At 43.0% G+C, this 137,595-nt stretch overlaps 4 protein-coding genes across 7 annotated transcripts; 3 read left to right on the top strand and 1 right to left on the bottom strand.

Annotated features, from left to right (window-relative positions):
* Positions 1 to 395: 395 nt before the first annotated feature.
* ush1c (Usher syndrome 1C) lies at positions 396 to 18,260 on the top strand. Its single transcript, XM_070907056.1, has 25 exons — positions 396 to 431; positions 2,319 to 2,386; positions 3,760 to 3,903; positions 4,169 to 4,307; positions 5,804 to 5,912; positions 6,036 to 6,060; positions 6,154 to 6,211; positions 6,329 to 6,517; positions 6,610 to 6,669; positions 7,161 to 7,217; positions 8,416 to 8,558; positions 9,518 to 9,583; positions 9,677 to 9,834; positions 10,454 to 10,503; positions 10,808 to 10,972; positions 11,152 to 11,268; positions 11,956 to 12,645; positions 13,253 to 13,306; positions 13,480 to 13,608; positions 15,164 to 15,229; positions 16,349 to 16,390; positions 17,027 to 17,080; positions 17,193 to 17,292; positions 17,870 to 17,979; positions 18,201 to 18,260. Exons 1-25 carry the CDS (start codon positions 396 to 398, stop codon positions 18,258 to 18,260), a joined length of 2,889 nt encoding a protein of 962 aa, XP_070763157.1.
* A 6,090-nt stretch (positions 18,261 to 24,350) lies between these two features.
* Positions 24,351 to 71,786, top strand: abcc8 (ATP-binding cassette, sub-family C (CFTR/MRP), member 8). Its single transcript, XM_070906709.1, has 38 exons — positions 24,351 to 24,498; positions 26,863 to 27,004; positions 28,410 to 28,531; positions 30,042 to 30,208; positions 32,536 to 32,778; positions 35,306 to 35,494; positions 37,583 to 37,747; positions 37,860 to 38,015; positions 41,129 to 41,263; positions 42,171 to 42,333; positions 42,964 to 43,004; positions 43,463 to 43,608; positions 45,294 to 45,408; positions 45,682 to 45,801; positions 47,120 to 47,192; positions 47,314 to 47,419; positions 52,459 to 52,491; positions 54,024 to 54,062; positions 54,459 to 54,557; positions 56,256 to 56,340; positions 56,677 to 56,757; positions 57,473 to 57,610; positions 57,850 to 57,975; positions 58,069 to 58,165; positions 59,620 to 59,867; positions 62,803 to 62,969; positions 63,540 to 63,767; positions 64,464 to 64,556; positions 65,330 to 65,432; positions 65,876 to 65,989; positions 66,866 to 66,986; positions 67,489 to 67,619; positions 67,734 to 67,812; positions 67,933 to 68,041; positions 68,656 to 68,759; positions 70,350 to 70,483; positions 71,047 to 71,109; positions 71,572 to 71,786. The coding sequence occupies exons 1-38, from the start codon at positions 24,351 to 24,353 to the stop codon at positions 71,707 to 71,709; spliced, it is 4,761 nt and encodes a 1,586-aa protein (XP_070762810.1). The 3' UTR covers positions 71,710 to 71,786.
* Positions 71,787 to 72,875: 1,089 nt separating this feature from the next.
* On the top strand, positions 72,876 to 74,448 carry kcnj11 (potassium inwardly rectifying channel subfamily J member 11). Its single transcript, XM_070906926.1, has one exon. It carries the CDS (start codon positions 72,958 to 72,960, stop codon positions 74,113 to 74,115), a length of 1,158 nt encoding a protein of 385 aa, XP_070763027.1. The 5' UTR covers positions 72,876 to 72,957; the 3' UTR covers positions 74,116 to 74,448.
* A 2,203-nt stretch (positions 74,449 to 76,651) lies between these two features.
* mob2a (MOB kinase activator 2a) lies at positions 76,652 to 136,631 on the bottom strand. 4 transcript variants are annotated; one of them, XM_070907793.1, is made up of 5 exons: positions 136,551 to 136,631; positions 83,896 to 84,056; positions 81,728 to 81,821; positions 77,569 to 77,693; positions 76,652 to 77,139 (listed from the first exon to the last, which is right to left on the bottom strand). In XM_070907793.1, the coding sequence occupies exons 1-5, from the start codon at positions 136,565 to 136,567 to the stop codon at positions 76,820 to 76,822; spliced, it is 717 nt and encodes a 238-aa protein (XP_070763894.1). In that variant the 5' UTR covers positions 136,568 to 136,631; the 3' UTR covers positions 76,652 to 76,819. The 4 variants fall into 4 exon arrangements, with proteins under 4 accessions (XP_070763894.1, XP_070763893.1, XP_070763892.1 ...); XM_070907792.1 differs by lacking the exon at positions 136,551 to 136,631 and adding an exon at positions 112,773 to 112,908; XM_070907791.1 differs by lacking the exon at positions 136,551 to 136,631 and adding an exon at positions 109,502 to 109,776.
* Positions 136,632 to 137,595: the final 964 nt, after the last annotated feature.

Genomic DNA, 137,595 nt, shown 5'->3' with positions numbered 1-137,595 from the left:
TCTGTAATGAAGATACTCTCTAGTTTAACTGAGCGTCTACATAACGAGCGTTAATTGTCTAAATGATGGGCGAAGCACCGACTTTGTCAAGTTTGCTAAAACACGTTAAACGTTTAACCCTTCAAAACAAATGCCCAAATTTGAAATCGGCGGAGAACATGAAATACACAAACAGTAAGTAATACGTAAGTAAGATAAGCTGTTTTTGTAAATTTTCACCATGGTCATATTCATTACCAAAACCATTTTTATCCTAGTTAATTATTGTCTTACTAGGAAAACCGGATGCTCTCAGTTCACCACGAGTAGCTTGACGTACTGACCCTGGACCAGTGCTGTCAAACTTCACCGACACCGAGATCTCACGTTAGTCCGTTTTCTACTGTCTCTCAGCGATGGAGCGGAAAGTTGCTCGGGAATTTAGGCACAAGGTAAGATACAAACATTGTCCTCTTCGGATGTTGATGAAACCTCTTTCCTTACCTGCTGCTTGTCACTTCACTGGCTCAGGTGTCTCTTTCAGTGTGGCGTTAACGTTACGCAGACAAAGGCCTGACCCACAGCCTCACGAAAAAGAAACGACAGTTAAAATCATTCAAGAGCTATTTTCTTAAGGATACTTTTAGAGCTACTAACAGATGAACGGCGTTTCATTCAGCTGAAATAGCTGCTCTTCTCGGATTGTCTAGGTTTTGGTGGTACAGTTTCCACAACTGTTCTGTTAGAGGGTGCTCACAGGCAGACCTCTTGTGAGTTATGAGAATAGTTTGGGCTGCAGTGGATCTTCTTTTTTTTTTCTTTAACGCTTAAAAGTAAGAAGCCACAGTAAATTCTGTATTTGTCCCATGGCAGGTGCCTGTTCTGGCTCAGTTCTGGCTCAGGTAAACACCATGCAGCTGAGGTCCAGGATAAAATAAATGTTATTTGAATCCATGGTGTGAGAACAAATTATACCATGTTTTATGGTTGGTGTTGGAACATCACAGCCTGAAATGGCAACTATGAGTAAAAGATAACAGAGGAAGGGAACATGATATGTTCAGGGCGTTTTTCAGCCACAGAGCATGTAGGGATCATCACACAGCCATCTGTGCTGCATGCAGACGGGCAGGGTCCCATAATGCAGGCTCTTCACAAAGGGCATCTTAGCGTTAGATAATGTAGACTGTGTCAGAGATGAGCAGCTGAGCGGAAGAGATGGGACAATTTACGGGTTTAATTAGAGGCTGAGGGGCCGACACGGCACAATCAGGCTTTGTCTCTCTTTGAGACGTTATGATAGTCAGTGTATCTCTGTTTGGTTGAGAGTGTGTGTGTGGTTTTACTGTGCATTCGCAGAAGAATTGCGTTATTATCTGCTTTGTCAATTTAAAAGTAACAATTAAAGGTATTTTGCTCTCTGGGTGTTTCTTTGTATGTATTGCAATCGATGTACGTTGTAATAGGACAAAGTTATATAGGCATATATTCTGTGATAATAATCTTCCAAATTAGACTTTAAAATGGGTATCTCACTGACCATTGACATTATTGGTTTTATGGTGTCAAAGTCTGCATGTAGTTCAGGCTGCAGGAGTGGCCGACTGTGTCTCACTGCCCTGAGCAAGAGACATTTATGACAGTCATAAACACCATGTCACACACAACCTCACAATGAGCTCACGGCAGCGTCCATCTAGTGTAGTCCTACATTTATGATTACTATAAATGATCTACCTATGAGTGTCTGACGTGTGTTCATGTGTTTTTGCTCTCTCAAAGACTTATCTTAGAGTACACACTGCTTAAGATGAAGCGTGTGTGTGAATGTTCACCTCTGTTTGTGTCTTGAGATGTAAGATGACACTGCTGACCTTCCTCCTGCAGCCTCTCCTCAGCTGTACTGCCATTATTCCCTCCCAGTGGTTTGATGGTTAGGGTAGGGCTGTCCATTACACCTGCTTTAGTCCAAGGAGTCTCATCATCCCGTTGGGGAAAAAAACAAAAAAAAACGGTTGGGTTTGAAGCTTGCAGCCTAGTTTGGGACAGATTTAGAAGAGTGAAATGTGTTATATCAGTGATTGGCCGAAGCGTTTCCTCAAAACCATTCTGCTGCAGCTGAGCCGCCATCAGGTTTGTATGACTCCTACACTCCTACACGCACACACACACACACACGCACACACACACACACACACACACACACACACACAGGTGGCTCACCCCCCTGCGGTGTTGACAGGACCACAGGAGAGAGGTACAGTGTGTTGCTGTGGGCTGACATTTCCTCTGATTCAGCAGAGAGACGGATGGCACCAGATTTTTGTCCTTTCTTGCAGGTGGAGTTGCTGATTGAAAATGAGGCAGAGAAGGATTACCTGTATGATGTCCTCCGCATGTATCACCAGTGAGTAGCAGCCGTCACTGCTCAGTGTGGTTTTAGTGTGTGTGTGTGTGTCTGTGAGTTGCCTTTTCTTTTTTGTTTTGTCTCTGTCAAGCACACATCTGTATATTCACATAACTATACTCCTATATGAATAAAATGTTGGTTATTGAATAGGTAGCGTCTTTAAACACTTATTTAGTTATTAGTGAAGCCCATGTGTTTCAACATGTGGCATTTTGTTTCTGCATATACAAATATAAAAAAGACAGTATAATCTAAGATAAAAGGCTACATCTCTTTATTTGCCTCACATGTGTCTCGGTTTTTTTCCATGTTAGCTGCAAATGAAATGAAATGAAATGCCTTTTTTAACTCCTCACCAACTTATTTTCAAAAGCTATTTAATCCTGTCACACTCATTTCTGATGCCAACAGACCTCCGGTTTAAACTGTGTGCTCCATCAGGGTTTCTGGTAACAGCCTGGTCTCAGAGGGCTGGGGAGGAGGGTGGACTGAGGGGTTACAGGTCTAGGTTTCAATTAATCTTTGTACAGAGGCAGAGCTCTGTGGCCTCATTGGTTAAGCCTCTGATCAGTTTCCACCGTGCTCCGACAAGCCTGGCCAGTTATCCACAAAAGCTCTTTTTATGTTCATCCTCCAAACGGGGCTGAAATGGCACCTATTAATAATTTAAAGAGGAGGCCAGGTGGACAGATTTTATACAGTAGCTTTTACTTTGCTGTTCTTCTAGCTGCCTTTTGTCTTCCTTTGAAGAAAGATGATTGAATTGTTTTTGATCTTATAGTTATATGCTTTTTCTGTTGTTTAAAACAGTTGCATGAAGCCTTTTGTGGCTCCAGAGGGAGCTGCGTGAAGTCCGATAAATTGCCTCAAGTGATGTGATGTACTCTTTAAAGGGATGATGCCTATGATGTGGCTAAGGGCCATTATTATTACTTGTACTTTAGACGAATATATCACAGTATTGAAGAATTGAATGTTTCCTCCAGTATTATGTTCTCGTCAGAGTAGAAAATCCTCTGAAACAGCACCTTCAGGACCCTAAAACTCTGCAGTGCTGTGCTCTTGGCTGGAGGAACCCTTGGGCTATAGTAGTCCTTTAAATGTAGAATTAATTTATGGTATGATGGTAATAAACTAAATTTGTTTTTCTTTTTTTTGTTCTTTTAGTTCTTCAGTACATACTGTATTTCTACTACAAATCCTGGTTCTTGTACTAAAAAGTAACATAAATAGTTACTCATAGTTACTCATGTTGTAGCCAGTTACTTGGTCTCGACCAGGAGACTTTGTATTGTATTGTATCTTACCAGAAGGTCGAAGTCATTGTATATAAACAACGTACAATCCCCCCCCCCACCCCCACCCCTTAGGTCGATGGATTTGCCGGTGCTGGTGGGGGACCTGAAGCTGGTCATCAATGAACCGAAGCGCTTGCCCCTGTTTGACGCTATCCGACCTCTCATCCCACTCAAACACCAGGTGCAGTACGACCTGCTCACCCCCAAGAGGTCACGGTGAGTACAGCATAGACTCACGTCCTGGCTCTGGTGTATATCTGATCTGTATCACATATGTGGCTCCGTAATAAAAACCACCTACAAAGAAGGTTGAATTATACCATGATAACCCTGAGCACCCTCATGCTTGTCTGGATTGTTTTCTTATTGAAACCATCCCTCTTTTCCCTTTCTAAATAATAATATGAATAATAATCTTACGTGGCTCGTACATCCTGTTGTCATCCTGTTTTATGTCTTCCTGTCTCTCCTGACTGTGCAGGAAGCTGAAAGAGGTGCGTCTGGATCGGACACATCGTGATGGACTGGGTCTGAGTGTCCGAGGAGGGCTGGAGTTTGGCTCCGGCCTCTACATATCACAGATAGTCAAAGACGGTCAGGCCGGGAATGTCGGCCTTCAGGTACGTACGTATGAGTTAACTGTGATGTTTAATTTCCTTTTATCTTACTACATATTTTACACTAAATGCTAAGTAAGTTTAGCAGTTTAAGTTTCACATAAAGAGCCATTCGTATGCAGAATTACAAATTTCATCATTAAAGTAGCAGTAGCACTAGTTTTGATAAACTATACCAATACTATTTTTATTCAGTTACATAGTATACGTGTGTGGACATACAGTATGTTAGTTCATTATCATTATGTTTCATTAGTGTATTTTTGTATATAACATGCCATTTAATGTGAACATTATGCAGATTACCCATTGTTATGTCTGTACACTCGGTGGCCTGTCTCAGTGTCATAATACCAGAATCCACTAGGTGGGGTAAGGCACCGTGGTTTCTCTCACAGAGCGCATGTCTGTCACTGATGGTCCAGTTTCACCAAGAAGGACATCAGATAAAAGAAATAACTCCTGCCATGAAAGAAAAAATTAAAACATTTTTAGATTGATGCTTTAATGTAGAATGGCCGCTTTGCCTCTGTGTGTCATTGTGTGTTATGTCAGACTTGCAATAAGTTCTGTAACTACATCCAAGGTGAGGGAAGTCTCCTGTCTAATATCTGGACAAACAAAATATATAACATGGCAGCTTTATTACAGGTACAGAAAAAATAATTACTTACTTACTTACAAAATGATTCTACATTCAAGGGTATATTGTAGAATGCAGTAGAATGAATTATTACCTGCTAATGTATTTCATTAGTCACCAGTTATATTGCGACAACTATTTAAAAAGAAACGGTGAAATCCTGCAGTGTTGGAGGTTTCATACCAACAGAAATGTCTTGTTGCAGTATGCGCCTGTACTCGATGCAGATAGCATAGTTTGCTTTCACTAAAAAAAGTAAACGCTAATCCAGTTTTTCACAAGAATCTTTAATGAGAATACATACGTGATATAATGTTATACAGTTATTGTATCAGTTTCAAATATGTACTGTATTAGATATTCCTTAAGCAGCAGATGTGATGTACATAGGACGTCTAGCTGAAGCTTTTAAATCTTGGTTAAAACAGCCAAATCAAGATAAAAACAACAGGACAGATAAAACTGAGTGTGTCCATGTGTATATGCATGTGTATATGTATTGTACATGACAGTGTAAACATTGACATATAGGCGTGATAGTGTGTGTGTGTATATGACTTTAAGTATGAATACAGTATGTAAGCAGAGATTTGAGTGAGTCCAACAATCCAGTCAAAAGTTGTTCAGTGTTCGCATCTTTGTTGTTAAGCTTACTCTGCAAGTCTCTTTAGCTGAGAGCTTCAGCTACATTAAAGGCTAAAACATCCAAATGTCAATTTATATATATGTAAAATATTGGTGGCTGGTATATTCAACAGACAGGGATGTAAATTGTTGGAGTAGCAGTAACCGTCACATCCTACAGCTTGATGTATTGAAAGTCGTCCCTAATATCCCATCCTGTGTTGATTTATAGGTTGGTGATGAGATTGTGCGCATCAATGGATACTCCATCTCCTCCTGCATCCACGAGGAGGTCATCAGTCTCATCAAGACGAAGAAGATTGTGTCACTCAAAGTCAGGCGTACGTCAAAACACAAACTTGTGTTCCAACAACAGCAGCATGATTGATGAGCATGAATATTGTTTAATATCAGTGGCATCATTCATTTTATTTATAGAGCTGTTTTTTCTTCTATCTGTGCAGATGTGGGGATGATCCCAGTGAAAAGGTAAGATAATTGATATGGTTATATATATTTGTGTAACTCTATGGGATATCTGCTGTTTGTGTGCTGAGATGACGTTGCATTTCATTTCTCCAGCTCATCAGATGAACCCCTCAAGTGGCAGTTTGTTGACCAGTTTGTGTCTGAGTCAGGGGTAGGAGGTTTTTTTCTTCATGCGTTTTTTTTTTTTTTTTTTTCAATTTCGAAAGTTGTTATCACGTCGGCAGAAAGCTTGTGGACCTTTCTTTATTTTTCTTTCTGACTGCCCCAGGAGAAAAAAAACAGCGTTGCAGGCTTGGCGTCCATCGGAGGCAAAGAAATCAAGGAGAAGAAGGTTTTCCTCAGCCTCGTGGGTACCAAGGGTATGGGCATCAGCATCTCCAGTGGTCCAACCCAGAAACCTGGTATCTACATCAGCAATGTCAAGCCAGGCTCCCTTTCTGCAGAAGTTGGACTTGAGGTGATCGCTCAAAATGACCAGAACGCCTCTGTGAAACTCTGAGACTCGTACACCTGCAGGCTGTGATACATCTGTCTTATCCCAAAATGCAGGTTGGAGACCAGATCGTGGAGGTGAACGGGGTGGAATTCACCAATGCAGACCACAAAGAGGTGATTGTTGCTTAATCAAATTATTTGTCCACTTGCATCAATGACAGCTGGTGTTTATCAGCCATTTTTATTATTACATAGATGTACAATTTTGTACATTTTGTCCTTTTATGCAAAACACCCACAGCACCGTGAAGGCATCTGTTCTTGTGACACCATTAGAAGTAAAACCCCTCATCACTGGCACTGTTTATTCTTCGCTTAACTCACTGAGCTGCAGAGCCACAGCCAAAAGAGTGTTTAACAGCCAAAATGGTTTTGCTTCATGGATTGTTGGTTATTTGCCAAAGTGGCTGAAGGAGAAAACAAAGCCTGCAGTATTTCCCAGGAGTCTGTGATAATTTCACCCCCTGATAAATACACATAACACATACTTCACATAGACCAGTTCTTTCTAAGAGACTGTTAATGTATTACTCTTAATTGTATTCATTAAATAGGTCTTGATAATTAAGTGTATTATTTGAAGTTTTCTGTTGTTATATTCCCAGGCTGTGAGAGTCCTGAAGAGCAGCCGGAGTCTGACTATTACTGTTCTGACAGGAGCTGTAAGTACGCTAACTGTATTATGTTTAATAAAAATGAATAATCATTTATAGCTATATGTTCTCTTTTGCAGCTCAACTCATATAACTTGTTTTTTCTCATAACTCTTATGAGTGCTGTTGAATTCACTCGAAGACATAGCTTTAAGATAGAGTTTAAGATGCATATGATTTCATTTGCATATGAGACACTCAGATAATCCTAGATAAAATGACACGTGTTTTTCTTACATGGAGAGTATTTGCATTTGAAGGGATTCGCAGAGATCCACGAGTTTCTGGGATATTAAATATTTGTCTAACCAGTCAAATATGATAAATAACAAAGAAATACATGGTAAAGTAAAGTTAGAATCTTGACATTGTGGTGATGGCAAAACAAAATGGTGGATATAAAATTACTGGAATTGTTGTGTATATTGTGATTGGGATCATAGAATAATATGTAAAAAGGAAAATTACCTCTGAAACCACTTATGAGAAAATGTGTTTCTGTCAGAAAGTAAAACAGTTATAATTTGTAATGGATGTGGGAACACAAACTTCTGCCTCGTCCCCTTTGCATTCCTGCTCCGCACAGATTAATGTGCCATTTTGTTTTGGAGACATCACATTACCTAGCCCGTGCCTCAGCCCGGCTGCCTGCAGGAGCAACATTAATCACATCATAAGTCACTCTGCAGGTTGTTTGCCTCTGGACTCAGTGACGACGACTGTGTAACTGAGACAAGCAGTCCGTCTTATTTACTGTTTTCCGTGGTGCCTGTCTAATGCATTTGTTTGTGTTAGTGTGTGTGTGTGTGTGTGTGTGTGTGTGTGTGTGTGTGTGTGTGTGTGTGTGTGTGTGTGTGTGTGTGTGTGTGTGTGTGTGTGTGTGTGTGTGTGTGTGTGTGTGTGTGTGTGTCTTCATTTTGACTCGTGCAGTACATCCACCATTATAGATTATTTCAAAATGGGATAGCCGCTGTTTATATGTGACAAACCGATCAGTCACATCAAAGCAAACCTGGCAAACCTTAATAAATATTTATCAGACACCTTGTGCTTCTGATAGCTATTTGTCCACATAAACAGTAAATATTTGGGATTGTATACAGGTTTGAGCTTCACTGCTGGTCTTCAGAGCCAAAAGGTTTGAGGACCCCCGCTGTACGCCATGTCTTTTCCTGATTGTCGTCTCTTGCTGTCGACACTCTCTCAGGGCAGCGAGCTGTTTATGACAGACGAGGAGCGCCTGGCAGTGGAGGCCCGCAGGGAGCTGGACAGGCAGGAGCTGATGCACCAGAAGAGGGTGGCACTGGAGACCAACAAAATCATTAAAGAGCAGCAGGAGAAGGAGAGGCAGTGAGTCGACAGCACAAAACTTACACTCGCCTCCTTAAAAATAAGCCCGTCTTTGCACACGAAACAGATGTTTTAGTGTCGTGATGTATGGAAGGTATGCAGTCTATGATCTTGTAGTGGAAGAAGTTGGCTCCATGTGCAAGATTTTGATCCAATTCAGTTCAAAAAGATATTGTGGCATAATCCTCAAATCATATCTTATTACACAATACAAAGATGAACCCTATTTATGTCAATGACCATTAACAGTTTTCTTTCATTTAGTTAGGAAATCACTTCATGTAAACACACAGGGTTTAAGCCAATTTGAAATTATGTCGGAAATAGAATTTCTATTTAAAACTAATGAGCGACTGCAGTGGATATCCCTGGATCTCACACACATGCAGTGAGTGCAGCTCTCCAAGTTAATTAGCTTCACCTCTGGCTGCTCAACAAATTACTGCATCCTCACCCTGAAAATGAAAATCCGCTACTGGGAAAACAAAAACCCTATAAAAAAGCTTTACTGACTAGAAGCAAGTGTTTGTTCTTGGAAATTGGTAGACATTTTGACACAGCTCAACAGAAAAGGTGCCCAGTAGCTTTTTTATCCACTCAGTCTGTGATTACTCAGAGCGTCGCTGGCAGATCTGTCACACAGCTGAACTTGATATGCCCTCAAAATTTGTCATCACCCAATACTAAAGGTGTTGACCGACATTACTTTCCCTCAGTGCCAGATTCTCTATTTACAATAGCCTGGTTCTTTCTCTTTCTTTTGTGGATCAAACCTCTCCTGTCACTGTCCTGTAAAAATACCTCAAATGCAGTCAGGGCATTGCATGAACTGCTAACACCACAAGACAACAGAGTAACGGAGTACTCTACAAGTTTGAACAACAAACATTTACAGATATCAGGTACAAAGAAAGTAAACAGGAGAGTTTTATTTTGTATTTTTCTCATGTGTTTAATAGGAGGCAGATGGAGATCTCTCAGAAAACTACAGAGGAAGAGGAGCGCTATAAGAAGGAGATGGAGAAGTATACAACTCATTTTGTCCATAAAGTGCTAATTCAATATTGTTTAGGCATGTATACAATATCTTACATCTCTTGTTTCGTCATCCTCTGTAGGATCGAGGCTGTGGAGAAGAAGCACAACAGAGAGTGGGAGGAGGACTGGGGAACCAAAGGCAGGCCCAAGAGCCCCAAGAGCCCCCGCACTCCAAAGAGCCCCTCACCCGCCCCACCCGAGATAAAAACCACCCCTACGACAAAGGCCAAGAGTTCTCGTATGTACACCACCTTTGTCCTGAAGTGCATGAATCTTCTATTTACTTCTGAATTTACTTTTCCTCTGAAACCATAGAGTTGTTAGAGGTAACTCTTGCCTGTTTCCTCTCTGCATGCTCTCTCTGTCACTTCTGTGTGCTGTGCTGCTTTTTACGGCCTCTCCTCTAAGCTGATGAAGCCGGCTCCTTCACAGAGGAAGACAAGGAGGAAGAGCAGGACGGACAAGTGAGTCTGGAGCCTCAGCTGTCGTTGTCGTCAGCTGTTGTAGGAGGATGTTCGTGCACACCACCGTACACACAGACAAGTGCTAGATTTCCTTTGACAACCACAATGTAACCACTGGAGAGTGCGTTTATGGTAGCATTATTTTTCTAGATGCTGACTCACAAACAAATCCAACCGTTAAAAGTTGCCTTTTTGGCATCAGTAAGATGCAGTTTGCGTTTTAAGAATTATTCAGAGTGCCTGAATGGAGCAGTCATTTTCCTCTTTGAGTGCTGTGTTGTGGATGATTTTTTTAAATAGATAAACTGCTTGGAGTTTGCTGAGACTATGTTTTAACCTTTTATCTAATTTAACAAACCTGAGAGAGTGACCTGTGTTCATCTCCATCCTCAGCATTTGGCTGGTTTTATCGATATGAGGGGAAACTGCCGTCACTCCGCAAGGTACTGTCAGCTGCCTGAGTTCAGTGTGGTGTGAGAGTGGCTACAAAGGAAATATTGGGATAACTCCTTTCTTGTTTTTAACCGGTTCTTAAGTCATCACGACAAAGTGGCGGTTGCATATTCAAGATCAGATCTTTTGCTCTTAGAAATATTTACAAAAGTAAAAAAGTTGTTTGCTGGGGTGTTAGCAGTCATACACGGTGTGGTGTCGCTAGCTGTGTATGCATGTCATGCTGTGTGGTTTGGAGTGGCAGATTTGTCTGTCCCTTGCTTTTTGTTTTGGCTAACTGATGAGACACCTCAGAAAGGAGAAAAGAAGAAGAAAAAGAAGAAAGTGTCCAACACAGACACGCTGCAGGAGCAGAGAAAAAACAAGAAGGAGATGGAGTTTGAGCTGAAACTGGCCAAGGAGAAAGAGGAGATGTATGAACGAGAGAAGCAACTGAAGATCAATCGGCTGGTTCAGGAGGTACGAAAAGAGCTGTTTGCCAAAGGGAAACTGTGGACTAAACCATTTGACATTGATGATGGCTTTCAGGGTGTCAAGTTGTGGTTGTTATATGTTAAAGCTGAGCATGTAAATGTGTGTGTGTATACAGCTAATTCCTATTGTGTGATGCTGCATGCATGGCCTTGGCTCTGTACCAGGTGTCAGAGACGGAGAGAGAAGACCTAGAGGAGTCGGAGAAAGTGCAGCACTGGGTGGAGCGTCTTTGTCAGACTCGGTTGGAGCAGATCTCCTGTGTGGAGAACGAATCTCCAGAGGTACAGAGTGAGACCTCCTCTGTTGAAACCTCTCTGCCCTCAGAGCTCTTCAACAATGTTTTGTAGTTCCATATAACGTTATATTGTACTGTATACTTAGACTTTATACTTTTTACGCGCATAGCATAGCAATGATGATAGCATTGAGGCAACTTCTTCCCGCAGCCATTAGACTTCAGCAAAAGAGGAAGGGTGGGGGCGACACCACTATGCATGCCATTTTGTTGTTTATTCATCTTCGAATGTTAAGTAACATGATTTATATGGTGCAAAAGGTGAGGCGATAGTTGGAAATTTAATTTTCACCTGCTTATAAAAATGCACTATAAATAACATATTTTAGTTAAAAGTTAAAGTTAAATCAGGAAAATACAAGAGAGAAACCAGAGCAGTAAAACTGCGAATTTGTGAGTATGATTTGTTAAATACCACAAAAAGACAAAAAATACCCCCACACTATTATCTCGTTCCTAATGTTTTATTCTACATGGACATGACAACATTTTGGCCACAGTTTATCATTTGTCCATGTAGAATTAAGGAACAATAGTCTGCGGGTCATTTTCACCTGCACCTGCAAAGACTGTATTGATATGTGATGCCCTGAATTGTTAAATAGCTCAACAGGAGGTCAACATTGACACATGAGGTGAAACAAGTCCTTTTTCATGTCATTGTAACTTTAAGCTCTCCCCGCCGCGCTCTCCTGCCTCTGAGCCCAAGGTGAAGCGCTTCCGCGGCGGCCTCCATCTGGCCACCACTGACCTGGATGACATTAACCTGGATGATGTGGATCAGAGCCTGAGGGGCCCTCTGAAGAGACTGGCCCCTACCCAGCCCAGCACTAGCCAGCCTCCCCCTCCCTTGCCTCTCCCTCCACCCTTGCCCAAGCTGAACCCTACAATACCCAACTACTCCCCTCCTTCCTCTCGAGCATCCCCGCAGCGGCGGCCTCCTTCTCCACCCAGCGCTAGAAAACCTCCCTCTGGCCCGTCTACCTTGGCCAACAAGGGGCGCAGGCCTCACCCACAGCCTCACCCACAACCTCCCCAACCCCCTCGCCCACCTTCCTCCCATCATCCTCCTCTGTCTCAGTCGTCGCGGCCTCCATCCTCCCCTCAGCCTGCGCCGCGGCCTCCTCCGCCGCCACCCCCCCCTCCACCACCTCCTCCGCCGCCCCCTCCGCCTCCACCGCCACAACACTCGCAAGAACGAGTAGGAACCCTCAGCGGGTACCGTCAGCACCATCACCATCACCTCCAACACCCTCCCAGTCCTCCAGAGCGCAGGAGCGAGTGGGAGTCAGGCGGCTATCTCCCGAGAGGAGGGCTTTACTCGTCTAACACCAGTGAAATGTCCTACCCCTCTAGTCCAAAGGTTAGAGACTCTCATGTGAGAGAGACTAGCTTTTAGTATTATTGCCTTGTTTAACTGATAGATGGCAACAATCTTTTTTTCCATCTTTGAAGAAAAGTTGCATCAGCAGTTAAAATAAATGCTAAGTGCTCACAGAGTTACTGCATTTTCAAGGCTGCAGATGCGATTCTCTTTCATGCATTATTTTATGAGCTTGTTCTGTTTCATGTCCTGGGATGTTTTATGCATGAAGGGAGAACGATGCATTGAGTTAGCACGATTGAATTGGGCGGTCATTGATTTACAGTTTTCTTCTGGCTGACGAGATGTGTTCAGAGATGCAGTTGCTTGTTATTGATGTTTGCTTGTAGCTGTGTGGATTGTTATACTGAGTGTTGCATGGAGTGGTGATGAAAGACGCATGTTATAGCTTGATATAGCTGTTTTTTTTTTTTTATGTTTGTTTGGACATTTGCACTTTGTCGAGTGGGCTAATGTTTGAATGCCTTTGAAACCTCAGCCATGCTGTGATATCTGGGACAATGGGAATGAGTCTGCACTGATATTCCTGCAGTACTCTGTATGTGCCAGAGGACTGAAAGATTCATTTTATTTTACTGTGGCTCAGGTACTGAGAAATACCTCCCATGCCAGTCGTATTTCCAGCTCAAGCTCTCCCTTGGTGAGTCTGTTTCTGTAAAAATCTGATGTCAAGTTTTGCAATCACCCCCTCCTTCTTTAGTGAAAATGTTATTTATTTATACGTGTGTACAATCTTTCCAAATTAAATGGATGAAAATACTGTTTAAATACAAACCTATACTCAGCTGTTGCATGGAAACATTTCCCCAATAGCAACTAGCTCCTAGTCCCCCCAACCAGAGGCGTCAGATGACCCCTGTCATGTCTAAACCCGTCATGCTGCCCCAGTCCCAGACCCACCGCCCAGATCCACACAGACCTGCTCTCCGTTCTGATGGCCTGGTATGAAACACACCACACTGCGATCATCTCCTCCCTGCACGAAACTTTGATTCAGCTTAATAGGGTCATAATGCATTCAGACACCTGACACAGTGAGTGATTAATCTCTGCCTCTTTTTTTGAGTCCTGGTGAGTCTTCTAGACTCTCCAGCTGTTTCGCAGAAAGCCAATCTGTGGTTATCAGATCACACGGGAGCCATTTCTCTCTAATGAAACTGGTCGGTTTATTTTTAAATTGCATTTACTTTGGAGCAACCCTTTCCATTAACCCTCTACCTCACATAAACTCACACATTCATACCTGAGAGCACAACAGTGCAACACACACTCCTACCACCAGCTACTGAGCACCTCCGCAGCTGGAGGTGAAATGTCTTGCTGAGGGACACCTTGACTGCAGCAGCTGATGGAGGCGAGGCCATAAATCATTCACTTTCCCATGACATTTTTACCCCAATCGTCAGAGTAGTCTACATTGCTGCAGCACACAACTATATGGTTGATGTTTTGAAATACGGTTTTATATGTTTTTCACAGGTTTTATTGGAAATATTGACATCAAAGAAAATTGCGGCTGAATGGTGTTAGGTCATGTTAGGTACATCCCCAAGGACTGTAGTATACCATATACTGTCACTGGCCCATCTCTCCAGGCTGATGAAGCACAAAGAACTTTAAGGCTAAGGATAAGGCTGTTGATATCTTTATTTTTCTTATTGTCAACAAATCCCATGAAAAGACCAAAACCAACACTGAATTTAATTTACTAAGAAGCATTGTCTGTGTATCCAAAGCCTGACATAGCTTATTCCTCTATTGGACCTCCATTGTTGTCCAAAGACTATTAAACACACATCAATCAGCACACCACTGCACCTGCGGACATGTTTCTTCATGACAATGAATATGGGCATCAAACATATATTGTCCTGTTTCTGTATATATAATATATATAATACTCACTAGCGCACCAAGTGTATTAAGCCAACGACAGAAAATATTCCCCAACAAATTTCCTCTTGTTTGTGTAACACTTGCTAAAAACTACAGTAACCAGCTGTTTCTGGATTATTTTTGCCATTTAAAAGAATATTCAGATTTAGTGTGAGTGCCACAGACAGAGTATTTTATGATGTGGTTGATATTCACGTTACCCAGCTCAACACTGAGCACACACACCCTCCAGTGGCTCAACTCACCTTGCTGCAGTGATGTAGAAATGTACTCCAGGGTGTGTCAGCACACCGTGACATCACTGTGGGGTGTGGTTACAGGTGCAACAGAGCACACTCAACCACAGCCATCGCTGATGCTGGGCGTGTTCAGAGACGAAACAAACTTAAAACTTTTCAGAGAGGGCAGTGAAATACTGCTTTTCAACTTTCTGTAAAATTACTCTTCAAAATGTATGATTATTTATATGTGTCTGTGTGTGTGTGTGTGTGTATATATATATATATATATATATATATATATATATATATACAATTCAAGCACAGAAGTGAGGTGTGTCGTTTCTATATGCTAAAAGCTGTTACCTGGTCTTGTGTTTCAGCCTCAGGAAATGCTGAAACGGATGGTGCCTTTCAACTCGTCTTTTAAATCAAACAGCAAACGACAAGTAATCCATACCTATCACCGCCTCTCTTAATTTATTATTACTCTTGAGTGCTCTTTCTCCTGTTCTTTCTGCACTTTTTGTCTCCATACTCACACATCAAGTGTCCTCATGCTTGACTGGAGCCTCAGTGATGCCTCTTCTTCCTTTATTTCTTCATTATGTCCTCTCTCTGCCGACTGCGTCACTGCCTTTAGGTGTAGTTGTGTGGCTTATGCATGTCTGCACTTTGATTTGGAGCACAGTATAGTTCTGTGGACATACAGTGTGTGAATGCATGCCAAAGTGTTGTGGTCTTACTGCTGTTATTGGTTTTGATGTTTACTGGCAACTGATGGTTTGTATGTCAAGGACTGACTTATAAAGCCTCATCGAAGACTCCAAGTGCTTGTAATCTGTCTCTCTATATGGGGTGGTGCAGTGTGCATTACTAAAAGAAAGCAAGGTGGTTGTTTTTCATGTACCGTCACTTTTCTTGGAGACAGAGAACATCAGTCTTATTTGATTGAATGTATCTGTTATTCTAAATACCACATCAGTTGGATTGTTTGGGCTGATATTCAACTGATGTCTCCAGCCACAACAAATAAAAGCATATATTACAAATTAGTTCATTTTTTAATCTCCAGTGTCTGCACAACAACAGGAAGAGAACATTTAGATGAATGTGTGTTTATTTTGCAGGGAGAAGTTGCTCTCTGAGTCATCCTATCTGGATGAATGTGTTATCCTTCCTCTGAGAGTGTTGTTGTGTTTCCTTCCTCTGGAATTAAATAGCTGTCGTCCTTTGTAGGAATGATTAGGAATGATTTTCTTTGTGTGTGCGTGTTTCTGTTAATAGTTCTTGTCATTATTGAATTAGAGTGCAACGCTTTAAAAGCCACTGTGCTTTTTGAATTAATGACTCTGAGTGTCTCCATGGTTTCCATTTATTCAGGGTGGTATTAAAAAAGGAACTGGTTGTCAAAGGAAATCTGGCCAGCACTTCGTGCAGTGACTTGTTTCACAGCTGACATATACAGAGATCTCGTAGAGATTCCTTTGTTTCTTTGTGTCCTGTTTGGTAACTCCCTGTCGACATATTGATCAGTTTTAATGAACTGCATGTTGATTCTCTTCCAGGGATTTCAGAAATACGAGGAAGAGTTTGATCCCTACTCCATGGTATCGTATGCCTGTTCTTGTTAGCACGACAATAATGAAGAAAATGCAGTATATATTTGGCAATTTAAAATCAAAGTGGTATACAGCTAATGGGTTTTAGCTCTCTTGCTAACTAGAAATGTACATGATAAGTGAATAGCTAATGTTTCTAAAGGTTACAAAATGTGTTGACATTATTCCCATGGCAGCCATTGTGAATTATGTTAGACCAAAGATGCCTTAGAACTAGCATTACTACTACAATTAGGAGTTGTAAAAATTACACAATTACACAATAACTGCATTAACTGCCCGGGTTCAGAAGTGAAGTTAGCTAGACTTGCTATTTTAGGCTAATTAAAATGGCTTCTGTGTGAATAAGAGAGGTTTCCAGTTTGTTTCTCTGAAGTACATTAATAACTTTCCTGAAGTAAACTATTGTAAAGTAGCAGTCGTCTCTTTATAAAGTATACCATACATGGTTAACAACCCCCAAATGGTATATTATAAGTCTCTTGCTTTTTTGCTCAGCATGGTCATGCTCATTTTCAGAGTAGGAAGCCATTCTTTATGTTGGCACCTCTCTTTGTTGTTTTACTGCTGACTGTGCAACTGCAGTGTTGTTTTCAGCTTTTGGTCTCTTTTCTCTGTTAATAGTTCTCCTCGGACCAGATAGCCGGGCGAGATGTGAGACTGCTGAGGATCAAAAAGGTTCTGACTTCACTTCAGATAACTCAGTTTATTGATGAGAATCCCACTTTTAAAATAAGATATTCTAAAACAATGACTGATGGTGTTGATGTTTTTGTTTGCTGTTCTTAAGTTTGGACAGCTTGACGTTGTTCTGGAGGGAGGGGCAGACTCTCCACTGGGAAAGTTGGTGGTATCTTCTGTGTATGAAGGTGGCGCTGCAGATAAGCACGGTCAGTTCATCTTTTATTTTCAATTTTTAACTTAATGACCGGTTAACTTCAAATCCATGAACACTGCAGACGTACCGTGTATCAGATTTAAGTGAAAATATTTTCATCATCAGAGAGTTCAGTACTTCAGTTCAGTACTGCAGGATTTATTGCAGGGTTGTTGTTTTTGACTGCATAGTTTTATCAAGGTGTGCCTAATAGACATTAAGTCTAGACTTCATTAGACAATGTCCCTATTCAGCCACTCACCCACATATTTGCACTGCATTTAATATTCAAAGCATTAGTCCTACTGCATCTGTGCAGACAAAAAGCCTTGTGAATAGAATGAAATCATTATGTGTGTGCCTGTATTTGTACTTTATTATTACACTGACATTACTGTCTGAAATATAGGGAGGGACTTATTTCCCCACTTCTATCACTGATCACTGATCACTGTGGGGGACGACATGCTTATGGATTACTTGTTTACTTGAGTCGATTTAGAGATTCAAGAGTTTGAGTGCCTCTTGATGCAGACTATATTTACCTTACCCTCTACATGTCGCTTGTTGTGAATGACGTGTGTTTGTAGGTGGCATTGTACCCGGGGATGAACTTCTGGCTGTGAACGGGAAGATCCTGATCGATGCCACGTTGACTGAGGGACAAAACTCACTGGCTCGAGCCTGGAATAGCGGAGGGGTAGGACTCAGAGAGGAAAATACTTCACTTTTTAAAGGATAGATATTATTTTCCCTGGTAGCTGGAATGATTTATTGATTGTAGTTAAACCCCATTAACCCTGATTGACTGTTTGCTTGTTGTCACACTCTGACTTGCAAATTCGATCGGGCTGCTTTATTTAATATTTTCTGTTGATTCAGTCAAGTGCAAAATGAAAGTAACTGATATTCCACCTTTAGGACTGGATCGATGTTGTGATTGCTGTTTCTCCACCGAAAGAATATGAAGATGAAGTGTAAGCATTCCTGATAATTATTTGTGTTCTAGTCCAAGTGTGTATAATTCATTTTTCACATCATATATACTCATATATACATCATATATTATTCAACATCTGAAGTACTTTTGTGATAATTTAGTATGTATCACAGTATGTGACAGTCTGTCTGTGTGTGTGCATGTGTATGCAGCCCTAAGTCAGCATCAGTCAGTCCCACTGTGAACAAAAAGGTGTTTGAAGGCAGTGCGACACTGTACAGACACGGCTACCTCCTTCACCACTAGCCCGCCCTGTCCTCCTACCTCACCCTCATCCTGGTAATCGACTAAGGCTGCAAACCTCCTCTTCACTGCACGTCTCAGAGGGGAGGTTTGGTGTGGCCCTTGTTTTTGTTTTCTTGAGCACATGTGACAGTCTCCCTGTCAATCAGAAGAAAGCAAACAAGCAGAGTATTCCCCCCCTCACCTTTTGTCAGATTTATGTATTACTGTTACAGCTCAGCTATTTCCATGAAAAGCTAGCGTGACAGTGAATATAAACAGAGTATACAGTATACAGTATGCAGCTTTCCTTTTTTTTCTATTTGAAAAATGCCTCCAGGCGATGTTTCTTTATTGCTGGAGCATGTGCTCTACAACGATACAGCCATGCTATTTGAGGAAGACATTTACAACTAACGCGATCGGTGACCCATCCCACCGTATATCTGCCAAACCCTCGCCCAGTGAGCCGTATATAAACACATGTGTACATGTGTGGCCTCTGTGGTATTGTCCAGTGTCGTCAGGTCACGGACGCTCCTAAAAGCAGCCTAGGACTCCTGCCAGCCTTCAGCAGTTGTTCCGATTGATGTTGTTCCACAGGACTGTTACATGTTCTGACATACATAGACACTAAGTGACACTGGGTGGCACAGCAGCGAGGATTTCTCCTCTGCTACAGTAAAATGATATGTTCCCAGTGTTTGATCAGGGTTCTTCTTGAGGTTGACGTGATAAAGTTTAAAAAGAAAGTGGGTTTTTGTTGTTTCAATCCCTCAGTCAAAAAAAGAAAGGACAGCTTTCAGCCCTGATTACTTTGTGTTCTCACCTGCATGTGTGTTGGTCTGTTGTGTTTAATGTGCAGTGAGTGACGCAAGCACGATATCAACATTTCTGAGCAGTCCAGTTGATAAAGTGCAATAGTTAATAAATTCTTCTTTCTTCTCCTGCAGGACGTTCTTCTAGTCTCATCAACAGCCTGCCAAGAAAACCAGACTGATTTAAGAAGAAGCTTTTCATTGTTGATGATTCTTAATCACAATAAAATCATTCTGTTTCTTCTTCATCTTCACATCCTCCTGTAAACAAGCTGAAGGTGGTCTTTTGTTTTTATGTGGCGTTACTGTAGGTTCTTTGCGGATTAAGCCTTGTGTCATGGATCTTGATATTGACACCATGCAGTCGATAAGCATGCTCGCCGTCTTGGTTTGTTAAAGGACAATCTGGTCAATATTCATTTGTCTCCAGTAATCGTCCTCTCCTCTGTCAATCCTGGACGTGGTCGACCTCATTTAGTTATGCACGGCCATGCTGATCTTTCCCTTCAGTCATGTGTCTCAGCTGTCAGTGTAATAATAAAGGGAGAATTAAAACAGACAAACTGTGATCAATTGCAGCTCTCTAAACCGCCTTTTCAATAAAGGACTGCTCTCACTCACTGGAGTTGAATTTCTGTTGTGCATACATATTTTCTGCTGCCTCAGCTTTGCTTTTTCCTGCATGACATTACCAGGTTGGTGTTGCAGTGGGAAATAAGAAATCTGGTTTGTGATCATCATGAAACACTATCAGCAGTAAGATTTGTGTGTTTTTAAAGGTCCTAATTTACCCTCTGGTATCAGTTTTGCAGCCAGACCCTGCCACAGGATTTTTCTTACCATGTAGAAATGAGGCTAAATCAATTTTAAGCAAAGTCGTGACTTCATGCCCACATCTGACACAATGCAAAATTTCTTAAAACTGAAATGGGTTTTTTTTCTTCACCTTCTCTGCCGTTTCCAGCAGTTCTGCATAGATTTACTTCAAGCATGGGGAGCCATACTGCTCTGTAATTAAATGTCCACAGGGGGCAATAGTGCTCCTTCTTAAGCTACACGCTGAATGAGAGAGCCACAGCAGTGTTCATGATCCTGCTTTTGATAAACCTGAATGTCTGCAGATAGGCCTGGATCAGATTTATAGCATAAAAGTTAATTGGGGCAAATGTCAATTTTAGGTCATCTTAAATCAAATGAAAAAATGGAGCAATCTGTCATGTAATGTTACATGTGTGTGGCTCTGCTGTGCAGCATCCAGCCTCGCTGTTATATAACCGCTGTGTGCAGTAATCCTCTCTCTGTGCATCATAACATACGTGACTGCTGTCTGCTGCGAGCTCCAGCGTCGCATCGACCGCCTCGGTGTGTTTGGTTGAACGCCCCCTGCTTCAGTACCCCCCCCCCCCCCCCCCCCCCGGTCGACGGTTCATGACCAAGAGACCAAAGGTGGCCTTGGAGGGAAGATCTGCCCTCTTCTTCTTCCTCCTCCTCCTCCTCTTCCTCCTCCTCCTCGGTACCCGGGTTCAGCACCGTGGACAGCTCCTTGCCTCCACCCTTAAACCACCGCGTGCGTTCGATGGTCAAACACAAGTGGGACCGCGAGAAGTCGGCTGCTCTGAACACGTGAGAGACTGCAATTTGGGAGACTTTACCCCTTTTTTCTTTTTTTAACATCCAAGCGACGGATGTGACAACAGTGCAGAGTGTCTTTGGAGTCAGTGAAACGCCGCTGAAACACGATGATCTCACGATATAAACCGGTAAGTGCTGCTGGATGTGTCACCTGCTCACTCACACTGATCCACACTCTCACTTTGAGTTGTAGGCTGCACAGCTCTGTTAGCTTTTCAGCTTAGCATTGACACCATAAGGTATTTCTCAATTACACAACATGACATATATATCTATATATCTACATATAGATATATATATCCACTGGGGAGAAAAATGTTCCATTTGCATGTAATTTCACAGACCTGAGTTGAGTGCAGATTAAGGCCTTTTTAATGGTGTTGTGAGTCATGTTGGGTCATAGTTAGTCGAGGAGTCCCTGTGTGGACTGTAATGGGAGTCATACATCACTGGGATTCATTCTAGGGCTCATTTCTAGTGGCAAATTATGGGAGAGGGTGAAATATTGGTTGTGCTGGTTTTGCGGCAGCAGGGCTGTTACATTGTGGTAACAAATTCTCACAGCCAGATGGAGAATAGAGTTGGCGCACAAGTACCCCTCCTCCTCTTTCATTCTTTGAGGTGAGCGAGAGAGACCCACAATGTGTGATTCATCATTCACCTCTTACCCCCACTTTACTCCCACAGACAAAAACATCATGGCACTTAAACCACACGCTCACAAACACGCACACTCACACTGTCGTGCCAAGTTATATTTAGTTGGCATCTGTCTGTATTTGATGATCTCCCCCCCCCCCCCTCACTAACCTAAACCTAATGTCCTGAGCAACCTCATTTTCTGTGGCTTAGATGTTCTTTTTCCTTCCCGAAGGTCTCTCTGAGTGCTGCAGCTCTTCCACTCCTCCTCTTTTTTCCCTACACACTCTTGACGCTTCAACTGTCCCCAGGCAACCCAGTGATGGACAGGGCTAATCTCTAATGTAGGGCACCAGAGAACTATAACCCGGCCAGTTATCCCAGCTGCAAAAAAGGATAATAATACACACACAGTGCAGGGTAAAAGTTTAGTCTTTAGTTGAGGCAGTGATGCTGCCAGTATATTCCAAGATGAAATCCACCCTCATTTAGTGGGTGAAACCCCTGCTGACATGGCATCTGTCAGTTAGTCTGTGCTACGCGGTGCCACTTTGATTAACAGGTGCAGATGTTTGGGGAAAGTCTCCTTCGCTTAACTTATTCAAAACTGTTTACTGTCAACTGGTGTTATGTGTGGTCCAAGTAAGGAGATAATTACTGTGTGACAGGGACGGAGAGGATGTGGCTGCAGTTGCTGTGACCTCTTCATCTTGGGTGTTGAAATGAAAGTTCAGCTGGAATTTCTTCACTTTCTGCTATGCCTGGTGTCTCTTTTCTATACATGTCATTGCTTCCAAAATGCCTTTTGACCTTTGGTGAATATCAAAACTGCACATCTTCCCTACAACAGCCACTTTAAATATCTTTCTTTTTTAAAAATTCTCGTATAATAGAGAAATCTGGACACAGCTAGGTGCTTGCAGTGAAAAGCTACTGCTGTCTGTTCTGTCTGCAGGTTGGCATTGTCTTCAGGAAGTATCCGGCTCCCAGTGTTTCAAACTCCACCAAGAACAGCTTGCAAACACATAAGGCAGCACACAAACAATCAAAACATTTGAATTAACAAATATTAATTTCATAATTCCATCCTGCCACAATTGCTGCAGTTTTATCAAAACCTTTGTGTTCTGCCTGGATTAAATAAGAAGCAATCACCACATGCATGTTTATGTCCCACTCAGGTTTATGTTTGGCTTTATATCTCAACTGCTACTAGAATTACAGTGCACTGTCACTGAAAAGTAAAAAGCATCTCCGGCCATTTTTAGAAAAGCACGCAGCAGACACACTACCTAACATTATATTATAGAGCTAAGACTGCAGTTTGTCTCTCAGAGCTGTTTTGCCGTTGAAGAACAACGTCTAAAGCAGAATGCAAACAGACATTTTTTTAATTATTGTCTTTTCTTCTGGCAATTGTTTTTATGAGTCTGGGTCTCAACTTAGTTAATGATATTGCAAGCACAGGACCACATTTTGATGACAACTTGAAGAACTGTAAGAAATACATTATCTTGTTCTCTATTGTTGTGTTACTTGTGATGCCTATTAACCAGCAGACGGCTGTGTGTGTAAAAACAATGTGAACTGCTCATGACATTTAAGCTTATCTCCTTGCAGTTACGTGAAGGTCACCATGGCATGGATTACATTAAACATAAATTATTTTAACCACTAAGAAAAGACCATGAGCCTGTCCCTGTTGATACATGGATTATCAAAATCTGCTCCCATGTGGCTCTTTGCTGATCCCGCTGAACAAGTCAGCTGCCATTGGCTGCAGCAGGATCTCTCCCTGCGGGACGGGACGCACAATGCATCCATCCCGGGAATTCATTAATAATTTATGTCTCTATTTTTTTTTTTATGTGTGCAGCCTAGTTATTCAGTCGCCCCTGTGCTCTTTCTTGTTTAGTGCTCTTGCAGATATAATGTGAAGTAAAGCAATAAATGACTGACGGGTAGAGTTATGTAATTCCTGAAAACGTGGTGTTGGGATTTAGATTAGAGCGCTTGCTCATGCTCCACACGTATGTGCTGCCCATTCAGCAGCTGTACCCCCCTTCCCTCTCCTCTCCTCTCTCTCTCTCTCTCTCTCTCTCTCTCCTCATCATTCACTGTTCCCTCCTGCCCTCGCCCTCCTACCTTGAGTGGCTCTGTAGCTCCTCCAGCTCGCCTGCACACTCTGCCCCCCTCTGCTCTCGTCTTCCAAGGTCGACTTTGAGCTCTCGTTTGCAAAGAGACAGGAATAGCAGGTGCACTGCAGAATGCCTCCGCTGCTCTAGCTGTATGTGCGTGTTTGTGTGTGTATGTGTGAGCATGTCCGAATGCATTCCAGCGGAGCTGTGTAGCGCCGAGTGAAGCTTCAGTTTTAGTAGGATGTCTGGGGACTGCGGGCAGACGGGATGCAGATGTTTCTCACCAGCATGGCCGGGAAAGCTGCTGCTTAGACTGCTGGAGAGGAGAGGGAGCTGCTGCTGCGCTGGACTGTGACTGCCTGTCACCCTCTCTCCCTCTGTCTCCTCTCTTTCATTGGATCCGATATCTGGGAGCTGGATTCGAGAGGGAGCAGGAAGGAGGTCACTCTGGGAATTACCGGGACCTACTGAAGACGCCATCAGTGTTCCCTTTGAAAAGACGACATGCTCTGAGAGCCTCTATTTAAACTCTTTTTGTCTCTCCTCTGTCTCTGGTCCTCCTCCTCCTCCTCCTCCTCCTCCGCTTCCTCCGGCCGGTTCCCTGCAGAGTCCCGGTTCCACCATGTCCTTGGCGTTCTGTGGGAACGAGAATAACTCTGTGGCCTACAACGTGGATGGCGGGGTTCTGAACAACGGCTGTTTCCTGGACGCGCTCAATGTTGTGCCTCATGTCTTCCTCCTCTTCATCACCTTTCCCATCCTCTTCATCGGTGAGTGTTGCTGGGAGGTGAGATCCTCAGCCTCTTCACACCACGCACCGCCCTGCACAGACCACACACACACTTATTATGCTCAGGTGATGTGTCAGCACAACTCCACAAGGACCTGAAATAAGACTGATGGGCTTCAGCATGTTCTCTGTTTTCTCTCAGCTTACTTTTGATTAATGAACTACCACATGATATATTCCATCAAGTGTTAAAGACTAATGAAATAATGAGCATATCTTGTAAACGTTTTACTTCCATTATAGTGTCTATACACTCTAATACACTTAACCTTTATTTTATTAATGAGCTTGTTCGACTGTGTATTTCACTCCCTGACTTAAAACACCCTCTCTGTAGATGTTGGCTCTCCCATAGCCAACAGTAGAAATATGAGTATGGCGGGACATAACGACATATTTCTTGAGCGGCAAACAAATGTGACTCTCCTAATGAAATGTAGTGAAGAGAGGCAAACAGATGCCATCATGCTGGCTTTAGGTTACACCTCCTTTGCTCTCTACCTGGCTGCTGGCCAGTCTATTAGTGTCATCATCAGCGTGCAACAGACCAGCTTTGCGTCGTTGCACTCACTCTGCTGCTGCAGTCACACATGCGCTGGCCTCATCAGTGTGTGTGTGTAGCATGTGTATGTGTCCGCTTGAAAGCAGTGAGTGAGCAGTAATGTGAGTTAGGACAACACTTTGTGACACCATACAACTGGTTTGACAGTGGCTCTGTGTTCCTGTTGTTCACTGAACATGCAACCTGTCTAATTATACAGAGGCATTGTCTTCCTCAGAAACACATCACACTCCCAATTCATTCAATTTTGTTTGTCTTTGAACTCGTGCCCATCCATGCAGACATGCATTTCCCAATTTTTTTTTTTTTTTTTTTTTTTTTGTGTTTTTGTAGTAGGCTAGTCTCCAATACTTCATTATATTCTGTACTATTAGATGACTTTTTAGCCATGCATCCAAAGTGGCTCTGTGGATCGCAATGTTGGTCTGTCAGTCGGTTGGTCACTTGGTCCACCACTTTGGTCCAGACTGAAATATCTCAACAACTATTGGGTGGATTGCCATGACATTTGGTAGGCCTACAGACATTCATGTTCCCCTCAGGATGAATTGTAATAACTTTGGTAATCCCTTAACTTTTCAACTAGCGCCATCATCTGGTCAAAATGCCAATTTGCCCAATACTATGACCAAACACCTGCAAAATGAATGCTTAGTAGTACTTTGAGTTTATTGCTATAAGCAAATGTTAGCAAGTTAACGTGCTAATCTAAGATGGTGAACATGATTCACATTAAACCTGCTAAACATCAGCATGTTAACTTTGTCTTTGTGAACATGTTAGCATGCTGATGTCGCAGAGCCGCTAGCATGGCTGTAGACTATTAGTCTTGTTCTGTCTCACTCACAAGGTGAGACGCTTCAAGAAACCCTCTTGAGGTTGCCTCTTTTTTTTTTGTTTCTTGTTTTTGATTTCCCTTTTTTAATTGGTGCAAACAAATTCAACTAATGTATGCGAATTAGCAGACTGAGAGTAGAAAGGGAAAAGCACTCACTGAAAGGCAGCGTGAGTCTGTTGTTAGAGGGTAACCCCACTGCACTGATTCCTCTGAGCTGTGCTGCTTTCACTAACAACTTTGTCACCAAAGACAAACCTCAGGCGTGTGAAAGCTTTTCTGTCCACCTTGAGTCGCCTGTCAAAACCTCTTAAGCCAGGGTCCTGTTTCTGTATTATATTCCCTGCAGCTATGTAATGTGTTGCTCTTCAGAGTGCTGGCTCATGAGTTCAGCTAGTCACATCATTAATTATTTTGCACAGTACTTGAGCAGATGGTATGAATTGTGTATGCGTTTGTATGTGTGGAAAAGAGGAAGATGCAGTGTGTGTGTGAATGTGTGTGTGTGTGTGTGTGTGTGTGTGTGTGTGTGTGTGTGCGTATTTGTGATTGCCAGCCTGTGCCAACGCTTCTCAGATAGATAAACTGTCCAACAGCTAAGATGCCAACAGCAAAGGAGTCATTAACACAATTTGATCAGCAGAGAGGCGTTTTATGACAGCAGTGACTCGCATTGATTAAATAAATTGCACTTTGATGACTGAATCGTTGTTATATTGTAGTCTGAGTTGAGACAAACATCTAACAAAGTGAAGTCACAAAGGATAAAGTACAAAGACAATAAGAGCTAATTGACTTCAGGGTCTCAGGCCAGCAGCTGTCACTCTCACTGGCTGGCCTGCCAAGCATCGAGCAATGTAATGAAAGTGATAATGACACTATGAATACTTGAAGTGACAAACCTCTGATGCTTTTCAAAAACCGTTATTTCCTGTCTCCTGTTTGAGGCTGGGGCAGCCAGAGTTCAAAGGTCCACATCCACCACAGCACCTGGCTTCACTTTCCCGGTCACAACCTGCGCTGGCTCCTCACCTTTGTCCTGCTCTTCGTCCTTGTCTGTGAGGTTGCAGAGGGCATCGTCTCCGATGGGTACGTTTTACACACTAATACAAACCTCGTAAACATATCCTGAATTTCAGTCAGGTGTATGACGATTAGCAATTATTACCCCAAAAATGTACTCATTTGCTCCCCTTTAAATAACATTTTACAATAATTAGGTTTGGGACAGAAGTGTATTTATGATGAACAGACGAAACCGTAAGATAATGAGCCATGCTGCATAATTTGGCGTGCCATTACATTATGTAGGGGTCTGCTCCATTGTTATGTGACAGTGGTTCTGCTTGTGACAGTTTTGCTGCTTGAGGCTCGCAATCTAATCAAAGACTGTTTCACTGTTCACTGTTTATCAACTTTCCACAACAATTGCTCAATGATGCCAGAGAATACTACCATGTCTAAACTAACGGTCTTGCTGAGATGGCCTGCGGATGGTGAAGAAATGTACCAACACTCGTTCTCCTCTTGTACCTGAAGCCTCTGTAGACAGACGAGTTAATAAATAATTGGCTACTTGAGTCCCTCAAAATCCCAAATTATAGCCTGCAGCAAATATCTACACTACTACTAGTAGTACTACTCATATTTTAACTTTCAAAGCTGTTTTTTTTTAAATATATAGTTTATATTATTTTAGAATTTATTTAGTTTATATTTACGTAAAGCATTAGCATATAGGCTAAAAAAACAGTGGCTGGCATGGATGCTAATTTTAGCTAGTTAGCAACAAGCTTTTTAAAGTTGACGTGTCAGGGTTTACGCACAAAGAGGCACAGGGAGTCACAGCTTGATAGAGAATCCATGTCTGCCCTTTCTCACTTTAAATCCTCCTTCTCCTTGTTATTTGTTTTCCTCTCCTTCTCTCTGGACCACGTGCATCTTGTTGTTGTCTAATGTAGTGAGTCCATGCGTAACAGGGTCCAGTAAACACTCAGGATTACCGTTTATCAGTCATTTCTCCAGACTGGAGGCGGGTAATATTTGAGTGATTGTTACTGAAGTGAAGAGAAGAGCTCTCCGCCTGCTCGCCACTCCACTGGGCTTTTGACATTGACTTCAGTGCTGTGCTGCCGTGATGGTTGTTTATGTCTCTCTTTGTGTGTATGTGTGAACTCGTGTGTGCACATGGTACATGTTTAATGAGGCACCTGCCAAATACAGGTGGGCATTTTTTTTTTAACAGGCTCACATCGAGTCTTTGACTTCAAGTAATACATGACAATACTTACAAACGTAAAAAGATGCATGTGGTTATACATATCCATTCAGGAAAAATGAAGGACAAAATGTTCTGGTTAATGAGGACAGAATGGGTTGTCACATTGGTTACTAACGGTAACGGTAGTCTCTGTTGCTTTGCCTCATCAATGTTATACATTTGTGTTAGTCATTTTGTGCTTACTCTAAGCCTTTTCCTGATGTTCAATTGCAGGTTCACCCAATCCCCCCATCTTCACCTGTACATGCCTGCAGGTTTGGCCTTCATGGCTGGCATCACCTCTATTATCTACTATCATAACATCGAGACCTCCAACTTCCCCAAACTACTATTAGGTACAGTATTCTTAAATTCAGCTATCCTTTGTCTATCAATCATCCATATGTTTTCTTTTTCATTTACCTTTACTTACAGAGAACAGGTTACTAGTACAGGTACTGAACACAACTGAGTCTTATTTTTAAAAACACACCCTGTACAGTTGGTTTCTGGGTAGCTCCACTGAAACACCTAGTCAGGTTTCAAACAAGTCTCGTGAAAACATTGCTGAATAGTGATCAGGGCTTCTAATGCCTGGATTAATCAAACTACATATTAGAAAACTGGCCCTTGTCACCTGTTTGAACTTACTATCAGAACAACAATAGATTCAAATTGCCTGAGCTCTTCAGGATGATATAATTATAAAACAGGGCAGCAGGGTCCATTCAACCATTTACAGATGAATGGTTCATTACCTCCAGATAAGATTGTAAAATGATGGAGGGCAACATCATCCAGTGTAATTGTACTGCTCTGGGTAGATATTAATTATATCTTTTACTTTCAGGTGAAAGATCTGCGCATTTTTCTGTGTTTTCAACTAAAATAGAATATATAATATAATATAATATAATAGTCTTCTTCTTCTATTCTTTATGACCTGTGAGAATTAGCACACCATAATAAAACATCCCCATAGCAACGATAGTGTGAGTTGTTCTTGTTAAACAACAATTACACCAGAAGATACACTGTATTCTTAGTCAGCTGTCATCCAGTGATATCTATTCATAAACGCATCAGTGACCTTTATTTCACATCAATGTCAGCCTTTACCTTAGTCCATTAGTTTTTGTCATATAACTCCCATGTTTGCTCTTGTAATGATCGCCCCGTTGCTTCTCTTCTACTGTTCATAGTTTTCCTTTCCTTCTCACGCATCATTAACTCCCCTGTATTCAGCTCTTGATGCTTTACTCATTACTCTTGTCAAGATGCTGAGCTGCCATTGGCTTTTAGGTCTCTATATTGGAGTCAGTCTCTTGAGGGGAGTGGAGGAGCGGCGCTGAGTTCATCATTGCATGAGCAGAAATTAATCTGCTGAATCAAGACTCTGCCACTGACCCACACACTGCCAATATTGTCTTGGTATAGATGCTCTTCATTACAAAGAAGTAAACACTATCAGGGTCTGCTGCAGTGTAACCTTTCCCTGACAGCTTTCTCATCTTTTATCAGTGTTTTCACAATCAGTCTCTCAATATTTACCCCAATAAACCTGTTGAACTGACATGATGTGATTCTATCAAAACGTCATGGTGGAGTAAAGATAATTGACTTTCCTGCTATTTATTGGCTTAAAGGTGTTGACCTTGAAAGCTGTTAGACGCACATTGTTGACATGTTGCTATTGACATAAGGAGAGGAGGAAAGGGAGAGGAAAAAAGGCACTTAAATAGAGCACACATTAGAGTTGATAGTCAAAAGGACTAAAACAAGGCTATGGCTATACTCAGGTCATTTATCTTTTTGGCTTGTCCAGTGATTTGCGGCCTTTCTTTGATGCCTGCTAAATCTCCTCAGCTCTGTTCATCTACTGGGTGCTGGCCTTCATCATGAAGACCATCAAGTTTGCCAAGTACACCGAGCATGGCATCGGCCCCAGGCAGCTACGCTACTGCATCACCGGACTGCTGGCGCTGCTGTATGGACTCCTACTAGCTGTGGAGATCAATGTCATCCTGGGCAGGGTGAGTGTGTGTTGTTGCGTGCGTGCAGGCAGGCACGTGTAGCCATCTGATTGTTGCCTGTTTTTAGCTTCAGTCACCTCTCCCTTCTTTTAGTCTGAAATCCAAATGGCTCCAGCGGCCAGTGATCAGTACAGCTGAGTTAAAAATAGATTGAAAATAGATCCAATAATGCTTCATGTTTGTTTTTCCTTGTCACACATGCAGCTGTTAGGAAAGTCATTTTTATGTCAGTGCATGTGATAGTGGAGACAGCACCTTTGCTAGTCAATAAAAATACTGTACAATGAGGCTGCCATTGCTTGTTTTGAATGTTAGCATATAATATGATGTCGAGATAATATCATGAAAATGGAAGCTGAAAATTTTGAACTGTTCTTTTCTTTGCTTGCTTTGTGGGGGTGATAATGATACAATATACTCATCACATTAAAATTATCTCGAGCAAAACATAAAAATCTAAAGAAAAATGCCGCAACAAGGGTCTACAGCGACTGTACGTCTGCACAACAGTGCTTTTAACTAAATGTTAGCTATGGTTGTAAATCGTAGTGATGGAGACATACATTTCAGCACTAAACTTGAATCCATTCAGTAGTTCTTGAGAAACAAAAATTAAGATTCATGGTGGTGCTGAAAAGTCAGGGGATCACCACAGTCATGTGGCTTCAGTCTGTGGGGACCATGAATGTCTGCCCAACATTTCACAGTAATCCATCCAATAATTGTTGAGATTTTTCAGTCTGCACCAAAGTGGTGAACCGACCGACGTCCATAGAGCCAGGCTGCTAGCGTGGTTAAAAACACATTTATTTTTCACAAGAAAAATGGGGCAAATATAAGGCAGGAGACATAAAAACACAGCCAGAGTCAGAACAAAGTACAGAACAAAATAAAGAATAAAGATTATTGCGTGAAGGCAAAGACAAGATCCTCTCAGCTTTATGAAACAGACGATAAGAGCCTCAGGCGGCCATCTTATACGTGGTTTAAAGGTGTGCCAGCCTGGTGCCACACTTAACTGTGACTGAAATGCATTAACAGCATCTCTAAAAGTGACTCTGAGAGAGGAGTGAACTTTTTGTTACTCTCTTATCATTCATCTGGCTGTATTGTATTGAGTGCACAACAAACTCATCATGGTCATATCTTTTGATTATTCCGTTTTTGACATTTTCAGTCCTCTTACCCTTTTTGAACAAGTGAATAAATGTCCGACTGGTGTAAACTTTTTTCCCTTTTTCCTCTGGACAGTCTCCGCTAACCTCTGCACTGAGCACACATCTGCTATTGAATCTGACTCCCCTGGGTGAATAGCAAAGAAAGTAATTCTCCCATCATGCCCTGCACTTTGTTTGTTGAAGCACATGCTGTGAGTACGTTTACTGGGTCATGGCTGTGTAGTTCATATAGCAGAACATTTTAAAGGGGCTCTTTCATAGAAATTCAATTGTTCTTGTAATTATATGATCAAAAAATTGCATCGCTATAATTAGATATTACTTAAGTGATAAGTGATTTTGTTGCATCGCATTTTCAATAATCCTCTTGACTTGGTAGTGATTGGCTTCCATCACCGACACTTACCAATCCTTCCAATCGTTCACTCAAATTCAATTGATACACAACAAAACATAAATTTGCAAAATATAATTGCTGAATTTTATTCTTCTCTTGACCCATTTTCAAACAAACCCATCAAAACAGATTATTCTGAATTTATATAATTTGTGTTTGTGTGTATAAATACTCCAGCGTTTGGACGTTTTCTGTGGTAATTCATCTGCCACTCACTAACCTAGTTTCCATAAAGCTTAAAAACACACACTGCTCATCTCTACTGACTCTGTTTCACTGTTTTGTCTTCGTATAATATATTGTGGAGCTACATTTCACTGCCCCACATACGTTCTCTTCTATTCTGTAAAACTCCAGTCTAATAGTGAAAGTAGAACATCCATAAGCAATGTTAAGCCTCACTATGATTCACCAAATTGCCATAGTGATATCAGGCAACCTGTAATTAATACACAACAGAGACAATTTATCTTTAGGCAACTGTAATTAATCCCACTAATAAGAGTGTGTTCAACTGTCATATTCATTGTGTTGTAGCTCTCGCAGTAAGGAGAAAATTATAATTATTAATTCCATTGATGTCAAATGAGTTAAAGTTTCTGATCTGTGGCTGCATGTTTTTATATTATATATAATATATATAATATTATATATAATAATATATATAACCCCTGGTTTTCAGGTCACGGCAGACGACACACAGAGTTGAATAATAAATCAAACTTGTCTTTCTGTCCTTCCTTCTCTTACAGCGCTACATGTGTTTCGCCGACCCGACAGAGGTGAAGCCTCCTGAGGACCTCCAGGACCTCGGTGTTCGCTTTCTGCAGCCCTTTGTCAACCTGTTGTCCAAAGCCACCTACTGGTGGATGAACACCTTCATTACCTCCGCTCACAGACGACCCATTGACCTCAAGGGCATCGGCAAACTGCCCATCGCAATGAGAGCGCTCACCAACTACATGAAGCTACGCAAGGCCTTTGAAAACCAGAAGGTTGGTGCTCCGACTGACTGGTTTACTGTTGATAATCTTTTTCTGTTGTCCAGTGCTCACAGCCCATAGACCAGTGTGAAAAGGCATTAAAAGACACATAGCTCACATTAACATTAATTCAACCAATACAAGGTTAAGGGTATTATGAATAAATGTTACATGACTACGCTGTTTGTTCTGATGGGCAATACAACATCTTTCTCCAGGTTTTTTAATATCTGGGAGATGAGTCCCAGGTTTAATATCTCACTGCACTGCTTGAGATCTGAGATCTTGTAACTGATGTGGTAAAAATCAAAAGCATCACTCTCGTTTCTTGCGTCATTGGTGCTGAATAAATAATTGCGAATGTATCAGGCTCTGGTGCAGATGGCAACAGAAAGTAACAGAAAATGGGGAAAAAAAGCCCTGTAAAAGAGTGAGTGATAATATTGGGCTGTTTCGCCCATGAATTCTAGTTTCTGTCAGAAGTGAAACGTTCAAACATTTTGTACACAAACACTGAAGCAAATATCTGTGTGTTCATGTTATTTCAAACATACTTGGGCAACCCGGATTACGAAATACGAGAAAACTGCCGTCCCTTTCTGAATGTGGTGATTATCATCAAGGGATCAACTTGGATCTCCCCCTCACAGACACAAATAAGCTTTAAAGTATTTATGTAAGAGCTTAGAGTGCGGCTTGTTTGGCTCCAATTTATTATGAGCCCATTTGTTAGTTTAAGTGTCTTAATAAATCTTGTGTTTGTAATGTTTAATTGAAGTGATCTGGGAATCTTACAATGTTTTATTTATTTATTTATTTATTTATTTATTGATACAGCTGTTCTCATAAAAAAAGTTGATCTCTATCCCGTGATGACTCAGCTCTGGCTGAACTGGGACTATTAAAATATATTCAGACGTCACAGAGATGATTGGTCAATAGAGTAAACACTGAAATGTCACACTGCCCTTAAACATGTACACATGCTCAAGCTTAATATAATTTAGTCTGTTTGGTAGAGAATCGAACAGGCTGATGAAACAGCTTCTGTCTTTTTCCACCCTGCTTGGGGATCACCGCTCTCACCCCGAGGCGGTGTTCTTCCAGTCTTATTGATGCAGTCCAAACTGGGGATGTTTCCTCGTTACATATTATTCTTCCTTCTCTCCTTCTTCTCTGTCTCACTTTCGGAGCACGTGTCAGGGGTCGGAGGTAAAGGGCCTCCTCTGCAGGGTCATTGTTTTCCAGTGTTTGGAAGGTCACAGAGATTCGTCACTGCTGCGTGTGCGTCCGGTGTGAACGCAACCCCACTTCCTTCCGGCAGGAGCGAGGGATGAGAGAGATTGAGAGATCCCACTGGAGAGGTGGGGTGGGGAGGTGGGGGGGCATTTAGAGGAGAGTCCGGAGGCGCCGGGTCATTCCCATTCTACTGTGAACGAGACGACATCCCGACCCCTGCGGGGGTGAAAGCACTGTACTTCATGGGAAGCTAGTTTCACTCTGCGTGTGTGAGAATGAAACGTCCTCCTTCCTTCTTGTTTGAACCCAAGGTAGAAAGAAAGGATGTGTGTGTGTGTGTGTGTGTGTGTGTGTGTGAGAGTGACGCGCACAGTGACACATGTTTCGTAGGTTCAATATGAGCTCAAATGGAAAAATACAGACACATGATAATGGTCACGTCTGTTCTTCTCACAGTTTTGAGAATGAGTCATGTTCACAGGGATACACACACACACACACACACGCAGTGAAAATGTTCTGGGAGTGTTTACTGCACCATGACAGTCCAGATGTTTTCCTCTGATCATTGCTAAATGAATCACTGAACCAAGCTGTTGGGTTGTTGTGTGAAGTTAATATATTTTAGACATTATAAATCAATATAAATGAAGATCAATTGCTCTCTCAGTAACTCTTAAAGTGATTTTTAAACGTCTTAAGATTTACTTTTGTCATTTGAAGTCATTTGAAAACTCTGAACCTGTTTTCACTTGCAGTTTAATCCTCGTCCTCTGCATCACTGTCGTGGTTTTCCAGCATCATTAGTTATAGAGCAGTTGAACATGACTGACTCGCCGTTGATGCAGCAGCAGCGTGGAGGATGGAAACGTGGAACTTGACCTCATTTTGCAGGTTTCTGCAGCAGTGGTGAACCGACTCTTGAGTTAATGGTGTCGATTCAGCTTTTATGTTCAAGCAGTTACTTCCTCTCGCTCTGTTAACAGGCATTATTGTCTAACCTAGTTTCTTTTTCTGTTGTTGTACTGCCAGTGCAGCTCCATGGAGAAACAGCTTGCATAATGTTTGTTGTTATGAATTATCTATCCTGTACTCATTATACGAGTGTCACTCATAGATGGTGATTTATATTTGTCATTTAGATTTTAAGACTCCAAAGTCTTTAAAGTAGTCAGAATTGTTATGCAGAGTAGTTATATTCAGCATTCATCTGAATGTGGTTAATTTCTCCTCAGTGTATTCACTCAGCATGCTGAAATATTTCCACCTCTGTGCCCCCTGTCATTTGATCTTCCCTCAGAGCCCTCAGGGCACAGCACCCCAGGGCCCAAAGTTGATCTGGCAGGCCTTGAGGAAAGCATTCGGCAGACCTCTCATCCTCAGCATCACATTCCGCTTCCTGGCCGACCTCCTGGGCTTCGTCGGTCCTCTCTGTATCTCTGGCATCGTCCACCACATCAGCAAGGACAACGGCACCATTCAGCAGCCGGTGAGGGGTCAACCATACTGCCATGCACACAGCAAGATAGCATAACATAACATAGCATAACATAACATAACATAACATAACATAGCATAACATAACATAACATAACATAACAGAGGGAATAAAACTGTGTTTCATAAACAAACCTTTTTCACTGGTCACAACATTTTTTCAAAAAATACCCAGTGAAATATTCTCTAGAATATTTCAACACATTTGTGGTAGAGATTTACATGAGTGAATATATAAAGAGACTGGGTATGGAGAGGACAGGTGAAATGCAGATTTTGCATGTTGCATGATTTTAAAGTTATTTTTTACATGAATATAGCATCATAAACATCATTCAGGACATCAGTTTTTCTTAAAGTAAAGTAAAATAAAACAACCCTTTTTCATCTTTGTTTCATTCTCTGGTTAGGTTTTTGTAAGTTTCTCCAAAACCTGGCAATCAAACTTTATATTTAATGTTTAATGTTTTCTTCACCTGCTTTTCAGTTTTCACGAAATATTCGTTTTCTCCTCTCAGCTGCTGTTTTTCATCTCTTCCTCAATGACACTGACAATTGTCAGGTGTTGTTTTGTCTCATAGTCCCCTTAAATACAACTTCAGTTTTACATTCTTTGTCACATTAATGCTACATTCTGTCTTAAAGGCCCTGAAAACTTGGTTTCAAATCTTGTGTATTTTTGCATAACATTTGATATTTACTATTACTAAATAAGCAGCACTGCAATTAAAGTTTGGGGGTAAATCATCCTTAGTTATTATATATTAATAGTTTAGTACTCAAAAACCCAACAAATCTGCTTCATCAGGTCTGTGTGGGTTTGGTTTCATCAGATTTGACTGACAGTGCTGGCAACACAAACGCAAACTCCCACCTCAAACCAGTGAGAGGGGCACAGACAGAAATCTCTAATGTGAAATAACCAAAACTGTTGGAACTTTGACAGAAAATGATGTGTTCGTATAAGAGGCCATCGTTCAATAGATAGAGGAATTTAGTTTTCAGGGAGTTTGATATTCCTTTCTTACCTGCAATAACCAGATTTTACCTGCGTTTGTTCAGTTTTGTTCAGTTTTATTTTCGAGGCATTGGCTGATAGAGGAGTTCTGGGTAAAAGTTAACTCTTTCTGAGGAAACATGTAGTGTTGAGACGGGGATGAGACAAGGATTCAGAAACAGACATGACAGAGACGTCACATGGCTTCCTCCTGTCTCTCAAAGGTCACAGTTACGGTTTGATGAGACGTTTATTATGCCCTCTCTCCCCAGTGCACCTGCCCCGATGGTATACTAATTTAGTCCTCGTCAAATATTTATGAGACATATTGCTGCTGGAGCTGTCTCGGTTTCTTAGATTCCACACAGGGCACACTGCCATATCAGACGGCCACTCAGGCATCCTTCTGTAAGAATAACTCCTCAATTATTCGTTTGAGAGTGGCGTCCACGCGAGCCAGTGGAATATCAAAAGTTAATTTTAAAATGGTAAAAAGACTTGTCAAGCAATCATAGTAAATGCTCTTGACAGCATGCCAGTTTGGAGAGAAGACTTAAAATAGGCCTGGCAATTTGAGGCAATGAGACTGGGGCAGGATTGTATTTCTTATAGAGTGAGAAATGTGTTTTTAGGAGTGGGATGAGAAAGATATAATATAAATTTCAAGGACGAGCGGATGTGGAGTCGAGGCACATTTCTAATCAATAATTTGTTATCCCTCCTGGGTGAAGGATCTCTACCTGATGCAGAATTAATTAATCTTTGAGGGAGATATTGTATCCGTCTCCAAGAGCTGAACCACATTCTTCTTTGGTTTCCAGCTCACACTCTCACACAATATTGTGGGCTGCTGTGAAAAGGAAATTATGCATTTTAAATGGATACTGTTACCCTTGACTTCTGAAGTGATGAAAAGGAACAATTTTAGTTAAAAGCCATTACTGACAGAAACTCTCCAAGTCAAATCCAATCCTGCTTCAGGAGTTCAGCCTGTGTGATTGACTTTGCAGAGGTCCCTGCCTGAGTAACATTGATAAGCCGGTCGATACTTCCATCTCCCCCGCTCCCTACTTGTGCTTCCAGATGAGGTTGCTGGGGATCTATTTCATTTCCTCCAAAGAGTTTCTGGAGAATGCATATGTGCTGGCCGTGCTGCTCTTCTTCGCCCTGCTCCTGCAGAGGACCTTCCTCCAGGCCTCCTACTATGTGGCCATTGAAACGGGCATCAACCTGCGCGGGGCCATACAGGTATGACATTTCAGGAAATTCTCCAAGTAACATGTGACTTTTCGCTCAAAATTGTTTATTGAGGTTGTGTTATTTTTCTACATGGATCTGAATGTGGTTGTCCTCCCCCCAGACAAAAATCTACAACAAGATCATGCGTCTGTGCACCTCCAACATGTCCATGGGCGAGTTAACTGTTGCTCAGATCTGCAACCTGGTTGCCATAGATACCAACCAGCTCATGTGGTTCTTCTTTCTCTGTCCTAACCTGTGGGCCATGCCAGTTCAGGTAAGAAGCATGTTTGTCTGCTCTATTAGGTTTGTTTTAAACTTCATTAAACTGTGTTTCAAATGAGTTTGCATTGTTTTACACTGGATTGTTATTTGCTGTGTTGTGCTGCCTGTTGTCTTTGGTATTGTATATCACACCGTGCATTGTGTCTGTCTTCTCCCATCAGGCTTATAGTATAGGGCAAAGCTCACTTATAATAAAGGATTGCATACAGAGGTGTGAAGGCTGAAAAGGAAGGTCAGGTGTTCAAGCCCCTGCGGGAAGAAAAGATTCACTGCTAATATGTGCGGTCGATTGCAAGCCTGTGACCTTTATGTTTTGAAATGCTGTCCTATAACTGGATTGTGTAATTCATGACACACAGTTTTGTATAATCAGTGTTGTTATTCATATACCAGTAAGTCCTCAGGAGAAATTAGAGTTGAAAACAAACATCCTGGCAAATCATATTAATACTATTTCATGGAAATATAGTATCCCAGGAATCGTGCTGGCTATACCGCTGTGTCTATCTAGTTTTTTCATTCTTTTATTCTTTCTTTTCACTCTCGAATTCAAATTCAAAAGAGCTTTATTGGCATGACATATCAGAAACTCTATATTGCCAAAGCAGTATTTAAGACCGCTCTATTTAGGATGTTTTATTATGTCATATTGTCTTTTGTTTATTTCTTCTCTCTGGCCTCTATCATTTCATCTATATCAAATGTAAAACCAATTTTCCTCAAACAGAAATGCAGTTACACATATTGCCACATTTGCGTTTACCTGCTGCTTCATATTGTTCTTTTATTTAGACTCCATGCCAGTGGAGGAGCATTGAGATCAAAGCTTTGGGAAACCAGAAATAGCTGTCACAAGTCAGGATGTTTAAATGGAAAAACAGTTTTATGGTTTTAGTAGTTTGTTTTCTGGCCAACTCAAAATTAAATTCACAACTGACCTTATTGTTGACAAGTTAACGTTACCCTATTGGGCTGTGAAGTTTACAGCGGGCTAAGGTTAGCTAGCTAGCCATCACAAGTTAGCTGACAAAAATGACCAACTTACCGAACAAAATGCAATGCGACCAGCCACCAGGTGGTGTTCAAGATATTTTGGCTTCAAATCTGGGGAGCTGTCATGTCGTCCATTTTATATACTGTCTATGGCATAAACACAGCCAACAATCTTTGCAATGCTAATGAAAAAGTATTTTTATATTCACCAGTAAGCAGTGAAAGTATTGATACAAACTGTATGCAAAGATATGAGAATGTGATATTCATGAATACGAAGACACAAACAGGCTGTGTTACATCCTTCAGTAGCATTATAAACCTGCTTGTCTGAGCTGCATTAGTATTCTCCATCTGCACTCATCCGTCTGCCCCAAACTGAATTAATCCACTGTGCTTGATCTTTACTGCATCCTGCCCTGATGGGACCTTTCATTGGGCTTTTTCAGTGTCAGTCGTTTTCTATGACTTTTTATCTTTGATACAGCTTCTATCTGAATGAAATGAATCTGAAATGACTGATGTGACATTTTGGGAGATTAGCCCCTTTTGTCACCTCACACAATACATAACAACAAGAATTGTTTGCAAAATCATCTCTCACTAACCAGCTCCGTATCTTGCTGCGCTTTTAGCGTACAGTGTTTTCAGTAGTAGGTCCGTCATAGCAGGGAAAGCACAGAGGAAACTAATTTAGGTAACAGTGTCTCAGTTCCATCAAGTGTCCCAGTAAGCCAAAAACATCTACCTCATCTAAATGGATTGCAGTCACTTTTCATGTTATCAACTCCGCCTGTGCCTTTCCCGTTAAGACAAGCCCAAATGTGTGCTGTGAAAAAGGTCTGTTATGTATCAAAGGCCGAGCAGAGTTTAGCAGCCAGCTAATTTCGCTCATGTAAACAAAACACATGACTACTGCTCAAAGCTGCTTATTAAATTGCTTTTATGTAAAATAATCACCAATTACAGAAAAATGCATGAAGCACAATGACTTTGGTGATTCGCTGACTCCTTCTCTCGCGCCATCATCGGGACAGTTATTAAAAATGTGTCCAATACGTTTATGACTAAATACCTGCCAAACCAATGACATCCCATTAGACTCAGCTGTGCTTTTAGTGCTTAGTGCTAGTGTTTGGGACAAACTCCCTAAAGGTCAGTAGCAGGTGCTGAGGGAAATATTGCAGTTAGGAAGCTGTCTGGCCAATCAGAGGGAGTGCTTGTACTGTTACTGTATGCAGCGTGAAGCCTTTTATCAATAACACACACTTAAATCAGGTGTGATTCATGTGAGAAGCTGACAGAAACTGTGTGGGTGTTGGTGACTCCATAACTGTACATTACCATGCCGAATGCCATGGATTCATATGACTCACACCTAAGAGGCTGCTAGTGTAAAAAGGTGTTACTTTTAATGGTGTTATTACAAAGGGGCTCAAATCATATCATGCTGTTCTTTTCCCCGTTACCCACCTCGTCCCCAGTGGCACACATTATCCTGTGACAGATGAAGGAGAGGGTGTGTGAGTGTGAAATGTCACATCCATCTCCATCTGGTTCTGTGTGTCCTGGGGATTTCTGAATCCGGCATGCATTCAGTGTGATGCCAAAGACGGTGGGTGGCTGGAAAGGTGCCAAGGACAGGTGGAAGCCTGACTCATCTCTGTTGTAAACCAGGAGAGGAGAGGATGTTAAAAGCTTAATTTTCATAAACATTTGTGGTCATTCTTAATTCATCGCTCATTCAGCGCACTGACCAACGCTGGAGTAAAGAGTTGTGTTTTTGAAATCCATCCTTGTAGAAAATATGCGCCGTTGCATGTTCCTTCACTTGTGCGTATGAATAGCAATGCATACATTCTGCAATAGGCGTTATCAGAGGTGATGGTTGTAAGCTGTATGTGAATTGCATTACATGTCCTTGCATGTATGCTGATGCCCTTATTATGCTCAAGGTCACTGCTTCTCACAAAGCGGTGCACTGTGGTAATACGGTTGTAGCGATGTGAAACTGAAGACTGACTCTTTGGAAATCGTGTATTCCTATTTTTTCTCTCGACATGAAAGTGATTCTCTTCTTTTTCTGTCTTTTTCTGTATCTTCCACTCTCAGATTGTTGTGGGAGTGATCCTGCTCTACTACCTCTTGGGTATTAGTGCCTTGATTGGAGCGACCGTCATCGCTGTGTTAGCTCCTGTACAATACTTTGTGGCCACCAAGCTGTCCCAAACACAAAAGAGCACTTTGGTGAGTATTTTTATTGGCCCCTTTACAGAGACGCAGCACTGTTTGTGAGTATTTTTTATCTATTTTTAGCCAAGCTAGTGGCTATGGATGGCAATGTCTGTTGGCAGTTGATCTATCAGTCCACCAAAGTCAAAGTTTTCACTTTTCCTGTAATATATGTCAACATCTACTGAATGGATTGGGCATATTTTTGGTGCAGACATTCAGAGGTTGAATCCTGCTGACTTTTGTGATCTCTTGACTTTTCCTCTATTACGACCATGAGGTTGATATTTCTATCAGGTGGAACACCATGCAATATGCTGCAGGCATTCAAGGTCATTATGAATTTTAGTGACTTTTCATCTAGCGCCATCATCGGGTCAAAACCTCAATTTGTCCAATACTTTGGTTTACAGCCTCACAGAGCTGTTAGCGAAGCTTCAGACTCTTTGTTTTGTTATAATCATCTTGGAATCAAGTGATTTTTAGAAGCCTATTATTTCAGTACATCAAGGAGAAACTAAAACGTGGCTGGTTGCCATCAATCTATTCACATGTTAAAATAAAATACAACACACACACTTGGCTGGAAACCTCAAAATAATCATTATGTATTATAGTCATTATCTCCTTGGGGACCACAGATTGTTTTCAATCACACAACATATTCTCATCTTGCCTCAAGTCTTTCTGTTGCTTCTAACTGCTGCAAAGCTGCTGTTCAATAAGACCAGTCAAATGTAATGATGTTTCCTTCAGTCCTTGATACTGTGGAGCATGATTTTATACCGGAGAAAAACACCATGCTTTGATGTCTTAGATGTGTGCAAATGTTCGTGTCGCCCTCTGGCTGCACATCTTATAGTTTATCTGTCCTTGTGTCAGATTACGATTATTGTAATCAAAGCTCCCTTTCCACTTGCAGGAATACTCCAGTGAACGTCTAAAGAAGACCAATGAGCTGCTGAGGGGCATCAAGCTGCTGAAACTGTACGCCTGGGAGAACATCTTCTGTGACAGTGTGGAGGAGACCAGAGGGAAAGAGCTCACCAGCCTGCAGGCCTTCGCTCTTTACACCTCCATATCCAGTAAGGGACTTTGTCTCCTCTGCATACTTTGAACTTTGCTCTCTGGCGTTCGAACTTCATGAAATAGAAAATAAATATGTATTTCTATCTCAGAAAAAAAACATACACAGGAAGGCACACAACTTTAAACACACATATATATATATATATTACATCCAGTTATAAAAATAACTGGATGTAAATAAGATATTTTAGAAGATATTTTAGACACACCAAACATGGATTATTGCACTTCCATTCATTTCCCATCTACAGTACTTCAGACATCACTGCACGATATGGTCACTCAATACTTATTTCTTTTCCACAGATGGGCCTCTTATCTTCTTCCACAGTAGCTGCAGTCTGTGGCTCCAGTCCTGTAATAGACTGTGTCCAATCTAAAATCAATAATTACAGATTTAAGAAGAATGAGCACTCATAGTTGACAATTTACGAGAATAACGGATCAGAACCATTTCATGACAATAATAGAAACCATTAATGCAGTGCTGAGACATGGTTTCATGTATGGTAGCAATCGGAAACAAATTATAGTTATTCTCTACTTTACATAGTTTCTTTTCTGGGTGAAGTCTTGGAAAACGCCTTCACATCCTCCTGCCTGTTTTTTTTTTTTCCTGCTTTCAGTTTTCATGAATGCAGCTATTCCCATCGCAGCTGTATTGACGGTGAGTTTAAATTTTAGCTCTACCTTTAATTCACCTAAATGTAAATGATTCAATATGCTCCGCTTAAGTTGTGTCTAGTTAACAATGAAGTATTGAGCAGCGTGCATCCTGCTGACTTTCCCCCTGTGTGAAGGACAGAGCAGAGACAGTGTCAGGCAGACAGTCTAGTGATATTTCAAGTGACACAGTGGAGGGCTCTCTAACAGCACCTCACTAAATCCTGTCTTTATTTATAGGAGTCCTTCATGGTTGTAGACTTGAGCGATGGCAAATTAGAAAAGTCAGACAGACACCAAGAAGAGGGACGATTATAAACGACAAATGTAGACAAATCAGTGGGGTTTTGAACAAGCCATGAGTATCAGCCAATCAAAGTTCAGTTCAGGTTTAAGGATCTAAATTCATGCTGTTGAGACATAACCTCAGGCCACTCTGTCCTCTCTCCTCTCATCCTGCAGACGTTTGTGGTTCATGTTCACATCTCTGAGGACGCAGATCTGTCCCCAGCTGTGGCCTTTGCCTCTTTGTCCCTCTTTCACATCCTGGTCACCCCACTCTTCCTGCTGTCCAGTGTGGTGCGCTCCACCGTCAAGGCTCTTGTGAGGTGCGAAACTAACATAATATTTTTACAGCAGAGTGCAACGTTAGATTTATCCTCTTCATGCCTCTTCAGACTTTTTTTAAACAAATTACAAAGAATGCAGCTTCATATGCTATAGATAAACTAGGAAACACGGGTTTGTTTTTGAATGTTTATTTGTTGGGAAGTGTCTGAAAATAGAAACACTCCAGACTATGAGCAGACTAGCAAAAAGCAACATGATTAGATGAAACACCTGACCTTTTCCTGCCGTAGAAGGATCAGCTGCATTATCGGATCAGCCTTTGTTCATGTAACAAAGTGCTTAATTTCCCTGTTGTTTTAGTGCACTTGTCTCTGACACTGGAACGTTGTGCCTATTTATTTCAGCAATTAGCTTCACAATTAGTTTGGCAGTCAAGACATCTGTTGGGAGTTACAGGTCTCTCTCCCTCCGCCACTAATGCTGCACAAGTCAATAACTCCCCATCCTGTCGTGCCTCTGGTTGTCTGTGCTGCTTTCTTTATTATACTGAGTGATAAAGTTGATAGGTAGGTAGGTACACTTCTTATATTTTTATTACAGATCTATTAGGATACAAGTTATCAACCCATTTCCTTTAGTTTACATGCTTTTCGCTTACACAACATACTGTGGGGTAATTAAAAACATTAAAAGGGTTCACCTGAACTATGGGAGAGTATAAATGTGCAACAAATTTAGTTTAAATTTCCTGAAACTGATGAAACTGACAGGATTGCAGCGTCACACATTTTCTATATGAGCCTTTAGGAGGCCAGCTGATACAACTGTGCTGTTATAAACACCAAATTTTAACTGGAGTTGCTTTTCTTTCTTGAATGTGGAAGCTGCCTGTGATCCTTCGAGATGTCTATTTTGGGACTGTGTGATCTGACTCTCTTTGTCAGACACCAGGAAAGAAAAGACCTTACAGTGTAGAATCAGCACCTCAGTTTATCTTCACACTTCAACATGAGAAAATATTTCTTTGGAGAGGAAAAATAGCCTAACAATATTGTAAATGCAATGTCATTGTTCAACTTTAAATATATTCAATTAGATTTAATTTTTAGAGTTGTCATTTGATGCCGCATAAACATCAGTTATTCTTCCTGTGGAATGAAAATTCTGATGTTTCAAGAGTCATTCATATTTCATAAAGCTTTTGACACTTCTCATACTGATGTCACTGCAGTGCATTTGCTGTAACACACTGCGGCATGTCTGTGCTTCTCTACTGTATACTTCACGTCTTAATCCACGAGACGTGGTGGAGATGTGGAAACATAGATCTGTTATTCAGCACAGATTTAGATGGCATGTATCAGGGAAGCATTTGCTCTCATTTAGGTAGTGAAATAGAAGACACTTGATTAGATTCAGAGATGCAGAGATACGTGTGTGACCGGGAGAGAAAGTGAAGATAAAGCTATTTTCCAATGTGTTTCGCTGAATGAACGATGTGGCAGTAAACAATAGGGATGTCGTTATCTTTACACGGATGAAAGTGAGCTCATTTAAAGTCTACGTTGTGTCTGCTGTACTCGTTGAATACAGTGATCTATAAATCACTTGTGCTTTAAACTGTCTGTCTGTTTAAAACTTGATTTATCATACAGATTTCATTTTATTTTTCATCATTAGTGGCTTGATGCTTCAGTTTCTTTCTCCTGTGTTTAATCTGCAGCGTTCAGAAGCTCAGCGAGTTTTTCTCAAGCGATGAGATTGGAGACGAACAGGAGCCCAGAGTGATGTTAACCTCTGGCTCCAGCAACCACAACCAAAATAGATACCAGGCTGTGGTAAGTACATGTACTCATGTTTTTTTTTATTTTTATGGATTGATGGAAGCAACAAGTTAGACAACATCTGTTTCTTATTATCGCCTCTGCTGGTGCATCCAGGCTGTCTCACTTTGCTCTGAATGTTGTTTTCTTCCTCCACCTTATCGTCTTCCTGTGAATATCTCCATTTACCCCTTTGTCCTTCGTGCCTGATGTTATACAATCCTCCTCTAGTCATCCTCTAAACCTTTCCCCTCATCCTCCTCCTCCTCTTTGTCCCGACACCTCCAGCCCCTGAAGGTGGTGAATCGCAAGCGCCCCCCGAGGGACGACTGGAATAACTACAGCTCACAGGGGGACCATGAGGGCGACGGACCCTCCCAGGACATGGACCAGGACATCTGTATCCGGGTGAGAGAGATCAAAGGAGAGACTTTGTGTCCAGACTCCACCAGATACCACCTGGCCTTGACAGTAACAAGATGCAATATTCCTGCAAGTTTTATCAGAACTGAAGTGGTGATGAAGCAGTTAGAGTGGCCTTCACAGTTAATATTAATATTTTACTATTTTACTAAGATTATTTGTTGGGTGTTTTTTACCTTTATTAGACAGTGACAGTGACGAGGCAGACAGGAAATGGGGGAGAGAGAGTGGTATGACATGCAACAAAGGTCGCTGGCTAGAAGACAGTTGTGACCATGTGACCATGTGACCATGTGGCATGCGCTGTAACCATTTAGGCACTCTGAATATTTTACCTTTTGTTAAACGTCAGTCATTTCAAGTTACGCTAGCTGGCTCTCCAGGTTTTGTCACAATCACACTGATCATGTAGCAGTTATGACCTTTAGATTTCTCTGTATGAGGGACATTGAACAAATGTATTGTTTACAGCCTCCTGAGATGCATCATCTCATTTTCAAGAGCATCTTGACAAGTCATTAGATTTCATAAACGATGGTAGTGCAGACAAAAGAAAACACGATGATAACATAATATACCATAATATAAATATGACACATAGTGAACAAAACCATCAACAGGACATCGACATTATGAAAGTGAACATGTGAAGCAGTAACAGGAAAATAATAACAAAAAAGGCAGGTTTTGAATAAGCCTGTTATAGATTGAAAATGTAGACTGAGGGTACAGTGGTGTGTGTTAATAAATACAGTGAGGTATATGGCTGTAAAAATCACTCAAAAGGGCAAAAAGGGGCCTTAGAGGTATCATGTCACTCAATATCAGCATCAGTTTTATATATAAAATAAATCCTATCCACAGTATCTCAAAATCTTCTGAATGGAGCATGATCGCTCTTCAAATGCGTTTTCAGAGTTGAATTGATTGGCCTGAGGTTTCAGCATCACAACGTAGTCTGCACAGCATGCACAATGTTTTGGACACCACTGATCACATTTTGACAAAAGCTGGAATGATGCGTCTAATTTCTGTGCACTGCAGTTGTCAAAATTGCACTACTTTGCCTCAGAGGAGCACTGTTGACGCTTGTTATGAATATCTGGGATGCTGTTGAATTGGTTTTAATGGGTTTTATTTTTATCTTTATAAAGTGAATAAGAATGAAGCCATATTTACTTCTTATTGCCTCTCTGCCACTCTGCAGTGATTTTGGATGGATGACATGTTTACTGTTTACTTGTTAAAGAGTGAGTTCATCTCTGTTTGACATGTGGATGAGTCTGTGCTGTGCTTTCCTCAGATAACTAGCGGCTATTTCACCTGGACCGATGGACCACCAACACTTTCTAATGTGGACATCAAGATTCCTTTTGGTGAGCATCAGGCAGTGTGATGTACAATCCTCAGGTCCTCTCCTTGTTTGTTTCTCTATCCAGTTTCCTTCTGTTATTTACTAACTGTGATGTCGCCTCGCTCTCTCATCAAACCCCTCAGGTAAGCTGACGATGATTGTGGGCCAGGTGGGTTGTGGGAAATCGTCTCTGTTGCTGGCGGCGCTGGGGGAGATGCAGAGAGTATCAGGAGCAGTCACCTGGAACAGGTCAGTAACAAGGTCCCTGTTTTGTGTCTGAGTCAGCTTTGATACTTAAATAATTAAAACGTTTTAATCACTTTTTACGTTTGAATGATTGAGTTTCCTGTTTCCTCTTCAGCCTGAGAGACTGGGAGTTACACTATGTAGCTCTACAGTGAAGTCCTCTGTGAGAGCAGTTGATTGTCAATAATCAACTTTCCATCCATTCAATTACAAAGCAATGTGATACATGTACCCTCAGGGACACTCGTGTCCTGTATGTTAAAACGTTCATTCTTGAAATGAAATTCAATCCAGAGGTGAAAGGTTTATTTGAAGGGAATTGCTCCTCGTGGAGGCCCAGACCACTCTGGTCAATATCAAGAGTGTGACCCTCTGGCTCGTGCTTTTTAAACCTCTCTGGTAATTGCTCTGTCAGGGCCAGTTGAGTGCTTTTATTTATGTGTGTTCTTGCAGCAATAAATTCTACGTCCCTGACAAGGTAATGTAATTAGCATCAAGATCAGATCTCTTACCATGACATGGCAATATGACATGAATGGATTTGTAGGTCAGTGAAATAGAGCTGATATTGCAGCTTTTATTCTTTTATGGCTGACAGAGTGTAGAGGAACGTCATGCACCACTGACCCAAAATGAGATGGGGAAACATCCCAACAGACTTGCTGTGGCTGCAGGCTGGAAACCCACATTTTCAGACGACACCTTCACACGCCATGCTAACACTTACTAGCATCTCATTTCCTTTAGAGAAATGCTCTTGCTACTTATTCTACTTATTGTAAGTCACTCTGGACAAAAGCGTTTGCTACATCAGTGATTCCTCAACGCACATCTCTACTCACAACCCCTCAGACCAGGTGGCAAATGTCTGTGTTTCATAAATTTATATTCTAATGTTGAAGATCACTTACTAGCTTTTCACGGACCATATCCAGCTTTCTTCTTCGAATTTACGTGTTTACGTGAAGTATGCAACTTTGATCACATGATTTGATTTTCCAGTATTTCACAATAAACTGGCAAAAAGTAGGTGATTTTGTGACCCCCCGGTTGGAAACCGCTGCCCTCAATGAATGTAAGTTAATGTCCTGGTAGTCCTTTACATTGTAAAGAAACTCCTGCCGTGTTATCTCATTTGCTCATTAGAGTTCCTGAGAATTAGGGTCATAGTTCTGCTTTGTTGGATGTACATTTTGTGACTGTGATGGTAATTATTTGTGTGGACTGTTGCACTAAATAATTACTTCACTCTGATGGGCTTGTGTTTAGTTTGATTAATGACAAAAAAGTCCAGTCCACTGATTAGTAAAAACAGCAGACTAACACAACTGGAACACTTTGCTTGGACTGGCCGTCTGTTTTCATCACTTTTTGTCTCCTCTGGAGTCTTTCTGAGAAAGCTGCAGAATGTGGATGACCAATGATAAATTTCAGGTAAACCCAGTGGATCTAGAGAAGCAGAGCACGTTTGAAATAACAGTTGAAACTAAATCCTCATATTACACCTGATGCATTCTGGGAGTCATTAGCCTTTATCTCAGCCATCTGAATATCTCATCACCTACCGAGGATAGCGCCACTATCAGTCTTCATTTGTCAACAAAGTTTAGCTCCCCTTGCTAGATTGTCACGGTGTCCCTGGCAGCCACACACACACCCAATGCCAGGGCCTTGCTGGCATTCCCTCTGATATTAGCTTGGATTGTACACCCTGTCGGATGCCGAACCCTCTCACTTATCATGTGTCCCAGGGAGAGACTAAGGAGCTGTCATGTAGACTTTGCCTTCCAGAAACATTCAGACCCACATTCAGAGGAGTTTGTCCCCATGTTTCCACCATGTGTGTTGTTGTTATTGCTGTGCTGTGTTTCAGTCAGGGACATTTATAGCCACACTTGGAAGAAAAGTTGCATCTGGGAGGGTAAGGGTCTGCTTTTGAGGATTTTCTCCGAACAGAATGCGACAGATTCAGCTGAGAACAAAACCCAGCAGATACAAACCACTGTGATAAGAAATGCACACAAAGGCAGAGAGAGAGAGAGAGAGAGAGAGAGAGAGAGAGAGAGAGAGAGAGAGAGAGAGAGAGAGAGAGAGAGAGAGAGAGAGAGAGAGAGAGAGAGAGAGAGAGAGAGAGGATAAATGAGAGCAGCATGTGCCTGGCAGGAGTAAACAGCTTGACTAATCTGAAGAGTCGGTGTGTAAGCTTGTCAGATTTATGAAGACAGCTTCGTTGACTTGTTTGATGGTGATTGGTGGCTCTGAGAGTCAGCTGTTGCCGATCAGCTGATGGTGTTTTCAGCACCCTGCCTGCTCCATGTGCTTATATAATCAAGTAATGACTATTTTGGTTACTTGAGAAAACAGTCTCATCTTAAGGGTAATTTAGTAACTGTTCTGGAGCTTTCGTTCACATCACATCTTCCTCAGCAGATGGAGTTGCCCAGTCTTCCTGAGCGCTTTAAGGACCTCTCGTCCGAGCTGTCTTAAATGTTGAAACTGAGAAACAGCAGTTGACAAAACAATCTCACCACAAGGTCTGCTGTCTTGGTACTAGTGGCTGAATATCAAAAATGAACTTTCAATGTCAAAGTTTAATGAAGGTTTAAAGTTTTTTCCAACAGCTTTCTCATCAGTGTAATGTCGCTTCTGCTTCTGGCTACATTTTTTAATCAAAGGGCTTCACTTTTCTCTGAGCTGCGATCTGGTGTGTTAACACAGCAGTGACATCAGGAACAAGTCAGTTAGTGTCTCTATTCGCTGTGTTAGTTGCTTGCTTTTAATAAAGTCTGATTAGTTTTTGATTAGATAAAATCTGTTAGTGGGTTGAGTAACAGGTCATGGAGGACGGCATCTTTCCTTTCCATTGGGGGGACTCCCACCACCACCACCACCACCATCATCATCATCGTTCCTCACCCACCTGCTCCCTCTGGCTCCCGTTGTCCCCCCCCCCCCTTCTGCTCTCCCCTCCAAATATGGCACGGAGCAGGGAGCGTCTGGGATTTCTCTGTCGTTAAAGTGGATGACTATTTGTATCTTGACCTCAGTATCCAGTCAAAGTGATGCAGGTTGGATATCTTGTGTGCAGTAAGATCCAAAGTCTCAAAACTGGGCAGCATAGCCAGTTGGAGAGCAAGGTTGTGACCCTAAAACATACCTGCTGAAGTAATTAGCTGCAACACAGCGTGTCTCAAACCAGAGGCTGAAAAGAGCTCTTTACTGCAGGCGATCAATAAGTATAGTGTTGTTCGCTGGGTTTATTGAACTAAAGTACAAGAAAAGCCAGTAAAGAAAAGACCTTCTTTAAGAGAATAAAATCGATGTTTGTTGACAAATAGGGAAGCATTTTCAGTCATTATCAGGCGTGGTCATCACAATGAACACGCTCCATTACTCCCCGTCCTCATTAGGGGGACTTAAAGTTTTAAAGATGGACATTTAAGTCAATTAAAGACAGTTAGAAACTGTGGGAAGTTCCTCAGCCTGGCTTTGATGATTAAAGTGGAGATTCTCGCTGCTGATAGAAACTGTCTTGTACGACTCCCTCGTGAATTCTCCTCTAACGCGACCTTGAGTACTTAAAGGTGTTGATTGACGTGAAGGGGAAATAGCCCTCGGCGGTTCAGTCAGAGATGAAAGCTGCGAGTCCTCAGCTCCAACATGATTACAATGATGTTTTTTATGATGGCTGCAGGATCAGCTGTCCATTCAGGCTTCAGAGTCATTCAAGTGTCTCCATCTCCCTACAAAATTTCATATTTCAATTTGATATTTGACTTGTTGATTTTTATGCTGTAATCTAATCATCATGTGTAGTTGACAAAACAATGTCAACACATGTTCCACTTCAGAAATAAAAAGTTTACATTTTTTCCATATTTCCCATTTGTGATATTTGTTTTACATATGAAAATAGACACAATTCAAATGGGAAAAAAGTAATCTTGGAAAAGGTAAATGCACATGTTGTGTAAGACTATTTATTTTGTGAATCTTGTTTTCCTTTTTATTTCAATTGATTTTTATTTTACCAATTCACGTTGTAGATGAGGTTGGTTTTTACTTTAATTTGGAAGAGGTCCACTGTATGAGCCTATGTGGCTTATTGACCTCTTGTGTCACATCTGTTCAGTTTTCATTGTTTTCTTTTAATTAAAAATGAAATTATACAACAAGAGCTAAAAACTAATTTAACTTACATACTGTAAAGTCTGTTTTATAAGTTTTGAATAGTGAGATTCATTATTTGCCTTTAGAACAAAAATGATTAAATATATATATAAAACAATAATAAATAAACAGATAAATGCAGCTAAATACAAAAATGTACATTCTGTTTAAACATGTTACAAACATTTTGTTTTTGTTTTCACAAACTCGTAACTTTCTGTTTTTTATAGGTCTTAAATTCAGCTTAACACCTCCTGAAGAGAGTGGCTGACGGCGTTCACTTCAACTTCTTTCTCTTATTTTACACCCTCAGTAACAGCCATGTTTACATGTGTGTGTGTGGCATGTCAGAGCTTCTCAAATGTCCGTCACCAGTTCACTTCCCAACAGCTGTGCTCTCTGCTGTAATGGCTGCCTTTTTAAAGCTGCTGCAGCAAACTGGTGTAAATCAGCCCTTGCTCTCTGACTGGACTCAGACATGATCAGAGTCACCTTCTCAGGATGACTGAGAGAGGAGTCAACCTAAAAATACTCAGCAGCTTCTACTGAGCATGTGCAAAGCCCCAAACAGCCAATCAGATCTTAATGAATTTTAGAGTTATGAGTCTGAATGTGAATGGTTATATGCACGTGTCGGTGTGTGTGTATGCACTGTATGTGTGTGTGTGTGTACACTTTGAGGGATTTCATTATTCTAAAAATCAGAGTCTGTGTGAGCTTTGAGGCCTTTTCGTATTTAGTAACCAGACTCCTATATTTACCCTGACCTCTGGGAGTTTTCATTATATTTTTTACAACTTTTGATGAGGAACAGTTGCAGGATTATTAGATACACTTCCATTAATATTTATTTTTTTCTTTATTTTCTGCAGCCTGCCAAACCTGGAGTCTGAGGGAGATGAAAGGTAAGTGCTCAGAGAAAAGAGGAAAAAAGCCCAAGCACACAAGCCTAAAAACATGCCAACAAACAAATGATGGGTCATGATGTATTTTTAATTTCAAACTTGCATGAAGACCTGAGATTGACCCCTGAGGGCAAAAGTCACTATGAGTCAAATACATTAAAATATTTGCAGCCTGGACTACAGGAGTCTTTTCAATGCAAACATACTTTAGTATTTTTAAATACGAGGAAAGGCTTTCCATTCTGCTGTTGTACATAATCAATCATGGACACTATAAATCAGTTTTATAAATAATGCTCTGTTGACAGTTCATAATTGTCACTGGTTTAGCTAATGCAAATAGTGTTGTTATTTTAGCCCACTATGAATTAATGTTTCTATTTATAGCTCAACTGGCCATGGCATTCACTGCTTTTTCACTGTTGAATTACACACACACACACACACACACACACACACACACACACACTCAGGCATCCATGTCGCCCTGAGTTTGACAACATTATGTCAAACTAGCATTTGAAAGCTGGTATCTTGTCTCTGGCTGATGGCCCTGTTTCTGTCAGACTGACACTGACAGAACATGAGTTTTCAACACTTTCAGTACGTCATAAAACTGAAGCATTAAAACTTATATATATAATATATCATAATATATAGTATTTCTATAGCTGTCTTGGCCACATGAAATTCAAAGTGAAAGCCTACTCCCTTAATAATTTCAAACTACATAATCGCCACTCACATTATGTTATTAAATGTTTCATCCACAGTATTTATCATCTATCAGAGATCAGGATCAGGGATAGACACTGCTGTCTAGTCAGGAAGGATGACTAACGTGGTATTAGATGGCCTCAGCCGTCCCTTTTAATAATGTATCACATGGTTCAAGCACCAGTACCTCACTACCGGACAGAATGTCAGATCAGTCTTTCCATTTATCCGATAAGTCTGCAAGTTTGACACATTCTGATGCCAAAAATACATTTACATATTTCATGCACAAATCATACGCTCAGATCCTTCTCTCCTCACCTCAAACAGCTTGCGTTTGCAGTTAAAGGCCAGTTTACAGTGAGAGACATATACTAGATGAACAAGATACCAGCGAACAGCGACAAACCTCCCGACAGCCAGACCTCGTGTTGACACACTAATCTCAGCCTGAGGAATCAAATCCTCTGAGAACTCAATACGTCGGAGTCCAAACGGGCTGATGCTGATTTCCATATCAGCAAATTACAGGAAGAAAAATTGGGGTCGGGGGGGTGTGGGCGTTATTTTTAGGAGGGTTAAGATCAGAGCTAATGATAGATGTGTTCATGTAGGGCAGTGGTTGGCCTGTTTGTGTTTGGGCTGCTGAGCAGCGACATGATTGCCATAGTGAGGGAAGAGTATATGAGTCAGTGCGTGTGTGTGTTTGTTTTTTGTTAATCATTACAGGAATGAGGTGGAGTTGTCATGTCAAGAGTCTGTCTATCTCAGGGGAAACAGTATAGCTTATCTCATGTTTGATATTTTCTCTGCAGTCCCACAGACAGAGATGCAGCAGGTGACGGAGACATCAGGTGAGCTCAGCATGCTACACACCAGCCGGTCTCCACGGAGACGCATCAACGTTATCAGCAGAACAGAACAACAATTCTCATGGTTATCTAGAAACCCACTGAAGATAATAGAGAACAAGATATTCCCTCTGCTCACATATTTGTCCCCAACCCTCAAATGCATATTGACTTCACAAATACACCTCCGCCTTTAATGATCTCTGGACCAGTTCTTTATGGACTGGAGTTATTTTTATAGCTCAGCTTCTGAGGCTGAGGAGTCCCTGTGGTCCAGAGGTTAAACAGTTTCTTAACCTGAACCTGTGTGTGAAATAAAAGACTCATTAAGCAGTAAACATAGAGAGCAGATTATTGTTTGTTTTTACACTTCTGCACGTGTTTTAAAACCTCTGGTAGGAAGAGAGGCGCTGTGGCCTACGCTTCCCAGAAGCCCTGGCTGTTGAATGCGACGCTGGTGGAGAACATCACCTTTGAGATGCCCATGATCAAACCGAGGTAAGACCTCTTACCTACACGGAGTGGTTTAAAAAAACTGATGGTATGATGGTTACATCTGTTAAGATTTAAATCCTGCTGAGTCGACAATAAAAAGATGACAAGAAATTAGAGAAAATAGATGGGAAACGACTTACAACACAGGTCCCTGGCCGACTAAAACAGGGGCGGTTTGCGCTGGAGGCCACCAGGACACCCCAACCACAAATACATGCTGCCTACAGACATGACTCTTGAATGTTCCATGATGAGGGGATGACGTACGGCAGGTCGAATTGGTTCAAAGGAGGTCCGTAGGGGTTCATTCAGTCGACCCTCATTGATACAGTATCATTGTGGCAAACTGAATATCAGAAACACTTCTTAGCATAAGACAGCACCACAAACTGTAGCCTCCAAAAAACTTGAATCAACTCTTTTCTTTTAGATTGTTTGCAGGATTGTTGAATTAGGCTGCATTAGTTTTAGCCAGGTGTACATTGTACACTGTACACTTGCATTAGTAACCACTGTGTGTAAGCTGCCTTCCCTACATTAATTACTGAACCCATAATCACAATAAAACTAGCTGTCTAAGGACATTCTCCTGTAGTTAATTAAAACAGAGTAATCAGTGTGTTGCCAAAATAGAGCCAATGACCTTCCTGCTCCCTCAGGCCTCTGTTAACGCCTGGTTAAGTCAGTAAAATAAACGTCCCAAATAAACTGGTTTGACAGTGAGACACATCGAGCCAGGATTTGTATTGGCTGAAGGTGTTGGCTCTCTTCTCTTTGTCGCTGCAGCAGAGTGTGTCTACAGTTTCACTCCTAGCACAGCAACATTCGCCTGCGTGGGTACAATCACACACACACACACACACACACACACACACACACACACGTTCTCTTTACTGACATACACTCAAACACATCACACTCACTCATTATTTTCATCCTCACAGCAAATGGTTGTTTCTGAAAGGTCAGCTGCTTATATTTATGGTTGCGGCCTGGCTCTCTCTGGGTCTAATGGACTGTTTTTGTAAAATACATTTAAGGGACGGCTGTGGTTTGTTGCTGTGGAGATGTTCTATAACAAGGACATGTTTTCCAGCCCTGCGCTGCCTGTCCTCGCTGTCTAGTTTCACACCTTTACCTCTCTCTCTCTCCCTCCCCCCGTCCTGTCCTGCTGTCTGTTTATTTTCTGGTGAAATGCAGAGGGGCTTACTTACTTTCAGGTTACAGAACCAGGTGTTTCTTAAAAAAGGACGCTGTTGCTCAAGCACAAATGACTTATAGTTATTCAAAATGTCTGCACCTTCCATGATGCATAACAACTGAGTGTGGCATCGTCTCGACTGTGTGACCGTGTGAGGTAGCTCCAAATGGATCATACAGAAATGACGATACATTTAAATGAACAACATGTTATTCACTTGAATCTGAACATGAATAAATGACCGATGCAGCACCGAAATGAGTTCCCAGTGTGTTTGAGTCTTTTCTGTGTCTCTCTGCTGTTGAAGCGAGTCTGATCATGTGCTCAGGGCAAGATATATATATATATATATACATATACAGTATATATATTTATCATTGATATTCCTTTGCTATCTAGATATTAGCCATGTTAATAATGAGCAGGCTCATAGTTTCCATCTGACTGGTATCAGCAGCTGCTCTCCTCATTTGTATTCTGTATTTGTTTGCGCCCGGCAGATACAAAGCTGTCATTGAGGCCTGCTGTCTTCAGCCTGACATCGACATCCTTCCTCAGGGGGATCAGACAGAGATCGGGGAGCGGGTCAGTATCTGATTTTCTTTGAATTTGTGGTCTTTTTTAGTTTCCATATTTGGCCGTAGCTCCCGCCGCGGCTCACTGTATTACAGAATCGTTTGTCATCATTACTGTGCAGCGAGGATTGGATTTTTGTGTGTAGGGAGCTGGACTGACCTTGTTCAGCCAGATCACTGTCATCTTGGATGTCTTCATGCACCAGTAATGCAGGAAACAAACCGTGATCTCCTTTGTTACTCTGGGGGCCGAGTGCCACACGCATTTATGGATGTAATCATGTTGCTCATCCCTCTTTGTAGTAAAACCCTGTAATAAAGTTTTTTTTCCTGTCCTCTGGTGCAGGGTATCATCCTGTCAGGTGGACAGAAACAGCGGATCAGCGTAGCCAGAGCTTTGTACCAGCAGACAAACCTGGTCTTTCTGGTGAGTCTGCACACATCTTCCATCAAAACAGTGTTTTCAGTTGTTGGATTGCACCTTTAATTAACCTTGTTATCAGACAGTCTGTCAGTATTCACAGTGTTTCTGAGGTTTTACCTGAAGACTCAGATGTGATTCTATTTCTGATCCTTCCTTCGGGACAGAAATAGCAAAACTTCTTCCCTAAACTCAGCTGCAGGGCTGAGAAGATAAATACAACTTTTAACTGACAGTTTGAAAATGTTTGTAACTAGGGGTGCAAAATTATCAGTTACATAATCTGCAGATTATTTTCTTGATTGGTTAATCTATGAGATGTTAAAGAAGAAAGAAATGGTTACGCTGATGTAATCAATTTACTTGTTTTGTCTGACTGACAGTCTAAAGCCTTAAGATATTCAATTTACTGTCATATGACAAAGAAAAACAGCAAATCCTCACTTTTAAAAAGCTGGAATTTTTGCTTGAAAAATGACGATCAGTCGATCAAAATAGATTGATTTTCTGTCGATCAATTAATCGACTCATTGTTGCAGCTTTATTTGTAACACATGTTTTGGAAACGTACAAGAACACAAAAGTCTTGGAGAGAAAGATGAAGCGGTCATTTTGATTGATTGATTTTTGATTTAGAGTTATCCAACTTTTCAGGGCTTTTAAACGTACTCGTAGTTTTGTTTTACAGTTTTTCTTGATGTCTGTTTATGTATTTTTGTAGGATGACCCGTTCTCTGCCTTAGACATCCACCTGAGTGACCATCTGATGCAGGACGGCATCCTCAAGCTCCTGAGAGAGGAGAAGAGGACGGTGGTGTTGGTCACACACAAACTTCAGTATCTACCACACGCAGACTGGGTAAGACCAGTGTGTGTGTGTGTGTGTGTGTGTGAAACAGAGAAATCTGCAGCTATTATCTTAACCAACTGGATAAACTGTAGAGTTAAAGACCTGTTTGCTCTTTAATAGCCACAGTAATTGATATGATTGCCCATTTGTGATGCTGTTATATTATTCATGATGTAAACATTTACTTATTTCATTTGGGATACTAAATATTGCATTTCTTCTCTCTACTTTTGTGTGTGTTTTATTAGATCATTGCCATGAAAGATGGCACCATCCAGACTGAAGGGACTCTGAAGGACATCCAGAACTCTGAGCCTGAGCTCTTTGAGCAGTGGAAAACCCTGATGCACAGACAGGACCAGGAGTTTGAGAAGGTGATTAATGACGGGACACTCAATGTGCTGATGAATCCTTGATTACCTGGATGTTTGCTTAATGTCAGATGTTTATATTTATGTCTCCTCCAGGAGACGGTGGCAGAGAGTATGACTGATCTGGAGAGGAAAAACCTGCGGAGGGCCATGTACTCCAGAGAGGCCGCCAAGACTGAAGAGGACGAGGAAGGTGAGAGGCCACAGGTCACGATGATAATGTCTATGTGTGTGCATACTGATAGTAATATAGGCGGAGTATAATTTTCCTCCTCCTGTTGTGTCTATTTGCTGAGAAGCCTCATCGGTTACATTAAGGCTTAAAGCTCATCAGCTTGTTTTTAATGTTTGCACCTGCTGCAATGTTTGCAATGATCTGAATGACTACAAATTTCCTGTATTTCATTCTTGTCCCTTGTTCTTTATTCATGTTATCTTGTCTATGTAAAGCAAACATTACATGAGTGTTAAATGCTCCAGACCCTCTGGGTCTGCTGTTTCGTGTCTTGGCTTCCCTTTAGACTTTCTCAGCAACCACATATGACAAAAAAAACACTGAATGAGGAAGGTGCTAAGGTGCAGCGGCTGTACTCTTTATCTGTGTTCTGTGTTGTCTCCCGTGCGCTGGTGGCACCCCTGCGTGGACTTGTGCGATGGCTCCAGCTTCAGGTGCTGCCCTCATGTTCGATGGAGCAGGTGTGGCAAGAAAGCATGGACTGAAAAAAAACAAAAAACAAACAAAACAAGTCTGTGGCATTGTGACGCTGCAAGCTAAGCTGTGCCAGCTTCTCCCGCCATCTTGGAATCTCATCATCCATTTAGTCTTTTCTTTTTCTCACTTCTTCGTCCCCAAACATTTGTCACTCCTGCTCCTCAAAGCCCACATAATGCCAGCATGATTGCACAGCAGATGGTGGTAGCAGTAGTCAGTCATTCTCTCCCTTTCTTTTACTCTCCTGCTTCCTCTCTGCCTCCAGCCTGTCTGAGCCTCTCAGACTCCCACATGCTGCCTCATGCTCCCTATGCTTGCCGCATGATGTGATGCGATATATTTATATCAGGGTTGGGGAGGCGGGAGGTCGTTAACAATAGCTCCTCAACCCCAGTCAGTGTGTCATGGTTGCTCCGTTGCCCCTGAAAAACACGGCAGTCATGGGAATGAGCATCTGCTTGGTGTTGAAGGACATGAACAGAGATACTGTAGCGTGTAGCACACTTTCTCTGTGCTTTCTCCTCTCCTTTGGCCCTCTTCTATTTTGCCTCTTCTCTCCTGTGCTGGTAATGCTTCTTCAGACAGACACAGGAGGACAAAATCTGAGAAAAAGTAGGACAGAGATAGAAAAAGGAAGATAATGAAATATCTAGGAAGGAGGGCAGGAGAAGGAACGTCAGAAATGTCAGAGAGCACATGAGCAGTGAGTCACAGCAAAGGAGATCACAGTTAAATACAGAAAGCTGTAACGTCAAGTAAGAAAAGAAAATCTGTAAGGTCACAGTCATATTCTTATAAAATAGATAAATAAAAAGATAAATAGATGAAATGCAGTCATTTACTAACAGAATACATATATAACTTCTCATTCTTCAAAAAAAACCTAAAACTAATCAAAGACTTTAACATTTTGACGGTCTCTGTCTTCATCCCAGATGAATCCGTGGAGAGTGACGATGACGACAACCTGTCGCAGGTGATGCGTCAGCGCGCCACCATCCCCTGGCGCTCCTGTGGCACCTACCTGTCCTCCGCCGGGCTCCTCCTGCTCACCCTGCTCCTCCTGTCGCAGCTCCTCAAACACTCCCTCATGGTCGCCATCGACTACTGGCTGGCACACTGGACGTCACGCGTCATCGCGGCCAAGATCGAAGCCACAGCCCGAAACTGTACCGTCGTTCAGGTGAGAGGCCGAAAGGGTTGTTGATCAGCAGTTTTTAGAATCATACAGTCTTCTCCGCTTGATTGTTGCTGCCTTTAAGGGGTCATAGATAATAAACAGGTATTAAAGTGATTAGGTATGTATTTCATAGAGCTGAATTGATTAGTCGTTCAATCTATTAGTTTATCTATTACAGAAGCTATGATAATGAATTTATTGTTTAAGTCAACCAACATTCAATTGTCAGTGTTATGTCATTGGTTCCCAACCTGGGGATTAAGGGATCACCCTTATACCCTTATTTTAACCAAACGCATGTATTGAAAAGTAGAAAACAGTTAATCATATCTGTGTATTATTTTGAGAACAGGCTGGAGTGAAATTACATAACAGTTTTCTCACTAATTCTCCAGTGAATCTCAGTTGAGTGGAGCTGACCTAAAACACAAACACTGCCACCTCCAGATGCAGCGATTGCTAACACACCCTGAAGCAGCCGCAGCTCGGACTCATCTGCATGTTAGAGACACAAGAATGCATTGATGTGTGTCAAAATGAATAAGCAGTTTATAAAAGGATGCTTAGTGTAAGTAGGTGCATGTGTTGGCTGTCAAGGACGGTTCTGCTGAGATGTAAAGATTCAGAGGTTTCATACATGTAGAATTTGTGGCTGCAGAAATCATATAAATAAAAGATCTCTGAGGCTTTTAAAACATCTCAACTGATATGACCTGAAATAAACCCATACCCTGATTTAGAGGCAGCAGATGGACGCATGTGAGCGTTAGTAAAAGACAATTTGTCACCTACATAAACTTCTTCAACCTTTGTTCAGTTTTAAGCTCGTCTTTTTCAGTGCCCTCTTCCCCAATATAGTCTCTTACTGGCACTCACACACACACACACACACACACACACACACACACACACACACACACACACACACACACACTCATGCAAACACACATGCACAGAAACACAATATAAATACCGGCGGAGGTTAAGCTGCGTCGTTCACACGTCAAGGGCCGCACCAGCTGTTGGCAGGTTATCATGTTCCAGGTCCAGTGAAATAGCTCTATTATTATATATATATATATATATATTTATATATGTGTGTGTGTGTGTCTTTGTTTTGCTTGTGTGTGTGTATGCGTGTGTGCCCGGTGAACTGAAATGCCGGGTCACATTTCACACAGTCATGCGGAGGCTAAAGACAGAGTCAGCTGCAGTTTGAGGACAGCAGGTTAAAGTGTCCTCCTGTCGAGGACAAACGGTGCAGTCGTCTCTCCCCCACTTCCTCTCTTTCTGTCTCTCACACACTCAAACACACACCGAATGTACAGTTAAGTGCAGATAGATTGTCGCTTGAATGCCGAGGACATCTTGTCTGGCTGAGCTTCAGTGTGTATTTGCCAGGTTTATCTAATCTATGCTGCGCTGTACACTAATCCTTGTGGGGACACTCAGAAGTCCTGTTCTACTATCAAACACACACTTCATGTAAGTGCCAGGAGTTTTAAAAATAGATATTCACTGTAAAGGCACTTACAGTTGACAGATAATCTGCAGAGTTTCTGTTTTCTTTCTGTCTGGAAATAAAGGAACAATAAGAGGATTCTTGATGTTTCTAGTGGGGATTAATCTGCATTATGAGCAACTGAAGGGCCTTTTTTCTTTGATTGATGTTCTGTTTGACTTGTTATAAAGGCCTTATCTGTAACTTAGCCTGGCATTGCTGATGTAACAAACTCCTCATGCTGAAACTGTCTAGTGTATTAAACATAATCATTTTGTAAGTCATACTTTCAGTCCTACATTTTAAAGATTGGTTGTGACGTCTACATCACTGATTGTGATTGTGACCATTTTAATACGACAAATTGCAATTTTGCTGTCAGGAATACCAATTTTTTGTGAGAATTTCAACTGTTTCATTTTAAAATAGTTAAAATGCTAATTTGTGAACATTCATTCTTGATATAAAATATATATATATATATAAATATTTTTTATTGTCAAAAATAATTGTTTGATATTATGAATTCAATGGAAGTCTAAGGACAGAAAGAGTCATACATTACACAGAACGTAAAGCCCTGAGGCTTGTGATTGGACTTGATTTGACATGGTTTGATACCACAAAGTTGAATGTAATGGTTAATATGGTTAATTGTCATTGATTCGGAAATTCATTTAAAAAAATGGTTGTTCAGGCAAGCACAGAAGTCATTTATAGTCACGTGTTTTCTTTACCGTCAAATCATTCATGTCTACGAACTTTCCCATTCATGGTAGTGGTCCATATAAGCTGGCCGGTGCTTCTTCATTCTGCTTGTTCCGATGCACACACTGCTCCGCACTCCTGCACCACCTGCCACCTGCAAGTTAACTCCCTCCACCTCCCCAGCCGCCTCCAGCGTTAACATTAGATGTCAGGAGAAGTTCTCTCTGGTTCATGTTCATTAAATTCTGTGTATCATGATGTCAGCGTCCTGATTGAAATACATTCTGGGTTGAATTGTGACCCATTTAATCCCAATTGGATTTTAACTGGTTATATTTGAATGTCTGATATCATAAATAGGAAATTATCTGCTGAAAAAGGATTTCTAAATACTCAAAGAAGGTAGAAAAGCTTGAGACAGAATCAATCAAAGCACAAAAAGAAGTGGGAGAAAGTGGAGGAGCTGTTTAAATGTTGCCAGATCAGCTTTTGTTGCTTCACTGGCTTTTGTCACATTAGACAGATAATTTTTAACCAGCCTCAGAGTTTAATTATGCTTGTAATTACAGTGCAAGCAAACTGAGTGGCAGGAACAACCCCGCTCTCTCTCACTTTCTCAAACACACACAGATTTGCAGTCCTGTCTTTGATAACCCTCTCTCTCTCTCTCTCTCTCTCTCTCTCTCTCTCTCTCTCTCTCTCTCTCTCTCTCTCTCTCTCTCTCTGCAGGCCTGCGGCTTCAGTCACTCGTGGTATCTGTCAGTGTTCAGCGTGTTGTGCTGTCTGGGCATCGTCTTGTGTCTGGCCACCTCTGTGGCTGTAGAGTGGACCGGCCTCAAAGTGGCCAAGGAGCTCCACCACAACCTGCTCAACAAGATCATACTGGCCCCCATGAGGTACGAAGCCCAGCTCGTGTGTGTGTGTGTGTGTGTGTGTGTGTGTGTGTGTGTGTGTGTGTGTGTGTGTGTGTGTGTGTGTGTGTGTGTGTGTGCTGCAGTTCTGCCTCCTGACGTGTGACAGAGGCAGAGAGGTGTGTGCTCGCTGATACTGTGTGGGTGTGCTAAAACAAATCATTTCAAAGAGGAAACACAGTTAAAAGCACCTTTTTTCGCCCCATTACTCAGAGCACCATCTGCTGTCCCGTACACAGAACCCAGGAGACATCACTTACACAGACATAACACACCTACATGTACTGTATATACTCTCACATACACAGTAAACACATGTATTTAACATATATTATTGTCCTATTGTCAGCATGTGCAAATCTCTCAAATATAATTATAGACTCTTGAGGATTTTGTATATTTGAAAGAATATAATCTGTAAAAAATAGGACAGTTTTGAAATTAAATGATGAATTAGATTAGATCAAATTAAACTGGATTCCTGAGGGCAAATTAATATCAAAATGTTGCATAACATTTTGTACATTTGATCCATCGCTGTATTCATGCCTCCAGGCTATTTGAGACGACTCCGCTCGGCAGCATCCTCAACAGGTTTTCCACAGACACGAACACAATCGACCAGCACATCCCCACCACGCTGGAGTGCCTCTCCCGCTCCACCCTGCTGTGTGTGTCTGCCCTGGGAGTCATCTCCTACGTGACCCCCGTCTTCCTCATCGCCCTCCTGCCGCTGGCCGTCGCCTGCTACTTCATCCAGAAATACTTCCGGGTGGCCTCCAGGTGAGACAGGCGGGACGGAGGGACGGATATCACAGACTATATGTTGTAATCAGGGCTGTAGCTACCACTGAGGACCCCAAGGTCGTGTCCTCTGTGTTGTTTTATGGGTTTTTATGACCTGTGGAGGAGTTTACATTCTACAAATACACACAAATAACACAGGATGGATTCTTAAAGGCGGAGTTTTTATAATTCAACATTATTGAATTTGACTTTTTCTGCCCAAAAATATAATAACATCTCAATAAAGTAAGTAAGAATGATATTAGATTTGTTTTGTCAAACTAAAGCTCTTAAGTTCCTGTTTTCATCAGAGCTCCGGTGGTTATTTCTCCCATAAATAATAAAAACATGCTAAAATACATAAACCCACAGTTTTGTCCATCAATCCAATGCAAGTGTGTCTGTCCATGACTAAGATTAGGATACATTATTCAACTGTTCTCTTTTAGCTAAAAACACAATCGATGCAGAAATTTGATTTGGAGTTGGAGATTTCTCAAAGCTGACAGTATATAAGAGTGTGTCTTTACATCTTCCCTTTATGTGACACAAACTTAATTAAAGCCTGAGTTGTTTGAACCTAATCTCAAGGTGTTTTTTCTTCGCCCCTCCAACCTTACAACCTCTGATATTATTTGAACTTTGCTTCAGTTGATATTTCCCTGTCCACTTTGTCCTCTGTCTTCTGGTCAGGGACCTGCAGCAGTTGGAGGACAGCACCCAGCTCCCTTTACTCTCCCACTTCTCTGAGACAGTGGAAGGTCTCACCACTATAAGGGCCCTCAGGTAAATATTACTATTAATTATAACAGGTCTTCACTGAATGAGCCATGTTAGTAGAGGATTACTCTAAACTAAACTCTCAAAGTCCTCCTCCACGCAACAATGTGCTTATTGTTACTTCATTTTGATATTTGAGCTTCGCAGTGCAGAACGATAAATGTGCAGTTTGACACGAGGTCCTCCAGGTCACAAACACTTCACAGTGAAGTCGGAGACATCTTGTGTCCAGCAGTTACACTTTTGCAACAAAAAGATATTTGCATTTTCATAGATTCTGGATCTTTCAATGAGCGAGAAGGAGTAGTTGAAATTTTTAACAAGGAAACTGAACTATTTTGTAGTATTTTTTCTTTTTTTCATGTCTTCCAACATGTCTGAAGTTTCATATGTTGTCTATATACCCTTTTTCAAATTTCTTGTATTTTCAGTGCAATTTAGACTTATTTTTTCAGTTGTGTTTACCTCCCTGTAGTCGACATTTTGTTAACTTTCTCTGCCTCCTGCCCTACATATTTAATGCCCTGTGTCACAGTAGTTTGCTTTAGAGTGTGTTGGATGGTGAAATGTTAGTCAGCTGCAGTAATACTGTATTATTGTATTCTTAATTTTTATTATTTAACTTCCTGTAATAACAATAATACTCAAGTCCTTAAGTTGAATAATTCAGAACATATTAGTTTTCCTAATAATATTCAGTTCATGCTGAGTGCAGGCAGGTGGACTCTGAGGACACAGAAGCACAAATAAAACTGACACGTGTCTTTTTCCATTGGCAGGTACGAGCCCAGGTTCAGACAGAGGCTACTGCAGTTCACTGATGCCAACAACATCGCCTCTCTCTTCCTCACAGCGGCCAACCGTTGGCTGGAGGTCCGCATGGTAATGATCCGTCTACTGTTGAGTTATTTAAGATTCAGATCAGTCCTGTTCACTGTTTGTCAGACAGCAGCTGGTTCACATTTTTGTTGACTTTGTCAGGGGACTGCTCCCTCTGTTGGGATACTGAAAAACTGAATTTTTCATCGTCTTATTAAGATCATATTTCATTCTGTGTGTTTGTGTGATGTTTTATGTATCGACTGCACGCTGCTCATGTTTCACAGCAGCAGAGGAGATAACCATCACATGTCTGTTTATAGGTACATGTGAACAGATGCAAAAGAAAACACACGGGGCTTTGTGTCAACATGTCCTTCTTTCTCATTTGTGTTGACATTAAACTGAATATAATAATGGAGCTCCTTTTATTTTGTTTACCTTTTTGAATGCTTCAGTGATGCATTATCTTCTTGCTGTAAAGTTGACATTGTGTGTCTCTGCAGGAGTATGTTGGAGCCTGTGTGGTGTTGGTGGCAGCTGTTGCCTCCATCACTAACTCTCTCTACAACCAGCTGTCTACCGGTCTGGTGGGACTGGGACTGACATACGCACTCATGGTGAGACTGTGTGTGTGTGTGTTTTATTGCTTGTTTACCTGAACTCTTTAAGGACAATACACAATATGTTTTTACATGTTTTAGCTTCAAATTGTGCTTCAAAAGTGTTTTGTTCTGAAGTCAGTATATGAAACTATATTTTGAATTATATTTACAACTCCTTATATTTGGATTTAATTATATAGAAGAATTGATCTGATTATATTGAATATTAAAAAGCATGAATGATTCTAACTTTAAATGATTTTAAAAATACCACCTGCAACACAAACACTCTTTCTGCCTCCCTTTCTTTGCTTGCAGCAGAAAATACAACAACTTATTAAATATGTCAGAATTTAAAATCCAACTGAAAATCTGCTTTTTAATAAATGGGTTTGAATTAATAATAAACTCCTTTATATTGAAGTTCATCTTGTTTCTGTCCAGTGAAAACAATGCTCCTCCGAAATTGGTGATTTTAAAATGTTCAGATAAACTGAAGAATTAATTGTTGAGAAAATTCTGAAAAATAAATAGTCACAAAGCTGAAAACAGAGCTGTTTTTCTGAGCTCATGAAAAGTTGATGTTATGGAGATATACTTTAGATTATAGTTGAGCTAAAACATGCAAAACTATTGAATCTGTTACACCCTGCAATGCAACAACAGTGTCCAGAATCCTTTATGTTTTTTAATATTTGATATAATCAGATGAATTCTTCTTTATAATTCATTATCACAATGTTCAGTCATGAATTCACCATAAACAGAAAATATGGTAAATGAATGATTGAATGTTGGTGTTTGTGGTGTGAGAGGACCAACATGCCGTGTGTGCCTAGAGTGACACTTGTCTCTACTTCCCCTCCTCCTCCTCCTCCCCCCATGTATCAGGTATCCAACTACATGAACTGGATGGTGCGTAACCTGGCAGACATGGAGGTACAGCTTGGCTCAGTCAAGAGGATTAACGGCCTGCTCAAAACTGAACCAGAGAATTACGAGGGGCTGCTCAGTGAGTCCAGCAACGCAGTCACAGTCTCAAATTAAACCGTCTTTCACTAATTCAGCAGGCGTCAAAAAGACATCACACCTGCTTTCATGTCTGAGGTTGAAGGTTGTGTGATTTCTTCCCCAAGTTAGACTTAATTTACTCCACATTCATCATCATCATCAACTCAAGTGGGGTATCATAGTGCTCATGAGAAATGTATCTTTATCCACCTTAAGCTGTTTTTTTTTTGTTTTTTTATCAGTTAATGCCGTTATATCCCCTTATAATCCATTTTACATGCTTGTTTCCTTTTAGCCAGAAGGGGTTTTGCAAAGAGGCCAGTGGCTGTTTAGCATTAAGATGAATTTGTAATGAATTTAAAGGTAATAAATCATCATATTGACTGAGCTGCAGCAGCTGCAGCACAAACAGCTGCAGTGGTCATCCTCTAGTTTTTGGCTTCTTGAGGGTTAAAAAAAAAGGACTTGGCTAAAATGCACTGATGTTTCTGTGTCGGTCTCAGCTGTGTCTCAGGTCCCTGACGGCTGGCCCCGACAGGGAGAGATCAAGATCCAGAACCTGAGTGTCCGATATGACGCCACACTGAAACCTGTGCTCAAAAATGTCAACGCACACATCAGCCCGGCGCAGAAGGTGACCAAACTGAGGACAGCTATGTTAAAACTGGAAAGGCAAATGCCAGAAAATATGATCAATTAATGAGTGAATGTTTGGTGGTAGTGATGATTCAGACCTGCTTGTTTTTAGGTGGGGATCTGTGGCAGGACAGGCAGCGGAAAGTCCTCTTTCTCCTTGGCTTTCTTCCGCATGGTGGACATGTTTGAGGGTACAGTAAAACATCAACTCTTTGTTGTTTGATGTAGAAAAATGCCTTAAATGCTGAGAACTTTTTGTATTACTGCGCTTTGTTCTGTGTGATTCATGATTTTTTCTTTTTCTTTCACAGGGAGGATTGTGATTGACGACATCGACATCGCCAAGCTGCCTCTGCAGACCCTCAGGTCTCGCTTGTCCATCATCCTCCAGGACCCCTTCCTGTTCAGCGGCACCATCCGGTACGATGAAATCACTTTCACCAGCAGGACGACTCGTCACAGAGAATTAGATTTGGTGAAACTGATCATCTAGTTTGAGTAGAAAACACAGGACCAGTTGGCAAACTGTGACACACTTCAAAGACACTTATCTGAAGGAGGAGTAGAGCCGAGGGTTTGTTGATAAGAGGACATTCCTCTGAAAACTCCTCTGCAGAGGTTTATTTTTAGACCTCAGCAGCAGTGGCCATAAAAGCTTTGTCATGTTGGAGAAAAACAGATAAGGAGAAATTTAAGGAAGCTGTGTGATGCTGTCAAACTGGAGTTGAATATTTCTGAGGCCGGCAAATGGAAAGGATACGTTGGATAGGTGATGCACAGGAGGTGGCATGTCACGAGTCTGAACTGGCTTTGCTCCATTTATCGTAATATTCATTACATAGCAACATAAGCAACACTACCTCAAATAGATAGAGCTCATGATGAAATGGGATCTTTAACGTTAACGTTAACGGATCTTTAAAGAGTTGAATGAAGGGAAGGACTATATTGGGGGTTTTGAGGATAAATTATGTAGCTAATAAAATCCCTGCTGTATTAAGTGGATTAATATGTGTGTTTGTGTGTGCCTGCAGGTTCAACCTGGACCCAGAGATGAAGGCTACAGATGAGATGCTTTGGGAAGCTCTGGACATTGCTCAGCTGAAGCCTGTCGTCAAATCCCTTCCAGGAGGCCTGGGTGAGGAAATCTGTTGTCGTGTGTGTGTGTGTGTGTGTGTGTACACATGGCATCTATTGCATGTCTGTTGCTCTTTAGCCAGGCTTGGCATGGCAATGTCTAAGATGGTAAACATTATACCTTCTTAATATTAGCAAGACAGTACCAATTTGAACTCATTTATTACACATGCAACTGTTAATAGTTATTTTAATACACTAGCACATGATGCAGTATAGAAGTCAAATGTGTGGCAATGATCTGCACAATAAATACAATAATTCCTTCTCTGCGCTCACATGTGATCATCACATCTGTCAGCTGCTACGGTGTCTCGATACAAAGATCCGGCTGCTGTATCAGAATACACGAGCATGAATTTTTTACCTCCCTGTCCGAGCTGTATTATGTGTGTAGCTGCTCCGTCCTGCACAGTTTTACAGGCAAAGTATTCTTAGCTCACTGCGGGTCGTGGTTCTGACACAGGAGACCTGACAGACTGCAGCAGTCTCAGGATCAGATATTAGCTGCGACTTCACCTACATACACGATGAACGCCTGGCCTCCTCTCTGCACGGTGTCTTACTTTAGCTCCTGTTGGTTTGAAATTCATCACTCTTCGTGTCTCAGTCATCCTCCACGTTTTCTCATAACAAAACAGAGAACACGTTCTCCACTCTGGTGGAATAACAGACTGCTGCTGCTCAGCTTCAGAGACCTGCTTTCACTTGTCTAGTGTGACACTGACAAATGTGTGTGTGTTGGTGTGTGACATGTTGAAACTGAGCTACTCAAGGCTTTAGTTTATGTTCACTAAGATATTGATCTGTAACCCAGGAGTTAATGGCTAATTAACTTTGCCCTTTAATTTAGTTAAAGCAACAGTCAAGTGATAATGTAGAGTCTTATGTTGCATATAGAGGAGACCACAGTGAACTGCAGTGTGTCTGGGAGTCTTTGTTACTGCGGTGATGGTGAGTTTTACAAAAGGAGAAAAATGAGTGTTTTACTTCATCATACAGTATTATTTAATGCTAAACACCAAAAAATAACATTTTTATTTTCTTATATTTATGTAGAATTTAATAGGTTTTACTCTCTGGAAAACTTTTAAATGTCCAATAAAGATGAAAAAAGAGAAATCTAAAAAAAGAAGCTACAATTTTCAAAGTGTGACATGGTGGTGTCATTTAGTCATCTTTCAGGAAAATAAATCACTGTTTAACATGCTCGTGATCCTGATTACTGCTGCATATTTATTTATCTGAATCCAGACTTTGCTATGACTCAAGATAAACCATTTTTAAAAATATAAATGATGCACTACCGTGTCCCACATGAACTTTCTGTTTTCAAAAAGAATACACTGAAAAACAGACACAGTTTTCAAAACTGGCTGATAGATCACTGGAGAGCATCATTTTATGACTCCACCTCATTCATAACGCAGAGATGTGATTGGAGATATTGATCTGTAAGCCAACAGTTAATGGCTAATTAACTCCTCTCATTTAGTAATATCATGTGTTGATAAAGCAGTCTGTACATCTGTGTACTGTCTCCTATGTAAATATGAAAATGTTAATATTTATGCACATTTCCCCCCTTCAGACGCTCTGGTGACGGAGGGAGGAGAAAACTTCAGTCAGGGCCAGAGGCAGCTGTTCTGTCTGGCCAGAGCCTTCGTCAGGAAGAGCAGCATCCTCATCATGGATGAGGCCACAGCGTCCATAGACATGGCAACGGTCAGTGTGTTTTGAGGACAAGAGCACTGTGAGGTGGCAGAGGAGCACACAGAGGAAATTAGCAGTAATGGGAAAGACGGCAGGACGCAAGGTGAAGGGAGGTGAAGGAAATTAGAGAAACCGAAGTGGAGGAGGTGTGCGTGAAGCAGACAGAGAAAGAATGAAATGGAGGGAAAATACTCGGCGCAGTGAGAGCCTGAGGGCAGTCAGGGTCAGCAAATGGCTGCTTCTTACTTAGCCCTCTCCTGAATGATCAGCCACAAAGAGCGACATCGCTAGCTTACAATAACGCAGCTGCACTCACTGCCCTGCAGGAAACACAGCTGAGCATTTAATCAGGCACACCAAGATGAGGAACAAGAGAGGTGACAGTTTGAAAAATCAGGTTGAACTGTAAGTGTTTTTTTTTACCAGCAGGAAGGAACATGTTAGCTGTTTAAAACGGCTCATTATTTAACTTTGTCTCTCACATGCACTTTTGTATTTGTCCTTGATTCTCAGTCAACATGAAGTAAGTTTGTGGTAGTCAACCTCCTCCTCTCCCTCTGTTTCTGTCCTCACAGGAGAGCATCCTGCAGAAAGTGGTGATGACTGCTTTTGCTGACCGAACAGTAGTTATTATAGCAGTGAGTATCTCCCCCACACTGTGCCAGTGCATTTACAGTAATGTATGCAGCTCTCCCATTTCCCCCTGAGAGCGTTGACTCTCGTCCTGCACTGCTGCTGCTGCAAAGCTGCAAACAAATGCAGCGTGGACAAAGAACTATTTCTGCAGGACTGCTGAAAAAAAAAAGGTAAGAGAGAAAAGTAAGAAGGGGGAAATCAGATCCAGACTTCCAGGACAAATTCACCTCTGGAGTATTAAAGTTAATCATGATAAAGTCAACAAAAAGATCATCCATGAATGTTAAGATGTCATAACTCTTCACTTCAGATGTTTCACATGAACTAGTCAAGAAAAAGGATGGCCTACTGTAACCTCTGGTATTTACTGTGGAGAAGCATTTTCCTGAACCAGCCTGAGTAAGTGCCAGAGCTTTCTGCGCTGCTCAGTGCAGTGATTGGTTTCCTTCCCCTCTGCTGCACAGCATCGCGTCCACACCATCCTGAATGCCGACCTGGTGATTGTGATGAAGCGGGGGATCATCCTGGAGTACGACACACCCCAGGCCCTGCTGGACAAGGAGGACAGTGTCTTCACCTCCTTCGTGCGAGCAGACAAGTAGCACAAGAAGAGAGACAGAGAGGAAACATTAAAGGAAGACATTCAAAGTGCAATTGTCCCATGGAATATATTCCTTTTATTTTTTAACCATGTTGTATTATATTTGTACATAAATGAAAGTGAAATCTTTGTTAATAAAACATAAATTATCATTTACATTTGTGTCTTTAGTTGGGGTTGTTTTGGAGAAGGACTGGGATTAAGACTAAGACTAGAGTGAAAGTGTTTTTGCGCTTGTGTGAGACTTTATGCCCTGTAGAAAACATCAGCAGCAGATGGCAGGTTTAAAATGACCCGGCACAGAGCCAGAAACACAGCATGGGGATCATCTTCATATACTCAAGGGAGTCACAGGGGGGTGAGAGGCTGCGCCTGCTGCAGCAGGGCTGACATCTGACATTAGAAAGTGATCTGGAAGCCAGAGGAGGCAGCGGCCTGTAGAATAAAGTCTTTGAAAAGGAGGAACACCAGATTTCAAAACCCAGGACTGGATGTTAATGAAAAGACTAAATCTGGTTCCTGTGGGTGAGCGGCGCACTTTCTGTTGATGTTAAGTTCATTAAAAAGAGCCTGAGGATGATTTACTGTAGAGTGCCCTATATTTAACCCGTCACATATTCAGAGTATGCGCTGCCTGTGGCGTTCAGGCTGCACAGCGGAACAGTGTTAAATGCAGTGAGAAAGGCCCCACTGCTGCATTCTCATTGAAAATCACAGGAAGGGTACCACAGAGATGGTGGAGGGAGGGACGGACTGCCTCTCCACCTCACCACGTCTCCATCTCACGTTACCGAGCTGTAGTGAAGTGGTGGAGTCAGCACGGAGCCGACTGCGCCACTACAGCCTGCATTCTCATCCAAAGGTGAGAAAACTCAGCTCAGAGGCCCATTACTCTCCCGCGTCAACATTTTACATCTCACTGAGTTTCCTCTACGCCAGAGGCCGCGGCGAGTGGGCACAATGGGACGGGACTGCGTGGCACAACTATGCCCGGTCGGTCGGTCGGTGTCGTGAGTGACGGCGGCAGCTGGAAGAAGAATCTTCTCATGGGACTTCGCGGCTGTGGAGCGCCTGATCTGGAGGCAACGTGAGGAGCACACATACCTCCAGAAAAGAGGCAACAAGACTCCCCTTCCTGCAGCTGCCGAGGAGCTGAGGAAAGAGGGAAATACTTCATCTTTCAGCCGGGCAGACACGAACCAGTACCTCCAAAGCCAAAAGGCTGCGGGCTCCATAGTATGGGAGCGCTATGTTGTCCAGGAAAGGACTCATCCCTGAGGATTACTTGCTGACACGTTTGGCTGAGGATGTCCAGCAGCCCAAGTTCAAAGCGAAACCGAGGAAAGCTCGGTTCGTCGCCAAGAACGGCACCTGCAATGTGGCGCACACCAACATCCGAGAACAGGGCCGATTCCTGCAGGACGTCTTCACCACTCTCGTGGATTTAAAATGGCTCCACACGCTCATCATTTTCACCATGTCCTTCCTGTGCAGCTGGCTACTCTTCGGGATGATCTGGTGGCTCATCGCCTTCGCGCACGGCGACTTGGACCAGAGAGGAGACGACTTTGTCCCGTGCGTAACGGACATCCACTCCTTCTCCTCCGCCTTCCTCTTCTCCATAGAGGTCCAGGTGACCATCGGCTTCGGGGGCCGGATGATCACGGAGGAGTGCGTCTCCGCCGTGATCATCCTGATCGTGCAGAACATCGTCGGACTCGTCATCAACGCCATCATGCTCGGCTGCATCTTCATGAAAACCGCGCAGGCCAACCGGCGCGCAGAGACGCTCATTTTCAGCAAGCACGCCGTCATCTCCATCCGAAACAACAAGCTGTGCTTCATGGTCCGCATCGGGGACCTGAGGAAGAGCATGATCATCAGCGCCACCGTGCGGATGCAGGTGGTCAGGAGAACCACCACCGAGGAGGGCGAGGTGGTGCCTCTGGACCAGATCGACATCCACATGGATAACCCGGTGGGTACCAACGGCGTCTTCCTGGTGTCCCCCCTCATCATCTGCCACGTGATCAACAAGGACAGCCCTCTGTACGAGCTGTCCGCCTCTGACCTGCTGCACGAGGACATCGAGGTGATCGTGGTGCTAGAGGGGGTGGTGGAGACCACGGGCATCACCACGCAGGCCAGGACCTCGTACGTGTCGGAGGAGATCCTATGGGGGCATCGCTTCGTGCCCACGGTCTCCGAGGAGGACGGCATGTACGCGGTGGACTACTCCAAGTTCGGTAACGCCGTGAAGGTCCCGACACCGTGCTGCAGCGCCAAGAAACTGGATGAGTCAGGGGGCATCGCCCGGTTTAAACTGAACGAGGGCGCCACCTTGCGGGCGTCTGTGAGAAGGCGGCGGGGCACCGCGGTGGTCTGCAGGTCCAAGATGGAAAGTTGATCCATATAAAACACGTCTGCCAGCAATTTTATATGATAATTAATTGTTTAAGTTTGAGGATTGTTAAATGACAACCCATATTTATTTCATAATAAATATATGTTATGGATTACCTGTAATTAATAATCACTTCTCCCTATGCAGCCTAATGTATGCACCCATCAGCTTTTTAACTCAGGGTCAGTGCAGAAATGCACACAGACAGAATGCACTGATTATTATGTGACTGTTATTAAACCTGTGGAGTCCAGAATGAACAGAAAGTCCAGTTTGGATGTTTGATCTTTTTTTTTTATTTTTATTAAGAGTGACTGCATGAACCTAAAAGCAATAAAGGAGAATTCTTCATGTGAAGTGTGGTGTGGATGGAGAGGTCAGATAAAATGGTTTAAAAGCTCCAAAAAACACTCCAACAATTAAAAAGCATTGCTCTAAGTGAGGGGACTGACTGATACTGGCGTTTTGGGGCCGATATCAATATTTTAAATTTTGACAAATCTAGTAATGATGGGGTCGATATATATATATACATAAACACTCGATGAGGATCACTTCAATTTGGTTATTAAAGAGTTGAGACCAAGATATGTACAGATGAAAACATTTGTCATTGCTCTCTGGTGGACAAGCTGCAATAGTTTCAGTTTGACCACAAACACATCTTTGCTAACACAGATACACCATCTGTCATAAGCCAATATCAAGCCATAAACTGATTCATCGGTTGAGTCAAAACTGAAGCAGCAGAGGTTTAGACATCCTGACTTTTAGTACCTAATATAAGTAAAAACAAAAACCCATGATCCTACATTTCCCACAATGCAACCAAAAGCATGTTTTCATGTGACCCTTCCTGCCAGGTCCACTTTCACAAATCGTTCAAATGTTATGCAGGTTTTCTGGTATAAATCTGGAGTCACCAAGCTCAAATTGAGGTAACCCTGGTGACATCACGACAACATCTTTTTCTCAGACTTCACAAAACTCCTCCAGAGTTACAGAAGACATTACACGACTGTTTTTACATTCTGACTCGTGCTCCTGGTGATGAATTGGTTCTCCTTTAAAAAACAGCTTAATCCTCTTAATTTACACAAACATTCTCACATTCATATAAAAGACACAGAGGCAGGTTGGCATTTCTCTCTTTTATTAGATTATAATCCGCAGAGCTTAAAATATTAAATTGCTTTTAACTTAGTTAATAATTAAAATACATAAAAACGAGAGCCAGAACTGAAGAACCCTGCAAAAACAAAAAAAAAAATTAAAATAAATAAAAAAGGAGAATTATAAACCCAATCCTCCTCCATACAGAGGCTATGTCTGACAGAACCCGCTTGCAATTCTTTGTACAGTAAAGTCCAAGCAGACTGTGCATTTTCTATACATGTGTAATGATACCATTATTGTTATTATTTCTGAACTAATTTATCCTCTGATAATCTTTTTTAAAAAAGCATTTTAAGGGACAGATAAAAAACCAGAAGTGGAGATTTTTAGTTTTGCACTGGGAGTTCTGGTGACTGTTAAACAGCAGAGCAGCTCCACACCATCCACTCCCACCCCCTCTCTGTCTCCCTCTCTCCCTCTCTGGGCCTGCAGACATTACCTCATGTCTTTGTCCTTCTGTGCTGCTGGAGTGGGTGTTGGTGGTTTGAGGGGCTGCTGCCGCGCCGAACGCCAGCAGACAGCTCTGATTCAGCCTCATATGGGCACCGGTCTGTCTCGAAGCATCAGATTAAATGTCTAACATACAATCTTTATACTCTCTTCTCTGTCTTCCCTGTTTCCGTTGCGTTCTCTACATGTTTGCTGCCCTCTACAGGTAGGCTCTGGGACATGTTTGTTAGGGGGAACACCAGGTGATTATGTGGCTATACTGTAGTTAAACACCATCAACATCTGTCATACGAAGGACTGAGCAGTCTGGCGAGCAAGGGACAGAGACTGAAAAAGGAGAGCAACTTCTCTCTGGCAGCAGTGACATATTCTCTCAGGTCCTGAGTAGGAAGCGCTTTAATCATCCCCCACATAAACAACCCAAACAGTGATTGGCTAGTATCGCCCCGTCAGGCAGTAACGTGGCTCCCTACTGGCCAGCGTAGTGGCCGTGCGCCTGCAGGCCGCCTCCCGCCGCCGCAGGAGGAGGGAAGGACGAGCCGGCAGGTGAGCAGAGACGCCTCTTCTCCACACATTAACAACACTGTACAATAGTAGGTTGAAGCAAAGCAGAGCCCCCTTCCTGTACTGTATGTTAGGTGGAGGATGGAGGGAGGTGGAGGGCCGATAGACACGCTGCACCTCCCTCCCCCCACACACAACAACAAAAAATAAAACTGAATAAAACTTCAACAAAAATAAAAGTGAAATAAAACCAAAAATAAAACATACACATACTTTTTTGATCCTAGTTTAAATTGCAGAGAAGATGGGAGGGATTTGCCCCTGGGAGGAACGCTCACGCCAATTCCTGCTGGCGTGACAAACCCCTCCCCGCCACCCCAACTCCCCCCCCCCCCCGAACCCCCCCTCCCCCCTTCCTTCCGGCTGGTTGGTTGGTGTCATAACGAAATATAAGGGTAGTAGAAGGTCTCTAAGTCCTGCTGGCACCAAGGAAGGGGGCCAGGCCGTCTTTCCTTCTCTTCTCTATCTTATCTTCTATCACCCCCGGGGCTGCTGTCTCACCGCCACCCCCTCCCGCTCATCTCTCCGTCACATGGTTTTGTGAAGAAGGGGAGGGCGCTGAGGTTGGGGTGGATGGGGCCGGGGCGGGTGCGGGCGGCGGGGCGGGGGTGCAGAGGATTTCAGACAGGTCGTCCATGATATAGGTCTCCTTGGGGTCGACCAGGTTGAATTCCCTTACGAAAACGATGAAATGTGCATACAGAGTGTTCAAGTGGCCCTGCAGGTCCAGAGCCACCGTCTCTTTAAAGTGCGCCCAGTAGAGGTGAGCCAGCACGTGGAACAGGTACCGGCAGATCTTCTTTACCAAGGACTCAAAGGAGTTGGGGAACTCTTTGCCTGGAGGGGGAAAAAGCAAACAAAAGCAGACAGGAGAGACTGGATTAGGCACGGGAATCACCAGGACGGAGACATATGTTTAAAGGACAAGGCAAAATAATCTGCAACGATATAAATAATTAATTGTTTTAGTCGCTTTTCAAGCAAAAATGACAATTTGTCTGGTTCCAGCTTGTGACACATTTGCTGTTCTTCTTTATTTTCTATGATAGTAAAACGAATATCTTTGTGTTTTGGACAGTTGGTCGGACAAAACAATCACAATATGTCAACTGGCATCACTATAATTTCTTCTAAATGTTTATCGTTGGACCACCACCCATTTACTCCATCCCTGAATCTGACCATCTGAGGCAGCAGGGGGCAGCAGCACAACATTAGTTAGTTCTTTCAGAGGCCCTGCAGGCCTGGAAACAGAGAGATACTCACCGTATTTTGTAGGAAAGATTTCCTCATCTGTGACCAGTTTCTGACAAAGACTCATTACAAAGTCAACATATTGTGGAGCAGTGCACTTCGTCTTCTTCCCCCTCTCGTCATACCAGTAGTATATTCTAGAAAAGAGAAAGACAAAGGAAATCAATCCCTGTTGTCACGTCCGCCTTGCAAAATAACATTTAATTAATTATGTTATGTCATGGAGGAGCAGGATATGACACAACTATGTTTTAATTCATCATAGTGAATGTCTTGTAAAGAATGCTTGTGATTCATTCAAGCAGGAAGAGTAACAACATACACATGTCCTATGAGACATCACCTGGCCCTATTTCGTCATTCAGGGAAAACCTACACTCACAATGACGTCTCACTTTGTGAGCGACAAGGATCCAAATAAAGATACAGTCCAGTGACACTACTAACTGTTTTTGTCTCATACTGACGCATCCTTATCCACATATCACGTACGCATGTTTTCATTCCAGTGGACTTGCTAAACCCTGTGACCCGGAGCTTTAATTTCCTGATTGGGCCAAATTCCCTGCCGTCACAGGAGTTAACGGGACACTGCGCCCGCCCCCCCCTCAGTCCCCAAGCCAGTCCCACTGCTGGTCAAACATTTCCGAAGGGGGTGACCCAGATAGCTGAATTGTAGGCGGGAGGATTGGAGTCATAGTTAACAAATGTCAAACAGCAGGTCAGCAGCACAGAGCTAGTCACGCTAGCCGGTCAGCAGACACCTTAGAGATAGGTGAATGAGCAGCAGGCGGCTAATGAGGGAGGGGACACTGAAACAGGACTGGTAACCATGAGCTGACTGATCAGTGAGCTGGAAATGGTCGATTAATAAGGAGATAAAATGGTGAAAAGAAATGTGCGTGCCGGTGTAGGTGTTTGCTGTGTGGGTCGGGGAGGCAGCGGGGCAGACATTACAAATCCTGAGGAATGTAAAGAGTCTACATAACTGACCCTGCAGGAGGAGACCTACTGACCACAGCACCAGGACCAGACTCTTACAATACCCTTACTCACACAGGAATAGACTGTGTGTGTTTGTGTGGGAGAGACACTGACTAAACTACAAACATGCCTTCTCTGCACTCCTACACACTCACGCAGACATGATAAAACAGAGTAAAACACTGCCACAGAGGACAGTTTACTTACTCTTTATGAACACACGGGTTGAGGCTTGATAGCATTTTAGCGAATATGAAGTTTTACAAATTTCTTATTCAGTTTATGCAGTTTTTGCTTACTTAATATTCAAAAATGTATGTACCTTATGTAGTTTTTGTCACTTTTTATTTTCATTGCTTGTTTTTTCACTGTTTTGCAAAGGGATGAATTTGGTTCATAGCGGTCTTACAGTACTTTTTTTGAATATATAACAGTGTTTTCTTTGTTTTCATGTATTATTTGCATTTATTATAGTTAGTATTGCAGTTATTCAACCCCCCTTTCCTCTGTAATCTTTTATGTAAGTTTGGAGGTTATAGGGTGGGATGCTGGGGCTATGGAGCCAAGTGGTGATGAAATGTCATCAATGACAGACATGGTGGCTCACTGTACAGTGTGGGGACAAACATTATTTACGGTGGTATGTGGCTATATGATATCTGCCTGCACAGTGTGTATGTTTTAAGGATGTAATAAACTATAACTTCAAGATTCAGGTTCAGCTAGACAGATCACATGTTTGCAGTTGAGCTAAAAATGTACCTGAACGTTTTACAAACAGGGAATCAAGTATTTTATAAGAGATTTGAGACTAAGCTTAATGAAACCGTGTATTTTACCAACCAAACCAAAATGGAACCGGCTATAAGAACCCAACGCTAATGAACAGTGTGAGCACATTACCACACATCTCCCTCTCTCCCACACACACACACACACACACACACACACACACACACACACACACACACACACACACACACACACACACACACACACACACACACACACACACACACACACACACACACACACATCCACCCACCCATACAAAATGGGTCTAAATAGCTACCAAATGGTTCTGTTCCCTCATAGCTCATGGAAACATTTTCTTCCAAAAATAGTGCTGAGCTCTGCCTTCGGGCAGGGGCACTGACGCTGCTGTGACTGTGGCTCAGTCAGTTTTCACCACAGATGGGGGTGCGGGTGCCAGGTCCTGCACGGGCAGGAAAGGGTGGGGTGCCGGGGCAGCGGGCATTGGGGAAGGTACAATCATAAACGGTGAGCCTCGTCTTAGAAACACAGTTCTGACATTAAGTTAAGTTAGTCAAACAAAAACGCATTAAACATTTTAGTTAAATCCTGAGTGGAGCTGTGAGACAAACTAAGAGGTTCAGTGTTTTTCTACTTGATTAAGACATCACCTCTGTTTCCCACAGGTCAATAGACAGTGCAAACAGAAACATGTTCATCTGCACTGCTCTCTCCACTTCTCACACACTGCAGGCGAAGCGCATTTGCATCTTCCTTTTTCTCAGGGTGTGGGTAAGGAGCAGTAGCTTAAGGTGACAGAAGTGGAAAAATCCACTGTTGACTGAGAGGTTAACTCGTGACAAGTTTGTCTTTCACTGCAAATATGTCATATGTGTGTTATTCGTCATTGATGTCACCGTCATATTTTTGTCTTGGCTGAGCGCGTGGGTGAGCGCATGCAGCGCATGTAATGTGTGCCGTGTAGTGACTGTTGTGGCTTCTCAAAGTGTGGGTATTCAGGTTTTTCCAGCCTTCAGTATACACAGGGAAAACGAAGGCCTCTCCAAAGACAAGGGCTCACACATAAAGATGGCACCCCGCCCTGACAGGGCAAACTAGTTAGATAAATACTTACAGTTAGTCACCTCCCCTCTGTTAGCATGGCATGAATAGGCCTAACTGTGTTATGAATATCCTTAAACTTTAACTACTGCAGAGATATGCCCTGCTGTACTGTACACAGGAGCAATTAAACCACACTTGGAGAAAACTGCAGCTACGACATTCCTCTAAAAACATCACAGACATTTTTAAAAGACTTCAGAGTGGTATGAACCTGCCGTACCAATGGAACAAACGAAACGAAATGAAACACAGGCTGGACTGCAGGGAATTAATGGTGAAACTACACCAGATCTGTCCCTATTATGTCTGTTCGCTGTTCTGATCAGTAGTCAGATTTGATATAAACTAAGACTAATGCAGCAGCTACACTGGATGTGTTTGAAAAGTACTGATAGATCTTGAGTGGAGACAAAACCAAATGATTTACAGTTATTAACACATGGGTTCTGCTTTTGCCAGACTACATATTCATATTGTGGCTCTTTTAGCCCTTTTATCCTACTCAGACATATGAATACTTTTATTAACTTCATCCACAAGTCAAAACGTCTGCACCATCACCACAGGTATGACAATATACATGGTCTATATGTATGTATGTATGTATGACAATGTGTATATATAGTCCTGAAAAAAGCATCACTCCAGAAATCAAAAACAGCCAATAAAATCTAGATTTGTCAGCTGACTGACTGTACAGAGCACCTTCTTCTATAATACTGATGTTATCGATGAGTAGGGGCAGTGGCAATTATCAGTTTCCTGGCCAGTAAACAGGATATTCGTTCCTGGGGTTTTACAGCACAAACAACAACCTGAAAACACAACAAATAAATAATAAAAAGTGGGTAAATAGCTGTTGTCTTGACTTAATCTAGTTCACACTTGTGTGTTCAGCTGAGAATAGTGAGAAAAAGAAGGAATTTGGTCATAAAAAGACTATAACCCACTTCATTTGTCTGAGTCAGACTGCTGAAGCCTCACAGTAGACGGACTGTGAACCTATCCTTTAAATACGCTGACACAGCAAGCATGGAGACACAAAGGTGCCATACTCGCCACAGCTCTTAGGTCAATATACAGCTCCCTGCATTAAAACTGCATACTGTACATTCCCAGATGGACCATGAGGCTAGTTCAAAGACCAAACTGAACCTGAGTGCACCCTCTGGGTTTTGAGCCGTTCCTCGCTGACCGGGGAAACATCCCTTGATGAATTAACCAATGGGACGTTAGATTTCTGATGAATAAACCAATGGACCTCGACAGGTCAGCGATGAATAAACCAAAAGCGGTGGAGATAACTTACGTGTTGCAGGCCGTCATGGCTTGACAGGTGTCCCCAGTGCAGAACTCTGAGATGGTGCTGTACTGCAGGTTGATAAGATTGAAGAATGTTGTTGCTGTGGGAAAGACAAGAGAGAGAGAGAGAGTTCACAGCATGTTACTCAGTGTGTGTCTTCAGTTATGCAGGAATAAATTATAGAGAGGATACTCAAACACGTTTTAATGTCAGAATGATGTGAATGAATGACTATAATGCTGCTTTAACATAAGAATGGACTATTTGTCACGTTCTCCTATGGATGAGGAGGACACACCTATAGTACTGTGATCACTGTCATCAGTGGGACAGTAACAGTCACATGCACACACTAATCCATCAGGTCACCACATCCTTCAACAGTGTGTGAGCCTCAGAAAAAAAATGGGAGGTGGCTGCTGCTTCTGTAAGCCTGAAACAGGTTATTTCTGCCACAAGGGAAACAAAGCATTAGGCAAATCCGGGGTCTATTCTGTGGGAAGAAATGTAGCTCTCTGTCAAAAATATTTGCTTGTTATGTTAGATGTTTGCAGACTTGTGAGATCTTTCTGGTGTGGTGACATTCCTTAAACTGTGTGCCTTTCCTTGCAAACAGTTATTTTGATTAATGCTTGCAACAACATATTGTGGGAACTGTCAAAATAGCATTGTCATTCATTTTGGAGCACTAAAAGAAGTGTTCAGTGGTGAGTTTTTTGTTAGGGATGAGCGATGTCAACATAATCATGAGTCTAATAAAACATTGATAGTTTGATGATTTACTTGACTTTCAATATTAAAATATTAAAGTTACATCAGACACACAGGAGAGCAGTGTGAGGCGCACTTTCTGTTTAACCTGCAGCTCATGAGGCTAAATAAGGTGGAAGAATACACTATAAGTAGAAGCAATGGCTGACTCATTTAATTTCATTTCACTTTAACATTTTCACTTGTTAAAGTGACTTTTGTTGTTGCTAATTTTATTTAGTTTCCCCATGTTGAGCAGCTATTACACAGTTTCTACCTAAAGAGCGTTGGGAGGTCTGAACACCACAGGCAACCTTTTAAAATGTTTTATGTCATAACTGAACCTGCCTGAGCAGCAGCTGATCTGGCTCCAATTTGTGAAAACATGTATATGATTTTCCGTCATGTTGAGCAACGAACTGGCTTTCATTGTGATTTCTCCCTCCATATGGAACAAACAATCCCAAGGACACAATTTAACAGTTGTACCGTCCCACAGGAACCCTACAGGACCTGTCCCCTCTTTTCCTGCTCAACAAAGAAGCCACCAGCTGGGAAGATATTCAGTGAAAGTACTGCTGGTTTATACATGTGGGCAGAATTAAATGACTCCAATCATTATTGATTTGGTTAAACAACTATCAAAACACTGCTCAGCTCTATTGTCTGTGTTCAAACAAAGTCCCAATTACTGGTGGATACAAGTTCATACAATTCAGCTTATCAACTTCCACTTTCAACACATCAACATGTGAAAACATGTCCCACCTGTTTTATATAACAGAGTTTTATTAGTCTAAAATAAAAATGAAAGAAGAATGCTTGTTTTTCCCTTTAGCCTCGCGAGCACCTGGCAGGTTTGGACACGTAACCAAAACAAAGTCAGGGAGACAGACAAAATAAAGAGTCTCACAATATCGATCAAGCAGCTGGGCCGCAGTGAGTTTACAGAACTCCAGAAATGATGCTCATAATGGCGACTATAAATTTCAAAACACTGCACCGAAGCTGGCAGTAAACGATGGTGTTTAAAGAAGCGGGGTGTGTGTTTGTGTGTATGTGTGTTTTTGTTATTGGGAACAGGCTCAAGGCTGTGCCAGGCCTGGATTGTGTTAAGGGCCTGGCTCTGTCTCAGCTGCATCTCCTGCACCACTGGAACATCTTGTCATCTCCACATGACAAATGCATACCGACTTGGAAAAACAATTCCAAACCCTTGAGGAAAATTTTACATAAGTCGGAGCAAACACTGAGCTTGACTAAAGGATTCTTATGTCGTAAATGGGATGATGAGCCCCTTTCACATCTTAACAATGACCATGTTGAATTGCTTTTACAGGCTTAGTAATTACAGTAGTTGTTTCTGTTGGCTGTACAGGACATCATCCTCAGCTTCATCATTGACTACCACCCTAATCACTTACTATTGCTGGCTAGCCATTCGTTGAGGTCTATCTCTCTGGGCAGCACCACCAGCTCCTTGAGGTCAAAGTCCACCACGCGGATTTTTGTGTACTCTAGCTCCAAGTACTGCTTCTTCTCTTCTGCCGGAGGCTTCTTTCCATTTGGCTTCGTCTTTGACTTCCTGCAATGCAGAGGAAAAGAGGACAGGTTAAGAAGCTGCAAACTACTTGATAAGGGCAATAAAAGATTAAGGAAATGACAAATCCGGTTTTAAAAACTGCATAAAAGTGACGCACATGGTACATTTACTGTCTAATCAGACACTGTTAAGAGTGGGGGGCAAAGTAAGCTTGACTGCTGGCATATTCATTTGAAGAAAGTTACGTAGGATCTTTCCAACTCAAAAATCACAGAAACAAGTTACAAAACACAAACTTATCCAAAACTGAATTCACAGCAACCTAAACAGACCAAACAAAGAGTCCTCTGTCGCTGTACCTGACCCCTAACTCTGACCTCTGAACTAACGCTAGGACTATAGCTTCCACGTAGACAGCCGTCCCCAGCGCCTTGCACTTCCACTGCTAGTTTTAGCATGGGGATGTCATATCACACTCTTCCTGTACTTCCAGGGCTGTAACCTCTTCTCCCCCAGCCCCCTGCTCTCCGTCTGTATCAGGGGAGGCAGTGCAATCTGGGGTCAAAGGTTGAAAGGCTTGATACATGAGCAAGATGTATAAACAGAGGGAGAGTTGTTGCAAAATACAGATTAATGTAATCACACTTCCTTCTTCATGGTCTTGAAAGTCAGAGCTAACAATAGCCAACTTCATCAGTATTCTGTTCCACATCCTGTAATGGCTCTGTTCCTATTCCCATCTTCTCCCTACATCTTTATTTCGCTCCTACTTGGCTCTGCTACCGTTGTTTGGGTTTGCTTAAGGACAAGGGAGTTTCAGTTTACTCCCTGAATTTATTGTGCTTTTGTTGACCCTCATTTCCGCCCGTCTTGCCCCCTCTATCTCCAGTTCTCATCCCTTCTCTCTCCACACCCTCTGTCTAAACACAATGATCCAGCCATGTGTTCTTGGCTCTCATTTTCCCCCTTTCCTTCCCAGTCACACTCCCAGACCTCACCCTACCATTCCCGAAAAGCTCCGGCTCCTGGATCGGCGAGAGCTGCTCTAATAGCACTAATGACGAGGGATCATAAACACTATTTTCCAGGAGCAGCCAAAACCCTTCTCACTTTCACTCAGGCTCTGCTGCGACTAAAACTGGACTTTACAGGAAAGAAGCAACGTCTGGCGAGGTTTCTTCAGGAAAAAAGGGGCTTAAATTAACAGTCCACATGCAGCCGAAGATATTACAAATAGATTCAGAGAGAAAGGATTGAGAACAGAAGGGGGGAGTGAGAGCAGAGGGGGAGAAAGGAATGAGGAGAGGAGGTAGGTCGACACAGGCCCAGCTGATATCCATGGGAACTAATAAACACTTACAAAACATGACAGGACTGTGGAGCACGAGGCCTCTTGGCCAGAGCACAGTGGTCAAAAGCCCTCTACAGTTTAATTCCCCTCTCCAGGAAGCATCGCCCCGCTTTCCACCTCAGCAAACAAGGGAAGGCATGTCAACATGTGGATGCATACAGAGCCTGCAGCCGTTTACTTTGTAAATGTTTAAGTCCCCCCCTCCTTTACATGTTCGCTGTCATCTAAATTAGCTGTCAGAAGAAATGCTTAGCGGCCTCCTGTGAAAACGTTAAGATCTGAGGGACCAACACTTACACAATCATGGTCACGGACACACGCGACACTGCTCAGGTTCTCATTTGTTGGGTAATGATTCATCAAGGTATTGAGCTCTTCCTATCAGGCGGCTTCTGAGCTTGTTTTTGGCCTCATTTAAAAACCAAGGACACCGCAGATTACACTGCTGGCTAATTATTAATGAGCGGCCACTTTCTGTTTCACCTCTTTCCTCCTGTTGCGCTGCTCTTTCTTTGTTTTTTTCCAATATCTTGTCTTTAGGATTGTGGACATTTCCTTCTGTGCTTTCCTCTTCATGGCTGCAGGCTCACCTGACCAAACAGCCTATAGTTCAGGGTCAGAAGCCTTGGGCCTCGCGGTTCCATCCTTGCCCTCTCTTTTCATCTCTTTCTGCCCTTTCCCTTCATCTTTCTGTCCCCAACTATTATCCTGTCCCTTCAGTTTCCCATTTACCTCACTCCATGACCTCTACTCTGACTCACATCTTAATTACTGCTCCATTTTCTTTAAACTTAAGGCTCCTTCCCTTGCCTGTTTTATCAATTGTTTCATTCTCCTTATCTTTGTCTGCTTCCCTCTCCCCCTCAAAACAGCCCCCCCCCTTCTTCCTGCTCATGAGGGTACAGACAGATTCATGTGGTCTGTGTGGTTTTGCGCTGTGAGCTACATGTTCCGTCATGTGAAAGAGCTTTACCCGAGGATGGAGCTTCATCCACAGATACTGTCAGCTCTCACAACTTTTCAAAGGCTTTGCTAAGCCGCTCAGGAAAAACTGTTCGGCTCCTGTGAAAGGTTCAACTCGGTTCGAGTTGCGCCCCCCACCCCCCTTCTTTCCTTTTGAAAACATTCTGTTTCACTGAGCTATTTCCTGCCTCTCTCCCTCTGTAATTTCATAATTTTCCATACAAACGCCTCCTCCACTTCTTGTGAACATTTGTGTGGTAAGGGGAGGTGAAATTCTGGAGCCATTAGTTTATTTTAGGATAAAGAAAACGTCCTCTATGCCAGCGCTCCTCCCCTCATACGTACATAGTCTGTCTTCACTTCACTGCAGCACACGCACGTGCACGCGCACACACACACACACACACACACACACACACACACACACACACACACACACACACACACACACACACAGCTTTGTCTGGTCTTGGTAAAGTTCTCCCAGGCAAGTCTTTGCCATAAAAGGCAGCAGATGCCTCTTTCTCCTCACCAGATCAGCGTCAGATCAGGGCAGGCCAGAAGGCAGGAGTGGAGGGGAACTGAGGCCAGGGCCAGGCACATGTCTCTGGTGTGTGTGTGTGTGTGTGTGTGTGTGTGTGTGTGTGTGTGTGTGTGCGCGTTGGTGTGTGTGTGTGTGTGTGTGTGTGGGGGGGGGGGGGCCTGCCTGGCACCAACAGGAACAAGTCTGTGATACGTACTCACGATCAAGGAAACCTGGTCAGGCTTGGTGGAATAACAAGAGCCACGAGAAAATCACGTGCGCAAAACTGATGTCTTTTGAACTTTCCAAGTAGAGGTGGAGGGTGTGAAGCAGGAAGACAGACATGCTGGTGTTTATCTGCAATAAAAACCAATAAGGAAATAGGGTTGTATAGCCGGGTGACATGGAGGTCAGTGCTGCAGAGCTGAGTAGTGACTGACCCGACAGCTGTTCAACTCAGTCAGTTAGCCACTCTCTTAACCCTTTCACTTTTACCAGCAAAACCATCTCCCCCACCCCCCTGCTGTTTTCACTCATTACTTTCCTCCTGTACACCACTACTGACACACTACGTTGCACACATACACACACCTGTGACTTCATGAACACACATGTCTCTGGCTGTAGCCCCCTTTCCCTTTTCACGGCCAACCCAGCTGGTCACAACAGCTGCGTCACGAGCCTGATCCCACCAGAGACCCCCGAGAAAATCCAAAAGAAGCGAGTCCTGTCTGGTCTGAGAGAGTGCATTTGTGCAAGCACGTGTGTGTCCAGCAAGTCCTCGTGTGTGCACGCATGGTTCAGTCTTGATTTAAGTGTGCCAAACATACATCTCTTTTGCCTCACACTGGTGCACGTTAGCCGACTGTGTGCCTACTGAATACTGACTACACTTGGGTCGAAAATAAAAGAGGAGCAGCCCCTCTGTCTCATTACCAGAACCTGGTTCCAATTAATCCTGGAATCACTCAGGGGCCACATTACAGAGCTATGCTGAAGAATTAGTTTAAGTGCTTTCTCTAAAATACTACAATTTGCTACTAAAGAGCTCCCCCTTCCATCTATGCCGACTGCTTTTTTCATACTTAGTTATCATCTGAACACCAAAACATGCATCCATCAACACTGACGCTCATGAGGCCTTGGATTTTGTGTTTTGATTGGTGCTTTCTGAGACGGATACAACTTAACTCGTTAACCCGTTTAACAAAACCCGTGTAATGACTTTCCCCTGAAGCCCGCCGCTCCTGCCAGACCCGATATTGCACAACTGTTGCTTGAATTGGCCTTCTGGATAGCAGAGGAATCTAACTATTGGCATATGGATGTAGTTAATGCGATCTGCGAGGGTGAACAGCACATGCAACCAACAGTGACGACAAAGAAGTCTACCATCTTCTCTAAGACAGCTGCTGCTGCTTATACTGATCTAAGAGATTTGCTTTGAGTGCTGCAACTGTGAAAAAGAAAATGAACAATTTAGGGAGAATAAAGTGATCTCTTAAACAGAAAATAACTTCCTTTTTAGAGAAGAACTATTTTCAGCATATACTGAGAATAAGAAAACAACAGGACATTTTCGTTATTTCTCTGGAAGAAGAGGCGCTCCAAGGTGCAAAGATATGGTTCTCTTGTCAGCACCTGGCCCGGATACTAGTTCTGTTTTACTGGAAAACATGTCTATGATAAGGATAGGAGAGATAACAAGCACCACAGACAACAATCAGATGTCTTCTACCCAGAGAAATCAAACACTTCTAACTGACCTGACCTTCAAACAGACACCTGATAGGTCAGACTAAGACTTAATCAAATGTCAGGAAGTTGCTCCCTCCTTTGTCAACTGATTCACAAAACCCACTGTTCAGGGTTTAAAAAACTGAAATAGAAACAGGATATCTCTCCAATCTCAGTCGATAAAGATTAGAACTGAGTGAATGAGCTCTACCACTTTGTAAAAAGAGCAGCTTCAGTCAGGAGGATCACTTTCCTCCAAGCCTGGCCTCCTGATCTATTTCAGGATTCAAATTGAATAGACTCAATGGCTCTTTTCCCTGAAAAACCACAGACAGAGTAGAGCAGGCAGTCCGAGCACACCAAGACTAAACCACAGCAGCCATTACGGGGCTAAAACGAGACAGAGTTAAGGATGGACTAAACCAGAGGTTCAGCCTTGCAGTGCTTAAGTCTGCAGAGTAACTGCTCTGTTGAAGTTTCTCCTGCAGTTTCTGTGTAGTTTTAAGAGTAGCACGGACACACAAATACTTGTCAGTTTTAGTTCTGGAGTGAAGAGATAAGAAGGAAACAAAAACAAAGACGCCACAGCTGCCACCACTTAATCAGCAACATCACCAGGGGCGTCAGCAGCACTGTAAATCAGTAAACGAGAATTGTAGCCAGGGTGCAGGCCTAAACATGCGCGCACGCACGCACACGCACACACACGCACACGCACACGCACACGCACACACACACACACACACACACACACACAGCTAATTCAACTACTGACCCTACCCCAGCACAGATCTGGCTACCTCCTCTTCCCCTTGTCATCCTGTGCCAAATCCCATTCAGTGGCTCTCAGGCCTGCAGAGTATGTAAGGACCCCCTGCCAGCACTATAATGGAGCCTCATCAACATCACAACGCACATGTGTGACAGGAAAGGGGGATTTGGGTTGAGACCAACGTTGATTTGGCACAATAGGAAACGATTGACATGGATGGTATGACTGAAGTGCTGAGTGAGATTTCTCTACACTCTCATCAATGTATAGTGAAACAAAGAGGGAATGTGTGTGGGGAGGGATTGTAGATTGTTTTCTACACTACTCAAGCAGCCAATATGAGCAAAAAAAAAGACAATTCAGAAAAAGGGTTCAGGATTACTCAAGGCTACATGTTCACTCTAGGGGGACTGGACCATTAAAAGCTTAGCTATCTTTGCAAGTCTAGTATTCATACCTGCTTCCAAGCCAAGGGCATTCAGCCATTCACTGGAGGAGGAAACTGGTTAAAAGTAGAGCTATAAACCCCCCCCCCCCCAATAAAACTCCAAACTATGCATCCTTGTTAACTTTGATGAAGTGTTTTTTGTTCAGTTTTTCCTCAAGACGTCAAATTTGTGGAAACCCCCTCCCAGACAAATGAATTAAAGGTGTATTTCCTTGGTAAGCAGCTGATTTCTAAAGGCGATTGAGTTCCCAGTAACTAGGAGCAGCAGAACGTGTCTGTACCTGACACAGGTCTTGCAACAGACATAACATACTGTACAATAACACTCAGCTGCGTCCATTACATCCTGCTTACAATCAGTTAAGAGATCCCAAGATGGTGGATATTTGCCTCACTATATCACTCTCCACATCTTCACAGACGACAATAGGTTTTGAGGCATGTGCCCTTTGGGCTGCTATTGGAAAACACACCTGTCCCCAGACTTGAAAGGTAATAGGAAACTACACCAAAGCATTATCAGGGTGGCCTGTCCCCTGGAGGAACACACTCATAATGACTGCATGTCTTCTTCACATGACACAGACGGGGTAAATACACATATGTAAACTGGGTTAATGTTTGCCTCGTTCACAATCACTGTGACGTGGGTATTCCTTCTTTCTCCACATCATGACTGGGGTTGTTGTTGTGTGTGTGTGTGACTCTGTATGACACACAAACACACTGTTAACACTCCTATTTGGGTCATGCATTCTTTAAGTATTACGTCTGCTCAGTCATATTATGGTCTTTAGATAACATAATTAATTTATACAGTTACTTTCATACAGTAAATATAGGTCAAAATGCTTTCCAAGAAAACAACCTAACACAGTATGTTAATAGTAAAAATAGTAAAATCGCAAACTTGTACTTTCAGTTTTTGTCCTAAATTATGTTTAGGACTCCAATTTTCAGTTAGTACTGCAGTGTAAACGGGATGCTCTTGAATACGACTCAATTAGGGTTAAAATACCTGCTATACTCAACTCTGACCATAATGTGCTCCTTTATCCATTTCTATTAAAAAAAAAAAGTTTTTAAAACATTTGAGCTCTGTGGTTTAAAAAAAGACTTTCCTCATTAAGTTGTCTATGCTAAAACGTTAACAGGCGTCTTAAATAATTTATTAGACTGGATGAGGAGACTGTGTCACATTTCTCTTGCTCTTGTTGAGTCTTGTTAGCGGGAGCTGCAGGAAGAGGAATGAGGCATTCAGGCTCCATGTCCCTCTACATCCCCACCGGCTGGTAAATGACTGTGACCCCGGAACCAGAGGGTCCCAATACTTTTGTAATTACTGCTGAGAGGAGACAACTACTTCTCTTTCAAGCAGAGTTATAGAGGCATAGTAAAACTGATTTAAACATAAACTACTGATTTATAGTTAGTTTTATATGCCAGACGGGACACGAGCACAACGTAGCTTTACGTTTTTAAGTTATAATCTCTGTTTAAGACACTGGACGTCTGTAACGTTGTAATAAAACTGCTAAAAGGTGAAATATGTGATAATTACTCTAAAAACACAATACAGAACATACAGTTAACGAGGTTTCTGGTCTCTGCGGAGAAAGTAGCAGTATACGACATATGAACAAACGTACGTATATATTATTTACTCTGACTGCACGGCTCTCTCGGTCCGTCGAGGCTTCATAAAAATATATTATGTTCACATTTACAGTATACAGGCTCGACTTTGACATTATTAGCAGACACCACCTTTGTCAGGTTAAAATAAGCACGGAGTTTTACCTTAGTACTTTTCCGACTGCCTGAAGGACCATTTTGCAACTTAGTCCGTTTTTGGAGTTTCTCTGAGAGTGCATGTCCGTCTTATCTCCAGAAAAGGAGCAATAATCTCCGACCATAGTTTAAACCATGAATATGTGATGTCAGAATATCTCCCCTTCAGGTTACACAGATGTGATCTGTCCGACTCACACCAGGGTTTGATATGTCTGAAACTCACTACACAGCAAGGAGAAAAACTTTGTGAGGAGTTTACAGAAGGCCCGCCTTCGCTGTCCGCGGCCGTCCAATCAGCGAAGAGAAGAGGGGCTGGGTGGGCGGGCTGTGGTGACGTCAAAGTCTGCCCATGTGGACGTGGTTCGTGCGTCTCCCTTAAGTGTAGTTAGAATGTAGCAACAGGTGGTCAGCTAATAACCCTGCACTACAATGAAATAAAAAGGTGTTGCTACATTGTGTATGGGCACTGTGATAGGACAGGTTTACATGAGCGTGACCTGCTCAATAACACCACTGGACAAAAAAAAGTTAATACTCTGGGCAGCCCGGAGAAAAAACAAAAAATAGTAATACATTACTCATAATGTATCAGCCCTTACATTACCAATGCAGCTTTGAGTGGGTTTCTTTCATGGGGGAAGCAGCTACTCCTATAAACAAAATGTTATATATGTCTTTCTATACATACAGAGAGAAAAAAAACATGAATTTATGTTTTTCTTCCATTAAATAACGTATTTTGTCACTATAAATGCACATTGTCAAACTGCCAATGAGGACTGCGAAATGTGGTTCAAAGCTTCAGAAAAAGCTAGCAAGTGGACCTTGAGTTAAGATTATTTTGTCAAACTATTTTTATTTTTATCCATGTTTTTACAGGAACAACGCACAATGATCAAATCACTGTAATGTGCCAGTCTTAGCTAAAAAAGCTGATTTTCAAATTATGTCTGTTGGCCAGATGTTAGAATTATCAATTAAAACGACAACATGTAAAAACAGGGAAAAGCTCAACAGTGAAACAACTCCAGTGATACTGTGAAATGACTCCTATGTCAGGCTCTAAAGCTGGCTAAGGTGAGTTTCAGTAGGTTTACCACTACAGTGCAGCTCACACACAACCTGCAGTTAAAAATGTGTGTATTATCACAGCGCGTCACTTCTTTTGGTGTGGGAACTGGTGCCGGGTTAAGTGCAGCGTGCATGCAGGGATTGTGGGGCCACATTCCTCCTGTTGATTGTGAACTTCACCTGCAGTCCAAGTATGACAGGCTGGCAGCAGTCAGGCGAGTTCAAACATGTCAAAGCTGAGGAACCAGTGAGGGAATCAAACAAAGCCTGTTTGAGAGCCAAAGGCAGATTCATAAGAAGACCAAAAGTTTTGCGTGTGCGCATCTGTGGGGGCAAGGCTTTGCCCGAGGGGATTGTTTGTAGCGATCATTTTAGAAGTTTCATATGATGGACATGATTTGAAAGATGAGTACTTTTAAAATTCTAATTAAATTGTCAACAGAGAGCTGAGCCAAGAATACTTATGTACAAAACGAAGAGGAAATGAACACAGAATATGTGCGACTCATGATTACAACTCATGTTACACAACTACCATTCCCTCGCCGTTCTTCCCTCTAATTATTGCCTCTCAACAAACGTCCTCTCTTATTCTCTCCTCTATTGCTCTCTTCACACATTTCTCCTCCCTTTCTTGGTTTGTTTTTACTTGCCTCTCCCTCTCATTGTCTCCCCTTCTCTTCAACAAATATGTTTTTCCTCTCTTGTCTCCTCAGACCAAACTTGCGGGGCCGTGGTGGAGCTGCAGACGTGAGAAACACTGGACCAGCTGGCTGCTGCAGCATGGACACACACAAAGACACACTCATCTATGGGATCTGTGGAGCTATGTGCACGCCTTGTATGTGCGTGGGTGCAAGGAGCCGAGTGAGGAAGATAAAAGAGATTGTGAGGGTGTTGTATGTGAGGACTGTGCTTATGTGTGTGCAAAGGTGTGTGTGGTGTCTGCAGACATGTCAGTGGAGCATGTTTACTGTTGGACCCTTTGAGGCGCCGCTTGTTTGTGTTTAAAAAGCCCCTATATGATCCAAAGAAACCGCCTGACAGAATCAAAGGGACAGAGGGTCTGACAGGCGCCTCTCTGCACCCTCACCCTGCATGACCAACTGCCTTCCTGCTTACCACACTAAGGGTGCTGACTGGGTGGGTGGAGGTGGGTGATCCAGGGGCCCAGTGAGTGGCTCCTGCTGTGGTAGCAGCGGTGAGGAGCAAGGGCCAGGGGAGCCAGACCAGAACAGGGCAGTGACTTTTCCCTGGTGCTAAATATAGCATCAGCCTGCCTGGCCTAGCCCATAAAAATACAGAGAACAGTGCAAAGAGAGGGAGGGGAGGGGGAACATGCCATATGTGTGTGTAAGCAGGTGAGTGACTGAGCTGGTGAGGGGATACAGGGACCTGTAACCAAGTGTGAGAGTGGTTTGTGGTGGGGGCTGGGGTTGTTGTGTGAAAAATACTGTACAGCAGACATCAAATGTCTGGTCAGCTTTGTAATCTTGTTAACTTATTTTTTGATCAGAAAGTTTCTGATTTAAATCAAAATCTTGCCAGTTGCAGACTATTTTATTTCAACTAAGTTCTTGTACAGCTGTGTGTGTTTAAACAACACAATGGTTTTATAGAAAAACATGTTTACAATTGTTAAAGTAAGAATAAAAAAAAACAAATTTTGGTATCATACTGGCAGTAGTATCAAAAACCTTTCAAAAAACACCCAGCGTTATATATAGCGCAGTATATCGTACATGCTGTATATAAAGAGTTTTGTGATATACTGCAGTGTAAAAGTGTTGTTATAGTTGATGCATGAAGAACTCATGCGCTACTTGTGACCACCCAAAAGAAAGCAGGTTGTTGCTGTAATGGAAACCCCGTGCTCAGAGACCTTTACATTAATTTGCTAACTATTGGATCCGTGCGGTCACTGAAAATAGAAGACATCCATTCAGGATCACTGGGGCCTCTACATTCACGGCTGAGTTACTGTGAACAAAGTGCTTTAATGAATCAGGCAGGAAAGTTAAAGAGTAGGTGGCTTCAGACTCAAAGTGGTCTTTTCTTTGGTTAAACAGGTAATATGTAGTCACACCTGTAGTTTGTCGTGTTATGCGAGCTGCAGGCTAACAGAGACGGTGCCATCGAGCTTCAAACCTTCTTAAGCAACGTCTGACGAGGATGGAAACCAACAACTGCATTCCATTGTCTTGGTGGGCAGAGGTTTACTCTTTCTTCTCCGCTAACGTCACAGTCACGTTTCCCTTCCACTATGCAGACAAGACATGGCATCACTCATCTGCCACCTGCTCTCACCAAACCAGATGTTGCTGTAAAGCACCGATTACTGGCACTGCGTATGCCCAGCCGCTCACAGGGAGCTCTGCGTAGAAAAGGATGTGTGCTGTAATGAATGACTGGCACAGACAAGAGTTGAAACAGCCGTCTGATTACATACTCTATTGTTTGTGGGAGAGGCAATAAAAACTTTAAGGGTTACATAAGAACTTCTATATTTAACTATAAAAAAACGTTGTGATGTACGTAACATTTTCAGATAAGATTAACATACAACACCATGTACGTCTAGAGCCAGTTGTAGCCTGACTTTTACCATTAATAACAAGCTGCTTCAAGTATGCTAACCTCATCAAAAGACAACCATCCTGGAAATACAAACAGTAAAGACTCGGGTTTAATTAGAAAACACATCACTCATTAAAAAAGAGGGGAGGAGAAGAACTAAAGGCAGTTTATGGAAACACCGTGATGTCACTGGCCTTGTGACTGATGGATACGTTGATGAGTGAACAGATGACAATAAGCACGATAAGAACAGCAAATGTTGATCAGACCAACAGATAACACAAGAAAAATAAAGAGAAAAATGCAAGTAATTCAAATTATTAGAGTGTTGACGTTATAACGCAGTTAGGAGGTGTTGAAAAAAAACTTAAGAGCAAAACCATCTACTGATATAGCAAATAGACACCGCTACAACAAAACCCTTACAAAAAACATTAAAAGCTGTACAAATATGCGGGACATTTTGGACAGCATGTGTTGGCCTGCAGGGCTCTCTTCGCTGCTGAGAGAGATGGATGGCTGGCCCAACAGGTTGGGTCTGAAAGTCAGCGGACATTCCACCTATTTGAGACAAAGAAAACACTGATTCCAGGCCAGCAGTAGATGAGTCACAACCGCAGCAGATGCGCCTTGGGGCCTGGCAACAGCTCAGTGCTGGCCCTACTGAAGCAAACCTCCAGCCAATCATAGCTGGGATGAAAATGACAGACGGGTCAGGCGCCCAACCGTGCTCAAACCAAAATGAATAAATAAAAATCAGAGCAGTTCCAAGTTACTCTGCAAGACCTTCAGTTGGCGATGCGTTCTGGGTGTGTGGGAGTGGTGTAGTATGTTTAGGTAAGGTCTTAGCCAGTGAAAACAGTGCAGACTGAAGGCCTTTAGTGCCAGGGGGTTTTCTATAGGCCCAGATTAAGGTCAGCAGGGCCAGGAGACACTCCGCACACTGAACCCAGCGACCCACCCTGTAATACCAATCTCCTCAATTAGACAAAAAGAGCGCTGTTTCTGCTGCCAAAGCTAGATAAAATGTAAATATAAAACAAAAATACAGTATCTGCCTGCCACCCCCCTCCTTCTAAAAAATTAAAGAACTGATCCGAAAAAAGGCAAATTAGCCAATCCAGGTCCCAGAAACAACTTCATCTCTTTACCCTCTATTCCTACAAACCGGACTGTGCGCGCTGCATGAAATACTGAGCATGTGTGGCTTGCGTGAAGCGTTTGTAGAATGTATGTCTGTGCATGTGCAGACAAAACCTGCAAAACCTGGGCCAGAATAGGCAGCATCAGTCTACCTCTGTACTTAATGACTGTGAACCTTTTCAATATTCTATCATGCCTCTTCTCTACAGGGCGCTCCTGTCATACATATAATGCTATTATCACTGCTGTTTATATTAAATGTATCAAGCCTTTAAAAGGTGGACCGGATATCACCAGCTCTTGCCCATCAGTTTTCTTTGACCTATTCTCTCCTTTCCACATTTAAGGTCTTGAAGTGCTCTTTCTCTCTTTGCATATGCACTCTTTTCCTCCCTGGCTTCATCTCTCTTTTGCTCTGCATTCCTGTAGGGGAGGGGCTGCATGCAAAGACATGCCATCGCTCTCTGCGCACACACAGTCTGGCTAAACAAAGGAGAGAAGAACATGAAGAGTGAACTAAAGGAGGTCAAGAGCAGGAGACCTGAGAAGCAAAGCTCTCAGTTTGGTTTGACTTTTGTTTGGGAGGTAGATATGTGCACTTCACTAGCAAACCTATTAGAGTTCAACTTCATGCTCCATTTAACAGCAGCAATGGCATAAAAGGAAAAATACTTGACTGCCTAATTGCCACTGCATTCATAATCCAATTAGAAGTCCGATTTTGAAATGTTAGTCACTGTGTCTGCATATTTTCTGACACTGGAGCGATTTAAAAAAAAAGTTTGCAAAGAAGAAACAGAAGCCAAGTATGTTTGAAAGGCAGGAGGCCATGTTCTGGCTGGTTTATGACTGAAGGAAGAGAGGGCCTTAGCAAGATGGAAGACAGGAGATGAGAAATACCAGACTCGTGTCCAGACGTTTATAAATCACCATCTCCATGGATACTGCTTAGATTAACCACCATCATATCAGCCAGAATGGAATATGAAGAAGAGGAGAGAGAGGGATGAAACGGGAGGAAGTGAGAAAGAGGAAGTAGCTCAGATCAGTTAGGCGAGAGGGGTGAAGAGAGGGCAACAGAGGAGCAGGGAAGTGAAAAACAGAACATGAAAAAAGGAGAGCGAATGAGAGCAATAACAGAAGATTGGATGAGAGGAGAGGAGTGAAAGAGTTTGGCTCAGTGTGGGAGGTTGTCACAGCATGCCCTGGCCGCTGCACTCCTCCTCCCTACATTCCTTAGCAGGGGAGAGTCTCTATCCATCCCATAATTTGCCACCTGGGAAGCCAAACACCTGTCTGTCAAGTGTAAGAGCACGCACACGCGCACACACGCACACACACACACACACACACACACACACACACACACACACACACACACACACACACACACACACACACACACACACACACACACACACACACACCAGGCGCTCAGGCGCAAGGTCAGCTAAGATATCATATAGTTAACGAACTGACAAGGTGGCAAGGTTACAGATTAGCGGTCAAGGTGGAGAAGAGACAGGTGAGGTAGTTGACCCGTGCAATAACCTGTGACATGCTGCTGCATCACAGGTGTTCAAAGCACGGCCAGAATGTGACGGTGCAGCCAGGCCTGCAGGTAAAAGGGAGATGGTAATGAGGCTTTCTGTCCTGCTAATGGCTGAGTGTCTGTGTCGGAGTCACTCCATCAGTGTCATGAGATTAATCACATGACAAAAAGGGACTGAGGCACAAAGACAGTGTGGGAACACATCACTGTCAGGTAGCAAGAGGATTCATTGTAATGCTTCTATCTTCATTCTCGACTTTGGAAACAGGACACGGTCCATTTAGTGTTTTATGCCTTGTGCATTGCTGGAGGAAACAGAAAAGGTTCCCCCCAAGGCTAACACGTCTTCCCAGAACTCCAATAAAAGAATGTGGCTTTTTCCTGGGAAGAGTATGATAACCTTGGCACTGAGGCTAGGACACACACACTAAACTTGCTGATCTCCCAACTGCAGATAAAATTCTGAACATTTCTGCACCAAACCAAAACATTACCTACAGATTACAGGTCCAATGTAACACAACAGTGTGCTGGGTGGTTTGGCTTGTGAGAAGAGGAACATTCCTTGTTTTACACACACACACACACACACACACACACACACACACACACACACACACACACACACACACACACACACACACACACACACACACACACACACACACACACACACACACAAGAAACAACTACGGTGTGAGAGCAACACTGCCACCTGCTGGCACACAATGTAGGTGTGCACATTTTTCACATCAGGTAAGTGAAGTAAAATACAAAACCTTTTTGAAAGCTATAGAGCAGCAATCTGACTCCGGAGAGAAGTTTAGAGGCAGTTAGAGCTCTTTTTTCCCCCTGGAGTAACAGGAAGGCTGAGAGCAGGCGACATCACCCTGAACAGAACCCACCCTTGGAAAAGGCCTCTCACTGCAGACATTGTCTGAAACTTACACAACGTCACAGCTAGACTGGGTTTTCCATTCCAGGTTTTATAATAAGGGTGTGGACGCTCTATGTGTGTGTGTGTGTGTGTGTGTGTGTGTGTGTGTGTGTGTGTGTGTGTGTGTGTGTGTGTGTGCTTCTTGTGACACTTGAAACCGAACCAGCACTATGCTGACGCTATAGACGCCAGCATCCTTTGAAGACTGTGAAACTTAATGAGTTACTTTCCACTATGGTGTGGCTGAGTAACACCAGGAATGTTAGAGAAAGAAAAGTGTGAAATGAAAATACACATGAAGCAATAGTTTAGCTACAAAACAAGGAGAGGTGAGGTTTGGGGGGCAAGAAGATGGGAGTTTGTGACGTAAAGAAGAGGTGCAAGGAGGGCTGTGGTCAGACATATGCTACTGTTTGCTCAGGAGCACAAGAGGCCGTCTGTGTGTGTGAGAGCAGTAGAGAATAAGGTGGAGGGGGCTGGATAGAGGAGAGAGACCGTCATGGAATACAGGGAAAGATGGAGGACGCGAAGAGGAGGTGGCGGGAAAAGGATTGGGGTAGCGCCCATGTTTGCACAGGATGTGTGTGTGTGTGTGTGTGTGTGTGTGTGTGTGTGTGTGTGTGTGTGTGTGTGTGTGTGTGTGTGTGTGTGTGTGTGTGTGTGTGTGTGTGTGTGTGGGGTGGAGTATGATGGGGTATGCCAGGAGCCTTAAGGGTGAACAGAGCTCTCTTTTCATGGTCCTAAGAAGAAAAAATTAAATATGTATAAATAAACAACAAAACCAGAGAGCAATGCCAGCATGGACTTCCAGGTCTGTCTGAGGGGAAGAAGCCTTCAGTTTCAGCAGCAGAGAGGGGATTCAGAGCAGAGAGTACACGACACGTATCAGACTCATAGAACACTAGTGGCAGCACAGTTAAGCTGCAAAGTCTACTAGGGGTTCTTGAGGAGATGGGACAGAACCAAAGCACACAAAGACAGCAGTGTGGGGACTGTTGGTGAGTCTTACGAGCAAATGATGCAGAGATAAAGAGGAGGGTGTGGGGTTCATGCTTTCTGCTCTAAGGCTGTGCATGCCTGCCCTGATCCAGCTCATTAACTCCTAAGTGAGGGCATTTAGTCACAAAGTTCCTTACATGGGGAATGTGGATGTAACCTATAGCGCTTCCCAGAACAGACTCACACCAACACACACACATACACACAGAAATGTACAAAATGTTCCTTTAACATGGAAATTTAAGTTGAGTAATTGATGGTCCGACACATCAAACTGCAGCACGGTGGGGAATGAGTGACTGATTGTGATGTCGAGCAGACATCGTTCATCTCTGCGCAGACAAGTTCTACATATCACCGTCTGACTCAAATAGAGCATGGCCAATGAAATGAGGCAACTATGTGAAAAATCTGTAAAATCTTTATCACATAAAGACAGGTATGGCACAGCGTCACCCTGAGGCCACCCTGAATCTAAATCAAAGAAGCATCACGTCAGCAGAAATGATAATGATTGAATCATTATCAACCAGCTGATAAGATCAACACGCTGCCTAAAGAGCACAAGTCAAATCACATTAGCCTGCTTCTTAGCACACGGCAGTCTGTTTCTAGGTATATTATATAACTCGTGCAGTGAGTCCGCCTCCTCTCTGCCCCTGAGAGACAAACAATAACAAACAGAGATAAAAGGAGAGGTTTGGGGGACCCCTTTCTCAGGGGAAAGGTCTTCATTTCCGGTATCAGCAGACAGCACAACCCCATCAGACTGTCTGGCATGAGAGTGAACGGCAACCTTGGTGTTCGATTTGTTGTTTGGCCCCAGCCGATGCCCTGTTTGCTCTTTAAACCCCAGAACATGGAGCTAACTGCCCATGTCTAAACTCGCCGAGCTGGAGCTACTGACAAATAGTAAATAAGTGCATATCTATTCTTTTTTTCTCACTGCCTGCTGTATTCTCATGGAGATTTCAATAATATTCTACAAAATGTACAATTTTTTCACAGTATATTGAATAAAAAAGGTATCTTTCGTAAGGTATTACGTTTGTACATTTGTCACTACAATTTTATCTATGTGACACTTATTTTAATTCAGTGTTTGGGTATTTCAATAGTTTTCAATTCTTTCAATATTTAGGGTAATGTTTTTGACACTGACATCTTTTTTTCAATTAATGAAGAAAACTGGTCTGGGTGCACAAAGTTGAAAAGTTCCCATCATATATATAAATAACAAATACTAATTTTCATGACAGTGTTATTTTTTGTGAAATATGGAGTTAAAATGTAAATGGAAAGTTTTAACCACCCCATTTATATCAATGAGTGCAAACTAACAGAAACACAATATAGTTCAACAGCACCACAAACTACATCCTCCAAGATCATCATAAAGTTGAATCAACACCTCTCTAAAACACTTTCAACATTATAGCCTTCATGAAGATAGTATTTATTGTGAGGCTGTTGTATTAGATTAAACTGGCAATTGGGTGTAAGTGAGATCAGGCTGCAAGAAAATGTAGAAACACCTGCATACAGAAAAAAACAAACAGTAGAATAACAATTTTTTTTAATGAAACTTAAAATGTGTTCCTCGTCCCCTGGGTTAACCTTCCCCAATTGTCTGATTTCCTTAGAATCCTTCATCTCAGTGAGTGACATGGGTTTCTGAGAAAACACTGATGTCTCATCAACACTGTTCTCCACAGATGTGAGTGTGCGAACATTATGTATCCATCAGCTCGAGAATGTTTTGCACAGTAGCCGTTATCTCGGGAGAGCATCGCTGGAGTCGTCACAGCAGCAGAGGGTCTCCGATAGTCTGGTTGGCTCTGAAAACCGCCAACTCACATCTGCTGTTCTGCTTATCACAACAACCACACGGTCAAACAGAGAGAACAAGGACGTTTTCAGAGAAGAGTACAGCCAGTGCCTCCCTGCCCACACACACACACACACACACAGACACACACACACACACACACACACACACACCTCAGAGTGGCGTATTTTAAAAATTCATCAGAGCTGCTTACACATTCTCTCTGAGTACCATAGTTCATAAGGTGCTTGATAAAAAACTAATCAAATACACTCACATACATTCTCTTTTACCCAATTTAAAAACACCAGTTCTCAGTCCATCCATCCTCAAATAGTAATGACTCAGGGATGTGAGTACAACAAGCAGACTAACAGCTTAAAAAGTTAAGACAATAAAAACCTCTTCAATGTTCACGGTTGTCAGTTTACCCAAAACTCCTAAGAGGACAAGCAAAAAAAAAATAGAAAGAAAACTAAATTCTCCCCCTGATGACTAGACGAGATCTCGCCACCATCTGACGGCAGAGGAAACTCTGGTCCATTGTGTGAGTTTGATTAAACACTGGAAGTGGATGAAGGAGTAGGAAGTGGTCACACCCAGGATTGGGTAAAAAGAGGTGAAGAGAAGCATGTGGCTGAAGGAGGCCGATAGATTAACAAACCAAAGACCAAGCAGGTGGAAAATATGAGCGAGTCAGTGCTCCCTGCAGGAAGTTCTGAGGAGCGTGCCTCTGTGTGCATTTTAACCTTCCATCGGCTTAGAGGTGTTCAGAGTACTTAAGGTAATGCGAGTGTGTGTGTGCGGCAAGAAGCAACACCTCCCCTGCCAATAGAGGAAGTCTGTTCTCTCTGAGGAAGATACTTGGAAGGCATGATTTAATCACCAGCACCGCCTTTCATGGACATCCACCCATAACAGCAACACCACTGCCATCAAACAACAGCAGCTCAAAAACAAAGAGGCAGTGATGGTTAGCTCACAGCAAGTCCCATAACACACAGCAGTGACAACACACGGGCTGTGACAAACTTTTTTTTAAACTGAAGATGTGTTCCACCCAAAGACATGTTTTCTGGCAATTAGCTGTGACAGCAGATCATGTAGGGATGTCAGAAGATATCAGTCTCTGGGGGCTAACCAGGGGAGAAAAAAAAAACAAAAAAAATAACACAGAGCGTGTGTACGTGTTTGGCAGAGGGCAAAGGCAGAGCGGTGTTGTTAGGTAAGACACTACGACGCCACGCGTTTCTGTGTCACGGCCACAACAGAGGAGAGGAAGAGGCGTACTAGGGAGGGGGGAGCTTGGAGACAAAGAGAAAAGGCAGCAAATGTTATGGAAATTCCTGGACAAAGCCACGCATGTTTTGTACCCCGAGGGCATCGCTGAGACGACAGCGAAAGCACAGCGCAGCCCTGCCCTTTGTCAGAGACTGGCATGGAGGAAATATTAGAGCATGTCCTCTGTCATTCTGCTGAGACTGTACACGATGCTGTGGAGTCGCACACACCATCACACATGGGAAACAATATTGTGTACATACAGACTTTTACGCCCTTTGTTTTTACATCCTCACCAACACATAAGCTACCAAACAAGGAGCATGCCTGTCGTCTACAGATGGTGCATCAATGAACGAGGGAAGGAAGTGGGCGGAGGCAGCTGCTGCCTGTGTCAGAATGGGAGAATAAAAGAGATGGATAGAAAGGAGACACAAGAGAGGTCAAATCAATAGATGTCCTTGGAGCAGCGAGAGCATGCATGCGGGGATGTGTGTGCACCTCCACCGCTGCTGACGAGTGCTGACGTTCACATATTCCTCCGCCCTCCGCAGATGCATCACATCCTACAGTAAAGGATGAGCTGCGGTGTGAACAATATAATCTGATCCTTTTATGAGCAGATGAGATCAGCAGCTATGAAGTTGAGCATGTGTGTGTGGTGTGTGTGTGTGTGTTTCCTCGCCAGGCAGATTCAGGTGTAAACAAGTCTCTGATTGGCTGGAGTTGGAGGGGTAACTGGCTCCCACCTGGGGAGATGAGCTTATGCAGTGACATCATCTTTCCTAGAGGGGTGGGGGGGGGTGGGGGGGGGGGGGGTTGCTAGTGCAGTGTGCAATACACATCTGTCTGCGACACAAAAGACTAGAACAACTCTGCCATAACACGCTGGCAGACATCAGACGGGCTCCAGTGATACAAAAGGGCATTTAAGGTTAGTCCTTGTTTGGCCCGCAGCCTCCGAGTTCTGTAAGTGAATAGAATAAATGTTAGGAACGTCACCTCAGAACAAGCTGGAGTCAGCACTCTGCAGCCTCTTCGACGCAGCTACTCTCTGATTAAACATGGTCTCAAGGAGGGAGTTCAATATGTGTGTGCGACTCGGAATCTGAACATGACGTAGGTGGGATCCAGCTGTGCTTTTAAAGTGTGAAATATGACAATCTGCACAGAATAAAGTTGCATTTCTGGAGGCCACTTAAAACTTTCCTTGTCTGTTTTCTTCTTGTCTTCCTCTCCGCCATGTCAGATGGTAGATAATTGAAACAAATGAGGGGGCACAGCTGCCAGAGGCACTGCAGCACAGAGGCAATTACACAGCTATGCAGGCAAGTGTGTGTGTGTGTGTGTGTGTGTGTGTGTGTGTGTGTGTGTGTGAGTGTGAGTATAGGTTTTAGTTTGAGACAGAGAGTGAATAAGGAAGGCCTACCTACACAGCACCGACTCTGTTCAATTAGGCTGCACCAGACCACCCCCCTCCCTCTCACTCTCGCCTGGGACAAACTCAATAAACAGGAAGTGAGGCGCCCAGGCACTTCCTGTCTCCCTTCAAATGGGCCTCTTGTTCACAGAGGCAGCACAGAGAAGCCATGGGCTGCTGCTGCTCCAACAACTGCTGCGACTGATTTCCGCGCCACCTTTACACCCCATACAAAGCCTCCAGGCCTGTTGTTTTGGTACTGAATTCTGTCTAACCCTTTTCCTGCGACCTGAACCAACCTGCAAACTGAGCCAAACACAATGAAGTTATTATCCACTTGCCAATTGGGCCACCAAGCATCTGTAACGAGTATTTCCATGCCTACAGGGCACCTGCTGCCACCCACAGACAACTTTTACTCTGCTACGCAGCTCGTAATGTTTGTCTGACCGACACTGATCTGAGTTGGTTTACCTTCTTTTAGATTTACACTTAAAGATCTTAGAATTAAATTTTTAGTAAATAAAAGGAGCTGCAAAGAAGGCTAATGCTTTTTTATTTGAGCATTTGCGTGACTGTGTGTGCATGTGTGCTGACTGTGTGGATCTAAATGCGGAGGTGAGGTTAGTGCAAGGCCATCTCTTTCTCCTTCTCCTGAGCCAGCAGGACCAGGCTGCTCCTGAAAACACACACACACACACACACACACACACACACACACACACACACACACAGTGTCTGTGTTATGCAACTGTACCCGTGTGTGAGGTCTGCCCTCCGCAGTGACTGGAGGGCAGGTGAAAATAGAGAAGGACAGTCAGTCAAGTCAAGAGTGACAGACCGTTTTTTGCACTGACCAGCCAGCGTCCCTCCATAACAGTCTATTGTAACTAAATGACACCTCCAGCTAGGGTTTATCTGTTCTCCATTATGATTATCTGCAGGCAGAAGAGTGGAAAAAGCTCAGAAAACAGAGGAAAAGGCAGATCTCATTTCTGGGTGCCCTCTACAGCCGATATCTTGGGAACTAGGGGAGCAAATCCAAAGACAAAGATCCAAACCAGACAAGTCATGCACAAATTTAAACCTCACTGACGCAGGTTTTCCTGTGCTCATCTCAATGCAGCCATTAGCTTGATGATAAGTAATAGGGAATGTCTACCATATATGTGTAGCAAGCTCCACTGAATGCTACTGGTTGATTTGGACTGCATGTCCCATTTGTTTAGGTGGAGTTTGGGTGTAGTAGTGTATGATGAAACAAGTTGGGTTAGAGGGACAACAGAAACAAGAACTGATTATACAGAATTGAAATTTAGCAGATCAATATTTTTTCCCCAACAGTTGTTTTCTACAAATAGATATTCAACAGACCATCAAACCTTCATTTTTAAATGAAAGGGTTGGTTTATCTTGCTGTTTAGTTAAGTGTCTCAGTCTCTGTTTTCTCCAGCCAGGATGACAAAGCCCCTCGATTATACAGCACAACAGGAAATAATGCCATTCAATTCCTCCATGCAAAGCTTCTGATAGACAATGATTTAATGACATTTCTATGTGCTAATCGTAGCTACAGAAGTCCAAATCTAAACTTTCCTCAAAGACTGGAGGATTTCAGCTTGATTCAATTCAACTCCATCTGAGCGGCGGGCAGAGAGTCTGCCAGGCTGAGGGGAAGGAGTGCGGGGTTTTGTTAGTGGAGAATGGTGTCCTTGTTGAGCTGCACGCCTCAGCTCTGTGGAAGCAGCCAAAGATAGCCTAATGAGAGACACATGGAAAACAGTACGGCCTGCTCCGCTAGTACAACACAACTAGTATGATGATACACTCAGAACTATTGTTCCGCACCACACGTTCTAACATGTACGAACTGATCCACTGAGCGCAAACACACAAGCTTTTGTTATGTGACGGAGCCTCCAGGTCTGAATGTGCCTGCTTTCCAGCAACACATCAACAACAATACATCATATGGGAGCAGAAACATTAAGCCTCACAACTGAGAGGAAAGGGTTCTGTTTCACGCTGTAATTGTGTTTGGACAAAATGATGGCCACAACTTAAACCTTTGATGTTATTGCCGCGGAGGAAAAACAAAAAAGGCTAAAGCTGAATGAGAACTTGACCCAGGATTCAACTCCAACTGTGGTAGTTGCCTCGGGACTGTGAGGAGGTCCAGGAAAACTGATCCTGTGAGTTTGTGTGTGTGTGTGTCTATGTAGAAGAAAGAGACAACGTACATATGTAGAGATTACAGTGAGGGCATCCTAAGATAACTTTCAGTGGTATCACAAGGCTGGCAGCCCAAACCAAAGGTCAAAATACAAAGCTTGGCTACTTTGCTTCAGCTACACTTTAATGAATGCAAAACTGTTCAGAAGAGTCACCCTAAGTGAGAAGACTTTTTTTCTGCTTTCTTGGTTACATATTAGCGCTGAGAGCTTCAAGGCCACAGCAACAATATTTTCATAATCAGGAAACAGTTACTGTAAGAACACACATTATTTTTTTCAGTCTCTGTATTGGACCACTGACACTTAAATCCCAACCAGACTGGTTAATCCGTCAACAGACAGCAAACACATGGGCAGATGAGATTAAAACAGTGTCGCAACCTTGAACACACATTAAACAACACTATCCCTATTTATATTGCCAAAGAGTCTCTTAAAGGTCACAAGCTATGAACCCATGCAGGGTTATTATATCTTTTCAATGTTTTCCCTGTGAAACATTTCAAACGAAACTGCTGGACTGCCTAAAGGACTGGTCTGACATTTTGGGAAATACCCTTATTCACTTTCTTGCAGAGAGTTAGACAAGAAGATCGAAGCTGAAGTTAGCAGCTGGTTAACTTAAAGACTGGAAACAGAGGAAAGCCTGGCTCTGCCCAAAGGAAACACAATCCGCCTACCATCTCCCTAAAGTTTACTAATTAACACATTATATATAAACAGTAATTTGATTAATCCGCACAAAAAAGTGTAAAATGTAAAAAGGACAAGTTGGGGTAACTTCTGGCGTCTTGTCGTCACTGTGTGGTTGCCAGGCAGCCAGTTGAGACTCCAAGAAGTCACTGTGTGGGGCGAAGAAACAGCCTGGCACATAACCTCCCCGTAAAAACACGTCGTTTTTGCACTTTGTTTTTTGTGCGTATGAAACAAGCAAGAAATAACATGTCAGTCATTTTCTAGCAGTTTCCTCCTGCATCCAGTCTTTATGCTAAGCTAAGCTAACTGGCTGCTCCAGCTTCAAATTGAACAGACAGACATGAGAGTGGTATTGATCTTTTCAACTAAACTTGTCAAACCATTCCTTTAAATGTATTGCTAAATAGTTTTATATGAGAACGTCTTCTCCTATAATTTTCATTTGTTAATGATGGTATGCATAATTCAAAATTAAATTGAACTAAAGTATCATTCTATATCATTTATGCAATTCTAGGCAGAATATGTTGACTCTCAGAAGCTCTTAGCTAAGTGTATCCTGCCTAAATTCACTTAGTATAAAACACTGAGTCTTTGCTCCTGACTTTACAAAAAATATAAATGAATACGAGGGCAGAAATGAAGGTCAATTCCAAAGTATTTTACTTTACGTCATACGATGACAGACCGTTAAATCGCTCCGTTCTAAACAGGATGATCAACATTAGAGTCCTGGCAGCCACTCTCTACTCCACACAATGCCACTGTTGAAAGCTGAAACACCGGAGCCCAGGGGACGGAGGGCTGGCCCGGGCTGAGGTCAACGAGGACCTGTTTGGATGGGTGTGCCTCCAAAAACACACATCAATCAAGCCATATAACATCACCGCCAAGCCGCCTGATTGGCTGATGGAGATGCCAAGGGACAGGAAATGCTAAAAATAGACGTGACGGCCCATTTTGGCTTAATGAGCCCATGAGACATCAGTGCAGTGTCCAGGTCCCACCCCTGCCTTGATCATGACTGGGGGAGAAAAGAAGTACCCCTGGCACAAGTCCTGCCTTCACAAGGCTTCTGTGTATTCTTCGCCAAGGCCTACAGTATATAACACATGTGCAGCCTCACAGATACATGACACACACATAAACGGCAAGCTGTTATTCATACTAGAGTAGCAGTGAAGTGTAAACACAGTTCTGAATAACAGTGAGGCCTAATCTAATCCAGCTGTGCTGTGTGCGTCTGTGTTAAAGCTACAATTTTACCCTCACCATCAAAACGCTCCTTAGAGAACCAGAAAGTTATATTTAGACTTTATACAGCATTTAAGGCAGGCTTAGGCCGGCTAACCCCACAACCACAAGAGAGGGGAACCAGATCCTTTCTGCTCCGACTGCCAGAGAGCCTAACCTAAATCATCTACCCTCTCTCTCAAGCACAATAACCAGCTATGTGAGTGCAAGTAAATCAGTCCGATTTTAAAATTAACGGCACAGACTCTCCAACACATGATAGCTGCTCCAGGTCTATCTGTAGGGAATAGACAATAAATTCAGGTGGTAACAAGCAGAAAAAAAGAGCAAAGTCTGGCAAGTCAACGTTCTGCAAACAACACAAACAGAAAAAACAGGACACAGTGTCCCAATAAACAGTGCTGCACAGCCAAAGGGGCACAGAGGAGGATGAGAGGAAAAGTTGGGCAAGCCTGACTGACTAGCTGACTTCTGGCTGCATGCCATTTCATCCCAGCTAGTCTTAACCTACCCTCCGAACAAACCCTGTAACCAGCAACGTCTCACACTTCGGTCAGCTATAGGAGGCTGGCTGTGTGCCATCACTGTCCCTCTGTCCTCAACTCCCTCTCTCCCTCCTCCTCCCCTCCCACAAGTCAAGATACACCGTGTGTCTGACTACAGCAGAATCTCTGCCCGCTACAGCAGCACTGTCCTCAAATGTCTCCTGCAAAACCGCAGCAGCATAACAGAGAGAGTGAAGGGAGGGGGGAGGGTGTTAAGATGGAGAAGTTAATGAAGGTCTGAAAATGTAAGTTGAAGAATGGTAAAAAGCCAAATAAGATGTCAACAACAACAACAACAACAATAACAACAGTAAAGAGGAAGGAAAGGTCAAGAAGGGAAAAACAGTGACTTGGTTAACTACCGATAGAAGAAGCAGTCACAGCACACCAGAACCCCCATCCAGTCGGTGGTGAAGCAGAGCCGGGGTGACGAGGCTCCGACCCACAGCGCCCTTCCTCCCTGTCACCTCCCTGTCTCCGCTCTTCTCTTGCAAACTCGGCTACAGGTGCAGCAGCTCCAGCGCAGCACCTTGTGTGATCATGCAGCTACTGAACCGACCTCTGACTTTAACGCCGGACAGACGGACGGACGGATGCACGCAGGCCGCTCAGAGAGTCAGCCAAACAAACACGGAGAAAAACACTTTCAAAACAAACAAAAAAAAAAATCATTCACAAAACCAGACCCACTTCTCTGAGCATGTTTCTCTTTCTCTCTCCTTTCCAACTACTGCAACTGCCTGCCTCACTTTCACACTCTTGCTCTCTCTCTCCCTGTCGCTCTCTCCCTCCCTCTCCCTCTCTCGTTCACTTGCTGGCTCCCACTTGAAAGGCGGGAAGATTAGCTTGGCAAACAGAGTCCCATAAACAAACTGCTGACTGCTGGGCAGCACAGGGTGGACTGCAGGGGAGAAAGAGAGAGCGAGATGGACAGAGCGAGAGAGAGAGAGAGAGAGAGAGAGAGAGAGAGAGAGAGAGAGAGAGAGAGAGAGAGAGAGAGAGAGAGAGAGAGAGAGAGAGAGAGAGAGAGAGAGAGAGAAGGGGGGGAGGAAACAATCCCTGGGAGGCAACAATCTCAGCCATCTGTATACATCCTAAACAAGCGCTAAACGTCCCATCTCCACCCATTGCTCACACAGACCAAACGCACGCTCTGCTAGCTAAATCTGAGTCCTGTCAAACCTCACTTGAAAGTTAATCAGTGCAGCAGGTTGACAGCCTCTCCATGCTTATGAAGTGATGTGTAACTAAGTTACAACAGTAGGTCAACTCTTAAGTCAACACTGACGAATAAACATGCAGCTCAGGATGTACACTGTTTCGTGCACGTATATAATAACCATGACTCTTCATTCACACAAATGATGCAGAGGTATGGGATGGGAGGGGCTAGCGTGGAGAGACAAACCCCCAGGAAGCGAGCCAATCACTGCAGAGTACTCTTGTTATGGTGTGGGCAAATAAGGTGAAGGACACAGAGTGAATCATGGGCCTCTTTCTCTCTTCCCTGCATCATTCAATAAGAGCGATCACTTTCTGTTGCCCTCACTCACAGATGGAAACACACAGGGACTGCAGTAGTCAGGTAGAGGAGAGTGTGTGTGTGTGTGTGTGTGTGTGTGTGTGATGCTATAATCGAAGGCTGCAGTCAGTGCTGGACCTGACGGACACCAACGCAGGATTAACCGACCGTGTCAAAGGCAGCCGGCGCCGCTGAATACTGACGCACAATGTCAAACAGGTCAAACAGGCCAACTCTGCTCTGCTCAGAGAAAACAGAGCTCCGCAGCCGGCCGAGAAAAAGACTGAGAGACAACAGAGGCGACAGCCACCTTCAGAAGATGACACTTATGTAGCAACCGCAAGGGGGACAATTCTGCCCTTATTCTGTCACCGACTTATCAAAGAGCTCTTGAACAGTGAGATGGATTAAACAGCAGCCAGAACAAAGAGATATGTCCACCTAAACCTGCAGCACACAAACTTCAGACGACACCGCAGGACAACACTGCATGTCCTCCCTCTGCTGCTTCTTTCTGCTTCTGCCCTTTTTGGAAGTAAAAGATCACAAAGAACGGACTGCAGCAGCACAGCGAAGCATTTTTTACATCCCATGACGTCATCCCTCCTCCTCCAACAGCACCTCCTCCCTTCTCCTCCCTGGAGGCCTGTCACCAGGAGCTGCAGCTAACAGGCCTCCTCTTTCCCTGTTTAATTACATCATCCCTCTCACCTGCACACACACACACACACACACACACAGAGAGATGTGAATGCACACATGCAACAGGGTACACGCGTGACACCATCGTTCACACAAATATCGGGGGGGGGGGGGGGGGGGGGGGGGGGGTAACACACACCTTTCTTGCAACAAAAAGGGGAGGAAGGGAGGAGAGGTACACGTGTGATGAAGTGGGTGTTTGGCACTTATTAGCTCCCTTTGTGTTTCAGTACCTAAAAGTCAGGATGTGTGTTTGGTGTGTGTGTGAAGTACAGCGGAAGGCCATATGCCCTACTACAAGGCAAAGAGGAAAGGGAGTGCCAGTGGAAAAGTGTAAGAAGTGAAACTGCCATTAAATCAACTGTCACTTTCAACAATATGAACAAGTTGTTGTGGGTCTCCTTGTGTGTGTGTGTGTTTCCTCAAACTTTCAGGCCTTATCAGAAAAACAATAAAAGCAAGACATCCGCTGTAACAGTCATATGGCCTGAATTCAAGAAAGCTGTGTGACTTGGTTAGCGGATGGCAGAAAGACAAAGAAAGAACTTTCCTTACAAACCCGTGACTTGGAGAGATAACACAATGAGGGGAGAGAGAGAGACCGAACCACTGGGCAGGGGAAAGACCAGACTCGTGACCGGGTTTAGAAACGCCTGGATATGAATAGAGGCCCGTTGCAATCACGTCAAGGGAAAGTGGGTTAGGGGGGGACAGAGGCAGACACACATAGTGCACCTCATTCACACTGAAACACATACAAAGTTGCTAGGTGATGGGACGGCAAGGGGGGGTATTTCTGTGGAGGGGAAGGGGAGAGATCATCTAGCACTTTTCCTAAATGGAAGAAGGGAAACAAAAGAGAGAGCCCACCCCCTCCCTTAAAAGCAAGACAGACAGGTTTCTCCTGATCCAGCCTCAGACTGGAGTACACGTGGGCACCACACAGGTGAAATCAGAGGGGACCCTTGAGAGGAACTTATAATTATATTATCAATGTTTGATTAGCCACGATCAAGTGTTCAGAGGGCAATTTACTTGCAGCATGTCATCAAAACAGAGAAAAAGTTCAAGTTTCACAATGATTTCTCATCAGATGTAGCCTCAAGAGACCTCCATCACAATAAAGAACTTCAATAGGGCAACATATGTGTGTGCATTATTGCTAATGTTGCAATAAAAAAAAGTAAAGTCTTCTTTAGCATTATTGAGTAATTGTAGGATATTAAAGAAACACTATTAAGTGCAATAAGGAGCACCACTATAAGCCTCCATGGAAACATCACAGAGAAAGTGAACTGATTTATGAGGTAAGCATATAACAAAATGTGCTGCCCCCCACCCTCCTCCTCCTCGCCATATGGATAACACATTATTAAGTTACCGCTGCACACATTACACCAGCCTCTTACCTATTTAGCGTATACGACCCGTTCCGTTTAAACCTCATCCTGGACGACAGGAAGCGGATAAAGAAATCCAGAATTGACGGTGTTTCAGCTTTTTATCGCACCTCGGAAGAAACGAGCCCCACCGCGTCTCTCTCTGGACGGCTGCAGAACAAACACACGCGGAACAATACGGAGTTGCTCTTTGCAGTCCTCTCTCGCTCCTCCAACACCTTTCTCCTTATCTTTCTATCGTTTCTCCCAAGACCTCACTCTCTCCTCCCCCCTCTCCTCTCCTCTCCTCCTCTGGTGCCCTCCTCGGTTTAGTTTCCGTGGGGCAGGGTTAACAAGTCTTCAGACTGCACGAGTTTCGATTAAAACAACAAAAACAGATTTCATATCGGTGACATGCGTGCGCTCCGGAGCGATGGAAGTTGAAAACTAGCGATATTAACACGGAGTCTGGTTGAGGCTGGGTCGGCTTTGTGTCCACAGCCTCGCTGACGCAAACCGCCGCGTTTTTACTCCACCAAAGAAAAAAACACCCAGATGAAACTTGAACCTTTTCTGTCAATATGTCCACATCCCCTCGTCCGGCTCGGTTCGGCGACATAAAACCGAACTAAAAGCGACGTCTAAATACGAAAACAACATTAAAAAGAAAATGTACAAGCCGGCGATCTCTTTATGAAAAATGGTTATCGATGCGAGGCAGCTTCCTTCTCCCCATTCACGGTCCTGAGGAGGCTCTCATGTTTCAACCGCGTTTCCTATCTGAGCAGCTATATATACACATTTATATTCCTCCATATGCTGAACACAAACCAGACTCCACCACCCCAACACAGCTCATGTCAACGCCTGGAGGCTGAGAGAGATTTGAGGCTAAGAATAGGGCTGAAGAGCCATTAATGCCATTTAAATCCAAAGTAGCCTTTCCTAGTGTATGTGTGTCTTTCTAATGGACACACACACATATAGTCACTTTATATCACATGATACAGGAAGCTGGGAAACAAGATTGAACTCCAGGAACAGAATTAATTGATATATTATTAGCACATATCACCGGATAAAATTAGTGTGGATTATGGTTTAATAAAAGAAATAATAACTTTCTGGAAATTCTACCTTAGATAATTACAAATGATTGCCTTGTCCTGATGATAAAACTGGAGGTCTACCTACTCAATCTGCCACTACTGCACCAATGAACTCTTGAACTCCCACCAGGTGCTGCTGTGAGGACAATGACCAAGTGACCAATAACAATGAACCATAATCACTGGCTGCCTAGTGAGTAATATCCGTGCTATGGAGCATTTTCAGCATCCTGTCTGACAAACACAGTGAGAAGTGACATTGAAATGAGTTGCAGGAATGTTAAAATGTTGGGGAAATGACAGGCAGGATTACTCAAAGTGACTTTGAGCAGACAAAGAGGTGACACTGGAATGGCTCAAGTGTGATCTTTATCGCTCCCTCCCCGCTCGGCTCAAGTGTGCGTGTATGCATGCCCTCAGGGAAGCAAGCTCACTGCCCCCGCTGATCTTTACGCCACTGGATGTGTGTACACTAGATACAGCTAAGGAGAGTCAAAGCTCTTGTTTTGTCAAGGTTGGATTTGTGTGGTAATGGGTAAAAAAAAAAGTTGGTACAGAGGAGTTGGAGAGGAGAAAATATGGATGGATGGGGAGAAAGGGAGAGTGGGAATTTGTTGAGCAGAGGGCCAGACCACAAAGACTGAAAAATGGAAAGTCCAGATGTGCCTTTCTTACAGCCAACTGAGGAAGCATTGGGAAGGGGAGGAACAAGGGTCCCAAACTGGATTCAAATCCAGGATAATGTTTATGGTCATGGTAATGTGTTTTTGTAACTTGAACTTCTCAAAATACCCCAAAAAATGTCGGGAAGTGACTTAAAGACCAAAAATATAAGAAATGAAGAACAAAAAGAAACTATTTTCCACTGTAAGCTTCAAAACTATAAATTATCGCCATGATAATAACAGACAGAGATTGATTACAGCACACAGTCCAGCTCATCTAAAGACATCCAGTTCAAAGAATCCTGAGCACAAAAAAAGAATCCCTAATGATGAAATAAAATGTCTCATTAACTTTTGTGCGTATTGGTCTTATGGGATTAAAGCAGGGAGAAGTACAAAATGATGAATCCAGGCAAGCGAAGCGGTAAGTTTAAGAGCATTCAGGGTTATTCAGCATTACATCATGGGAGTGCGGTGCAGCATCTGTGTGTGTGTGTGTGTGTGTGTGTGATTCCTCTACTCCCGCAAAAGCACTCAGGGTTAGTTTCAATGGCTCCAAGCTCGTTTATTACAATAAGAGCAGCCTGGCACAAGAACTGCTGATCAATCGCACCACTGCTGCTGCTGCTGCTGCTCAGTCAGTCACTGCAGAGTTACACAACAGCCACTGGAGGGAGGAGAGGACGAGGAGGAGGAGGAAGATGATGAGAGGCAGAAGGGGAAAGAGGATTATGTGAGGAAGAAGGCTAACAGAAGACGAGAAGACTCTGGAGGTTATGGGACAGAGAAGGCATGGAGTCAAAAAAAAGGGAGGATGGTGTTGGGAAAAGAGGGTGAACGCTGCAGAACACAGAGGCACAATTAGCCTGAGCTTTATTGACGCAGTTCAAAACAACCCCCCCCCCCCTCCTCCTATTCAGTCTCAATCCATTCCTCCTTCCTGCACTTATTCATCGCCTGCACCTTAACTTCCCTTGATTTTATTGCTCCTTTTGCAGCCCCTTCATTAAGCTAATTTGAGCTTTCTTGCTTCTTTCGCAGTCCTTATTTCTATTCAAGCCCCTCTTCCATTCATCCCTCCCTCGCACCATGAGCCCCTTTTCTGCCCCCTTCTCCTCCTCCCTTCTCCCCTTCTGTCCATCCAGCTCAATCCCTCCCTACATTCCTCTTTCCTGGTGCATGTTGTGAGAGAATGGTGTGAACGGTGTCCATGCATACTAATGATGCATTTTCTTTTTCGTCTGAAGAGGCAGATTTTTCTCTGAAGGTGTTGATATTCAGGATAAAATAAAATACCCATAAACCTCGTCTCAGTTTCTCTGCCTCGTCCGCAGTGACAGGGAAGCTTCCAGAAAACAGTCATTGCTGGCTGCGGTGTGGCTGTGGAGTAGCCCTGGCCCCTCCACTCCTACACAGGCTTTCCAGGAATCCATTGCACAGAGTCCAGAACACTGGACCGCAGTGCACAAACACACACACAGACACACACACTCTACACTACTGTGGCTCCAGCAACTTCAGGGCATGTATAAGAGGAGAGCTTTAGAGAGACCATGTCACTGCATGCGCCAAGTTCCCCAGCACAGAGGTGATACTGACAGAAAGCACACACTCTCTCTCTCACTTTCTGCTGTAACGCCAAAAAAAGATGAATCTTACGAAACCGTGTGTGTGTTACGCAATTGAATGTACATAGGGTCTTGCTGCCAAGTACCAAGAACGCACTGTTTCTCTCGGTCACACACGCTAAATATGTTTCAGCACACACAAACAAACCCACACTGAGCACAGTTAGAGGTATATGTGAGCTGGGGCCAGGCCAAGGAGAGCAGTATGAAAGGGCCTATATATACGGCCAGGCTGGGCGACGCCAGGGGTCGGTCAGTCTGTCTGTCTGTCTATGTGTCCGTCTTTCACATACAGCCTGGCCTATAGTGAGGGGACTCCTCTATAACTCACCTTTTATAGTTACCTCAGTGGGTGTCATTTAGTTGCCCTATAGGCTTCTGTTGCACGCCTTCTATCACTACAAAGTTGAGGTAGCTTCCAATAATACAGTCTGCTGCTGGTCTCTCAGTGTAAAGAAGCTCATGAGAGTTAAGTGTGAAATAATGGGCAAAATGACAGTGATGTTGACATTTTCTCAAATGTCTCCTGGATGCCCCCCCCAAAGGCAAATGTTATGTCTGGGTATTTCTGGGCTCTGCATGCAATCAGTGTTATCTTTCTATATCTAGACAAGCTTGGGTTTCAATTCAAATTCCAGGAAATTAAATGCAACCTTACCCATGCACTGATCACCGCTCAGGCATTTTGAGAATGTGAAGCTCAGGACCAGCTTTGGAAAACCATCTAACTTTCTAAAAGAAAAAGTCCTTTTATTTTTTTCATTTTCCATTATTATTTTGCTGCTACAACAATCTTATGAGGACAGTGTACTGGTAGCCAGCAGTGAGGACTGTGAGGTCATGTCCTTTAGAGCTGAAACTAACAGAAAATGAATCAACAACTATTTTGATAATTCATTTTATAAGTCATTTTTAAGCAAAATGACCCCAAATTCACTTCTTTCAGCCTCTCAAATGTGAATATTTGAACCTTTTCACCATTTTCTGATATTTCATAGAGCAAACGATTAATCAAAAAATAATAATTGATAATAAAAAGAATCCTTGTATAAGTGCCTCAATATATTTAAGTTTGACTACTTTTAGGTCAGCAAAATAAAGTAAATTAAAGAGTTCAGTATTTTCACAGCATCATTTCATAACTGGCAGTGTGGTGATGACTTTGAAACACTATTTAAACCTTCTGTGTCTAAATTTTATTCTTTTTCTTGTGTAATTCTTTTTGTTTTTTTAGTCTAGTCTGCCTCTTCTCATAAAGAATCATATATAAACGAACTTAAAAGAGAAAATCATTCATTGTTTGAACTGCTCACCACTCTGCACATCCATCCTGTGATGGGAGAGTCACGATGGACACTGCTTTGTTTTAAGGGCTCACATATCAAACTGGAGGTGATGCACTGATATGAGGAAGTGCTGAGGGTGGTGGGACTATGATGCCACCTATTGTTAAGCAGAAATAATGCACCGCTCTAGTGGACAGAACAGACTAGCATCTCTACCATCTCACTCTTTCTCTTGGGGCTGCTGTGCTATGTGAGTGGTGCTGGGGCTGAGGAGCAGTGATGAGAGAAAGGCAGCAAGCAGGGCAGAGAACCTGCAGGCGGAGGTGTAGGCCGCCACTGATGTCCTGTTGACTGGTATCCAGTCTGGTATTGCTGGCATGTGAATAAAGGCTCTGCACCAGTGATAGAAGGGAGGAGGTGAGGATGGAAAATTAAAGAAAAAGACAAGGGAAGGAAGAAGAAGGAAAGCAGCACAGATGCCTCATTGACGTCTGGTATTACTGGTATGTGGAAGACATTGAGGGCATGTAATGAATGGAGGGAGACCTGCAGAAGCAAGGCCTGCAGTGGTAACAAAACACCCATTGGAGGAGCAAATGTAAGATTATAAGAACACATTTAAAAGCTTCTGGGCTTTATCCTCAAAGCATACCTTCGGTGAAGTAAAAATAAATGCCACAGAGCTTTCACATTGGTGGAAAACCTTAAAAACTTAAGATGAGTGGATGGGATTAAGACATAAACCATCAGGGTTTCTTTAGCATTGAATGACCGCAGCGTGCAACCACAGATAAATCATGATTTGAATATCCAAATTATTCAGACATGGGTTTTGGAGAAAAACTAATTACCCCCTGACCTTCACTTGAAAATATATTTTAAAAAAGCCTCAAAGAAAATAATAAATAAAAGAGCGTGCCTCAGCACAGAGAAGAACAGAACTATTGATCTCTGTGTCTGCCTCTGGCTGGTGGAGGACTGGTATTGCTGGTTTAATACTGCAGCCGCTTGATACGGGTCATGTGATACTGGACTGGAAAGAGCTGACAGAGCCCGGTGCCTGCTAGCCATGATTATGCAACAACAAGATCTGATTTCATGCTCATTGGATCTCTCTCCCTCTCTCTTCCTCTTCTTCCAAACCCTTTCTACTTTTATCAACATTTCTCTTCATGCCACCGCTGATAGTTTCCCTCATCTCTTTTCCTTTTGAATTGCTTCCTGTCTTGTCACTCATATGACAAACACACACACACACACACACACACAGACAGACAGACACCACCCACTCTTGGAAAATAGTGAACTCACATGGCCTGCTGAAATCAATATGATTGACTAAATAAAGTTACCTAACTGCTGACAGGTAAGCATATTCTGCCCAGTAGCTCGCTCCTGCCCACCGGACGGTCATGTGAACTGGACATGTGCTGCCCTCTTGTGGTAAAAACAGGCTTCATCCACATTCTGTTTGCAGCAACCTATCAGCTCCTCCTGAAGGTAAGCTAGTATTGTTGGTTGATTTTTGAGAGTTGCAACACAGAGATAACTGCATGCATTTTGGACAAAGAAGACTGAAAGAACCTGAACTGTGGCAGCGGTTTAATTATTATTAAGTTGGTAATATTACAGAGCCTGAGATGGATGAAAGGGAGAAAAATAGAGCCTGGAAAACTGGTCAAACCAGGACAGCTAAGGAAGGTCTACATGATGTTTGGGCTGAGTGGTGAAGAGGATCGGGCAGCCACATGCTATCCATCACAAAAACACATCAGGATATTAATCTCATTTATTACGATCCCCATAAGCCTGATTGTTTTAGTCATCGTTAAAATTGTGGGAACTCAATCGTTTTTTTCCCTGTTTACTAAAAAAAAAAAAAGACAATCAGTGAACGTTGTGGATGCAGACAGATTCCACAAATGTCAGTAGGGATTTTCTATTACTTATTATAACCAAATTCAACATGCTATTTCCTCCAGGTGATATTATCTATGACTGTTGGATGGATCACAATAAACTGCAATTTCAAAACTACAACAATGTGTGTTTTTTTCAATTACCAAACATCCTACAGCTGTACGGTCACTGTGACAAAAACATCCTGAAATTGATCTTTATGCAGTCACATTCCCAAATGACAGATACAGAGAAAAAAGAACACATTTTAGATAAAATTCTCAGCTATTTGTACAGCAGAGTCAACGTGACCCATCCTGATCCGCGTTACCAAACACTGAGCTGTGGCCTGACAGCAGTAGGCTGTGAATGACTTAGATCCAAATCCAAAAGACTGGAAAATGTGCACTGACATCCCTTTAGATTTATTCAAATCTCCAGACTCGTGGTTGTCAGAAAACAGCACAGAAAGCATGAGTTAGGCACATGGAGCATGTCCCAGCAGCTCTGAGCTGATGCTAGAAAAGGCCTTGCCCAGGTAGCTAATCCCCACACTGGAAACAGTTCCTTACTTCCATGCATACACACACACACACACACACACTGCTGAAGTGTGCACACCACAGCTGCCAGCAGTTATATAACAGCTGGTATGTGCAGTGGTATGTGCATGTGAAAGTGTACATTATCCAGTCTCTGTGCAGTCTTTGAAGAGACCAGTGACCTCTAACCACCTTTGACCACAGCTGCTCACCTTTCAGCTGTTAGAGATACACTTCAGGTAGATAACTCTGATTTACCAGCTTCAGTGAAGGTCTCGTCGTAATATAAGGCAAGAAAAAGTAATATGGGATGGTCAACTGCTCCCAGCAAAACACAGAGGCAGCACAATGAAGAATTGATGTGCGTTATTAAAGTTTCTGGGATAGATAGGATAAGAAAACTGACGCAATAAAAATATTAAAGGAAAAATCCGCCTTAAATCGTGATCACTATAAAAAGCTTTTGAGATGTTTTGAACATTTCCTGGCCTTTTTTCTTCTTTGAGTATTTTCATCATTCCTGTTGATAACTACCCAAACTATAACACTACATGGCATGACATCACATCAGTTTCTCAGAAGCCACTTCACTACAATGTCGAATTAACAAATATAAAACATGGCAAATGACACAAAGGCTAATTACCAGTATTCAGGCATGCAGTACAGCTGCACAGAGCCAGAGTGGGTATCACTAACAGTGGAGGGGACACACCAACCAAGCGAGACGGAGGAGGCCGAAAGACAGAAAGAGACACGTGCGGTTAGAGATGGAGCGCACGTTGCCGCTTTCTGACAAACCAAGCTGAGTGACAGACGCCCAGCTGGAGCCCGCATGAGGAAAGCAGCACTTCCTGTGTTTGTGCATCTCACTGTTTGCTTTCCCTTCAGCGCAACGAGCGACAAGGACTTCCTGTGAGCTGCTGCTACAGACTCCCGGGCCGGGCGGAGAGGCAGAACAATGAGGAGGAAAGGAGAGCACGTTACAGTACAGGGTGGGGCAGAGAGGGAGATAAAGGAATAACACGCACACACACGAGCCAATCATGAGTCCATATGCAAACAGAGGTGAGGATACAGGTGTACATGAGGACACACGCCCAGGCCAAACAAGCAAACATGCAGTCAGAGCACAGCTAACTGTAATAACATCAAGTACAACATGAAAAAGGGGAAGTGCAGAGAGCAAAAAAGACAGACGGAGACAGGGGAAACAAAATGTTAGCTTCCTTCATTCAGACTGCACCAAACCTCACTTCAAATATCAAACTAAATGCAACAAGGATAAAATTCTCTTTACATGGATGAGTCACCACTACCTCACCGAGGTCACATGAACTCCCCAGTGATTATGTGAAGTGTCCCATCTGTGTGCACTGTATTTCTGCCCCCTCTCTGGCCCTGAGCAACACATGAACTCACCAGAGCAGACCAAAACCCCTGACCTACTGTTCCTCTATGAGAGGAAACGGATGTGGGGAATGTATCTCACTCTCATATTCTCTCACTCTCTCACGAAACAAAACATGCAAACTAGCACATCATCCAAAGGTTGCGGACAGCAACAGCTTACACAGCGGATATCCAGCACACCACAGTGTGTACACATATAGCCTCATCTAGAGCCATAGATAGACCTTTACTATTTCTATCCGTCGTCTCTTGTCAAATCCTGGCTTTTGAAGTAGAGTCAGGAAGGTCACAATGACTCCGTATTGAATGTGTTAGGAGGAGTTTGATGATCAAAGGGGAATTACACCTATCTTGGCTTGGGCTTTGAGACTACAAATTTAAGACAGAAAGCCTACGTTGCCAACTGGATTTTTCAATCTATCAGGCAGGAGAAGTCCAATGAAAGATCCTGCTTGAGTTGCGTTAAACATTTTTAGAGCTTGACAACTTAACCATCGCTGCTTCAATTTTGACCAGTCCTTGGCCTTCGTTTTTTAATTATTACTTAAAGACATACTTACACGTGCACATAAAGGAACAGAATAAAAATACCACAAGTTGAAAGCAACAACAAAAATATTGGAAGTACAATACTAAAATTGCTGGAGTTCTCCTTTAAGAGCCAGTGAAACCTCGCATTTTCATTTTAAAATGGCCAAAAATAGATATCAGGGGGCCAAAAAAAACTATTGTTGTCCTTTCCGTGTTATTACCTGGTGTCCCTGGGGGTTATATATTGTTACTACATAGTGCCAAAAGAAGACATTTACCGTATACTTATGCTCCTTTTTTGAACTTTGGCCAATTTTTCCATTACAATTAATCGTTGTAGCCTTATTCTGATTCCTTCTTGTGGCACAAATCTGAACATTCAAATATTGAAATTAAGTCCCTCTCAGGATTTAATCCCACCCCAGACAGACACATCAAACTTCAGAGGAAAATTACAAAGCCATTTCTCCTGCATTTTTAAAAATAGATATGTTTGGACGTGTGGTATATTAGTTATGTGAATGTGACCAAGCCAAGCTCAGGGCTGCAGTGCTGCACACAGAACAAGCAACTCTGTCAGTGACAATGACAAGCACTAACTTGTTGCATAATAATTAGACAACACAGAGAACATTGTTGGCCGCTTATCAAAAAGCCTAACAAAACCTGTACTGCTTTGCAGAGGCATCATGAGAGGAGGACCCGAGGATGAAGAGAAGGGCAGAGCAGAGGAGGGACGAGGGAGAAGATAGAGAGAAACAGAATGCAAAAGACAGGAGGTCAGGAGTCACCATTGCCTACACAGATCTTCTCCCTCCATCGCTCTTCATGTAGACTAATCTCCTCCATCTCACCTCCCTGAGCTGGCCCGCTCACTTAGCCTCATTTAACCAGCTAACGGCCGGTAATAAATCAGCAGCACACTCCTCTCACCTCTAATCTGTAGTAGCCTGTTCTGCGCTGCGCACTCCCCCCTGATATATGACTCAGTCCACTCTGGCTTCCAGTGCGAGGCAGCTACTGTAGATAGAAAAACCTCTGTTGGGAGTACAGGTCAGACAGCAAGCAGAAAACAAAAAGAGCGTAGATAAAATGAAAGTGGAAAGAAAGGGAAGGCAGAACAGACTTAAAGCCCCCCATATTTCTCCGTTTCTTGGCTGGAATTTACATGACTTCTCATCAACATCTTTGTCCAATATCTTTGTCTTGTCCTTTGTCACATATTTTGGATTTTGGATTTACAAAAACAAAAGCATGACATCTTAAATCCAGTAATATAAACCCATTAATTAGGACTCAGTATCATTTCAATCAAGAGTTTTAAGATCAATGCAGATAAATTTTTTGAGTATCAATACCAAAATGTTTTTTCAATACCTTAGTTTGGGAAATATAAACATGTTTTAACCATATTTTTTTTTCATTGAACAACATGGCCCAACGCATCAGTATTGAATAAAAGCTTTGCCTAAATGAATATAGTCTGGAGCTAGAAAAAGGTTTCTCCATTAAGATCAGGAAATATCTGTCTTTAATGCTAACTTTCAATATTTGACAGTTTTCGGCACTTAATGCTACAGACACAACTCTGTCTGTTCTCAAAAACCACTGAGGCTTGGTACCCAACCCTTCCACTAACATGCTAGCTAGTTGACTAGATTGACTTCCTCAATAAAGCTTCCTGGATTGAACTGTGCAAAGTGAGCTGCTGGCCTCGCTCCCACGTCTGGACTCGGTGTTCACAAGTCTTAAGCGCAGCTAGCTTTTAAGCTAGCTCCTAATGCTAGCACTGTTGGCTCAGTGTTAGCATTCATCACGAGCCACCCAGCTCAGAGGCCACCGGTGATTAAAACGGCTTTTAGAAAGGTCACGTTTAGCAGGTGTACGGCTGGGAGCACACAACAGAGAAGAAAAGGCCAGTGTTGTGACATCACCCCAGACCTCGACTGTGTTATAATGAAGTACAGGGTGCTGTGTGTGTATGACTAGGACAGCACATGGACAGAGCATGTTCCTCAGCGTGGCCCTCTGTAAGCCCTCAGTCAGTCAGACTTATCCGTGTTTACACACGCACACTTCCTCAAGGGGATATCAGAGGCCTTATAGGGGTCAAATCCTCTGTTGTGTGTCTTGTGTTTTTGTGTTGTGTCCAGTCTTGAGCTGTTCTGCCTCACTCCTGGGAGGCCCAGTCAGCAGCTCCCTTACAGTGACCCTAACCCAGTAGCGGAAATCAGATGACCTTGAACACCAGCTCCCTTCTCTGTTATCCCTTTGCCTTTGCTCCAAGTCAAACTCTTCCCTCAAAAACATCTCCCTCCTCCTCCATATCCTTTTTTAGATGTGAGGCGTCTCATGGAGCTGGCTTGTGACACACTCACAAACTCACACGTTTATGTTTAGCAGGCAGCAGCAGGCTGTCCACAAGGTAGCCTGTGTTACATCAGTAGATGTAGAGATGAGGATGTCTTTGGTAGTGTTGAAACAAATAGTCGATTAAAGGAAAATTAAACAACTTTTTAGATAATCTATCATTAATTTCTCAAGTCATTTTTTTTAAGCAAAAATGTTTCTGGTTTTAGCTTCACTTTCTGCTTTTCTCTGTTTTATATCATTAAACATCTGTGTGTTTTAGACTGCTGATCAGTTCAGTGGAGATTCAGTGGAGCGGCCCACCTCTTCTGTTAACACCTGAAAATTTTAAAGGATTAAATAGACATCTCATTGCTGTGAAATACTAAATGTTGGGTTTGGAAATTTTTAAAAATGAATTTAACATGCCTACTGAATCTGCCAGTGTAAGCTGCTGCCACTGTTAATTTCCTTGCTTCATAGGTTTGAAACCTTGGCACTGAATGATATCAGCTGGGTGTGGATTTGGGTGTTTTGCATCAATTACACTAAAAACAAGGTGTGTCCTGGTTTTAAAAGGAATTCATTTAAGATCACCCCACATCAGAGCTACACCCTCCCTCCCTCCATCTCTGTCCACATGCTGTCTGCTCCCTCCCTCACTTGGCTGTCATGGTGGCAGGAAGTCGAGATGTACAGGCCATATGTGCAGATCAGAGCCATACGGCAGGGTAGTCAGCGGACACATATGAAACATATGGCTGCTGGTGCCGGCCTGTCAGCCATTAAGCCTGTTCTATCGTTCTCTTCCTCTAATCTTACTGACTGCCTCGCTGCTGTTTAATTTCTCACCGCAACCGCATCCACATGTGCTATACAAGTGTTAACACACATATGCATGTACAAACACTGTGCAGTGATCTTGTATCTCTTCCTGTAGGTTGCTGAACTTCTCATCTCTTACTTCAAGCCTTCTCTTCAGCCATGCCAGCCTCTTGTTTAAACCTGTCCAGCAAACCTAAAACCTAAACAACACACCTCACCACGCCCTGCTCATGGATTACAGTGATCAGTAACACCTGACACCTTTTAGTGCACCGTTTCTTCCTCCACAGGTCAGGCGGAGAGATGAAGTACATTTTTTTCTTCTTGGCTTTATTTTGTTTCCTGGCACATGCACCGCTATGCAAGATTATTCTATGGAACTACACCCTCCTCACTGATAGCGAGGAGCATGATAACTGTAATGTTTACTGGTAATGATCACCTGGAAGTTCACCATTCCCATATTCATATTCATTCATTGCCTCTCAAAGACAGGAACATCAGCTAAATTACCAAAATCCGTCCGAGGAAACATGACACCTCCATGACACACACATCACATGAGCGACAAAGTGAGACAGACAATAAGTGGATAGAATAAGAGACGCAATGTACCCAGTTAATGTTTAACTGGGTACAGTTAAATGAGTTAAACAAGTTTAAAGACACTAGCACAACTTATCATGAGCTCTATTCCATTTCTTCCCAGTTGGTGAAGTAAAGGAAACTCTTCACAGATTAAGTCACTGCACACCATCATGTTAAGAGGAGTAAACGAGGCAATCAGGATGCACACCACCCATGACATCACCTTCTACTTCCTGTCAAAAGCTGCTAAACAGGAAGTTCACAATTGAAAAAGGTCAAGAGCAGCTCCCTCACTCCTTTCTCCAAGTTCAGTAGGACGTCTTCATATTCACATCTATCAAGTTCAGTATGAGGGTTCACATTATTATCTACACTAGACTATTTTTACTCTCTTCCTGTCCTTTATTCTCCCAGGTGTTCGCAGCATGGGCACCGCTGCAACTCCTGTAATCCCATTTAGGGAGGTATCCATGACACCGGGCTGATCCATATACATGCACACAAACACTTACATGCTCACAAAATGCATGATTGCACGCACCTACACATACACATAACAGCCAGGGGGAAGGGGTGGGCCGATGATTAAAAGGGGGATAAAGAAAATAGCAGGATGCCGAAGAAAGAAGAAAATCTGAGGAAAAAATGAGGCAGAGGAGGAGTACAGCCTCGAGTACTCAGATGAACTTGGCTCCCTGAGGCTTGTGTGCTTTTAAAGTGTGTGTACGTGTATGTGTGTGTATGTGTATGTGTGTGTGTGTGTGTGTATACACTCAGTTTGCCTCGCCTGATGCAACGCAGAGATCTCTAATCCAATTACAGTTCAGACCAGCCTAGCAGCCTAGCCTCAGCCACCAAGGACAAACCTAGCAAGCTTACACCAACGCTAGCAGCCCACCAGCTCTGCACAGATTTGGCAGCTCACCGCTCAGCTGAAGCCTCACCCGAGGGTGCTGACCACATCTTAGTGCAAAATAAATAAAATCACCCAGAATTAAAGGCTTCCTCCTCCAAGACAAATTAGGTCTCTTATCTGGCTGGTTGAACGAGGGCCTACTCTTCTGCTGGGCAAGCACTCTAAATCTTGGTTTTGGGAATTGAACCAATGAATGCAAGATCCAGAGAAGGTATCCAATGCATTTTCATTTCTTCATCCTTTTGTTGGCTTTGCCTCCCTTCCTACCCCCCCACACGGCTCCAAACTCCATTTCTCACTCGGTCACCGGCAGCCCAGGCCCCTGCTGTTAAATCTCCCTCTCTGTCCTCTATTGCAGACCTCTGCTGTTTCTAATCTAGCTCTCTGACCCCCTTGCCGCTTCCCATTTATCTCCATATCTCACCCATCGCCTCTGCGCCACTATCGTTTCCCTCCTTCCCTCGCTCTTTACCCGCACTTTCTATATTCTCCTGCTGCTCTCCTCTTTATCAGCTGCCCTCTCTTCCTCTGTCCCCTCTCTCTTTTTCTCTGGTGTTTTCAATTTGCACTGCTCCAGTGCCCAATCTTCGCATTTTTGTCTCTACATTTCACATCCCAACTCTCCATCTTACTGCCCAAGTCAAGGATGCTGTTGGTCCTCTTTGTCTGTTAGTTACCCAGACTCCTGAAAAACCTCTGATCAGATTTGAATGAAATTTGGTGGAAAATTAGACATGATGCAATTACGTTTTGGTGCAGATAACCTTCACGTTCCATTCCCATAAAGTATAACGTAAAGGCGCCCTACCTCGCCTGTGATAAAGAGTGTCTCTACTGAAGTCAGAAGAATTTATTAAGCTTTTATATTAAAGTAATTATAAAATATAAGTTGATAAATTGGTTAGACACCACATTGAGACTCTGTAGGGTAAGGGGGCTTGTTTACAGATGAGGATTATGTGTGTGCCTACCACCACATTTACATCAAAACATTCAGAAGCTGTCCTCTTATGATTAAATATAAGAAATATCATACTTGTCCGATTACTTCAAAAGTGTAAATTGATTGATTAAATATGCTTGTACCCAAAGAGGAAAGGTGTCATTAAATATAACTTATAGCCAGAACTGAATCTGAAAGACTGCAACCAGTCTGGAAATAAATCCAGCAAACCGTTCTGCAGGGTGTCCCTTGTGGGTGGATGGCAACAGCAACCCTAAATCCTGCTGCAGGGGGTTCAACTTATTTTAGCTGATCTTAAGACGGCTCTAGCTGGCAGTGGTCCATGACTATGATACTTTCTGACAGAAGAGTAGCTGCTCCCAGGCCTGTGGCAGCCAGTCCTGCTACTGGAGAACCCAGTTAAGTCCAGGATCTGTGTGGCAAAGTTGGCTTGAAATGAAACAACATGTTTTGAGAGAAAAATGTCTTCTTTTGACCAATAACAAGAGACAGGAGGGGAGCAGGAGCGAGAGAGAGCAGCTGATTAGTCACGACTGTTCCTTCCTGCACTCTGTCAGTCAGTCTTTTCTTTCCCCCTGTCTCTCCATCCGATGGCAGTGCCAGTTGTGTGTACTGGGCAGGGCAGCCCAGAGCGTTACGAGTAAACACAGTCACGGCATGGTGCCACTCTCCTGCCAAGTGAAATAGAGGCAACACACACACACACTGACACCCCAGGCCATGCCAGAAGCAACAGTGTGGCCCAAATGAGCAGAACATCTTCAAAGTGAAAGTCATAACAAAATGGTTATGAAGATCAATGTATCTCCAAATATACAGGCACATTATATAAGAAGGAGGTCTACTGTACACCTAAGTGGTTACCTCACCATAGGCTTCAGAGGCTGCTGGTTAAATGTCAGCAAACTGCGCACTTGACATCGTGAAACGCAGCCTGTTCCAAGCTTTTGAACAGGTCAGGACCCATTTGAGTGGGTGGAGAAGCTTCACAAGCACAGCCAGCTCAGGTATTGAGTTGGGTTGCATTTGCAACCTCTTTATCCATCACAGTATTAGGTTGCACCATACTCACACAGCATGTACTGTCCTCAGGCTTCTGAAACCCCATCTTCACTCAAACATACTGGCAAAAAGGGCAAAAAACACCACACCTAGCAAGAGTTTCCATCTCAAGTACTTGCAAAAGTGCTTAATACAGCCGTGCGTGCATTTGGATTCTCCAATTATCTACTTCTGCATATTCAGTGAAAGGCAAACTGCCGAGTCATTCTGGTATCACGTTTATTTCGGGGCCTCTCTGTGTCCCTGCCTCACTGAAAGGGAAGGGAAGACAGGGAAGTAGAGAGGCGTCTCAAGAGACAAACCAGAGAGTACAGCAGTGTTTACTCAGGAGTGTGTCTATGTATGTGCGTGATCTTGTACCCAGGCTATTTGCCTCCTCAAAAGGCATTCAATAGAGCCTTTATATCTCTCTCAATGATGCACACTGACGTCCTAAACACCCTCCATGATACAGTATTGTGTCTTCAAGCCCGAGGAAGGCTCGCTTAACATTCACTCAGACCTTTTCTCCACACACCAGATTTTAACCAACTAACCTTAAACTGGTTGTGTTAGATTTGTAGTTTACGTCGTCACTGAAGGGAAGACAAGCTAGTTCTTTCTGTATTGGTTGCAAACACGTCTCGCTGGTGTGTTGGAGCTGCTAGTCGTGGTTGTTACTAGATCAACTACTTGCTCTAGGTGTCACCTTCCTGTGAAACCCGAAGTCATCGACACCTCTGAACTATGACAGCTGAGGTTTTACGGCGTGGTGACGCCTCTGCTCACGTCTTTGCTCTGTTGTGGGGCCGGGGAAGAGGAGGAATCTGCCACTGTTGCCCCAAAATAACGACACAGCCTCGATGAGCAGCGAACGCCGCCAAAAGTAGAGGAAGGGGACAGATCTGTCAGAGAGGGAAGCTGAGGACTTGTTTGTTTAGACTCCCCTCCAGCTCTGCTTTCCACAGTTTCCCTCTGTCCCTCACCCAAAGACACATGAGGCCAGCACACAAAAACAGCATGATAGAGCTCGTACAATATTGCTCCGCATATAAAGGCCAGCCTCCTACATGCTCAGCTCCGGATACAGCTAACACCCAAGCTAGCTTTGGTTGTTAAACATCTCTCGGAGAGGGCTGAGGCTGCCCTGGGCCTGTTCAACGCTGCCTTGTTCTTTGCGGCTGAACAGTCCAGCTCAGGCAGCAGTCAAGCACGCAAACGTCTCAGCACATCAGCATCCCGAGAGAGAGAGAGAGAGAGAGAGAGCGAGAGGGAGAGAGAGAGAGAGCGAGAGGGAGAGAGACAGACAGAGAGAGGGAGAGAGGGGGAGAGAGAGAGAGAGAGAGAGAGGGAGAGAGAGAGACAGAGAGTGAAAGACAGAGAGAGAGACAGAGAGAGAGAGACAGACAGACAGAGAGAGACAGGCAGTGAAACACAGAGAGAGTTAGAGGTTGAAAGTGACTAAAATGCCCTTTCTGGGGAGTAAACAAGCCAACTAGTCTTCTTGTCATCCAGCCAATACCTCAGCACAGCAGCACATCATGGTAGAATAGCCCAAAGCCTGCCACTGAGCCCAAGGCCAGGACCCAGTTAAAGCAGGGCCAAGCTGATCTTCAATTGAGAACTGAGGCACATGATCCAATGATGAGAGAAACATTCATATCACCTCTGTGCGATTGATTGCAATCGCATAGAAATGCACTGCAAAATATACTGAATGAAACTTAACTTAATTTTTGTTGTTATGTAAATGGAGGTGGACAAAATATTATTTCTTGTCTTAGTTATAGTATAGGCTATAGTTTTTCATCATCATTGAGTGACACCACTCAACTTAGGAAACTTGGGCTCTACTGAAGACAGAAAAGCTCTCACAAAGTTGGATTCCAGTTTGATAAAGAGCTCAACTCCAGTATTGACACACAAGTCCTTTACTGGCCGAGTGACTGGAAACTTAAACTGTTTATGAATAAGTTCTGCACCTAACACCATCAGTCAAAGGAAGTCACGTTTACAAAACATCTGATGTGAACCACAGAGTCGTTTTTCTCAGGGTTGGGTGCTGTGGAGAGCCGATGAGATACTGGGCTATCTGCCACTCCCAACACGGGGTGAATTTGTAAAACTACACCACGTTACTGCCATTAAAGGTTTGGCTGGCTTACGTGGTCTTAAGAAGTCTTGGCCTGGGCAGCCTTGGGTGTGTAGTCTTAAAGCAACTTCAGTGCCAGACACAATAAATTGATTCTTAATAGAGCAGGATTCTTGCGGCGGGCTCTGACACACGGAGAGCCAACAGAAGCTCTCTTCGCCGTAACAGTAACAAGCTAGTTAAGAGCTCTCTCCCAGGCTGACACCGAGACCTTCTGGTAATCTGACTGCTACACTGCCCTCGGGTCAGTCCTAATAACAGAACAGCGTACCAGAGAAACACTGCGGATGATTAAAAGACAGCAAAGTCAGCCTCCATCCTAGTCTAGACCAAGCAACAGCGGTGACAGCGTTGGTTCGTTTCTATTCTCGAGCAGGTGACTGCTTTGAGATGACGTCTGCTCATCTGTCACAGCCTATTATCAGCAACGCATCTGCGGTGCGAGCAGCGGAAACAGCCACCTGGGTTAAGACTGTATGCAATAGTGTGTGTGTGTGTGTGTGTGTGTGTGTAAGGTAGAGATGGAAATTAGGCAGTGGGGTTGCATGAGGACATCGTTGCAGTGTGCAAAAATCCCCATTGGGAACATCTGCATATACACACAGAGCAAGTCAGAAGCACAAAAAGGATATTACTCAAACACGCAGACGTACAGAATGAAACCACCATCAACCAAAATGCTACCAGGGAGTTTCTCGTGCTTCGGTTCAGGACAACATGTAGAGATCCGTTGATGTGAAAATAGAGACATTTCTTTTTTTTTTTTTTCATAATTTCACAAGAAGTTCATTTCTGTAGAACATTTCACAGGAATATGGTTGCAAGGAATCTGCTTGAGTAGAGCAACTGTACTTCCTGTCATATGGAGTTGCAAAATGTTTGTAAATTCACATTTGAAAGGTTATGACAACCTCAACATGGAGATACAGGATGCTGTTGCATAATTTAATGACTTATGGCCACCAGTTACCTTAAATGTTTCATCTTTGTACCCAAAAATTAACTTTTTCCCCACTGGAGTTTGGTATGCTGAGTGCCACTAAATACTACAATTCCCTTGAGCCTCGTCAGTGGTTGTTATGGAGAAGACAACAGAACACTTTGTTGCTGCAATCAGGAAATTCATCCAAAAGTTACTTGTTCACAAAAATCACAGCAACAGAATTGAAGCGCAGCCAGTAGATGATTTTCCCACAATGCTCTCTGTATCTCATACAGCCTTATCTATAGAAATGATATAAGTCGTATGCCTTTAACATCTTTTTTCCAACAAACCTTTTAATGATTTGATGATTCAACAGGAAAGTTTCATGCTCATTTATGTGTTAAAAATGCTCCAATAGTCAATCAGCTAAAATGGAAAAAATGAATGGGCCTGTTGTTGCAGGAACCCTGGGCGAACCCACCCACTTCTCTTCTCCATTAATATGATCAAACACTGTAACAGAAAATGATCTCTGATCATTTAGACTGTTTGGTTTGAAACTGAGAAATAGTCTCTATAATCCATGTGGTGCTCCCTCCATGTTTTTAAACCTAAAATACAGAATCATTTATGGGACAACTGTCCAACTGCTGGGGTCATGAGAGTTGAGAAAATGCACTACCACAATCAACGTGACAACAATCACACCAGTAAAAAGCTACTGAGAGACACCACAACTCACTTCTTTTTTGGATGTGAGCCACAGCGTTGAGACAGAACATTGCTAATAGACAGACGTTCCTCACTGTAGAGGAAGTTCAGCCTATAAGTGGTTCTTGTAAATTCCCTTTCTCTATCTGCCAATCGGGCCAATCACTTGACATTGTTTTCACTCTCTTTTTTTTATTTGTAATAATTTTAACTGACAAGTTGAGTAACGCGAAAGGTCAAGGAGGAAGAGACGATTACACACAGAGGCTTGAAGGGTGAGCAGCTCAATGCCAGCAATTTCTGCTTCAAAGGCGTTTTGACATGTTTCTCCAAACAAAATGCCATCTGATCAAAATGTAATTTTCTTTTATACCGGTGTGTTAATATACATTTCATCATCTATACAAAATAAAAGCTTTTTGGATACCTTATGAGTTAAATATACACTTTTTCTCCACAAAACAGACCAAGCATATCAGTGTTTAATGGTGTCTTACAAGAACTTGTAACTTGCCAAAAATGTCCATATGGTATATATGAAATGAGCAAAATTGTTTCGTAAATAATCTTTAATAAATATCTTATTAAAGAATAAATATACAACAATAAGAATCTGACGAGAACTTAGTACAACCTTCTATGCTTTTTGATACTCTGCGCTATGGATATATTTTGGTATGGAGGTTTTTTGATTGGAAAAAAACATGTTCAAAACAAAATTGTCAAAGACGACAACCTGACAGGCATCATGCCTAAAATGAGAGGATAAAAGCAAGCCCTTTATTACGGGAATCTTTCATACTATTACTTGCATTACTCTGACGCTGCCTGATAATGATAGGCTGCCTGTGTACCATTAAGTCACAGGTAATGCAGTGCAAGCTAAGTGTACATTAAATCTGACTCTCGCTCAGGTCAGGCAGCCTAAATAGGCGCTCCACTTAGCCGCTGTAGTTTCCATTCTCTCGCTCTTCGTTCAGCATTACCAATCCATCACTCAAAAGCAAAGGGGATTAAACATCTGTCAAAGCCTGCCCATTTCACCCAGCAGGAAAAGACCACATTTAGGCGTCGCACATCTCCCCCCCGGCGATTTAACGTCCTGTCCTGACTCTGAATCCGGACAGATGAGCTTGTTCAGCTCTGAAATAATGCTCTCTATCCAAAATAAATACACAGCACACAGATGCACTGAATGTAGTTTGCATTTTGGCTTACGATTTCAGGCAAGCATGCAGGTGATACACACTCCAAGAGGCGTTATTTGTAGCCTCCTGCTGAAACAGCAGAAAGAAAAAAAAAAAGATTCTGTTCTTGCAAATTCGTCACCCACCGTAAGCCCTCATATCATCGTCTCTATATCTCCTTTCCTTAATCTGCCCACCATTAGTAGGCCGTCATGTGCTTGTCACAGACCTCCATTTGATTCCCTGTGGAGCTTCATCCTTCTTATCAACTACTCCACTCCTTCCCCCCACACCTGATAATTTCCCCTATTTTTCTCCCTAATCAACCATTCCATCAAAAAACTTTCATATCCCCTTCCTCCACCCTTCCCTTCCCGTCCATCGGTCAAAAAAAAAAAGAAAAGAAACATGCCGTCTCCCGTCCCTCCATCCCTTTAGATCACCCTGCCTTCCCCTCATCAGTCTCGCTTCTTTCATTCATCACGCTTCTTCCTTCCTTTCTCTCTCCTCATCAGCACATTTCTCCCCAAATCAGCTGCTGTCACCACTCCATCTCTCTTCCCTCCATCATCTCTAAGCTCAATCTCTCTCTCTTCTCTCCTCACGTCCTCCCTCCATTGGTCCTGGCTGTGGCGTCCTTCACCCTGGGTCCGTATTCAGAGTGATTACACGCCTGGTTAACTCATTCATGGACTCCACTGTCAGTGACGCAAGCTGGACGCACGCCTGCTCGCTACCCAATGCATTCAGCTCACATACTCACCTCACCCGCATACATAAACAGTAGACAACGTGCGGCTTTAACACGCAGGTAAACACAAACTCTCAACATGCAGAAATGGGCGAAAGGCACAACAGCTAAATAGAGAGCTGACAGTAATAACACATTGTAGATAGCCTACTTCACTTGTCATGAATAAACTATTTTAGTTCATATATAAGCATGAGTCATATTTCTGAGAGAACACAACACCATGACATTTAAAGGGCGACACACCACAAAATAAGATTCAACAACTTTCCTAAGATGGAGAACGTGTATTAATACCAACTACATTTAGTAACATCCATGATAATCCTGACTGTCAACAAACACAGGCAGGCAGAGGCCTTCTCTTTTACTCGCATGTGGTTCTTCGCTTTTCTCACCTCCTCTAACACTAAGATGTAACTGGGTGTTGCTTTTGAATTCCTAACAGATCACTAAGCAAACCAGTTTAAGTCTGACAGCACCAACTGTTGGGGCAGAAAATTAACATTATTTCATGTGACTGACTGAGGTGGAAAAGGAAGAGGAGGTAAAGACCTATATATCACATTTACAACTGAGAGACCTGATGCAACTGTTGAGACAGGTCAGTGCAAGAACCAGTTGCCAAAACCAGGAAAGAAAGTGTCAGAAGGAAACAAACTTGAGCAAAACAAAGACTACAAGAAAGCGCTCAGAGACGGAACACAATGAAATAGGCCATGCATAAAGAAACAGCATGAAATACCAAAAACACCTAACTTTTCTCAGGCTTAACCAAATTTAAATTGTTTTATATTTTATCTTAAATTTCATACAAGTCTGTTGGGTATTTTCTCAGATATCCTGCTAACAAACTGAGAGATAGACCAGACGGACAAAAGAAAACAAAACCCCCCTTGGCAGAGGTAATAGTTCGTCAACACTGGTATTGTGGTTGGCTGTATAGAGGGACTGCATCGTTATCTCTCAGCCAAAATGTCACAATGTGAAGAAACACCCCTGACAACATGGCTCCACCCTTCTTCAGCCCAGATCTGCGGCCGGCCAGCCAGCCTGATAACCAGTCAGCAAAAAGAAGAATAACCTCACAGAGACACACCTTACTGTGCAAGTCCAAACCTTTCGAGGTATGCCAAAGACCTGATGTTCTCCTGTTTGGAAAGATCCCACAGTGAAATTAAAGCTCGCCCATGTGCATGTAAACGTCTTAACATAGGAAAGAAATTACAAAACACAACTGTGTGACTTCATTGAGCCCCTCCTTTACTTACAGGCAAATAGGACTTAGGTTGTGACCAGACCTTTAAGTTTGCTTAACAAATAGCAAATACATCCGAGTTCTACGATATCAGACTGGGCTGGTAAGCTTTGGGAAGCTACTCTTATCACTTACACTGATGTCATACGTTAATCCTGCTTACAGTACAATGATTGTGGCCATGAACTCTTGCTGTATAGCAGTATAGCAGGTGTAAGACTGAGACAGATGTATCTCATCCAGTAGTACTGACCACCAGCTCTTACTCAAACCAAAAAGAAAGTGACAAATCAGCATCACCTTCTGTAAGGTGTCACCTGCTACATCAACGTAAACATTACACAAAGCCTTAAACTGCCGTTTCAATTAAATGACTCACTGCCATCAACCAACATCTGTGTAATGTGTATGTATCCTTCTTATCTCAGTATCTCTCTAATATGAGAGCCATATTCTCCATCAATGAGCTCCTTGACACCGGGACCTCTGTTGTGTCCCAAAGGTTGCACATTAGGTAAGGTAGCATGGCTGCTAACGGTAGTTCTCGTGAAAGCGGCCAGCGCACCTTGCAAAGGCAATAAACTGACGCCGGGCACAGCCGCGTTAGCAAGACTGACAGGCTGCTAACGTTAGCCCATTCGCTGTGTTAATCATTCCTATAAATAAGCTCCCCAAACAGCAAACTGGCTTCTACGGAGATACTCTCACGACCTAATCTGGGCGCTGCCAGCTAGATAGCTGCAGGCTATAGGCATGCCCAAAAATATCGCCTGGCCCTGGGTAACATTGGGTTGGTTTACCGTTGCAGGATGAGACCGTTGCCAGCCAGCTTTGCTACCAAGCTAGCATCGCTAAGCTAAGCTAGGCAACATGCTACCCGCCTGTGGCTACATGAATGTGTTAAAGTGGAAATGTAACAGTATTCAGCGCGACAGTGCACCTGTCTAATGCTGACTCTGGTGGTGTCAGCTCGTGTGCGGTGGACCTGCAGCCAGCATCAGAAATACTGCGCAGTTGACCTGACAGAGGAGAGTAAGCTGGCTAGGCACGTTAGCTGTCGGTACTCACCCCATTAACCAATCCATGGCGCTGTTTGTAGCTAGCTTAGCTAACGTTAGCTGGCAGGGGATAAATCCACCAGGAGCTGGAGGCGACCCCCTAGTTTATCCAGCCACCACCCTCGCTGCCCTGGCTGCCTGGCACCCCGAGTCCAGTCGCTCTCCCCGGGGCCCGTGTCTCTCCCAGCTGCTGGATCCTGGCCGGTCAAACGCAAACGCCGCTTAAACTTTGAGCGATTGTCCTTGTTTTGATCCTCAGCTAGCTCGGATCATGAAGTGGCAGCAACACAGTCGGATCAGTCCGTTAGCTGGCAGCGGGAGTGCAGCATTGAGTGACTTTGAGCACGAAGGCGAGCGGAGGAGAGCGGGGCAGCGGTGCGGGTCTGCCTGGAGTCGCGGTGTCCGGTGTGCGGTGGCGCCGAGTGAGGCTCGTCTGTTGGGATGCCGCTGGTCAACCCGGTAACCTCTGTCATGAAGCCTTGTATGGCTACCGTGCTAGCTGACAGCCTGAACCTCCACTGGAGCTGCTGCTGTCTGAGCGAAGTCTAAATCGGAGTCCGGAAGTAAACACAGACCCGACCCACTCTGTCTCCCCTGTGCGTAAAATGCGTGTCACGCAGGGCTGTATGAATATGGATGCAATGGGATATGCAGTGAGTAAGTTATAAAAAGGTGATATCAGTTGGTTTTTGACTGTAGACATCACTACTAAAGACTTTAACACTCTAATGGGTGTTGGCATACAATTGTTAACACTTGTGATCTTATTATAGGGCAGTGGGCACAGAAATGAAGATTTTGGTGCTGAAATTATCTTTACCTGCCCTGGGACCACAGAGCCCCCGGGGGCCCCAAATGTCAATGGGCTTTGGTGATTTGATGAACTTCAGATTTGTTTGTTTGTTTGGGAGATTGCACCACAAAAGTATAATATCAACAAAGGCAGGTCCTGCAGTATGAGCTACAATAATGTTCTGCCCATGTCTTCAAGAGGGACCATATGTCCAAATCTAGTTTTAAAAGCTGTATTATTTTAGTTTGTATTGTGCTCACGT

The sequence above is a fragment of the Enoplosus armatus genome, chromosome 6, assembly GCF_043641665.1.
Source record: "Enoplosus armatus isolate fEnoArm2 chromosome 6, fEnoArm2.hap1, whole genome shotgun sequence".
NCBI classification, from domain to species: Eukaryota; Metazoa; Chordata; class Actinopteri; order Centrarchiformes; family Enoplosidae; genus Enoplosus; species Enoplosus armatus.
Note: the sequence above shows the minus strand (reverse complement) of the source record. Positions and strands in the feature narration are given on the sequence as shown.

Bases quoted from the DNA above. Each gene is read 5' to 3' on its own strand.
- ush1c (XM_070907056.1), top strand. From the start codon at position 396: ATGGAGCGGAAAGTTGCTCGGGAATTTAGGCACAAG. The intron at 9,835-10,453 runs GTATGTACACCA...CTCCATCCTCAG, and splicing joins GACAAAGGCCAAGAGTTCTC to CATTTGGCTGGTTTTATCGA. The intron at 16,391-17,026 runs GTATCGTATGCC...CTCTGTTAATAG, and splicing joins AGTTTGATCCCTACTCCATG to TTCTCCTCGGACCAGATAGC.
- abcc8 (XM_070906709.1), top strand. From the start codon at position 24,351: ATGTCCTTGGCGTTCTGTGGGAACGAGAATAACTCTGTGGCCTACAAC. The intron at 24,499-26,862 runs GTGAGTGTTGCT...CTCCTGTTTGAG, and splicing joins CTTTCCCATCCTCTTCATCG to GCTGGGGCAGCCAGAGTTCA. The intron at 68,760-70,349 runs GTGAGGAAATCT...TCCCCCCTTCAG, and splicing joins ATCCCTTCCAGGAGGCCTGG to ACGCTCTGGTGACGGAGGGA.
- kcnj11 (XM_070906926.1), top strand. From the start codon at position 72,958: ATGTTGTCCAGGAAAGGACTCATCCCTGAGGATTACTTGCTGACACGT.
- mob2a (XM_070907790.1), bottom strand. From the start codon at position 91,724: ATGGTCGGAGATTATTGCTCCTTTTCTGGAGATAAGACGGACATGCAC. The intron at 84,057-91,608 runs GTAAAACTCCGT...TCTGCATTGCAG, and splicing joins GCAGTCGGAAAAGTACTAAG to GAAGTCAAAGACGAAGCCAA. The intron at 81,822-83,895 runs GTAAGTGATTAG...TCTTTCCCACAG, and splicing joins CGAATGGCTAGCCAGCAATA to CAACAACATTCTTCAATCTT.